The 140,963-nt window shown below is 36.4% G+C and overlaps 9 protein-coding genes and 1 long non-coding RNA gene across 20 annotated transcripts; 5 read left to right on the plus strand and 5 right to left on the minus strand.

Moving 5' to 3' along the window:
* The first annotated feature begins 218 nt into the window (after positions 1-218).
* Positions 219-35,264, plus strand: acsl1a (acyl-CoA synthetase long chain family member 1a). Of its 6 annotated transcripts, none has more exons than XM_030139264.1 (21): positions 219-318; positions 11,480-11,692; positions 13,462-13,576; positions 13,682-13,746; positions 16,158-16,259; positions 17,398-17,497; positions 17,608-17,783; positions 21,772-21,804; positions 24,291-24,342; positions 24,432-24,505; positions 26,183-26,260; positions 27,030-27,164; positions 28,964-29,098; positions 30,395-30,490; positions 30,571-30,643; positions 30,727-30,815; positions 32,692-32,808; positions 32,923-33,066; positions 33,162-33,263; positions 33,343-33,414; positions 33,937-34,077. In XM_030139264.1, exons 2-21 carry the CDS (start codon positions 11,498-11,500, stop codon positions 34,075-34,077), a joined length of 2,094 nt encoding a protein of 697 aa, XP_029995124.1. In that variant the 5' UTR covers positions 219-318; positions 11,480-11,497. The 6 variants fall into 6 exon arrangements, with proteins under 6 accessions (XP_029995124.1, XP_029995132.1, XP_029995143.1 ...); XM_030139272.1 differs by having other exon boundaries at positions 232-318; positions 11,491-11,692; XM_030139283.1 differs by lacking the exon at positions 219-318 and adding an exon at positions 8,722-8,835 and having other exon boundaries at positions 11,491-11,692.
* Positions 32,801-40,907, minus strand: primpol (primase and polymerase (DNA-directed)). Its single transcript, XM_030139405.1, has 15 exons — positions 40,760-40,907; positions 40,335-40,532; positions 40,117-40,211; positions 39,035-39,173; positions 38,729-38,876; positions 38,552-38,642; positions 38,323-38,453; positions 38,056-38,218; positions 37,888-37,982; positions 37,673-37,762; positions 35,932-36,040; positions 35,778-35,854; positions 35,659-35,705; positions 35,297-35,533; positions 32,801-32,931 (listed from the first exon to the last, which is right to left on the minus strand). The coding sequence occupies exons 2-14, from the start codon at positions 40,506-40,508 to the stop codon at positions 35,300-35,302; spliced, it is 1,593 nt and encodes a 530-aa protein (XP_029995265.1). The 5' UTR covers positions 40,509-40,532; positions 40,760-40,907; the 3' UTR covers positions 32,801-32,931; positions 35,297-35,299.
* Positions 40,908-41,463: 556 nt separating this feature from the next.
* Positions 41,464-49,761, minus strand: LOC115422705 (dynein heavy chain 3, axonemal-like). Its single transcript, XM_030139188.1, has 22 exons — positions 49,678-49,761; positions 49,389-49,510; positions 48,948-48,996; positions 48,525-48,614; positions 48,199-48,406; positions 48,009-48,051; positions 47,780-47,921; positions 47,462-47,651; positions 46,991-47,186; positions 46,557-46,682; positions 45,610-45,784; positions 45,221-45,400; positions 44,992-45,122; positions 44,794-44,899; positions 44,529-44,707; positions 44,210-44,394; positions 43,933-44,056; positions 43,504-43,663; positions 43,180-43,324; positions 42,845-43,056; positions 41,775-41,866; positions 41,464-41,664 (listed from the first exon to the last, which is right to left on the minus strand). The coding sequence occupies exons 3-22, from the start codon at positions 48,963-48,965 to the stop codon at positions 41,586-41,588; spliced, it is 2,781 nt and encodes a 926-aa protein (XP_029995048.1). The 5' UTR covers positions 48,966-48,996; positions 49,389-49,510; positions 49,678-49,761; the 3' UTR covers positions 41,464-41,585.
* A 4,171-nt stretch (positions 49,762-53,932) lies between these two features.
* LOC115422941 (ecto-ADP-ribosyltransferase 4) lies at positions 53,933-59,019 on the plus strand. 3 transcript variants are annotated; one of them, XM_030139591.1, is made up of 5 exons: positions 53,933-54,066; positions 54,361-54,491; positions 54,753-54,845; positions 54,962-55,668; positions 57,947-59,019. In XM_030139591.1, the coding sequence occupies exons 3-5, from the start codon at positions 54,786-54,788 to the stop codon at positions 58,023-58,025; spliced, it is 846 nt and encodes a 281-aa protein (XP_029995451.1). In that variant the 5' UTR covers positions 53,933-54,066; positions 54,361-54,491; positions 54,753-54,785; the 3' UTR covers positions 58,026-59,019. The 3 variants fall into 3 exon arrangements, with proteins under 3 accessions (XP_029995451.1, XP_029995441.1, XP_029995458.1); XM_030139581.1 differs by having other exon boundaries at positions 54,756-54,845; XM_030139598.1 differs by having other exon boundaries at positions 54,767-54,845.
* Positions 58,936-76,639, minus strand: tacr3l (tachykinin receptor 3-like). Its single transcript, XM_030139512.1, has 6 exons — positions 76,458-76,639; positions 74,826-75,438; positions 73,433-73,621; positions 71,951-72,101; positions 60,274-60,470; positions 58,936-60,198 (listed from the first exon to the last, which is right to left on the minus strand). The coding sequence occupies exons 2-6, from the start codon at positions 75,191-75,193 to the stop codon at positions 59,979-59,981; spliced, it is 1,125 nt and encodes a 374-aa protein (XP_029995372.1). The 5' UTR covers positions 75,194-75,438; positions 76,458-76,639; the 3' UTR covers positions 58,936-59,978.
* A 10,339-nt stretch (positions 76,640-86,978) lies between these two features.
* LOC115423217 (N-acyl-aromatic-L-amino acid amidohydrolase (carboxylate-forming) B-like) lies at positions 86,979-96,693 on the plus strand. 4 transcript variants are annotated; one of them, XM_030140009.1, is made up of 7 exons: positions 86,979-87,101; positions 91,889-92,115; positions 94,142-94,334; positions 94,422-94,512; positions 94,590-94,697; positions 95,953-96,065; positions 96,226-96,693. In XM_030140009.1, the coding sequence occupies exons 2-7, from the start codon at positions 91,889-91,891 to the stop codon at positions 96,418-96,420; spliced, it is 927 nt and encodes a 308-aa protein (XP_029995869.1). In that variant the 5' UTR covers positions 86,979-87,101; the 3' UTR covers positions 96,421-96,693. The 4 variants fall into 4 exon arrangements, with proteins under 4 accessions (XP_029995869.1, XP_029995852.1, XP_029995875.1 ...); XM_030139992.1 differs by having other exon boundaries at positions 87,015-87,126; XM_030140015.1 differs by lacking the exon at positions 86,979-87,101 and adding an exon at positions 87,687-87,887.
* Positions 96,694-97,841: 1,148 nt separating this feature from the next.
* Positions 97,842-101,002, minus strand: cldnd1b (claudin domain containing 1b). Its single transcript, XM_030140023.1, has 5 exons — positions 100,902-101,002; positions 99,985-100,534; positions 99,555-99,662; positions 98,223-98,360; positions 97,842-98,117 (listed from the first exon to the last, which is right to left on the minus strand). The coding sequence occupies exons 2-5, from the start codon at positions 100,274-100,276 to the stop codon at positions 97,897-97,899; spliced, it is 759 nt and encodes a 252-aa protein (XP_029995883.1). The 5' UTR covers positions 100,277-100,534; positions 100,902-101,002; the 3' UTR covers positions 97,842-97,896.
* Positions 101,003-104,019: 3,017 nt separating this feature from the next.
* glb1 (galactosidase, beta 1) lies at positions 104,020-121,605 on the minus strand. Its single transcript, XM_030139982.1, has 16 exons — positions 121,427-121,605; positions 119,079-119,248; positions 118,786-118,936; positions 116,161-116,221; positions 115,982-116,076; positions 115,577-115,757; positions 115,288-115,346; positions 114,147-114,268; positions 111,426-111,466; positions 111,204-111,316; positions 111,028-111,102; positions 110,810-110,899; positions 109,357-109,470; positions 105,757-105,888; positions 105,392-105,625; positions 104,020-104,751 (listed from the first exon to the last, which is right to left on the minus strand). The coding sequence occupies exons 1-16, from the start codon at positions 121,484-121,486 to the stop codon at positions 104,500-104,502; spliced, it is 1,950 nt and encodes a 649-aa protein (XP_029995842.1). The 5' UTR covers positions 121,487-121,605; the 3' UTR covers positions 104,020-104,499.
* Positions 121,606-124,031: 2,426 nt separating this feature from the next.
* On the plus strand, positions 124,032-128,551 carry ccdc86 (coiled-coil domain containing 86). The gene is made up of 4 exons (XM_030153293.1): positions 124,032-124,654; positions 127,884-128,013; positions 128,104-128,178; positions 128,362-128,551. The coding sequence occupies exons 1-4, from the start codon at positions 124,155-124,157 to the stop codon at positions 128,518-128,520; spliced, it is 864 nt and encodes a 287-aa protein (XP_030009153.1). The 5' UTR covers positions 124,032-124,154; the 3' UTR covers positions 128,521-128,551.
* A 1,215-nt stretch (positions 128,552-129,766) lies between these two features.
* Positions 129,767-130,530, plus strand: LOC115425245 (uncharacterized). Its single transcript, XR_003936220.1, has 2 exons — positions 129,767-129,810; positions 130,396-130,530. It is a non-coding gene; the product is annotated as an uncharacterized LOC115425245 (long non-coding RNA).
* The last annotated feature ends 10,433 nt before the right edge of the window (positions 130,531-140,963 follow it).

The raw sequence follows: 140,963 nt of genomic DNA on the forward strand, positions 1-140,963 counted from the left end.
TTCTATGTCATCTATGAGCTACAAAACCCTGTAATGTGACACATCTCATATGCATAACAGGATGTGGCTTTAACTCACATGAATCTATCATAATACAGACATTGAAGGGCCAAACATGCACAACCGTGTCTGTCATGAAGTATTGACCAATAGCAGCTCTCCGCTCAAAGTTTGGGCAAAGTCATTACGTGAGGCCGTCTCTGATTGGCTGAGAGCGTCACATCTGACAAAATGTAGCCCGCTCCTCCTGCTGCTGCTGCTGCTGCTGTTGCTTCTTTAAGAATCAGGTTAAGTCTTTGGATCTGCCGCGGCACACAGGTTTGTGGAAACATTTAGTATTTAAAAAGAGAAAACAGAAATACTGAAGCGTGTAGTGTCGACTCACTGCTTCCCAGGTTTATTAGCCGCATGTTGCGTTGCAGTGTCGTCAGGAAAACAAGCTTCTTTTCGGTTTTATGTATTGTTGCCTATAAATAGACCTGAGCCACGTTTTACCTTTTTAGCTCCAAATGTTTGGTGTTAGCATTAAAGCTACACCTCTAGAATACAGTGGACATATTATTATGACATATTTACCCTTTTTAATGCTGTGTTTATGTGCTTTTCATCGCTGTGAAACTCCTGTAGCCTCCACAGGAAGCTGTTCTCTGAAATAAGAAAAAGATATGGATACGAAGGGAGCAAGTGTCATTTATCTGGGTGTAAAAAGCTACTTTGTTGTCAAACTTTGCCTCACTAACTTATTTTGTGCAACCTACTAGTCAAATGTCGCTGCCGCAGCAAGTAAATAACACTTTAAGGAGTCGAAAATAGGAAGGGTGCAACAGTTATCACATTCATGTCGTGGCATCCCCGCTTTGTAATATAGACTGTGTGCAGGCCTTCTGTATGTGCACACAGTGTAGGGTTAAATAGCACTGAGATGACTATAGCAGAGCATGGAAGATGGAAAACCGATTTGAATCAGATAAATGCAAGATGTGATAATACTCTAGGAAAGTGCAGTACTGACTTTTTAGATTCTACACTGAATATGTCATTGTATGTAGAGGTCACTTGTGTAATAATATAAGGGGGAAAAACAGTGAGATTCAGCAGAGGAAGATCTGACACCATTTGTTGAGTGCTTTGCTTTAAACTTCTCAGAGAAAAGCAGACTGTAAATAGGGATGTAACGATATGAAAATTTCACATCACGGTTATTGTGACCAAAATTATCACGGTTATCGTGGTATTATTGAAATTGTGCTCAAAATGTTCAGAAAGTACTTATACACACACTGAAATAATTTAATAAAGTTGTATTAAAAAAAAAATAATAATAATAATAATAATAATAATAATAATTGGCACATTGTACTTTCTCTTGGCAGAAACATTCAAGTATTAACCCTTAGGGGTCTTGGCCAAAATAGGCTCTATTTTGGCTGTTTTTCAGTCCTTTTGATTTTGCCTTTATATGCTATATAAACAAATGTTTACTAAACCCATGTTTGGTATCTTTTTTTCAGCACAACTTCATCTATATCATCTGTCTATTATTTTTTTCACTTTAACCTACTATATCAACACAAAAGGCCCCGAAAACACAAAAAAAAATTTAAAATCCGATTTGAAAAATGTATATACCTTATTGCATAAATAACACGAAGATGCTTAACGAACCTTTTCAAAGACTTTAGAAGTTAATATTGGTTCCAAGTATTAAGTGTATAAAATCAAAATTATAATAAATTAAGACTATACTCAAATATTTGACATAAAAGCATATCTTTACATAGGTTTTTTCCCCCTAAAAGTGCAGTGATCAAACACGGTTATCATGATAATTAGAATTTAAACGGTAATACTAACCGTCTGCAATTTTACTGTGGTTTATCGTTATACCGGTAATCGTTACATCCCTAACTGTAAGTTTAGCAGTAAAAGGGGATGGTGTCAGATATATGTATGGGCTTCCTGAACAGTATTTGCTGAATTTCAGTTGACTTTTCTCCTTCAAGTGGGGGCAAACTTCAGAGTTGTTCCTGGTACATCCTCTTGCAGGAATCTGTGGAATGTAGCCAGGGTGTTTTTCTTTTAGTAATAACGTGTGTTTATGGTGAAGTCACATGTTCTGATACACTGCAGACAAGGGTAATGTGGACTCAGTCACATATTGTTTTAACCTTGAGTACAGGAGCAGGTTTCATTGCAAAAAGAAAACAAAGGCTCACTTGTTTTGTGACCCGGGGGCAGACTGGTGCCCTGTCATTACTGTGCTGTGGTCATTTGAGAATACCCACATGGAGCTGACGGCTTGTTTTGGGGCATATTGTATGCAAAATACTAAATTATCTGATGTTTACAGTCAAACAGTGAAAAGCTGCTCTGATGTGATGCCTGTTAGGCAGGAGTTTTAGCTCAGGGCTGGACTTTTCCAAACGTCACTAATCGACTAAATTGAATTAAACAGGGTCATGTGAACACAGTAAATTAGAAGAGGGGCTTAACAACGCTACTGAATGATAATAGTCCTCAATGGAGCATTGGGGAGGGGACTGAACTTTGGTGATGTTTCTCCCAAATGTTTCTCAGTGTAACTTCTTGGAAAATATCATTTAAAAAAAAAAAAAAAAAGGAAAATATCATTCAGTTAAGAAAGACATTCCTTCCGGAGTCCCATTACGGAAAGCTTGCATCACAAGTCACATCTTTTTGTGTTTGTGATCTGTTTCTGCTTGCAAGCTTTGTTCTGACTTTTATTCAGGATAATGTGTTTTTATGTGTGCTTGCCTGTTTTTTTTTTTGTTTTTTTTTTAAGATAAGCCCTGCTCTTTACACTGAGCAGTTTTCGTATGTACATATTATTGTCAGAGGTTGAAATTGGTCTTGATTTGAAGGTGCACTGTAATGCAAAATTTAAAATAATACACATCAAGTGCATTCAACACAAAGTAACAAACCGTCTTGTGAAAATATAAGGAGAGGAAAGAAAAGATATTTGTGTTTTAAAAGGAAAGGAAAAGAAAAATAGATACTCATTAAAAGTAGAGTAACAAAGTATTATTCCTTTACTTCCCACTTCTGTGAATGTCCTTTTAGAATTATTATTATATCATAGGAAACTGTCATATAGTTGATGAAACATTTCAGTGTGACACAAAAGTGTTACGCTCAAAGAAAACTGAACCCCTGCCCAGGCTGACTAAGAGTTTGACGGTATGTGACCTGGACTCCTAAAGGTCATGTGATGCTGATGCTGTGTTAATAGCTGTTGACGGACATGCAACCTTTGCTCCATTTCTTCAATCCCATCCTCCACCCTCCTCTGTATATTTGTCGTTGGATGACCATGTGATCGGGAGTGTGTGATTTCATGAGAGGGTCACGAACTGCAGTCTGAGATGAGGTTGTCTTATGCAAGGTCAGACACTGTGTCCTAAAAACTGGGTGAATGTGATTGAAGAGAAGGTAAAAGGTGTCACCCTCAAGTCATGTGATCTCTGACAATCCCACCTGCCCTCTGGGTGAGTTGTTACCACTTGTCGCCTGGATCAAAACATTCAGCCCTTTTCAGATGTCGTTCACCTACTTCCCTCTGTGCTGGTGCTCTGTAGCATCCTAATGCCTGACATGACTGTGGGGCATTAGTGTATGTTTACATGGGATTATATCGATTAACCCTCTACTCATATAACCTCACCCTGCTGCACTGTTTGTAAAACTATTGAATTATCAATGAGGCATTGGCAGCAAATACAGCAACACAATCCAATAACGCATCAGCTTCGAATATCAACATATTTTGTTTTTAGAACCAGATCAATAATGAGCTGCTGCACTGCCTCTGCAGACCAGGAAGTTTAGATCAGACCAGAATAGCATGTTGTAATGTGTGTCACTGAATGTACAACACATTACAAAAATGTTTGGTATATTATCATATAATCTATAACAGGCTATCACTGATAGATATAGAGCTGATGGACAGATGCAGGGCTGTAGTTGATGATGACGTCTATCTGCTTTGTTGGTGTGCTGCTGCTACATGAAAAATTGTATTTGCTGTTTCTTATTTGATTGTTTTAACACTCACAAGAAGAAAGAGGACCTTTAAAGGCTGGCGTATAATTTGGAGAGGGTACATTGATCAGGTCAAAACTACTCTGAAGAAAAAACTAAATTTCTTTCAATGGTTTTCAAATGTAATTGGTCAAATATGCAACTGTGGGTCTTCTTTTGCACAAGATGTATTGTATCTTAGAACAAATCCTGAAAATTGCATGCGTATATCATGAGTAGTTCAAAAGTAATGGAATCTTTTTCCATACCACATATTTTTATAGTTACACCCCTTTTTCAAAGACCTAATATCTAAACAACTGAAGATATAAATCAGATATTTTGTATTTTTAACACTTTTTAAACACTTTTTTAGACTTAACATATGCAGCATTCCTGCAGAATCAGTGCCATAAACATTAGTTCTGCATCTCTATGAAGTCGAGTATAAATCTGTCACTCCCACCCAAAATAAACATCAATCAAAATAGCCGTCGATTATTGACAAGTTTTAGAGCACATCCAAAATTTTCAATTTAGATGTTTTATCATTAGAATAGTTTTAAACCTCAAGACTTAAAGAATACTCTGTAACTGTAAATAAATGTCTCTTTTTGTCAAATCACAGATACCCATCAGGTTTCTCCAACTTTAACTCAAACTTTGAAATAGTGATTTGTCATTTGTCATAATAATTACCTCCACCGAGGACGGCGGAGGTTATGTTTTCATCGGGGTTCGTTTGTCTGTCTGTTAGCAAGATAACTCAAAAAGTTATGGACAGATTTTGATGAAATTTTCAGGAAATGTTGATACTGGCACAAGGAACAAATGATTCAGTTTTGGTGATGATTGGAGGTGGGGGGCACTGATGTGGCTTGGCGGAGGTCTGCGCTCTCCTAGTGCTTTTCTAGTTATTAATATGAATACTATTATAATACTCTCGCCCATAGAAATAGTAAAAGTAAAACAATGCTACAGATTATATAAACCGCATTCGGCTGCATCATTTAACTGCTCTGAGGAATCTGTGTCCTGCATTTGGGATTATGTTTTGTGTGTTGAAAGGCTGTGTGTTAATCTTCAAGCGATAAGGTTATGGTAATAATAATAAGCTCTCATTTGTCTGATCGGCTTAGTGTTATTGCAACACTCTATTAAGAGGAACTTTAACACTTGTGAGGACTTCAAGTGTGACTGTACTGACCAGCCATGTGTTTTTTAACTTCCTGGATGTGGTTTTGTCTCTTTCTAAACTACAGCTGCCTGCAGTCATGCCACTGCGGGCTGTCCTCTCGACATTTCTGTTATGTGTCAAATGAACCAGATGCCCCCTTTACCCTCTCCCCTATTTTTCCAGTGTCTTGTACGTGCTCGGGTGTGGGGTGACCGGTGATCTGGCTCTGCCATTGGTCTGTCATTTTCACAGGCCAAGTATGGAGAGTAAGAGGCGGCGGTGGATGGGTATGTGTGTGTGTGTGTGTGTGTGTGTATGTTTATGTGTGTGTGTGTGTGTGTGTCAACTACCTTTTGCCTTCAGTGAATCTGAGCCAAGCATGACACGAATGGCATGAGCTGTACAAAGAGACACGCTCAATGCAGGAAAGAACAACTATTTATGTTATTGATTAAAGGTCCAGTGTATTTATATTTATATTATCCAGTGTATTTGTATTATTGATTAAAGGTCCAGTGTAGATCTAATTTAACAGTCCAAGATGTCACTGCAGAAATGTGATATAATACACAGTTGTCCATTTCTCATGAAATGACTGTGGCCATCTGATTTGTTCTTGACAGGTAAGAAATATAGAATGAAGTCATTCCAACTTCATGGGCAACAGTGTAAAATTATGTTGTCATTAGTGAACAGTCATATTTTCCAGTTCCTGAGGATGAACCATTTTGTTGTATAACCAGTGGTATTGTTTGTTAAGGTGCATTACAGTCTCCTACTTGTCACTAAATATCACACACTGAACTTTAATAAAAGACCAAAAAAAGTTGGAACATTGTGTAAAATGTGAATAAAAATGCAATTCAGTGCTTTGTGAATCTCTTAAACTCATATTTTATTCACAATATAGGAGAAAAACATATCAAATATCTTAAGTGACAAAATGTGAGAAAAAAAACATATAATTAATAATTAGTATTATTTATATTTAAGACAATGTCCTGACTTTATGGAACATGGGTAGTATTTATTCTTGATTTAAACTTCTTTTTTTTTTTTTTTGTAAGAGATCAACATGTTTATTGATAAATTAAGGAGAGAAGAAACTCTGTGTTGAAAGTCATTGAGCAGGATGTGCATAGGGAAGTTGGATGTAAATTTAGCACATAAACAAAGTCTGTTTTTGATAAAAATAATGATAGAGGATGCCCAGTTGTGGATTTTTGTTGTCGTAATAATAACTTAGAGCAGGCAAATTGGATGGTTTTACCCCATGAACAAAAATAGTCTTTAGAAATTGGTATTGATATGGAATGAATAAATCATTACAGTCTATAACTCCGGATCACGTAACATAAAACTCAGAGTAATTTATCAGTAAATCTGGAACATAATCTCACACAAGCTGCAAAAACTCATTTTTAGGTGCATTATTTAAATTTATGAACTATTATTTTCATCTTTAAAGCCAGTATTTACAATTAATAAGCCAATTATTTGCCACCGGCCACTATCAGCACTTTTTAACTAATGCTGATAGTTTTAATTGAGTGAATCAGCCAAACTGATTATTGATCAATTGGATCTATTTGGTTAGTAATACCTAGATAAATCAAAGCAAGGCATTAGTTTCATCTGATAGAGGATTTTACCCATGCTTTTTTTTTTTTTTTTTACTCCTTTTATTCCCAGAATCAGACAACTACTGCATATTACATTTGCATATTGTTCACAGCTTCACCCACAACTTTGTCTCATTTTGCTCCATTAGATCAAAATGCATGTGAATGAGCTGCAGTAGATGACCTCTGCTGTAGTTTATTAACTTCATTCCATCTGAGACTCTGAGGAATCTGCATCTGTCCTGCGGTTTTTGTGTTTACATTGGTTAGATCAATATTAGGGCTACCACACAAATATCCATGCATAAAGGGGCCTTTCTAAACATATTTGTCAGTTAGTGTACACAGACTTCAGTGTCATGAGGCTAGAATTTGTTTGGCCTTAGCTCAATGGAGCCACTACAACACAAGAATTGCACACATTGCTTTCTGATAACGTATGATAAGGCGCTCATACTGCCCTGGTACCGAAATGTTTTAATCACTGGTGCAGCATCCATTTTACTCCAAATCAGTGTTTATTGTAGCTGTTGCAAATGACCTATACCAAAAAGTTTTTTCGTAAATGTGCTTGAAAAGGTGTATGGAAAAATGTGGGTTAACATCAGTGTTGGGAGTAACGCGTTACAAAAAAAATGGATAGACTTTATTTTTTGTGTTTGATGTGTGTATTATTGTTATGAAATGGACAGTTTATTTCAATGTGAAATGCTGTTGCAAAATGGACAGAGTCTATCCTTGATACTTATAGCACTGTTGTATTTTGTGCTTAGAATTTAGTCTGTTATGTGTAGGATTTTTGAGTTACTTGTGGGATCTGACATGGGAATTTAGGGTAGGTAGAAGGATGGGGTAAGGGGGCGGGAGATTATAAATTAAACTTCATCCTGCTCATTTTCGAATGTTTTTCTTTTTTTCATATAAATCTTTTTGTTGTTTGGTTTTAATGTTATATTCAAAACAAACAAACAAACAAAGCAATGCATTACAGTAAGGGATTACTTTTTGCTGTAATGCAGTAGTGTAAGGTATTACTAATCAATTTTCAGTGATATTTTACTCAGTACGTGTCCAATAGTGCTTGTGTTACAACGCACTTTTCACTCATAATTTAATTGGTCAAAAAAACAAAAAAACAAACAAAAAAAAAAGATTAAGCGATGTTAAGGAATCAAAACTTTGGCAGGAAAGTTCTATTTCTGGTTGGTGTTCAGCCAATGGGTGAAGATGAAAGAAGACAGTACATTGGCCACATGGACGTATGCTCATTACTAAACCTAACCCTGCTTTACAGAAGCTATTTAGCATGATCCCTGTGATCAGCAATGACAAGGTAAGCTAACGTTTCTATAACTAGTTAGAATTCTTCATCAATTGGGGGCTTATCTACCAACGTCCTCGGTGCAGTGCCCCCTGTGTGAACATGTAAAAATACTGAAAAAAATGCAAGCGTTCCTGCTGTGATTCAAACATCTTAGACCGTAGCGTTGCTTACCAAGCTGTCCGTCCACATGTACTTGAGGGCGCAAATTTATTCGTTCCAAGCCTCTCCTGTCTCTTGTATGGGGGGGGGGGGCATTTATGAGCAGAGTCTATATGTAAATCAAAAGTAATACAGCAGTCATGTAACGGATTACAATTCTGTAACAGTAATATTGTAAAGTAAGGAATTACTTTTGAATAACAGTAGCAAGTAATATGTAATGGATTACAGTTTGGAAGTAACTTGGACAAGACTAGTTAACATGAACCTGCTACTTGAATTACACTCCAGTGAGTGGTCAGTAGCGTCACGTCACCTGCCTCATGCGTCTGTGTTTCTGTTTGAGAGGGGCGTGTTTCTGCTATTCATAGTTGGGAGAAACTCAGAGGTCTATTAGAGGTCAGTGCAAGTCTCTTCTAACAGCAACTGCTGCAGAGAAGGGCCTTAGAGATAACCATACCCCTCGGCCTTTGGACAGAGTCTTCTCTTCATATACACACTGTGAGACTGTGAGTAAATACACCCAGCAGGTCTCTTAAGAATATTATACTTGGCTGTATTGAAGAGTTTGAAGTAGAGTTCGGAGTTGTTTAGTCATGTCTGCTTTTTCTAGAGACTGACATTAACACTAGCTTCAAAGTTGCTTTTCTGGGGGGATTTTTTTCCAAAAAAGCAGGAGAAAAATTTTGATTTCACCTGCCTTAATGGCTTTGTTTGGTACTTATGCTGTTGTGTTAAAACATAAAAATGGAGGTTGTTAAAGCTGTGATATGTACTGTGTGATAGCAGCTTAAAGGTACAATATGTTTGTTCATGCTCATGTCGTTATGTGATGGTCTGTTGTTGACATTAGTGGGTTTCATTTCTAAGCTAACAGTTGTTAGTGCTTCACACTGTAGAGCCAAAGAGACAGACTGGAGAGTAAACAATAAGGATATTTGTGATAAAATCTCTGCTAGAAAATCAGTGTATGGTGTATTATGATAAATGTACACAACCAAAACAGGTGTTGGCTTAGAAATTCAGTCAGTTAACATCAACAAATGGCACACAAGCATGACCAAATCTTATAAATTGACGCTTTTAATGGTCTAATTTCAGCACATTAGAGGTATAATTTGCCTCTACTTGAACTGTAATTATAAATGGATAAAGTAAATGTGCCCTGTTTGGCAGCATGTCTACAGCACTTTGTTCCAGTTGGCAGCCAGCCGGTCTGTCATGCCCTCTACGTTAATAATAGAAGTAGGTGAGAAGTCAATTGTTACCTCTGATGGTTGTTCACTTACTCATTTGGCTTCCACTAGAGGTCAAATGAGTTGAACATGCTGATAAAAAGTACTCTGTATAGCCTAATAGTAGGATTGAACTAAAAAGAATGATTAAAAATAGAAACTTTATGTAATTATTAAATAATACAGTGCGGTTTTGCATATTTAAATGTGATTAGTAGGTACGTGTCTTCTCGCCTCTAGACAAATTTGCATTCAACATTAATGTGTGATTAAAAGTCACAGACATTATCATATGTCTAAAAGTCTGTAGATCTGACCCACATATCCATGACTCTGTGGTTTGTGATTTCAGGGCAGTGAGCTCATGTCTAAAGCATCCCGACCAGGAAACCTCACTTCCTTTCAGAAATGAACAGTGTGGAGTTTATCGCTGTATGAGGTGTCTTTTGTTGTGTCCTTCTGTCTCCACTGAGCCTTATGATCTGTAAATGTGCTGCGTATCATGTTTCCTTCCCGAGTCTTTGTTTCCCGATGCACAGCTGTTGAGTAGGATACTGTGGCATCTTTCTTTTGTGTACAATGTTTGCAGATGTGCAGAACGCAACTTTACCCTGTGATTTTTTTTTGTTTGTTTGGTTTTTCTAAGCATGCAAACAGTTTGGTTTGTATGTGCTGTATTACTGTGTTTAATGTGTGCCTTATTTTATCCTGTCTGGCTAATACACGTTATCAGTGTTAGAAAGTTTCCATTCATAACACATAGTCACATACAAGTTAAATAATATAGGGTCAAAACACAGTAATGTCCTGTCAGAGAGTCAACTTTAATTGATTGCCATTCCAACATTTATTTAAATATAACGTAGCTCTTTGTTTTGGATAATCCCTTATGGTCCAACTAAAGCAAAAACGAATTTAAAAGTAAAATGTGGGTCATTTAGCAGCACTAATCTGTCAAACTGTCTCTAAAATGTCCCATCAGAGAGATTTCGAGTACTGTGTTTTGTATAGGAAAGAAGGATCTGAATAAACAACGACAGGCCCTAATATTGCAATGACACAGTATTAAAAAGCATTGACACAGATTGGTTGTAAGTGAACTGAATGGGACCAGTGTTCACATTCTTCCCTTAAGCAGCGGGAGGATTTTATCAAATGCACCAAACAAAGACTCATTGATAACAGGGCGAAATAATACTGCTGTATCACCACATCTTTAATGAACTCTGCAAAAGTACCAGATACAAAAAGCCTTTCAGATGTGATGATTTCCATCAAAGTGGCCACAGATCACCATGATTACAAAAAAAAAAAAAAGGTTTGTTAACAGTCAGATGGTGAGTTCATCACTGGTTTCATTTTATATTGAATTTTAGAACAAAACAGCTATGTTTTTTTGGCTGTGACACTGGTCTACAAGTAAAAAAAACAAACAAACCTGCAGAATAAAAGTAGTGAAACTTAACCAAGATTTAGTCATTTATAAAGAAAAATAAAGTCATAATGCTGGTTGTTTGTAGTTTCCAAGATACAGTCTTGGGTCAAAATGTGAAATTCTGATAAGTAATGAGAGAATGGGTTTTACTCAAAAGGAATGTTTGTCTCAGAGCCACTAGATCTACTTAAAAACACTGTCTTCACATTATAATACATTCGCTTTACAGGTTTTTTCTAATGGAGGATTTATAATATATTGTCTAAATGTACATAAACCAATATCATTTTATCATATAGCTAACCAGCACTTCTGTTGTTTATTTTCTAATTCATCTCATTAAAGTATGTCAGATTTAATATATTTAATCCCTGAGACAGATAATTTCTAAAAAAAAAAAAAAAAAAAAGTTTTAGACCAGTATTCTATTACTGAGCTTAAATGTGCAGATGAGTTTAACACTCTTCATCTGTTTTCCTGCATCATCTTTCCAGATCAGTCATGCAGGCTCAGGAAGTCCTGAGACAGCTGCGGATGCCCGAGCTGGATGACGTGCGGCAGTATGTGCGCGGCTTGCCCACAAACGCCCTCATGGGTATGGGTGCCTTCGCCGCCATCACCACCTACTGGCTCGCTACTCGACCGAAGGCCCTCAAACCGCCCTGTGACCTCGGACTGCAGTCGGCAGAAGTACCAGTAGGTGATCACCTTACATTTACATTGTTTTTTTTTAAACGCTGTTAATGATTCTGTTGACATGTATAATTCTTTTTGTATCAATTTTAATTTCCTACAACTGAAAAAGAACCTCACCTCTTGCAACACTGAGGTATGATCCAGCTGCTGAACTGAAAAACCAGATGATACACCTCGTTCAGCAGGAATGTTGATGGAATCTCTCCTGGAGTTTAATCAGAATGCAGTTCTTTTAACTCCATCGCTCCTCAACTGCTTGTCATATACAGGGTGTCCATAAAGTCTCTTTACAATTTAACACATTTTATTACAAAAGCAAACGAATAGACGAATCTGTGGAAATTCTTACAAAATGAAAAGTAGATATTGAAGTTGTTTTGCCTCACTTCATACACCTCTACAGGGTGGGGAAGCAAAATTTACAATATTTTGAGGCAGGGATTGAAAGACAGTGTATGACCAATTAGTTTATTGAAAGTCATGAGAATTTATTTGCCACAAGAAAATTTACATAATAGAAAATGTTTTTATTCTATGTGTCCTCCTTCTTTCTCAATAACTGCCTTCACACGCTTCCTGAAACTTGCGCAAGTGTTCCTCAAATATTCGGGTGACAACTTCTCCCATTCTTCTTTAATAGTATCTTCCAGACTTTCTGGTAATAGTTTTGCTCATAGTCATTCTCTTCTTTACATTATAAACAGTCTTTATGGACACTCCCACTATTTTTGAAATCTCCTTTGGTGTGACGAGTGCATTCAGCAAATCACACACTCTTTGACGTTTGCTTTCCTGATTACTCATATGGGCAAAAGTTTCTGAAAAAGTATGGATAATAGTGTTAGGTATGATTATGACATCAATATATGTTTGGTTTCAAAACAATTGACGTAGTGCCTGCTGAGAAAAAACAACTAAATGTTCATTGTAAATTTTGCTTCCCCACCCTGTATATGGGCACCATTAGTTGCGTGAAGCACAGCAAGACGGTACTGGATTTCTTGCCATGTTGGCTGTAGCATAAGCCACTTTTACACAGAGATCCCGGGAAAAAAGGCAATATGGTGATTTCACCTTTTTTCCACCATTGACCGATTTCCACAGCCAAGCCAAAGGTGTAACAGAGGTGAGACAGGCCGACTTTTACACAGCAGACCTGCGTTCCATAATCAAAGGGGCGGTGATGACGTGCAGCTTGTAGTGCGCATATGGAGACACTGGCATGGATTATGCGATATCTGTGGCGACTTCGTGCCACAGATCTTGCGTCTTCATGCCACAGGTGAAAATGGCATGTAGCCGCAGCACCAGTGGCACCCCTGGCACAAAGCTGCCAGTGCCTCCATATAAGCGCCCGCTGTCTCTCAGGGTTAGGTTTCAGCTTCGTTAGAAATAGGGATTGTTTTCATAATAAATTGTACTGTTTTGCTTAATGTCTTGGACCCCCATTTGTAAGCTACGGATAGTTTCTGGGGTTACCCTTTTTACAAAATCATATCTTACTGGAAATTATGAATACAACTTGTACACATATTTTAAGTGATTTATAAATAAAATGTGAAGTGAACCATAAGATCATTTAATTTTGTAGAATAATGATTAAATAAATAATTGCCGTTTGGTTGCATCATCTGTTATACACATCAGCAGAAAGACTGACGTAAACATGTCTTGTCTCATTTTGGATCAAGTACAAATGATGATACTGATCTTTCAACATTTCCAGACATGTAGCGTGTTAAGTGATCGGTCATAACTTTTTCTCGTAGGGTGGTGAACATGCGAGAAGATCAATGCTGATTGACGGTGACGAGCACATGATGTACTATTACAGTGATGCACTCACCATGTACGAGGTTTTCCTACGAGGGCTCCGAGTATCAAGTGAGTACAATAGCTACACTATGCGAGCCAGGCACGATACTCTGATATTAGACAAAGAATTTTCCTGTGAAAGCAGAGAAAAAAGAACTGTGTTTTCTTTTATAGATGGTGGTCCTTGTCTAGGATCGAGGAAACCGAACCAGCCTTATGAGTGGCAGTCCTACAGAGAGGTGAGCCGAAACCTGATGACTAAAATGTGGATCAACAGTCACTACACATTAAATTAAGCATCAGTCTTATAAGGTGATTCATGGAAGAGTCACACTTGCTTATATTTGTATTAGAGTTTGGAAGCTGGTTGTATGTTGATGTTAGGTCCATTAACTCCAACAGCCACTTCACACTGATGATCCTATTGACTGTATATGGATTCTGTGACTAGTGATGTTACACTTGGGCCGATATCAGTACCTTGCAAGTGACCTTAGCTAAAGTTGGACCTCCAACATAGTAATGAGGCTTTTTTTCCCCTTTTTTTCCCGATAAAACATGAAAAAAGTCATTATCAACAGTTTCCGCTATGCTCATTTTTCATTTGTTAAAATAAACAAAACCCCTCAAAACACAGCTATCACAGTTATCATCAAAATAACTTGTTGCCAAGGTATGACCATCCAACTTAACAACCTTTTTTTTTTTTTAACTTATATGTTATTGTTTCCTTTTTGAAATTTTACAACAAATATTTAGAACATAGTGTCAGTTGTCTTGTATATTGTCCACTTTTTCCATCGATCTTCACAAGTTGCTTGCTGTAGTCTTATGATACATGTAAGTCTCTCCATGTTGTGAATTTCTTCCACAATGTTTCTCCAATTATTTAGGGTAGGGGGGTCCTCTTTGCACCATTTTCGTGTGATGGCTTTTTTAGACGATGCCAAGAGGATTTTAATCAAATATTTATCCTTACTTGGTATGTCTTTTCCTGTTAAATGGCCCAAATATAACACAGAACATGTCCTTGGTAGTTCGTATCCCAATATTTTTCAAAGTTCTTCACTGATGTTATTCCAATATTGGGATAGTTTTGTGCACTGCCTAAAAACATGTGCATGACCCGCATCCTGCTCACTGCACAACCCCCAACAAGGCTGAGGTAATGATAGTGAAGCCTTTTTGATCTTTGGTGTTATAAAAAATCTCATTATGTTTTTCCAACTAAATATTTCCCAATTTCTGGAATTAGATATAGTCACTTGAGTTTCACATATTTCATACCATGTATTGTCATTTAATTCTACCAACAGTTCTTTTTTCCATTTATCTCTAATATACAGAGTTGAAGTTTTAACAATCGTTTGATATATGATAAAACGCAATACTGTAGCAAACTTAGCTTCACTTTAAGTAAAACAGGAGCACAACCTGCCTCATCTTATCTATAAATACTAATGGAAATTATTTGCGTTAAGTACAGTTATAATTGCTCAGATCTTGTATTTGATTTCACTGTGACTCATTTGTAGAATCGGCCACATGCAATGAGGAAATAATACAGATAGTTCTTATTAATACTGTTGCCAGGGGCTAAAAATGCCATAATCTGCAAATGGCTTTGTGCAGAACCACTAGTAATTTCAGACTGAATAGACATAGATTAAATTTTAATTTATTAATTTTCCAAGCTGCTTAGTGCTCGAGACAGTCACAGAAGTGCCTAGTCTAGGCGGGGTAGACCCTGGATGTGTCTGGACATGAGTCATTTAAGATTTTCCTATGAAATATGTGAGAAATATTGGACAAATACTACCTGAATAAGAGAACAGGGAATAGAGTGCCTGAAGTACATCTGATAGACCTAGATATTCTGTTGAAATAAATAAATAAATACATTTTCAAAATTAAATTACAGTTATATCATAGCTGTAATCTCCTTCCCACAGTACTGAAGGACATATCGACACAACTGTCAGACTTTGGAAACTGTTGAACAGCCTGGATGTCATGGTCTGGATGCTCTGAAGTCTCCTACCAGAGGAGAGGAGCACAAAGAGAGAATGAGATAGATGAGAGGAGTCCGTCATGATGTTTGTCGCTTTTCTGACATGGTCTAGGATTGATCTTCATAAACGTCTGTTAGTGCGGGGAGAGGGCTGTCACTGTAACACTGTAATGCTAGCTATTGTTAGCAAGTGCCAAAAATGTAACAGCACAGGAGTATCTATAAATCTTCCATACTGAATATGTAATATGAGTTTAAACTGATTGAATTATTAATCTGTTTATTTGCTGAATTAACTTCCTCATAATACTAAAGTATTTTATTTGATATGTTTAACCAGATGGCCTGAAACATGGATCAATCTACTATAAGTTATTTCATTAGAAACACAATAAGGCAGTTCACCATAGAGTACATTTGTTCAAGATAAATGTTCCACTTTGCCTGATTTTACAGTGATTTGTGTGGCTGTAATGTAATTGATGATTGTAAGATGCTGCAGCGTTATTTTATTAAAATGGTGTGTTATACTGGTAAATATGTTGATTAATTCACCTCTGTTTGAGTCCATTAAGAGTGTAGAAATCACTGCAGTCAGACATCATTAGAAAAGGTTTCTTTGTTTTATTTCTTCCTCAGGTGGCGGACAGATCACAGCATGTGGGCTCAGCTCTGCTTCACAAAGGACACGCTCATACAGGAGATAAATTCATCGGCATCTTTTCTCAAAACAGACCGGAGGTATTACAAACAGATACATTTTTTGTATTTCATTTGCAAAGAAAAATTGTTCCTCCAAATTTGCTGAGTGTTCATTACATACTGGACATTGTTAAATTATTTTATCATGTTATAAATGACGTGTTCGTACAGATTGTGAAAATCTACTTTTATTCATTACATAAATATTGAAATGTAAAAGAAAAGCTTAAGATTACATCTTTTGTATCTATAGGGGAACAAATATTTTTAATGTCAACATATTTCTTTCAATAATTAGACCTGTTTTTTTTTTTGTTGTTCTTGCTTTTATCACTGCTGAAAACCCATGGTCTGGTGATAATTCTTTTTAAATAATTTTTTTTAGGTTTTTATTGTTTCCAAAATTGTTTTTATCAGTAATTCTTGTTTTTTTCTAGTTTTATTGCAAAGGAGGCTTTCACCTCAATATATTATGAGATTACATTAATGTTAAAATAATAATAATTTTGGAATATAATAGGGTTGTAGTGTGAAAGTCATTACACAGTGCATGTTGTACTGACAAAACAGACTAGATATTACTGTCATCACGCATAGCAAATAAAAAAAACTAAATTTATCTGACTAGTATATAGATTATAGCTTAGTATTCAGAACACTTTTTGATTTTGCCATTTAACACTAAATATAGTTTCTTTTTCATAATAAATTTAGAACTGATTTGTGCTTTAGTCCAGTAATGGTCAACTCTGTCTACTATAAGGAGTAATGTAATATTTAGGTATTTGCAAGGGCGCCACTACCAATTATGGGCCCCATGAAAGCATAATTGTTGTGGACCCTACAGAAATTGACTATCTTCTCAATCTGTCTGATGGGGGGGGGCTTATATATGTGGGGTACGGTCCATAAACACCATCACTTATCATAGCGTGAAAACGAAATTTAACTCTCTTTCAACGTTCGCCTCCTGACTTCTACACCTCTCTTATACAGCGGATCTTACACAAAATTTTCACAACTTCTATATCCAGTGGGCCCCCTCCACTGCTCTATGGGCTTCCCACAAATACTGGGCCCCATGAATTTGCCATGTTTACCCCTCCCCCCCTTATCGGCACCCCAGGGTATTTGCTATAAATTATTAATTGAATGTTTGTTATTTCCTTTTTTTCAGTGGACCATTTCAGAACTGGCTTGTTACACATACTCCCTGGTGGCAGTGCCGCTGTATGACACACTGGGCACCGAGGCCATCAGCTACATTCTGGACCGAGGTACTTGAAGGGCACCTTCACTAACCTCTGTAGTGCTATCACAGTGCTGCAGATCAAGGACTCTGATACTGATAAAAGCTAAAGTTAAATTTGCGCTTTGTGTTTCTCAGCCACTATTTCAACGGTGATCTGTGATGTACCTGAAAAGGCTCGGATGATTCTGGACTGCAACAACGGAAAAGTCCGAATGGTGAAGACCATTGTGCTCATGGAAGCCTTCAATGATGACCTTGTGACACGTGGGCAGGAGGCTGGGATCGAGATTATCAGCTTTAAGGATTTTGAGGTGAGAATTTCACACCGTTTGTTTGGCAGTCTTTTTTTTTCATGTTTTTAATGTGGCCTCACTGTGTTTTCCCACATTCTAATAACAGGGTTCTCACGGGGTCTTAAAAAGTCTTGAATTAACAAATCTGCATTTAATACCTTAAAAAATGTATTTACAAGGTATTAAATTTGATATGGTAGGTCTTAAGTTACGTTGCCATAAATTTGTTTGCTGAATTGTGCTTAAATGTGTCTTGGAAATGTCCAAGCTGCAAAGAAAGTAATGTTAGTCTACTTGTTTACACCCGACAATTTATATTGAAATTGGGAACCAATTATCACTAACTTTGCAGCCCCCAGTAAGAAATGACTCAGAATGGTGGGAATCCAGGCGTTGTGAATAAATACATTTTCCTAAATTCTAGGAGTCATGAATTTTTGCCAGTATGGCTGTGAATGGGTATTACATTCTGTTCTAAATAGTCTTAAAAAAGTCTTAAATTTAACTTGTAGAAACCTGTAGGAACCCTGTAATAAACTGGTCTTGGGCTTCCACAAAAAACCTTAAAATACATCCAACAGATATAAGCAAGATAACTAGAAATAGGTAAATAGAGTAAAACCACTGGTGTTAAATAATAAAAAAAAGTTACACAGAAAGTGCTATGATTGGAAAAATAGACACACTTCAATATCAGAATATACCTACAGTATAAACTCCTACAAATAGAAACTTACAGATTCTGTCCCTAATTGATTTGCCACCACTTGAAATAGGGACACAGGTGAACAAAATGTTTTGTTTCACTTATATTATGTTCACATTGCAGGCTAAAGTGGCCCAAATCTGAGTTTTTAACCCAACATGTGACCCAAGGCTAATTTTTTTTTTTTTTTAATGACAGTCTGTTTTTTATGACAGACCACTTTCATTTTTTATCCTAACTGGATACATACCTGATGTTTTGCAATGTGACCTTAGTCTGAACGGTGAGGTTGCATTCCATCTGACTTTGACGTTATCAAAATGTGACAGATGTTACATTTCTTCGCTTGAGAAGGCAAAACAAGCAAGATCTATTTTTCAGTAAACACAGTGTGCTGCGTGTGACCTCACGTCTCCTTTTGCAAATGTGGGTCACTTCAGGGCCATAGACTGTTCACACATGAGTCTGATGGCTGTGATATTTAAACTATAATGTGAACAAGTATGCAGAAAAAATCAGATTTTGGCTAAAAATTCTGATTTGAGCTTGAAGACCTGTGAAGAGTGTGAATGGAGCCTTAGTGACACCTGCTATATCAAACTGTGATGAAGACTGCTTTAGGGTGCGTTCAGACTGCAGGCAGAAGTAGCTCAAATATAATGTTTTTTGCTCATATGTGAGATAAATGTAATGTTTTCGCTCATATGTGAGATCGCTGAGATCTGTTTCTTTCTTGAGAGTGAATTGCACAAATCATATAGAATCAGGTCTGTTCAGTTCTGATCTGATCAGGGCCACCTCCACATGTGGTCCTGAATCAGATACAGATCTGATCTTTTCCTTTTTTTTTTTTTTGTAAATTTTTGTTTTTATTGAAGCATAAGAGACACAACATCTTCCAGTCACAGTAATCTGTTACATATTCCTCACAGTGTACATATTAAAAATAAATAAATAAAAAACACTCTCCATTAAAACAAGGTTCAGTGAGGCTAATACATTTCTGGTTGTCTCTGTCCCACTTTCTTAGGGATTAGAAGTGATTTTTTTCCCCAAACATCCAGAGAGAGAACAGTATAGACATATCTAGCTTTGTATAATATTCAGTACAAAAGAAAGATTACAAGTGTTATTAATACAGAATGAAAATGAAAAGTAAAAAAGTACATATTAAATTGAATAGTCTCCTTTTATATCACCAAGGTAACATTTGGCATGTATTGTTTCACATAATTTTCCCATTTTTCCCAATGTTAGATCTGATCTTTTCCAATGTGACCTCAGTCTCAACAGTCAGATCAGAATTCATACAGCTTTTTTTTTTTTAATAATTTTATTTTTCAAGAAGGTTTTGTACAGAAAAAAAAAAAACAATAACATTTAAAGAGGGGTTTACATAATCAAATAAATTACAATAACAACATACAGGGAAATACACTTTCCTAGAGAAAAGAGAATATATAGATAAAAAAAAGATTTTCACAAAGTCTTATTAAGATGTATGTCGTCCATTTCACCCATATACGAGGGCCGTTCAATAAGTTCATGGCCTCACCCAGAAATACTGGTTGTTATAATACAGGATGTTACATTCTTTCGTGATGGGATAGTGATGCTTGAACATCGATGGACCAAGTGCATTGCTGTAAATGGAGATTATGTTGAAAAATAAAATATAAATGATCAGTCTGTGTTGTTCTGTTCTGGGTGAGGCCATGAACTTATTGAATGGCCCTCGTATATCTTTCAGATCTATTATTTTGGAGTCTGGTGTAAAATGTGATTCACTCCATCACAAAAACCCTGTAAACAATTTGATACCAGTCTTCCAGGGTTGGGGCATTTACATTTAACCAGTTTTTAGTAATAGCTTTTCAAGTAGTGATACTCAACATTCCAAACAAACATTTAGTGTCCTTTTATGTGTCCAGTGAGTAAATATAACCAAAAAGCAATTCATCCCAGTTGAAAATTGCCTGCACCCTTGAGATTTTCCTAATCTCTAAATGAACTACATTCCAAAAGTTTGTAATCTGAGTGCATGACCAGAATAGGTGGAAATGTTTTACTGCCTGAGTTCCACAGTTTCTCCAACAGCTGGACTCATGCGTCTTTTAATCGGTATAGATTGAGACTCATTGCAACTCTGCATTAGAGGGAGTCGACCTCAAACATGTACAGCAGTAAAATACAACATACACATGAATACACCAGTAAAATGAATCCAAAAGCATCATTTATTATTGCAGAACACTGATATGAACCATTTTACTGCATAATTGATATTGATAATCCTTATGTATTTTAGTTCATCTGTAAAGATTTTGAATGCGCAACTTTTGGTGGCCATTCAGTATTCTTATCATGTTTATTTGTACTTTCATTGAAGAGAAGTATAACAAACACCTCTAACATCACCACTTTTGTGCATGTGGTTCTTCACACTATGATCTGATATTAGCCACATTAAAAAAAAATTAAAAAAAAATGTGAGCAGCCAAAAAAAAACTCATCATCAGTAAAGCAGCCTGCATGAATGTAGCCTTAGACTGACATAGAAGTCACACTTTGACCTGAGTGTTGACTGACAAAAATCACACTGTTTTCTGATTGATGACCTTACAAGAGGACTCAAATAAGAATTTAAAGGATCGGATTCTGTGTGAATTGTGCTTTCTAGGCTGTCTTTAAAAAACAAGTCGCTAGAAAAAAAAAAAAATGAACATGACCCTTGTGAACTGTTGTGGTGGAGGTTTCAACATGACTCTATTCTGTTTCACTTTTGATATTGGTATATGTTTAAGGAAGCTGGCTCTGGTTACTTCATTTTCTATAAATATGAGGCCCAGTGGCATTTAGCTGAACACTACGAACACAAATAAGCAGCTCAGTGTTCTTTCTACTGCACATGTTTTGACCCAACACCCCTTCTACTGGGTCTTATAATGTGCATGTCCTCTTCATTATTTTACGAGGGCTGTTCAATAAGTTCATGGCCTCGCCCAGAAATACTAGTTGTTATAATACAGGATGTTACATTCTTTCATGATGGGATAGTGATGCTTGAACATCGATGGACCAAGTGCATTGCTGTAAATGGAGATTATGTTGAAAAATAAAATATAAATGATCAGTCTGTGTTGTTCTGTTCTGGGTGAGGCCATGAACTTATTGAACGGCCCTCGTATACTGACAATGTCATTTAGTCTTGTCCTGGTTTGACTACAATATATGTGTTTTCAAAGCATGTTTTATCATCAACAGATCACACTCATCCTCACTGTACATATTGTTTTTCAGGGTTTAGGAAAAGTCAACCATCAGAAACCAGTGGTGAGTAAAGGCACATTTCATTTGACCTGAAAAAGTCCATTTTTTACTCCTATACTGCAGCAACGTACTTGATCAACTTCATGTTTTTACTCCACTACACGTCTACTTTATTTTATTTTTTATTTATTTATTTTTATTTATTTATTTTTTGGTTTTGGTGTTGTGCATCACATGTGTTGAGAGATGCAGTACATTCAGCTGTCAAACACAGAACTAGATGTTTCTTTATTATCTTTGCCACAAACCACAACTTTATTGAGTCCACAATCAAACATCATATGTGTGGACTAGGGATGCAAATTATCAGTGAATCCTTTAATCATTAGTTGGTTGACCTTATCAATCGATTGACGATTAATTGATAAGCGGAGATTTTCCTGAGAACCTGAATTTCTCTTTGGATAGGGTCTATATGAATAAAAGCTAAATATTGTTTATATAGTTCATGAAAAAAGCATGTCGTATTCCTTGATGATTGATTTACTGTACCATTGGATACAGTACAGGCAATGACATTTATGGAGTAGAACTAAAGAAATTCAACAGAGAAATTCAATAAAATAAATGGATCTGAAGAGGGGCAGTTTAGAAGAAATGAGCATTTCTGACTTTGCATCACTGACATGATGAAGCGAGATTTCAGCAGAGATGTATGGACAAACCGGCTGTCTTCGGACAGGATGTGGAAAAGGGCAATTAACCGACAATTAATAGTTTAATCGAGCGAATTCTTATCGACAATTAATTGATAATCGATTAATTGTTTACATCCCTAGTGTGTACTATTCATCGTTAGGTCTCATGGGGAACGGCTCTCCATTAACTCTTTCGGTTGGCTTCATAGAGGTATGTGGTTGTCAGAAAATCATCTTATCAGAGAATATGATGCACTGCTGTTAATTAAAACAGAAGACAGTTTATAGATTGAACTGATGAAGTCTCTTGGATTGAAGACAAAATGTTTTCAAGAGCAAAAAATGTGCAGGTGAACTTTGAAAAACTGCTAAAGATGAAAAAGTTGAAAAGGAACACTACAGCAGTCAAATTTAACATCCAAACTAATGCAGTAGTTCTATGAATCTGCATCATTTACTCATTTACTGTTTGCTGATAATACTTACATGTTTTGAATGCTGGTCTTTTATTTGTACTGGAGTATTTTAACACTTTCAGTGCCATGGGCCGATTAAATCGGCTTTACGAAAACAACCTGTAAAGTGCCACGGGCCGATCAGATCGGCTTTGGAGAACACGCCACATTTGTGTACAAACAAACCATCCACCCCCATTTCTTTCTCACATTTCGATGACGTTCTTTCTGTGTCCCCCTTTTGAGACCAAGCAGACGGGAATTTGAGGTCACGCGACCGAATAATATTTTTATATCTTTTTAATGTTTCTTATTCTCCGGTGTTTCATCAGAGGGAGCCCTCCATGCCGGGGGGCGGCTGTGGACTCCGGGGGCTGTGGCGCCTTCTCTCACTGGGGTCCGCTCCTTTCTGGTGGGTGGGGGTCCCAGTTGGCCCTCTCCCACTAGTTGGGATGCGGGGCTGTGTTGCTGGTGCCTGGTCGCCGGGGTCGGCGGCTGCCTCCTGGTGCGGATGGCTCCCTGAGACAGCGCCTCCTAAATTGATGTTTTAGTTTTACTTGTACATTTTTGCTCTGGTCTACCCGTGCTCAGTCAGTCTTCTTAAGTATGTGTGGGCTTGTGGGTTTGCATGTATGTGTGTGTGTGTGTGTGTGTGTGTGTGTGTGCGGGTGAGTGGGTGGGTGTGGGTGGGGGGCGGTACTGATTTTTAAACTGATATGTAAAGCACTTTGTGCTACAGTTTTTAATGTATGAAAAGCGCTATATAAATAAAGATTATTATTATTATTATTATTATTAATTATGCAAATTACGATCAATAATGAATCGGCTGCGTCCGGTGCGTTTTGAATCTAATTAGCAATCGGTCGGATGTTACCGAGCGGTTTCCTGCAGGATTCTTCAAATATTATAAGAACGACGCGAAATACTGAAAAACGGCCAAATTCTGTGGCACTTTTAAGGCTTATTAGCCCCTTAACTGTCTGGCACTTAAAGAGTTAATCATGCGCTACAGTCCTTGTACTGATGTAAAGAAGCTAAATACTTGATATAATTTGATTTGATTTATTTCTAACATGCAAAAAAAAAAAAAAAGAAACAAAACAAAATAAAAAACAAAATAAAACATTCAAATGGACAGAATCTATCTCCAAGCACATAAAAGTCTGAATTTTGCATGGTCGAAAAGGAGTAGGAAGAAGTATGAACTTAATCTTACTTAATCTACCACTGCATTTTACTGATGTAAACAAGCTAAATACTTAATCTACCACTGCATTTACCTGTAACCACCAGATCTGAGGGAAAAATGGGCTTATTGCTATAATGTTGCTCCGTGCACATTTCTATTGTATTTGAATATTTGCATTAGTGTGGATGTGTGATGTAATTACAGCCTCCTAAACCAGAGGACCTGGCGCTGATCTGCTTCACCTCTGGAACCACAGGTAACAGGATTCACATATTTAAACCTTTTGAAATCTTATTCTCACATTCTACATCATAGTAATGAATATGACCATTGTTTGCTTTTCAGGAAACCCAAAAGGTGCAATGATTACTCATGGAAATGTCATCTCCAACACTGCAGCCTTTATTAGAGTAACAGAGGTAAACAAATACTCCCTTAATATGGACGGTGTAGAGAATATACGAAGGAAAATGACAGAACTCTGGTCTTAACACAACTGCTTTCTTTCTTTTCGCCCACAAATAATTATTTAAGATTTTTTAAACATTTATAAAGTTTAAAATGGGAAATCGATCTTTGTTGACCTTATACTTTTGACATTTTCATCAGTATTTATTTGGTTTTATTTGGTTAATTTTAGTTTGTTTTCACTGAATTCATCCAATCCAATCCACTTTATTTATATAGCACATTTAAACAAGAATATTTCAAAAGTGCTGCACATAGAATCGTACAAAACAATTAAAAGTGCACTAAAAACCATAATTAAGTACATAAAACTACAATGCTATAAATAAAGCAATAAAACCAAATAGTTAAAAGTAATAAAATGAATAAAAGACAGACATGCAGATAATACATGATTCTTTCATTCATACACACACACACACACACACACACACACATGCACACAGACACTGTTGCCTAAACAGTTGTAATCATTTTGTTCTCAGACACCTTCCTCTTTTTATTCCTATTTCTACACATCCGTATTCACTTTTGACCAGGTTCAGTGATTACCTACTGGGTCACATGGTCACAGTCATTTCATGAAAAGAGGTAAAAATATTAGTCCAACAGTGTTCATGTATAATTTTAGTTTAGTTCTTAAGAAGTTTTAGTTTTTCAGGTATTATTTAAATTAGGGAAAGCCTTGAGACATTTACTATATTCTATATTCTACTATGTTTTATTCTTTTACACCATATCGTGCAAATCAAGAGAAAACTAAGATGATTTTACCTGCATTTATTTATTTTTTATTTATTTATTTGCACATCATAAAACAGCAACAGAAAAATTAAAAAACAACAGCAACAGAAAAATTAAAAAACAACATTCAAACAAGTAACATCATTGTGCAGGAGAGGATAGAAGCCAAAAAAGGGTTATGTGAAAACCTCCCCGGAAATAAACAATACACAGGAAAAAAAAAAAAAAAGAATTAAAAATATAAGTGAAATAATAAACTAAAGTAAAAAAAAAAAAAAAAAATGCAAAATCAAATTACAAGTCAAGTGATATACAGCCTTATGTGTTTTTCATGAATTAGAGTCCTTTTCAGATACTTTTTAAATAATGATGAAGAAGATGCTGATTGAAGTTCAGGTCGTAGATTATTCCAAAGATGCGGTCCACGATATTTTAGAGAATACTGATTGACAGAAGTTCGGCAGTACGGACGATAAAATTTGCTTGAATATCGTGTAGGATAATTGTGAATAACAGAAGACAACATAAAGAAGTTCTGGAAAACTTTGGGAAGAACATGAGTCATTTCTGGTGATTTTAGTTTGTTTCATTGTAGTTTTTATTTTGCTCAAAAACTGTCACTTTTATTTTGCTTCAGTCAACATAATTCTTTAACTCTAATACCCCTGATGCTGACCCTTTGTTCACCTTCATATTCCTGTCTTTCTTGCTCTTCCTCCTCCTCCTTCTTCTTTGTGTACGTTGTTCAGGGCGTTCTGAAGCCCAGCTCTAAAGACGTACTCATCTCCTTCCTCCCTTTGGCCCATATGTTTGAGCGAGTGGTGGAGGTACAGTACACCATGCCTGACCTGCATACGTGCATGTGTTTTGTGTGTCTTCTGCAGGTTCACTGCATGCTGACCCTCCATGACATTCATGTATCCTATCTCCCCCTAGCTCACATGTTTGAGAGGGTTGTACAGGTATGTCTCGGACCTGCTTCTTCAGCTGTTTCATCATGATATTATAAATTTTGTGCAGATAGAAATACAAATATAGATGATCACACAGAGATGTAAGTGTATTATTTTAGCTGTGTATAGTCATGTGAAGTATGAGACAGTGTCATCTTTAAAATTGTATTGTGTAAGCTACTCCGTATCTTGGATGAGGAAAAAATATTTAGACATAGGGAGAAAATTTTTGCATTTTTATCAGAAATCTGTTCATTTGTAGTTTTCGATTGTTGTAATTCCGTTACTAGACTTATTTTACATCCATATTACCAAAAAAAGTATTTAAAGACTGATGGAATAATCAGTGGTGTTGTTGTTTTGTACTTTTACTCCTAGTTGCAAAAGTGAATTTCAAGTTCATGCAAGTTTATAAAAAATAACTTTAACGTCACTATCAAATCAATTATTAAGACCTGTAAAGACTGTGCATTTTAAGGCATAAAATTGTCTGATGAGGGATGTGTGGAAAATGTAGATGTACTAAAGCTCTGAATCGAATTACTATATCAGAAAGTTTGAAAAGATAGATTTTATGCTAAAAATGCAATGCATGAGAATTTGATTTTAAAAAAAGAATACAGCAGCCAAGAGCCAGATGCTGCTGAATGGGAAACTTTTAAATAAATGTGCTGTGTACGGACTGAATGTTTTAATATTAGTATAACAGCACCATCGTGTGGCTAATTGGTCTGACATGTACAAGGTGTGATGCATTTTTGCTCTTTTTTTCCATCAGGGTGTCATCCTGATCCATGGAGGTCGAATCGGATACTTCCAAGGAGACATTCGACTTTTGATGGATGATTTGAAAACGCTGCAGCCAACGGTCTTCCCTGTGGTCCCGCGTCTCCTCAACCGCATGTTTGATAAGGTTGGTATAGATTTTACCACCAATTCTATTTGTGTCATCTGCTGTTTTCTCCATGCAAACTGGTAGACCTTTTCCATTAAAGGGGTCATATTTTGCTAAATCCACTTTTATTAGTCTTCGGTACAGTTATTTGTGTATTTGGAGCCTAATAGTTCAAAAAGTTTGAATTTGAACCCTCCAGGTGCTGCAGAGCTATCTTTATATTCATTTTGGCAAAAATCGAGTGGATTTCTACAACCTGTTTTAATTCCTTCTTCATTTGTTACGTCTTATAACTAGTTACGTCATGACATTTGCACATATAAGGTCAAGACTTCCGACAAACATTTCTCCAAGTACGACATAATTGTGTGTCAGCAGCTGCGGTTGTAGTCCATACTGAAAATATATCCAAACATGAGCCGATTACCTAAAATGTTCAGTTGTCGGTTGTATTAATGAACACAAGTGGCTGAACACTGGACCGAGCAGCACGGTCAACAACCTGGAGGGGGTTGGGTGTGAAGTGGCTCATTTGCATTTAAAGGGCCAGCGCTCAAAACGACCTTTCTGGTGTTATTACTCAGAAATAGGGTTGAATATAGACCTGTGGGCTTTAATGAAGAATTCAGACCCAAGCATAGCATTTACAGTTTATGTAGACCACAGGGAAATGTTTTAAAATACATAATTCCATTTTTTTTAAAAATGCAAAATATCACTCCTTTAAATTAATTCAGGATTGTCTCTTCTGCCGGCTCTTTCTTGTGTTACTTCCCTTTAACTAAATCAATACTAAACACTCAGTATAGTCAACAGTTGTTACACAATTGCAGTTATTTTTCCACTGGTTTCTCAGGCTTTTAAACACATTTTTTTCTCTCTTTTTGTCTCTCTTGCCAACCTGAAGAATATAACACACCCACAGTAGTTCACACTTAAACTTTATTTTTTGGTTCTGGTTGAGAACCAACTTCCTGGATTCGGGACCCATGCATTTTTTGGACAAAATTCTTGTTTCAAATTTGATCCACAAACCAACACATGTTTTTGGAAAAGGAGTATGTGTTGAGTGGGTTGTGAAACACTTTGTAAGCCTCATAGCATAATTGCCTAAGTCATTCACTAAATGGACAAAAGTATGGGGACATGTTGATTTCAGGTGTTTCTTTTCTAAAAGGGGTCTGGGCTACCAAACAATAATATACAAATATTATAATGTAGTTTTATATTGTGATAAATATCATATTGATTATTAACATTGATGTTTATGTCTCAAATCAGCATGAACAGGGCATCTTACAGCTGTAGTCATGATGTGTTTCAATATTTTTGTCTATGTAGTTTATAAACATCAATGTTTCATTTTTATGTTTAACAGGAGATTTTTCTTGCTAAGTGAGATGTGAAGAAAGTAAATGGTTAGTTGTCGTAGAAAATTATTTACACTTAGAGCACCAAAAATATTTTAGAAATTTAGAAGTAGAACATTTAAAATCATAGTCATGGATAAAAAAAACAAATAGAAACAAAGTCAATGTTGAGAGAAATTAAGTAAAAACCATCTCTGAGGCATTTTGGAAGCAAAGATAACAATTTAAACAAAACTAACCAATGCAATGATATTTATCACAATATAAAACGATATTATGATATTTGTTATTATTGTTTTGTAGCCCAGATCTCTGTCAGAAAAGAAACACCTGAATTCAGCATGTCCCAATACTTTTGTCTGTACAGTGTATTACTTAGGCAATTATGCTATGAGGCTAACAACTTGTGGTAAAGGATGCAACTAAACCTTTCTCAATTTTCCACAGATATTTGGTCAAGCCAACTCACCACTGAAGAGATGGCTGCTAGATTTCGCTTTTAGGAGGAAAGAGGCAGAGCTTCGAAATGGTGTGGTCAGAACAGACAGCATGTGGGATAAACTCATATTCAAAAAAGTACAGGTACGTGTAAGGTGTAAAACCATCATTATAGTTGAGTAATGGAGTCAGGTGCACAGAGGTGTGAATCCTGAACTGTACTATTTCACATGTGTATGAGTAAAATGGCTCCAAAATAAAAGTAGTGGAACTTTACCAAGTTTGAGTCACTAGTAAAGAAAAATGAAGTCAAAAATGCTGGTTGGCTGTAGCTTCCAAGATAGTACAGATCAGAATTAATGAAAGAATGGGTTTTAAAGGAATGTTTGTCTACAAGCTTCTACTTCTAGTTTATTATTTTATTTAACAGGGGCCATGCACTACTCATCTGTGGAGCCAGAGGTAGCTATAAGCATATTTGCATGTGTGGACCCTGGACAGGAGAGGACACATTAAAACACACCTAGACAGTACATAACACAAGAGAGGTAATACAGGGGTTGGACAAAATAATGGAAACACCTTAAAAAATCAACAAAATATAATTTAATATGATGTAGGTCCGCCTTTTGCGGCAATTACAGCCTCAATTCTCCCAGGTATTGATTCATACAACTTGTGAATTGTTTCCAAAGGAATTTTAAGCCATTCTTCAGTTAGAATACCCTCCAACTCTTTTAGAGACGATGGCGGTGGAAATCGACGTCTTACTTGAATCTCTAAAACTGACCATAAATGCTCAATAATGTTGAGGTCTGGGGACTGTGCCGGCCATACGAGATGCTCAACTTCATTAGAATGTTCCTCATGCCATTCTTTAACAATTCTAGCTGTATGGATTGGGGCATTATCATCTTGAGGTGAAGGTGTTTCCATTATTTTGTCCAACCCCTGTACATGATACGGTGCTAACTGAAATGCAAAATATCAACAAGTGACTGACAAAGTCACTAATTAAGCACAGTAAAACTTCCTTAAAAACAATATCATCAAGAGGCCAGGCAGTGATCACAGGTTTTGGTTTGCTTTCAGCCATATGTTCAGTTTTTTAAAGATAGTCTGGCTGGAACAGACTCTAATGTTCATAGGGAATGAGTTCCACTTCTCTTTTGCTCTGACAGAGAAGGCAGACTGTAATAAAACTATATCATATATATTGAAAACATCAGCTAACCAGCACTTTTGTCATTTGCTTTCTAATTCATCTCATTAAGTATGAAAGATTTAGTACATTTTATCTCTAAGGCAGATAATATCTGTAAAAAAAAATATACACATATCTTCTGTTCATCTTAAATAAACTTTTTAAGACATAGTTTTACCAGTTAGTTTCAGTGGTCTCTATAACTGTGTTGGTTTCTTTTCCGTCTCACTCGTCAGGCGAGTCTGGGTGGTCGTGTGAGGCTCATGATCACTGGAGCAGCGCCAGTGGCTCCGGTCATCCTCACATTCCTACGAGCTGCTTTGGGCTGTCAGGTGAGCACATTCATATATTTTCATCTGGAACTACAATTATTTTAAAATGAATTGTCAATAAAGCCAAGCTGGCTCTCCAGTTTTATGAAGGTTATGGACAGACAGAGTGCACAGCCGGCTGCTCTATGTCAATGCCAGGAGACTGGACGGCAGGTAACATCGTCACACACAATACAGTAAAAATAAATCTGAGTTAATAGAATCCCAGTTTATTATATCATGTTTTGCATCTTCAGGTCATGTTGGGCCTCCTCTGCCATGCAATCATATCAAAGTGGTGGATGTGGCAGAAATGAATTATCTGGCAGCCAATGGAGAAGGAGAGGTGAGGATTGATGCCTCTGTAATCACACACATACAGTGGGTCTGAAAGTTATTTATTGGCTTCTACAACACAAACTTTATTACAACTTTCAGTAAAGCTGCGCATGACTTTTATCACCAATTTTTCATCAAATCTGTAAAACCCAAGTCATAGCCTAAGTATCGTGAATCTGTAAGTCTTTCTGTGATTACGCACCGGAATCTCTTCTCTCACGGCGAACAATTTCAAAGTGTGCTCGACCATAAACAATCTATTTGATTACAAACAGAGTCGGTAGGTCACGACATGCACTGTGGGAAGCGGAATTCCACACAGCAGCATTATGGCCACAGTGGCAACACACACAGACACAGCTTCATTGCCTCTTGCTACTGCGGCTGTGTGGAGCTCCGCTTCCCACAATGCACATAGCGACGAATTTCCAAAAATGCCTGAGTGACCTACCGGCTCTGTTTGTAAACAAATGGATTTTTTATAGTGCAGTACACTTTGAAATTGTTCGCTGTGAGGGAAGAGATTCATGTGCGTAATCATGGAAAGACTTACGGATTTGTGATACTTAATCTATGACTCGGGTTTTACAGATTTGATGAAAAACTGGTGATGAAAGTCATACGCAGCTTTAACTCTTTCGGTGTCACAACAGTTAAGGGGCTAATAAGCCTTAAAAGTGCCACAGATTTTGGCCGTTTTTCAGTATTTCGCGTCGTTTTTATATTTGAAGAATCCTGCAGGAAACCGCTCCGTAACATCCGACCGATTGCTAATTAGATTCAAAATGCACCGGACGCAGCCGATTCATTATTGATTGTAATTTGCATAATTCATAATAATAATAATCTTTATTTATATAGCACTTTTCATACATTAAAAACTGTAGCACAAAGTGCTTTACATATCAGTTTAAAAATCAGTATCGCCCCACACACACACACACACACACACACACACACACACACACACACACACACACACACACACACACACACACACACACACATATATATATACATGCAAACCCACAAGCTCACACATACTTAAGAAGACTGACTGAGCACGGGTAGACCAGAACAAAAATGTACAAGTAAAAGTAAAACATCAATTTAGGAGGCGCTGTCTCAGGGAGCCATCCGCACCAGGATGCAGCCGCTGACCCCGGCGACCAGGCACCAGCAACACAGCCCCGCATCCCAACTAGTGGGAGAGGGCCAACTGGGACCCCCACCCACCAGAAAGGAGCGGACCCCAGTGAGAGAAGGCGCCACAGCCCCCGGAGTCCACAGCCGCCCCCCGGCATGGAGGGCTCCCTCTGATGAAACACCGGAGAATAAGAAACATTAAAAAGATATAAAAATATTATTCGGTCGCGTGACCTCAAATTCCCGTCTGCTTGGTCTCAAAAGGGGGACACAGAAAGAACGTCATCGAAATGTGAGAAAGAAATGGGGGTGGATGGTTTGTTTGTACACAAATGTGGCGTGTTCTCCAAAGCCGATCTGATCGGCCCGTGGCACTTTACAGGTTGTATTTGTAAAGCCGATTTAATCGGCCCATGGCACTGAAATAGTTAAGTTGTAAGGACAATAGCGTTAATTGAACACTCTTACAAGAAAAGAAAACAGACATCATGTTCAGAAATGTTATGTCTAGCACTTTAATGATTTCAGAAAAGTTGTAAGACACGTTCCTTCATTCAGATAAAATTACTCTTTTTCGAGTAGCTACATGTGAAACAGACAAGTAAAGCAAAGGGGCATCATGAAAATACAGCACAGTAAATCCTTTACAACAAAGCAGCAACTGAACTTAAAATGCACAATATTAAGGCACATCATTAAACATTTAAATTTATTTACTAACAACAATTTTGCTGTAGGTGTGTGTCAAAGGACCAAATGTATTCAAAGGATACCTGAAAGATCCAGAGAAAACAGAGGAAGCCATCGACAAGGATGGATGGCTGCACACAGGAGACATTGGGAAATGGCTTCCAGTAAGTACAACAGGCTCAGCGCTGATCTCCACTTACTGTTCCTCTGGGTATCAGATGTACTTGGCAGCAGCAGACTAAATGTTCTGAATGATTGTCTTGTTGTGATTGTTGCAGAATGGCACCCTAAAGATCATTGACAGAAAGAAGCACATTTTCAAGCTGGCACAAGGAGAGTATATTGCTCCGGAGAAAATTGAGACCATCTATAATCGCAGTGATGCAGTAGCTCAAATATTTGTTCACGGGGATAGCTTACAGGTAAACACATGAACATAAACAGTGTCCTATACATACACAATGCTGCACAGGAATATACAGCTGGAACAATTTGTTTTTTTTGTTGAATTTTCAAGGCATGTTTGGTGGGGATAATAGTGCCTGATCCGGACTTTTTACCAATGTGGGCCAAGAAGAAAGGGATTGAGGGATCCTTCTCTGAACTGTGTAGCAACAAGGTCACTTTAATCACCATCAGCAAGTCTAAACAAAGACCTTGGTTTTTTCCTGGATGTCTAACATTTTTGTCTTTTTCAGGATATAAAAAATGCCATTCTCGAGGACATCCTGAGGCTCGGCAAAGAAGCAGGACTCAAGTCTTTTGAGCAGGTGACTGGTGCTAAATTTGACTAGTGTCTGGCCCATTAATGACTTCATTTGAAGACTGTTTAAGATCTTTGAGACCATTTTGGATGCAATTTAAGTCACTGTGTTTACTGCAGCTGTTGACAGTACTTTTATGTTTTTCTAACTTCCACGTGAAACTCCGTAAGACCCAAACAAGTCGTAACTAAGCATTGTGCTGCCCTTTTAGCCTTCAGATAAGCACTGAATAAGCTGTTCCTGCGTCAGACCTCATTAGACATGCACTCATCATATTCATGTCAACAAAACTTTTTAATTCTAGAAGTGGAGTGTTTTTTTTATGAGACCACACATTGGATTATTGGCTCTGTATTGTATTTGCATCTCAAAATCAGTTATTTCAAGTCCAAAGATTCAGATTTCATACTTTTAATGAGCCTTCAGAAACCATTTTTAGTCAAATCTATTCATTTCTTTGAACCATCGTTATACATCGCTCACTACTTTGATGCTAATACTGTCATTAAATTTTTCTTTCTTCTGTAGGTGAGAGACATTGCACTACACCTGGAGATGTTTTCTGTGCAGAACGGTCTTCTGACTCCCACCCTGAAGGCAAAGAGGGCTGAGCTTCGGAATCACTTCAGAGAGCAGATTGACGCGATGTATGCCAAAATTAAGATGTGAACGGGTAGGGGGGCAGCCATCTCAAAACCACTGCCTGAACCAAATACCCCCTCATCTCTGCCAGTGTTTGCCGGGACAGATTTCAATCCAACTGGATAATTACTTGAGTTGAATCTGTATCATCCCAGTTTGATCTTGTTAAGGTACAGGCAACCTCCCATCCCCCTCACGCACTTGATAATTAGTTCAGAACTGTACATAAATGACATGTAAGAAAAGGGGGAATGTGACTCGCGGTGCTTTTAACTGCCAATTATACTCACAGCTTTAAACATTTCAGACAGTTTTTCATTCTTGCCAGATGAGATACAAATACATTGTGTAAACACACTTTTCCAGCAGATATTGCCCATTTATATAATATTCATTCATATTTAATGGCTGTGGGTATCTATTTAAGTTGATATTTAATGTTACCTTTTAACTTGTAAATAACCTATCTGCTGAAAAGTCTATTTGTACACAGAGTATTATGCCTGATATTCTGGTGTTAATTTCCTGCATTCCCATGTTTCTCAAAGCTGTAGAGCAAACAAAGACCTACAGACCTGTGTACAAAGCAGTTAAAAGCCTTTTTGGGAATCATATTGCTTGAGAGAATTTTTGTGTTATCGTTTTTCTTTGCATGGAAAAAAAAATCATGAAATTGCTTTCTATAATCTAATCTATAAAATTTCAAATTTTGGGGTTACAACATGAAACGACTCACTGTTTCTGTGTTAAGTGCACAAGGTTGGGCCAACAGCTTGATAACACAAGTGCCGCATTTCAGTAGCATCAAAATTAACTCCCCATCCTTGTCTGCATTTCACATTAAGTTTTCACTGATGGTCAATGAACACAGCATTTCAATACTGGATGAAAAATGGGTGAATTTGACTCAATTGTGATAATTGCACACATCTAATCATGTTAAGGATAGGGTATTGAAAGCCATATTGTTTTCTGTTGTTTGTTTGTTTTTCATACAATGAAAGGGCAAAAGTACAGTTTTGTGCAGGAGTTATTAGTACAGTATCTTTCTTTGTCTGCTGAACCACAAGAAAAAATGTTATTTCAAGATAGTCTTATTTTTGTCAACTCTAACAAAATATATTTTGGTGGCTTTTTGTGACTTATATTTGTGTACGATTTGGGAGCTTTGTTTTGTTGTAATTTGTCAATAAAGTGCATTAATAACACCTTTATAACTGTCTAGCTTGTGGAACATTAATCTTACCCTCTACCGAGAATCAAAATCTGCCATGCATATGAGCAGAAGGTCATCTGAGATCTCCCTGCTGTTTTGTTCAAAGTCGTCCAGACTCTCTAAGTAGTCTTGGTCATCTTGGTCGGTGCCCCACTTGTCAGCAGATTCCTCTGTTGGGCACACTGTGGTCTGTGAAGTCCGGTGTGGTGCCTGGCTGAGTTCAATATTTCCTGCATCATCCATCAAGTATGCTTGGTCCTCTTCATCCTGTTATTAAAGACATGGAGACATGATCACATGCTGCATGTTAGAGAGAGCAGTGTGTACTTAATGATTTCTGGGAAAATATAGTTAAGTTAATCAGGAGGTCAGCTGAAATAAAGTAAACTCACCAGTGTCATAATGTAGCTGACACAGATCTCCTGTGGCAGAGGGTAACCTGTAAGAAGAAATGTTCAGTCAGACTGCATTACCAGCACTGAGTATGTCAAACCTCTGAAGGAGAACATACTAGAAGATCTGAAGTTCCTACAGTCAGGATCATGACACTTCTGGTACCACACCTCATCTTTGAGATCTACAACAATCCTGCATGAGAGGATGAGACCCAGTCAGAAATACAGAGAATATTTTTAAATTGTTGTGTGGACATGAAACATACGCACATGATGTTGTTGCTTTTATGAAACCTGGCCACGTTTTCACACCAGCGGTATTTAGCAATGTCATAAACCAGCAGTTGCTCAGCAGCAAAGTAGTTCCATCGTCTGATGCCTGTTGAAGTGAACAAAAGGAACAGGGAACATTCTGAAAACTCACATGGGCTGTAGGAACATACAGTGCCAAGGAGTTCATCAATCAAATCACAGAGTCAGCCTGTGCAATCATATAAACCCCAAAGGAAAATAAATTTTCCTGTTAAAATTTTATTTCACAGTCAACAAGCTGAAAGATGGCGAACGCCAGAAACACGTTAAGTACATATGGCCACATATTTTCAGACATATGAATCCATGCGGACGCTTGTTCCCACACATTTCCTTGATACATCCAAACTGACTTGGAATTGAGTGTAGATGCATGTGCCACTTGGACTGCCTTGTCTCCTCCCATCAATAATGAAAATGAGTATAAACATGTGGCATACTGCCACCTTTTATCCAAATAAAAATGGAAACTACATCAGCAGATCAGCATAGATCTTGCTGGATCACTGCAATCAAAACCAACCATACTTATAGTGACATGTTAGATTAACATTAAACAGACTGAACACACACAGGTACAGGAGGTACTGTCATCTACTGTTCAAGAAAATGTGGAAAAAATGGATGCAGCGTTACAGACACCGTCCACGACTGTGCGTCAGGTGTCAGAAAAGGGATGAGGATCGTGGATCTGATGCCAGCATCTACCGCCTCAGCTGATGGATCTGCCTTGGGTGTCGCCTACCGAGGGTCACTATTGTCTGCACTGTCTCAACTTTCTGAAGGCATGCTGCTGCATGCCTATTCAATATTAGCTTTTTTTCTCAATCTGATATTTTCATTGTTCTTTCTTTTTTAAATAAAACATTGGTTTATGAGATGTGCATTGCATTTGCTTTTCATGGACACACAACTTTTCATTTTTTTAATTTGGGGTTGTGTAAAATTTGATGATTTACACCTAATAATTATATGCATTTAATCACTTACCAAATATAAGCATTCTGGGCTTATTTGTTTTCAATCATTTAAAATTATTTTGTCTTTTAACTTCAGAGCAGCTATTGCTGCTATACAACACTAATTTGAAATGTACAGATGCTCTGTATATTTAGTCTTATGTCACAATATTGAGATAAGGTAAGATAAGATAAGGTAAGGTAAGGTAAGGTAAGATATACTTATACAAGATATACAAGGGGGAAATTCAAGTGTACAGCAGCAAAAGGCAATATGCATTAAATACAACAGAAAAATTAAAAAAAGGTAAAAAAAAAAATATATATATATATATATATATATATATATATATATATATATATATATATATATATCTCCGCGTCGAGAGGGGCCAGCTGAGGTGGCTCGGGCATCTGTTTCGGATGCCTCCTGGACGCCTCCCTGGGGAGGTGTTCCGGGCATGTCCCACCGGGAGGAGACCTCGGGGAAGACCCAGGACACGTTGGAGAGACTATGTCTCTCGGCTGGCCTGGGAACGCCTCGGGATCCCCCCGGAAGAGCTGGAGGAGGTGTCTGGGGAGAGGGAAGTCTGGGCATCCCTGCTTAGACTGTTACCCCCGCGACCCGGCCCCGGATAAGCGGAAGAGAATGGATGGATGGATATATATATATATAGACAAATTTGTTAAAGTGACAAAAAGTGACAAAAAATAGCAATAATAATGATATTATCACTTACTTCCTTGTATCCCGTCCTTTTTAACTAAAGTTAATACAAAGTTGTCCAATTCGTGGTGAGGAGATAACAGGCAGCCAGAAAGTGAAAGAGCTGTTGATTAATGGGACAAATTAGAGAAAACAAAAAATAAATTATATTGAAATACTGAAGTTGAAACATAAAATAGAATGGATATGGCTACAAAGAAAAAAATCCTGTTTTCATCTCAGTCTAACCTTGATTTGTAGCAGATCCCTTCGGGTTTTGAGTCTTTGTGGTTTTACCTTCTTGTGTTTCTCCTGAGAATGTAAGGATTCTCTGACCTGTGAAACTGATGATATACAGGAACAACATAATGTAGTAGCTTTAAACACACAATAATAAGAGTATTATGTACAACTTACCTCACATTACAGACTAAGGATGCCAGGAATATGCTTTCCTCTCTAGAAATGCCTTTCCCAGCTTTGGCACTGAATTTGTTGTCATCCGCCACAGTGAATGCAGCATTCTTTCCCACCTTTGATGACTTGTAAAGGCGGAAATTTCTGTTCCTTGTGTAGACTCCTATTTTTGTTCACAGTTGCAAAAGAGGATAAGACAATACCCTGTTAACACTGCATTTGTCTACTTTACAAAAAATGTTGTTGTTTTTTTTTTTTATCTCTTACCAAGATCCACAAAGAGAGAGTCTTGACCATCCTTGTTTTTGACACGGAGGAAGCTGAGGTCTGTTTCTTCATGTTTGCGTCTCTTGGTCTGTGGACTTTCAGTCATCTCACCAGCACTTTCAGCTTTTGTTCTACAAACCATTTATAAATGACAAAAGTTACTGGTGGTGTCGACCAGTCTGAGAAGTATGAAAGCATTCATTTTAAATAAAAACAGCAGAAAACAAACCTCGTTCCACTGTTTTCTGCACTAGAATCTAAAGCACTTGCAACTTTTTGACTGCTCTGGACTTGCTGAAGAATTGCATGAATGAACCTACCTACAGTAAAGACAGAAAAGGTGATGCAATGACCTATCAAGTATGGTAATTACAGAGATGTGTTACCTCTCAGAAGCTAAACATACCAACATGTATGTTGTCTTTGAAGGCTGCATTTGGCAGGTTGAAGATAAGATGACGACTGAACTTGTCCTCTGTGCTTGAGTCAAGATTGAGGACATCTTTACCAGAACATTCAATCCCATAAATTTCCTTCAGTTTTCCACAAACGTACTGTCAAGACACACAACACACAAACATAAAGTAAACTGAACATGTAATATATTCACACCTGTACTTGTTTGACACACAAGCTGCTCTATAAAACATGACATTACAAAATCTACCTGAAAGGAGCAAAAAATTTTGTTGATGAAGGTGCAAAAATGTACCTCTATGAGAGAAGACACCATAGTTTTCCCATCAGCTCCACTGTTTGATAGCCTATGAAACTCCAGGTCGAAGTAGAGTTTACAAACAGCACCCTCTGGAATCACCTCATAGCAATGCATCAGTGACTGTTTGTAAGTCCTGAAAAATATTGAGGGGTTAAAATGAATACAGCAGGTGGAATGGAACGGAATTACTGCTACTCAACTTCTGTATGTCAGTGCAAATTTCATGAACTTTACTTAGTTTCCATTTCTTGTAACTTTATACTTTTATTTCACTACATTTCAGAGGTAAATAGTGCAGTTTGTACTAGTGAATCTTTAAAGGCTAACATAATAACAATGATTTGGAGCAAGGAAGAGCTGATAACCCTGCCCCTCCTCTCAAAAAAAAAAATGTACACAGAAAAAGCACTACGCATGTCTGAATTTTTTGGATGAATTAGAAACTGGATGCTGTTAAACAGAATATTTGGCATAGGAATAAACAACTAAATTAATCTATCTGATATACTGAACATCAAACCCAACATAACCAATCAATAAATGTGGAATTGAACACCAAACTAACCATAAAAAGATCTATGTGGGAGCAATTTTTTTCTGTTGAACTATTATTTTTAATCAAAGTCATCATTTCCAGTTCGGAAGCTTAACAGTAGCTACTTGCAACTATGAGAGGTAATTTCTGCTGATACATTTGACAAACAACTTTAGTTAATTTACAGACTGTAGTATTACATCCTCTTTCTTCCAGTGAAAACCATGCATTGCTGAATGTAATGATTATGAATGTTTGTAAAGTGATGGGTTAAATGTTCCTTTACAGGTTGAAAATCGTCCTCAAAAAACGTTGCAAAGGATAATAAATGCAAAGGATAATATTATAATAAATGGTGATATATCACTTAGGAAAGGTTGAATGGAAGGAAAAAAATTAATAGTCATCGCTAAAATAATTTTAGGTCTTTAAGGGTTAAGGGAGGGGGTCTGAATACTTCTTCTTTATTATCCTTTTTTGTCAAAAGAGCAAATGAACAGATATGATGCAACATATTTTGCAAGACAATCCTGACATGTACCTGTAATAATGCCACAGCTCAGTGTAACTGGTAACCAGGTAGATCCTTTGGCCCAGGGATGTCTCTTCTTTTTCAAGTGCAAAAACATGCACATCCTGAGGAAAAGTCGGTCAGCTGTCAGAATTCCCATTCTTTGATAAACTAGCAGCACAGAATTCCAAATCCAAAGAGCAGACTGGTGAAAAAATGCCACTAGTGTCAGCAAAGGTTAGTGTTACCTCTTTGCAGCTCTTCGTGAAGCTGATAGCCGTACTCTGACGAGGAAACAGCTTCCAGACAGATGAGGGCTGACACGGCCACAGGCGAGGTTTGTAGGTTGTAGTCAGAGGATTCGATGTGAACGACTGAGCAAGTTGCTCAACCTTCTTCACGCGTTCTCCCCACTTACTCATTGTCACCACTAAGTAAGCACTTTACTGTGCGAAAAAAGTCAGAGGTCAAAGTAGCCTGATCACCTCAGGATGCTTGAACTTCAGTTCTCTTCTCATTCCTCAACCTGCAACAGCCTGGCAAATAATGTTGCTCACAAATAAATGTACAGCAACAGAGAGTTGCTCGGTCTACTTAAAGAAGAGTATATTGTCTCCATTCATTTATGCTTCCGTGTACAAACTAACGTAAAGTTTGACGGCGCATTACCTACCTTTAGTTTCTATAACACGCTAAAAGAAACGTCAGCAGTTACGTCAAATTATGTTTTGCCAAATAATTTAGTCGCCGGCTCATTGCTCACAAGATGACAAGTGGTTTTTATAACCTAAGTATAAAAACACAACCACCATGTTTTTCTTTTCGGCGCGTCTACCAGAACAGGAAATGACGTAATCCAGCTTCCGCTAACAGAACGGACCTGTAACATGTCAATCAGGGAGTAACTTCGCAACCGAAAGTCCATCAACATAACAAATAAAACAAAAAATATTATAAAATGCGAAAATATACATACATATTTGCCGAACTATAAATGAACATATTAAGGTGTTTTTCTTCACTTTTCCCCCAATGTAAATATTTTTTTAAAATGACTATCTATCTATCTATCTATCTATCTATCTATCTATCTATCTATCTATCTATCTATCTATCTATCTATCTATCTATCTATCTATCTATCTATCTATCTATCTATCTATCTATCTATCTATCTATCTATCTATCAGCTTTTTTGTTATTATTATTTATATATGTATGTGTATATATGACCACAAACCCACCCTGGGCTGAGCAATACTGGGGGAGTATCTGTGAGAAAGAAGCAACACACCCACACTCAGTGGCTAATAGATTTACAAGCAGAGCACAGCAAACCCCCACAACAACACCCAGTGGTCATCACCCTTGCATCTACTGTAGCTAAAACAAAAATAATTTACAAAGATAATTTGCTCATTTTGTGTATGTGAAAGTATTTATTAGATTTTCAAATGTATATTTTTGATGGATACTGAAGCTCAGCACTGGCTAAAATTTCAGCATTCATTCTCCATCTTCCCTATGGATTTTTCCTGGGAATACTCCTTACTAGCTGATGCTCCTATCTCCTCCAACCTAGAGAAAAGATAAGATAAAAGAATTATATTACAAATCTGTCCAATATGGTTAAAATACCTATGGTTCAGTAATGTGGTTAGGTAAAAGGATTAAGTAAAGGATTTTACTGGTCAGAGAACTTAGAGAGTCCTAAATCCAACATGTCCTGCAGTGAGCTGTTCACATCTGGTCTTACAGGAACACCCACAATGCTACTAATCTGTAAGCAGACAAAAGTGCCATTAATTATTCACACTGGCTTCACAGGTGACAGGATTAGCAGGATACTTGATTCTTTCAACGGAAAGTATTACTTTCAGTGTGATGAGTCAACAGATTATGGTATGTTTGATGAAAGTAGGCTTTGTTTTGGTTGAATATACACCCCCTGGCCAAAAAACAGTTCCCACTTGGATTTAACTGAACAAATACTTCAGATCCTTCCACTGAATAATTACTGCAGTTATACAGTTATTTATATCTTTCAGCTGCAACAAGTTCTTTAACCATAACTGGTGTAGTGAGTAGACTTAATTTCTTAAATAACCATCAGTCTGATAGAGAGCATAAAGATTGGGCTGTGTTTCAATGGTAAAAGGTCATGTGGTGTGAGGAGTCCAGATTAACCCTGTTCCAGAGTGATGAGCACATCAAGGTGAGAAGAGAGGTGATTACCCATCATGCCTAGTGTCTACAGTACAAATCTGTGAGGGCAGTGTTATGATCTGGGGTTGATCAGCTATGTGTCCATAAAATTAGTTCAGCTAAACCTGAATATATTGAACGACCAGGTCTGAACATCAGTGGATTTTTTTTCTTCCCTGATGGCACAAGCATATTGCAAAATGACAACAAGAGGATTCATCGGGATCAAAATGTGTAAGAGTGGTTCATGGCATGTGAATCCTTTTCACACATGGACTGGCCACAACTGAGTCCAGACCTGAACCCCATTGAAAATCTGTGGGATGTGATGGAGAAAATTTTACACAGTGGTGATTCTCTATCATTGATATGAGAACTTGGCAAAATGTTAATTCAACTCTGGGATGGTAATAAAAGATGTCAGGGTGAAAGAGTCCTGTAATCAAAGGCTAAGTGTGAGTGTGAGTGTGTGTGCGTGGCATTGTGTTTGCCCAAACAGTGTATGTAATAAGTAATAAGACAAGTATGAAGACCAAAAGCTAACTTAGCTGACCATCTCCCAGTGCTGATCTTTGAGGCCAGGATTACAGACTGTTGACAGGACTGGTAAGTACTGCTTAAACTGGTCTATCCTTTGTTTGACAGTTTCAGCCACATGGCAAGGTCCAGGAAGATTTGATAAAGACTTGGTCAGTTCATAAATGGTCCTCCTCATTGTGTCTATCTCTTTAGAGATTTTCTCTGCATCAAGATCCCGGAATGGACCTAGGAGTAAAATAATGATGAAATACACCAATGTTCCAGCAAGTGAGGATCATCCTTACGCTTGAGGTGCAAAGCATTTAAAATATAACCAAGTAGTAGTCAAGAGAAGTGTGTGTTACCTACCATTCAGCCACACCTCTGACATACTCTGAAACTTTAACGCTGTGGTCCAAAGCTGTTCATATGGCTGTTTGTCATCTATCAGAATTTGCAGAGATGGAAACTCACTCGGGTCTCTTTCTAGCAAAGACTGCTCTTTGTTGATAGCCTGTGAAGCAGGATGAGTATTCTCCAACTGACATCCAAAACATGACTTTCTTCTAAGGACAGAGATCTGTATATCTACATCATACAATTTATCATCATGCACATCAAAAGCATTATCAGATACTGAACATGTTAAAAACTTAGTGTATCAATAGTTTTTGTTGAGGAAAAATGTTCTACCTCCAGTTCAATTACAGCAGCATCAAGGTTGGCACTGATCCTCCAGAGATTTTCCACATTGTTCTCCATTGACTCTGCGTCAATGACAGTATATTCCTCCTTCTTAAATGCTTGTAACTCATTTTCCACATCCTTCAGCCTCTCATCAAGGTGAGATACCCTGAGATGGTATACTGCAGTTAGTATTTCATCTGTAACGGGTCGCTAATTATTAAGTAGTTTGTTAAGTCAGACAAAAGTAACAATATCCAAGGAGGACAAGAACGCTACCTTTACTTCTGACATACAAAAATATATTATGAGATAGCCGTTTCAAGATTTTCAGTAGAAACCTTAGAGGTATGCAGAAGCTATTAAGTACACTACATTATACAGACTTCCTCTGTAGCTTATGTGCAACCATGAGTTCAAAATATGATATCTTGTAACCTCGTTTGGAGATGGTCTTCAGCCTGCTCTCTCATAGTGGCTACACGAGTCTTGCTAAGTTCAAGTTCAGTCAGGATAAGAGTGGGCCACTGGAAAACGCTGGAGTTCAACCTCATGTCATCAGCTTAAGAGAGATAAGTCAACCCAAGAACAAAAACAAAGAAATATACATTCATACATAAGCAGTAGACACATGAAGATAAACAGATTTTTGGTAATATTTGTGTACGCTCTGTGTACTGTTTCATTGTATTCTATGACACAAGACCTCACTTACTGGTCAATATAGCATGTTGCATTAGGAAGTTGAGGCGTTCTACTGCCTCATCCGTCTCATCAATTAGCTTGTAAATGGTCACCTCACTGGTCTCTCTAATGTAATGGTTAAGAGACATCATCTCCTCTGTGGATTCGGGGGTGCTTCTGATGGTCAGAGTAATGTCCTCATACTTTTGACAGATCCTTGGAAGAAAAAACCTCTTTTACCAGAAAGTCTCCACAAGTACAAAATTCATATTTGGTTTGTACAATAAATAGGACATTCATCAATCACTATATCTAAAACTCATGCTGGAAGTTAGATTAAATGTTCTCACCTTCTGTTAAGCTCTCGATTCTCTTCTACTATAAACATGACAATCTGATCTTTTAGCTGGTCAGTTCGGGCACACAGGTCTTCATTTAGTTTCTCAGTATATAAACAAAACATTGACAGAGGTACTGTGATTGGCAATGAGGCAATCTCCTTCCACAAAAGTGCCACACTCTCTATTTTCTAAGATGAGAGAAGCAAACAAGTTTGAAAAATTTAAGAAATATTATTTGATCAAAAGCACTGGAAATACGCACAGCATATCTGACCTTAGTAAATCCTTCTAATGAGTGCTTTTCTTTAAGGAATGCTGTTATGTCCTGCTTTGCTGTATTGTCTAGTAGATTAGTGTACTTTTTGTACACACTCAAGTACCTAAAGATAAAGAATTTATATAAAATTTACAAACACTTCACCCATATTTGGTGGTATATAATATTTTGTAAGTATAGAAGATGTGCTGTTACTTAGGAGGCCCCACAGTGTTCTCATGGAAAACATCCTTGGCTTTGTTGATGATGTCTCTAACTACTGGCTCATCAGGACTGACAGTGCGTAAATACAAGTTCTCAGTACCTGGGTAGAGGTCCCAATCCACCTGTTACATAAAACAATAAAACACAGACATAGCTTCATATTTAATACAGAAGTCAATTACATTAAAATAACAGTTTTAGTGCTAGAGGTAAACAGTACCCTTGGGAGATTCTTGGCACTTTTGATGATTTCCAAGAAGACTCTGTGGATGAGCTCCCAACATTCCTGAAAACTTGGATTAAAGTCGATGTTTGGCTCATTCACTTGCAGTTTAATCAGCAGCACCTGATCCTGAAAATACTGCAACTCATCATACACGTCGCCAAAGTTATTGCCTTCCTAAATAACAGAGAGCACAAAGACAGTAATTAGAGGAATTACTGTTAAATCAATGAACCACAGTCTGATCATAGTCACTGTCAGTTTATACAACTAGAGGGGAGTTGTGTTACAGAAATGAGAAGCCACAAAATAAGTTTGTTTAGCTCTAACTTTGATTCCAAAGAAGCGCTTGACTTCATAAGGAGTAATTTAAAAACTGTTCAGACCTTGTGTATACTGAAGAAATATAACACATCCTGTAAAGATTCTATGACAAGGCTTCGGAGGTGCAGTGACATGAGAGCAGCAACACAGCTGAAAAACTCATGGGCAGTAACTGGAAGCCCCTGCTTACTCTCCTTCATGTATGTGTAAATGACTGATACACACTGAGGCAGCCACCTGAAAGAACAATAGCAAACATGATTGCCCTTCAAAGGTTATAATGTAGAAACAGAACAATGCCCAATGATAGTATTGAGGGATAGGTTGGCTATTTGATATATCTATATTATTACACTGCCCTGGTGTCACTGTTATAGAGCAACAGCAATAGATTTTTAAAATTACTAATGTCTATTTTAACTTTGTAGAATTACTTTCTGCAATACTGTAACACAGCCTATCATTTGTCACAGGGGACGGTCAAAATGGTGCAACAACTGTCAGAGCTTTCTCTTTTAAATGTAGTCACACCTCACTAAAAAGTTACAAAATAAGGAATGTTAATGAAAAATCCAAAGTGAGAAATTTCAGATAGACATTTAATATACTCCAGCAGAATAATGGTATCCAGGACGGTAAAAATCAAAAGCAAAGAAATGAAAAAAGAACTGCTGGCTGACAGATTGAAGTGGATTATATTTCAGTCACACAGCCAGGCATCCTACGGGGGTGCTACATAGTCTAACAGGCTATGCAACAAAAGGCTCCAAGGGAATACTAAAGTACGGCACTATGTAAAGCAATACCCTGAAAGGCAGCTTGACACGAGTCTGACAAAGGGAACAAGGATGAAACATGAGCCTGTATCTACAATAGGATTACCTTTCTTGGCTGTGTACATACTGAAATCCTACAAGCCAGCATATAAACAATTCTGCTTAACTTTGAACATTAGTCTGTGGTTTCACCTAGACACTTTGTGTTTGTCTGGAAAACTGGCCTTACTCACTTTTGGACCAATTCATCTCTGGTTCTTTGACATTGTTTCTGGATAAACTCTTCAAACTCAGAAGGAAGGAGGGGGAGACTGGCACAGCACAAGTCCTCCAGTCGAACAAATCTCAAGGATGAGAAACTAAAAAGTACATAGGAGATGATTCATTTCAAGTAACATTTTAGTCAGCATATTGTTTAGTTAGTTAATAGTATAAATAAATAATGGAATTTCCTTTTCCAGCACCATCCACATCTGTTATTTACTATACTTCAAGCACAGTGACTATACCTGACACCTCATCTCCCATGTACTGTGTTAAGAATAAGTAGTATAGCTGCAAGTAATCAATCTGACTAGTTAACTACCATTTCATACAATTTTAAAACGTATTCTTTTTAAATATGCAACTTTCATTGAATGAACATGACATGACAAATCTGTATTACTTGTTTATCCAGGCATCCTGCAGAAAGATCATAATGGGATTAATAGTGAACAGATGTTTGTTCAACCACGTGTGGACCTCCCTGTAACTGTCAGCCCATGGCACTGGTGCGCGAATCACTCTCCTGGCAAAGGGTTTTGGGATGCTGACTATGGAGAGTCGCTCCCGTTCAGATGGGTCCATCAGGATGTAGTCCACTGGTAGGAAATAAAACAACACAGTTAAATAATTACTTATTTTTAAGATTTGTAGGTGGCAAGAATCTGCTTTTGTAATGTTGCTGTTTAACAAAGTAGCAAAATGTGCTGACCAGTAACAAGTGTTAAAATCAAGCATGTTTAACAATGCAACAGAATGTGCTAGCTGATTTAAATTGCAGTACAGATTCTCTTTTTGACATTTTACCAATTCAGTCAGTGTTAAAGTGATAACAACTGTTGTTTTAATGTCACACTTGTTGTTTTTTAAATACCTATGCTCATCTTGAGACTGAATTCATAATCTCTCTTAACCTCCTTTTCCAGATTTGCCTTCATAATCTGGATTTTTTCATTACTGTCACCAGTGTCTGGCAGGAGACGCTGAATGTTCATCATTTGTTGAGGAGGCAGGGGGGTCAAGACAGAGCTGGGGACACCCTCTGTGATGTAGTGATAATACCTCTGTGTAAATAAAGTCAATATCAATCTGGTGTGACAAAAGGGAGACTTATTAAACTCTAAACAGCAAATGATCATTTCATCACTCATCAGCCAGTGATAATTTCACTACTTAATTCTCTGATACTTGCGTCTATGTCTGCTTTTGTAGGCTTTGGGTTACTGGCCTTTAGCTTCTCTTCCCTATCCATAATGTCCATCTGCTCTTGGGGACTGATAGGTCGGCTAATGGGAGGAGAAAACTCTTCCAACCTAGGTGAGAATGTAGAATCCCTGTAAGAAAATAGAGCATCAATATAAAGAAAACCATAAATATAAATAATTCACTGATATTTGTTGAATTAAGGGTATCATTACCACCTCTTGGCTTTGACTGTCTGTCCTCTTCCAGGAGAGGTAGATGCTAAAAGTTAATGAAGTTAAACTCTTTCTGAGAAGTTTGCAGTGTTCACTTTCTAAATTCATCACATTATCAAGTCAGGTTTTGTCAGATAGATTTCCATTAGTCACAAAAACTGAAGTTTGATGTGTGAGGTACTTAAAAGGATACAAACCACCTCTGGTCTTACGGAGGATCTGCGCACATTGTGTTTTCTCTGCTTGAGGCTTGATAATTTCAGATCTTGGACATGAGGGCTGTAATTGTTTCCAATTCTCTCACTTGGAGTACGATGGTAACGTTGCTCTTTAAAAGGGACTGCCTGAGTCCATGTGTTGGTCTGGAGAATGGGTGGGTACTGACTGTGCCTCATGACTATCTAAAGTAGTAAAAAGTTTATATGTTAAAATGGTGGATGGTAGCACAAGGGTTAATGTGTTTATAGCAAATATCTGAGAGAGAAAAAGGACTCAAATGTTACAATGCTTGACAGTTACTTTATAGAGTTCTGATGGTTCTGCATCCGGAGGCAAAGGTGGGAGTCCAGGTCCTTTCTCACTCCTATTATACATGGAATCATCTTCCATCTGGAGACAGACAAAGAGATTCACATCCACAACCCGAACTTTTATTTATTAGTTTTTGTTCTGTTTTTACAATTGTTTACAGTTTTAGGAGTTGGAAGTATTAGACTGGAATAATAGTGATTATTTGTAGCTCTGCTAATTTTTATACTTCATTTTTGTTCTTTAACAATTACAATGGTTTTATATCTAGAAAACTTACGATAAAATATAAAAATAAGAATTGCTGATGCATGCAAAACGCTAGGAAACCCCCCCACAAACATTGCTAAGGACCTGTATAAAATTAAAACCCACTTAGTTAGCTTAGTTCCAGGAGTTAAAATTTGCAGTTACCTGATTCAGCCGTTCCATTTTTCCAGTTTTCCAGGAAAACAGACTTTAACTGTAACAGAGTATGTAGATTGCAGACAGTTTTTTACTCCAAAGCATCATTTCAGTAAACGTGCAAACAGTCATTGTGGTGGTATTTATGATTTTAACTCCATTTTCTTAGGTGATGGGTGGTTATTTTTTATTACTAACAGGTGTAAGTTTCCACCAATAATAGCAAAACATGTCTAAAGTTTGGAAATTTGATACAAATACCAACATTGTCGAAGCATAACTTAATTCACCTAGTTAGAGCTAGCTAATTGAAATACCGATCTTATGATTTTTACTGCATTCATTCATTCCTTTCGTTGCTGAGTGGTTACTTTTATGATTTCCAAATGTAGATTTACCCCCCAGCAAGAGCAAAACACCTTTAGTTTGTGAGAATTGTCGGTCACTTACCTCCTATACCAGGTAACTTGTGTAAATTAAGTCAACGGGAGTTAAGGTTACGCCATCACGTCGCCGTAAACTGCAACAGTGTTGAGCTGATCAGGGAACGTCTCCATGGTAACATCAACCATCTATGGAATCAGAGGGGTGTATATTCTGATTCAGCTCCTACTGCTCCTGTCTTTATTTTCTAAAAACTGTTCTGCAGCAAATTATAAAATATTTAAAGCCACACCTGTTGGTTATTTAATTTCGTTAGACGTAAGGCTGTAGGTTGCCGAATTTTACCATTATTTACCTGTGAGAATTACAATCCAGTGGCTCTACTGCGCCCTCTGTCGGTAGGTTTTACCCCTGCATGAGGATGTGCGCCTGTTCTGATGCTGCTGCCGTAAACTGTAACAGACATAATGTTTTTTTTTCTTTTTTTTTTTTTCTGAACAATTAACATTGAACAGTAAATATACATAATAGTATACAACAACAAGGGTATAAAGTTCCTTAATTCACAAAATCTTTTACATTATATAGAGAAGTACATGTAGTAAAAACATTAGGAAAGAGAAAAAAATAAACAAAAATTAATAAATAATAGTAATAATAATAATAATAACAATAATAATAATAATAATAATAACAATAAAAATAATAAATAAATAAAAATATGTAATAAAAATAAAAATTGCTCGAGGAATAAATAGAGATTATACAAATTGAATAAGATTATACATTTGACTTTTTTTTGTTTGTTTGTTTTATTTGCTTTAGAATTTATACTGTTTCTCAAATTGTAATTGGAAAAAAGGGCTTTGAAAACAGTGATGTTTGGACGTTGATGTGCAAATTTGGAGCAATGAATGTGAAATTTGGCAAAAATGATCAAAAGGCCGATAATATATCGTTTTTCTGGAGTTATTTTATCAATGTGTGATAGGCCAAATAAAATGTGCTGAAAGTTCAATTTACATGAAGGGTCAATTTTTGTGTTTATAAAATTACTTAAATCAATCCAAAATATATGTGTGTAGGTGTAACAGACATAATGTATCTGACTGAGTGGCTTAACCCTTTCATGCACAAATTATGAGAACTTTAATCAAGATTTTTTTCCTGAGTGTTTTTATTCCTCTTTAGGCATGAAAAAAACCCCAATGCGATTGAAAAATTTTCTTATGAAAAATAAATAAAATAAATATTAAAAAACAAAAAAACAAAAACAAAAACAAAAAAAAAACATAAAAATAGTAATAATAATAATTTTAAAAATTCTTATGACCCTATTTTTCATGAAGTTGCAAAAATTTCCACTCAGCTGGACACCATGCGTTTAATTTTTGAAGCAAAGAAACATGTATTTACTGATAAATTGTGTGAAAACTATAATTATTACGCTCAGGGGAGATCTACACAATTTTACGAATTCATGTCAGAAAAGATATGTAATGTGTTAAAACTTTAATAAAGATATGTGCCGAAAAACAAAACAATAAAATCCATGAATATACAAGAGAAGAGCTGTAGAATAACTGTCCACTGTAGTGACCACTATGCATGAAAGGGTTAAAAACAAAACATAATGATCTGGTGTGATTTCAGTCTCCTAGTTAAAGCAGTATTCAACTGAATAAAGGTGCAGCTTCTACCCCAGAGCTGTTCAGAACATCCATCACCATCACTGCCACTGTGGATAAACACTGCAGTACATCAATGAAGCTGCTCATATTGTTATTTATTCTGTTTTTATTGTTGTATTTATTTAGTGTTCATACTGCACTGACACATTTGATGCTGCTACTTTGTAATTTGTGTTGTTTTAGAGATGCATGCTTTTTATGTGTTGTAAGTTTACTAAGAGAAGCCAAAAGTTTCCCTATGCACTTTTGTATTTTTAATTTATTATTTCTTAACCTTTATTCAACCAAGGAAAAAAAAAAATCCCCATTGAGATTAAGAACCTCTTTCACAAGGGAGTCCTAGCCAAGATAGGCAGGTGAAAAAAAAGTCTTGTTTTGCTCTCCAGGTGCAAAAGAGGTTATTTATTTATTTATTTATCTATCTATCTATCTATCTATCTATCTATCTATCTATCTATCTATCTATCTATCTATCTATCTATCTATCTATCTATCTATCTATCTATCTATCTATCTATCTATCTATCTATCTATCTATCTATCTATCTATCTATTTAATGATGTGATCTGTAATTCCTGTGAAAACCTGATCTTTTAAGTCTCTGTCTTGAACATTTAGTGGAGATTAAATTCTTCAGATCCTTCAATTCTGTAGATTTGATGATGGATGTTTAATTAAGTTAATTTGTCAAGTTCTGTGATAAGGTCCGTACTCCCATTCTGATGCAGCTTTTTATCATATGATGTAACTACTATCTCTGGGATTTTATTTGTATTACTCCCACTACTGCTCTGCACTGTAAAAAAAAAAAAAAAAAAAAAGACTTGATGAAGCAACAACCTACTGTACCGAGGAGATAAATAAAAGGCAGACTATAGTACTTTTAACTAATATTACAGTCTATTAAATACTTTAAAACCCTGTACTGTACAAATCTAAAGCAATTTCTGTAGACAAGTCCAACAATATTCACTCTATGGACAGAAACCTTGGGACACATCATACGTACAGCTTGTAGGACTTTGCATTCCAGCTGAATGTTGTCATGATAAAATATTCATGTGAGTTGTCATTAACTATCATGATAAATGTATAACTAATATTTCTTTTAAGTTTAAAGGCTGATTTTTTTTTCAGTGAGAGTTGAAGATACCAGGCAGTTACTCATGGTTCATATTTAACATTCAAATTAAAACAAAACTAACTGTGAAGCATTTTGAAATTGTTTTAGATGATCATGTAAACAATATGGAACCTAAAGATGAAATCAAAATTACTTTTCAGCATTGTAGAATCAAATCATGACATTTGTTATTATTATTCTGTAGCTCAGCCCCCTACCTCCAACGAAACACCTAAATTCAATGTTCCAGTTCTTCTGTTCATGTATGTAATAATGTGGAAAATAAATTAGATTTATTTTACAGTTACTGGTGTCAAAGACTTTGAATCTCCACCTAACTGTGCATTTCTTAAACTTTTAAATCTACCCAGTTATATTAGCTGCCACTTACTGTAGTTGCTATTACACTGTAAGCCTGGATACGTAGAGTTTACACAAAAAATTTGAGGCAAGTGATTGCACTTAAATGATTTGAGTAATGATCGACTAATCAGTTGGTTTAAGTAGGTTTAACTTTAATGTGAAAAGTATTGAACTTAAACTATTAAGTAGAAAACACTAAAAGACAAGTTATTTGTACTTTAAATCTGTTGTAAAATCAACCCCACTATCCAACCATTCAACTCAGCATTTTAGGTTACACTAACTAATTCTTTCAATTGCAGCCAGATTAATTTATCATTGATTAAACAACTTTTTCTGAGATAATTAAACTTAAAATCCTATTTCTGACCGTAACAGTTGTGAAGTTTCTTAATTTTCACATATTGTGGCATAACCGGCAGTTTACTCAATGTCATCTGACAGTTCAAGATATGCTTTAAATTTGACAAGACATTAATATATCTATGATCCAATAACAATTATAGGTGAACAGGAAATCTATTGTTCTTCCTATGGCTCTGACTCATGGTGCAGCTCTACAAAAATACAAAAATAAACACAAAAAGGCCAATAAACACTGCCATACACACATTAAATCAAAATTAACACTAACACCACAACCCCACTGAACCCCTGCACAGAAAAATAACACATTTTCAACAACATGCCCAATACCCACAATGCAATGCGAAGATAAAAAGGTGTGGTCATGACTAAAACTTAGTGATTTAATTCCATTCAACTTAAACTTTTTCGTACTTTCAACTATGTCTACAAATTAGTAGAATATACTTAACATTTTATAGTAACATCATAAAACTTAAATCATTTAAGTGCATTGTAATTAAAGCATTTTTGTAAATACAAATTCCGGACTTACAGTGTATTTATTGAAGTAGTCAGTGATCACATTTTTATTAGTATATACAGTGAAGTCTTCACTTACGATCTGGTGTGAACAAGTCATTACATTGTTGACACTGTAAGTTATTATCTTGTACAAATGAGATTAGTATTTGCTCACACCAGATTTTAAAAAAAGAAGAAAAAAAAAAAACTATATGGGACATAATGTTGTTTTATGTTGTATTTAATTATCATTCAGAATGTATTTTGAGGGTTAATCCACATTGATTATTGTTGCAGTGCCTAAAACCTTACACATTCATACATGTTACAACTCACTCTAACTTCACCTACTACTACAACAACCATGCACAATATTCATCACAATGCATTATACTGATACACTACATTTTTTGTGTAATAACTAAGCTAATATTTGATTCATTTCCAAATTCCATAGTAAACCAATCCCCTCCTTGTTCCCTTCATGGGATGTTGTCAATCTGACACCACTTCTGCAGTTCCTCCCATTTACAGAGTTGTTCATCCAGCAGTTTTTCCAGTACAGCTCATACTACACGAAGAGGGAAGGAAGGAAGCACGAGGAGGTCAGTAGGTGGAATGAAACATTGTAAAAGAGGAATTAACTATTGACACACCCTGTCTCCGGGAAACACCAAAGAAAACAACAGTCACGAGGTAAGTATTTGTGACAGCGTTAATGTTTTTTTCTTAAGCTGTAGATTGTGATCATGAAATAGACTATGAATGTTTTAAATCACTGTAAAATGAAAAACACTATGAAAGGGTTGTACAGATGCGTCATTTCGAAACTATATATTTGTCCTAATAGTTCAATAGTACTCCTAAATACAAAATAATATAACATTTGTAGATATAAACCATTCCGTAAGGTTTTTATAGGTTTGTGTAAAACTCTCAGGGTATACTGTTTCCCTCTACTCTGACCGTGTCGTTTATCTCTCCCAACAGGAAAGGAGTTGCTTGATGAGATAAGTTTTCTCACTTCCCTCAAGCAGTGCAGAGAATGACCACAGCCTCATTTGGACTCCACTGACTTCAATTTACCATTTTCTTTTGGAAATCAAAACCACTTGCTTAAGGTATGGTTCTCTCAAGTGTTTTAACATTTGCTTTTCATTTTAATCTTTAATAATTCAGGTTTTATGGAATGGGATGGTGGTTTCTTCTTGGCTGTATGCCACAAAAGGCAACTATTAACAGTAAATCGAGGGCTTGTTTGGACAAAGTATTTGAGCAACAAGCCAAACTAAGCAGATCATCCCATTCCTGGACTATGAACAGCATCAAATACCTATTTGTCAAGTTTGATCCTGCAATGTGATGATTTTTTTGTGCCCTAGCAGTCTGCAGAGAGACAAAGGCTGCAGTTTAAAATGTGGGACGGAAGGAAACTAGCTCTCGTTGCAATGGTTTTCATCGCTCTCTGCAACAAAGTGAGTACTATTTTTGCACACAAATAACATTTAAAGCTTATTTACAACCATTTTAAGCTGAGTTGAATGCTATTCTGAGCTATATTCAAGCTTTCCTATATTTCACACAATTAAAGGTGACTGCAGAGACCAGAGAAGAACTGGACATAGCCCCTGATGCTGTAGATGACCTGTATGATGGATGTAACAAAGAGGCTCTGGACACATTTATCCACTCAGGTGTATTAAAAGCAGAACTGAACAGCAGTGATGGCTTCCAAAAGGTGTGGAACCCCTCCGAGTGTTCAAAGGTGATCCCTGGAGGGTTAAAGGAACACACTGCTGCACTTAGAGCATATGCAAATGAGGACTATAATTTCATAAAAACCTTTGACGATGCAGTGCAGACAAAAGGTACAAACGTTAGCACCTACCAAGACGAGTTCCACTTCAAGTCTCTTCATTTCCTGCTGATGGATTCAATGAGGCTGCTGAGTCAGAAGACATGCAAGACTGTGTATGATTTTGCAGGCAATATAAAAACAGCACAAAAAGGCTCAACTGTGAGATTTGGGAGATTTAACTCAGTTCATTCAAGCTTCCAGTCACTAACAGACGAAGCAGATATTGATGGGGACGAAGCGATTCTGAATATTACTTCTTGTTTTTTTGTCGAACTTGGGGAGAATATTTGCAGTACGGTCGAGATGGCGCTGTTATCTCCAGTTGAAGAGTTCACAGTGGAGGATGTGAAACAACAGACAAAGGATGACACCACTTTCACAATGATCGTTTTGAAACATTTCAGAGTGCATAACATGCACAACTGTTACATATTTTCAAGGTAAGTTCAATCCATATCAAACTTATACAGAATTGTCATTGCTATCATTGAAAAAGGTTGTCTAGTTTGGTGTGTGCTGGCTACAGTCTGCTTTCATGTGTCTGTATTTTATTATCTTGTTCTTGTCACCAACGTGTGATACATTCCTGAATTCTACAAGGTGTCTATTGAAGAACAAGCAACTATCCAGCATCATTACAACTTCTTTCAACAGCCTGCCTGTCAGTTCCCATTGCATTTAACAAGTAAAATCTTAGGAACAGTTTGAAAGAATGTCATTGGCATATTTGACACAAACATCCACTTGGCCACAAAGATGAACAGTTGACTGAACTTAGTGGTGAAGGTCACGGGCACTTAAAAATAATAATGTCTACAATTTATTTTAGAAATGATCTGCCTTAGAGATTAACTGTGCTAAATGTTACATACTTTTATAAAATGAATTGAAAAACAAATGACAAAAGTGCTGGTTAGCTGATGTTTTCAATGTATATGATAAAGTGTTACACCCCGGCACATAATGTGCTCCATTTGCCCCCTCCCAAATCCCAAACCCAATGCCAGACCATAAAACTACAGTCCAAATGTATTTATTTTTAAACAACTCAAAAAGGGTTCAGGGAGGTCTCAGCCAAAACAACAAACAAAAAGTCTTCTTCAAAGTCAAACTAAATTTCTTACTCAAAAATAAAGTCAAGAAAATAAAACACAATAAACTAACCTAAACTCTGTTAACCAAAAAACAGGAGAAAAATGTTGAAACAAAAAGAGCCACCCTCCCCTACCAGAAATTCGGACTGATTCACAAATTCTATATACATCTATTTACAAGACAAAATCTACTACAGACACAAATGTGTAACACGATTGCTGGACCAAAAACACACAGGATCTCCGTCTGGAGCTGGGCAGAGACCAGTTTTTGTATTACAATAGGAGGGCTAGTGGTATTTATTAAGTATTTTTATTGTTGATGTGATTGTTATTGTAATTTGTTTGTTATTTATTTTTTGATTTTGGGCAGAGAGAGAGCCAGGGCACACTGTGTTTCATAGCCATGGTACTTGTATCCTGAACGCATGTGACAAATAAACTTGAAACTTAAGAAAGACTGAACGGCTGCATCCAGGGCCAATCAGCTTCCTCCTGCAAAGGAAAGAAAAGAAACAAAAAAGGCACAGCACCCCTGCAGGACTGGGGGGAGATACAACCCTATATCAGAACACATACACATTTAAACATAAATTATGACCCTGGGTCATAACAACAGTGTTATTACACATTGGTGTATGTACATCTATATAATACATTTATAAATCTTCCAGTAGAAAGAACCTATAAAGTGAATGTATTGTAACGTGCAGACGGTGTTTTGAGATAGATCTGTAGCTCTGAGACAAATATACCTCTAGAGTAAAACCCATTCTCTCATTAATTCTCAAAACTGCATATTTTGATCCAAGACTGTATCTTGGAAACTACAGCCAATCAGTTTTTGTTTTTTTTTTCCTTTTTTTTTTTTTTTTAATTTAGAGTGGTTGGAGCTTTGTAAAATTTCCCTGCTGTTATTATTTTATTATAGATCAGTGGAATTCTAGATTTCTGATGATGCAAGGGTAGTGGATGGATGTGATTGAATTCACGTTTCTTGTTCATTGACATGATGATTTCATCAGTGAAGGTTCTTACTTTCCCTAATGACAGGTTTCAAAGTATACTTTGAACAGATTTCTTTCTCAACCTTGAATCCATATCTACGGTTACTTGATGGCCTGTGTTATAGTCTATTATGATGTGTAATGAAATAGTTCAAGAGACGCCTATTTCATGGGTGAGATTTTATTCTACAACAAGCTTTCAGTTAATCATGTGAAGTGAAGTTAAACTGTGGATAAAACAGTGCATTTTAATTAGAAGGCACCAACATTGCTGTTTGATTAAACTAAATACGTCGTTGCTGTGCTACCTGCATTCTAATACTAAACATTTGGTTCAAGCTTTATTGTTGTAAAACTATCCCTCTTTTCACTGGAATTATCAGAGTTTAGTTGTGTGTTTTCACAGCATGCTTTGACTTACATTTTCAGGACAGAAGACAAATATTTTCTCATGCTGACATCCCAAAACACAAAAAATTATATGTGGTCACATTTGTCTGAATCATTCTTATCAAAATAAAGTTATGCAGTGTAAATCACAACACATCACCAGGTGTTAATATTGCAATCATTTCTAAATATATAGTAATATCTTGTTTTTGTTTCCATCTCTGTAGGTCTCCAGCTGATGCATCATCCCTGTGGTTTATGATGGCACTTTTGGTTTTATCTTCTTTCTTCTTAGTTGAAAATTAACACACAAAAATGAACTGCACTAAAATGATTTTAGACAAAGATATAAAGTGCAGAATGATGTTTGAATAGCCTGTTATATTACAATTAGCTGAACATGTTGTAATCTCTTATGTACATAAAACCATGTTGAGGCCCAAAGAGGTGAGAGACATTTTGCCAAATTCAGGACCATAATCTTATCTGACTTTGTACACTGATTTCAATCTAAAATAGATTTATACATACAAAGGTCACAGAAATAAATAATATTTTCACTTTTTCCAAAAACGTTTCTTCCATTACATTCTTCCATACATTTTTAAATGTGAAAAAAGTGACATCCTCACATTTCGTACCAATGTTTCATTCCATTTTAAAATAAACCAGGACCATCTGGTAACAATATTGGCAAAGCATCACATGGATGTTGATTAATTTTGGCTAAAATACTGATCTCAGCCTCTGGGTGACTGAAAAGACTAAAAATGCCTTTGTCACAAGAGAAATATAAAAGCAATTATTATTTTTTGAATGAGTCACAACTTTGAATGACCAATAAGTTATTAATTATACTTGTTCTTACGCCCTTTTTGCCTCAATCAGTTCAGTGTGTTCATTGTTTTTTGATTAATAACCTTTTAGCAGCTGAGAAAGTTCATCAAGCACTTTCATGTGATGTGTATTTTAGATTCATCTAGAATGTGACTTAAGTCCATCTGATTCTCACTATGACTTACTTATTTGCTTGAGCTGTATGTGCAGTACTTTCTGCATTAATTAAATAAAACATGATATTGCACGGTATGAAACAAACTTCACTTTTAATGCTACAATCGGCGAAAAATGTTTTAATCAGCTCATTTTAGAGGCTGTTTTGTGCTGCTGTGAACGTGACTGTGTGTTAAATGTAACAGACTGGTTCATGACATACAGAGACAATATCAACTTTTATTTTGTACTTTTTTTTTTACAATATGTACTGCATGAGCATTTTATAATAAAAACCATACTTACATACAGTCCCACAGAAGCTTGTTTTTATAAGGGCACATGGTTTTACAAAACAACAAAAATGACAACAGTAAGCACTTGTGAATTTACATTCAATCGTAAAATATAAATATTCAGCCATGTATATTCAACAACAGTGTTACTATCAAAGATTTTAGGACATTAAAGCCAGTGATGCAATATTAGAACTGTTGTTGCAATTACTGTTAATGAAACCCACAGATTATATTGTTATAGTGTCTACTAGCATGTAGTCTAATGTGTAATGTAAATTAGAATGGTAGAACAAAAAAGGGTCGAAAATGTAGAAAAAAATGTGGCAAAAACATAAGTGTAATGTATCAGTATCCTCAGCATTAATTTTAATTATTGCATGACACATAAAAACCTAAGTATTTGCTGTCACAACAAATGGTGATTCACTGCCACATAAGAAAAATAATAAATATGAATAAATACATAAGACAGCCTCACAAATACAACCAAGAATATATATTTTAACAAGTAAATATTTTGCTAAAACAGTGACCATTTTATAATAGTACAACAGATTATCCATTCATTTTGCTTGTTACCACAATTAAGATACATCTTACGTTGCAAAATAATAACATGTGAGATAGAACACTGTGCCATAATGTTAAAATCTAATGAAAAGCAGCATTTAATAATTAACAACAAACCATTAACATCAAAGATACATTATCAGATGTTTTGGTATATCAAACAGGCTGATACACAAGCATTCATTTGAATGTCAAAGTAGTCTTGTTTTTCAACCTTTTGTTAATAATTTAGTAGTAAAACACAAGAGGTTACCACAAAAGTCACAGTTAATATACAGTGTAATGACTGATCAGACAAAAACACTCCTTTGAGCATTTTAATCACCTCAGAATAATGCGTAGAACTGTTCTGCGAGAGATTTTGACCTTTTCACGAAAGTTTCTACAAAGAGGAAGCCTAACCGTTATGATTGGGCTCAGGGTTAAACCTCAACCTGTTTCCACGGCAACATACGCTTTTGTCTTTGCTGAGGATGCTGGTGTTGACCCGAGACAGGGTGCACATGCTGCTCTGGTTACCCGGTCGAAGTCTCCTGTTCTGAAGCTCCAGCTCATCATAACTCGAAGCCCGAACAAACGGACACCAGCGGAAAACCTTCTTGAATCCAGCTCTGAACCTGCGAACACATCAGCTGTCAGACATGTGATCCTGCTGTTTGTTGTGCACATGTCACGCTTAGGTGTTTACCCACCTGCTGTTGAGGCAGCAGTAGATGATGGGGTTGTACATGGTGGAGCTCATTGCCAGCCACATCACAGACAGATAAACCTGCTGGATGTATTTCCATTTGCTCAAACTCTTGCTGAGACCTGTCACGAGAAAGTACACGTGATAGGGTAGCCAGCAGAGGGCAAAGGTCACCACCACGATGACCATCATCTTTACCACCTGCAAATGACAAAAGAAAAAATATAAAAATCACCAGATGAACAGAACTTAGTCATTTTTTTATAAACACGTCTTTATGAATTTTTTTTTAACACATTACATATCTTTTCTGACATGAATTGGTAACCCTGAGCATAAACCCCCAGAACCATAAGCCCCCCCCCCCCGACCACCTCTGAATTTTGAAACAGCAATGAAAGTAAATAACAAAATAATAATTGCCAGATAATACAACTAAGAGTGACTTGAATACTTGTCAACATCCATTTTTGTATGTCTGATACATAATTCGATTAAATTCAATTTAATTTTTTGTTTATTTCCAGCGTTTACAGAGTACATGCCAATTCAAAATTCCAAAATCATTCATCTACACTCGAAAAGGAGTGGGAAGAAGAAAAATTTATTTAATCCCACCCCCATTCTCATCATCAAATAACTTAACATAATAACATTTTAAATCCTCACTCCTGTCCTTAGATTTCAAGCAAGAACAATGAACAAAATAGGCCTATACCAAATTAGAATGAACTCACTCGACAGTATTTACAATAATATAACCAAAATGTGTGTGAAAAATAGAAAAAAATAAATAATAAACAATCAAACATAATTTAAAAATAAATAATCAAACATAATTTTAAAAAAAAAATGGGTAGGGCTTTACTTTGTACATTATAATGATGAGATATCAGGCCTTGGTTCTAAAAATTTGAGAAATGAATTCCATATCTTGTGGAAGATATGAGTTTTCCAGTTAATTGTGTACATGTGCTTTTCAATAGCTAAGCAGGATGATGGTTCATCAATCCATGAATTCAGCAATGGACAATCAACACTTTTCCAGCATCTAGCTATAAGACGCTTCGCATGTATTAGACAAAGGTTCACCAGCCTACTTTCATGAGTTCTAAGTACTAAAGTTGCTGTAATAATAAGACCTACAATACAGATCTCCAGGCACATTGGGATTTCTTTGTCTATAATATTGGAAATTGTGTTTAGTTATCCTTCTCCAAAATTCTTGCATATGTTCACATTTCCATTTTTTCCATTTTCCAAATACAGTGATACAAGGTACCTCTCTCGGTTTCACATTTTATACAGGTGTCTGGAATATTAGAGTTGAATTTGTTAAAACTTAGTCATTTAGCTAATATACTAAAATGTCTTGCAATGCCAGTCTTCTGTAGTCTGCAAACTGACAACAATATAAAAAAGCAGAGATGTTCTTTATATTAGTGTATCATGAGTAATGAAGACTGTGGGCATAATAAAAGGTCCTGGAAAGGGTAGCCAAAGTAAAACACAATCCAGAAATGAAACAAGACGGGTTAGCATGAGAGATGAGACAGGAAAATTAGATCAAATGAAATTACAGTGACAGCATGAAAATATGTTACCCTATATTTATACTTCAGTCTTCATTCATGCTGTAGGGCATTAAGTACTGAGATAATTTAATTTAATGGATCCATTTGCAAAGAAACACAGAAATAATCAGTCAACGCAAATAAGACACATCCTTCAGTTGGGCAGTTTAGGGAGTTACAGCTTGGTGTGTTCTGGAAAATAATGGGAGGCTGGAGAGTTTCCAAACTATGGCACAAAAATATGAATTTGAGAAACATGATTTTTTCCGTTATCTTCAAATGAGAGACTATTATAAAGGGGAAATACAGGTGGGACCCTCCATGGAAGAGCGCGATGTGGTTCAAATCGTGACTAAAGCATATAAAGGCACCAATATTAGGATAATCTCAGCATTATACAGGGTGACACAAAAAATGGGAACTTTTTAACAATCCAATAAAACCAAGAGTGATGGAAGAAAAATATTTTATTCATAGTAATTGAAACCTTAAACCATGCCATTTAAGAAACAATGATGGAATTTTCATTTTTTAAAAATTACTTCCTGTAGATGGCGTCCTCCTGTACGAATGCATTCTTGAAATCTGCTGTTGAGATTCCTCATTGACCGCTGCAACATCTCAGCTGGGATACTGTGAATTTCATCCTGAATTCTCTGTTTTAACTCATCCAGAGTTCTTGGTCGAGTCGTGTACACTTTACTCTTGAGATAGCCCCACAAGAAAAAATCACAAACGGACAAATCTGGCGATCTAGGGGGCCAGGGAATGTTACCGAATCTTGAGATCACACGGTTACCGAACAATTCTCGCACAGCCGCCAATGGTTACTATGGTCACCCTGTACTTGTACAAAAAAAAGAAAAAACAGGAATTGCGAGACAGTGACCTTGAGCAAGTAAACACACCCCCATTTTAGTAACCATTGGCGGCTGTGCGAGAATTGTTCGGTAACTGTGTGATCTCAAGATTCGGTAACGTTCCCTGTCCCCCTAGATCGCCAGATTTGTCCGTTTGTGATTTTTTCTTGTGGGGCTATCTCAAGAGTAAAGTGTACACGAATCGACCAAGAACTCTGGGTGAGTTAAAACAGAGAATTCAGGAGGAAATTCACAGTATCCCAGCTGAGATGTTGCAGCGGTCAATGAGGAATCTCAACAGCAGATTTCAAGAATGCATTCGTACAGGAGGACGCCATCTACAGGAAGTAATTTTTAAAAAATGAAAATTCCATCATTGTTTCTTAAATGGCATGTTTTAAGGTTTCAATTACTATGAATAAAATATTTTTCTTCCATCACTCTTGTTTTATTGGATTGCTAAAAAGTTCCCGTTTTTTTGTGTCACCCTGTATAAAGCCTTAATAAATCTTGATAAGTAAACAACTTACTATGTAAAAGTAAAATGGGAAAGAGAATTTGACAAAGAAATTGATGATATAGATTGGCTAAACATGTGGAAATTACATCATACAACTACTAGCTCTCGGACATGGAGGGAATTTGCCTGGAAAAACCTTATAAGATTTTTTATTACACCCAAGTTTAAAAGTAAACAGTTACAGAGGCATCAGGAATGTTGGAGAGAATGCGGGGAGATGGATGTTGACCATTCTCATGTTTTTTGGAAATGTTCAAAACTTTCGGAATATTGGGAAATGATCTACAATGTCCTATGTCAAGTATTAGGGTACACAATTCCAAAGAAACCTGAAATTCTTTATTTGTGCAACTTTGGTGATGGCACTATACGTGAATATGATAAATATTTGGTAAAGGTGATGCTGATAGCTGCAAAAAAATGTACAACAAGGAAATGGGGGAAGATGAACGTTCCATCAAAGGATCAATGGCTAACTACGATTGAGGACATATTTCTAATGGAAAAACTAACACACAGATTGAGACTACAAGAACCACAAATGAACAAAAAGTGGAAAAAATGGACATTATATAAGCAAAATAATTGGTAAGACTGTGCTACCCAGACATGTTCATGTTGTTGTGTTTTCATTTTGTTGTTCTTTTAAGATTAATAAAATATAAGTTACAAAAAAAAAGGCACATCCTTCAGTGGCAGACACAATAGTTAGACTGTATGAAGAATGAAACAGTATGTCCACAATGTTAGACACTGGGTGTTTATGTGCACTGATGTACTGATGTTCAACAGTAAACAAGGTCTGGTGTTCATTAATCTGAGAAGTTAAATCATACAAAATGTTGAGCAACAGGAAAGTTTTCACATTTTCAGAAAGAATCATAGGATTAGTGTTTTGTATCTTAGTAGGTAGTGTGGTTATGAATCACATATTGTTTCATTATTAAACATGGTATGAATGGTAAATCACATTTTAAATCTCCGCTACCCACACACAACCTCACTGCACCTCACTGAAACATCTTTTTAACATCAAAAGCCTTTTCCTTCCAAACACAGCTTTGTGAAGCATGAATGATGGCGTCAAAGACAGACGACACAGTAACATCTGGTGGTTTGCAGAAACTGCCATGAAATTGAGGAAAAAGAAAGTATGCAACACTTTTCTGATTTCACCTTCAACATGAAAACAGTCAATTACGTCCTAAAAAGCCCCAAAAGGCTTTGTTTCCATTTTGGTTTTCTCATAATCACTGTTAACACATTTAAGTCCTACACAAAACATGGTGCTATCTGTCTCGACTCATTTCACTAAAATACTTAAACTTATGTCTCAAGATCTTGTTAAGTATGTAATTATTCTCCATCATTTTGAGAAAAAAAAAAAAACAAACGCTTATTTAAACTGTACATCACGTAATATGAAAATAAACACTTTCTATTAATGCAGATCACAGCTTTTACCTGTAGTACTCTCCACATTACCACTTAAAGCCTATACTAGCGTCAATTAGTTTTCAGTATTTTCAAGTAAACATTATTTATTGCACATGTGATAAAACCAGACTCAGTTTGTCCACATTTTAAAATGAGTTAATCATTCAAATAGCGATTTTGCCATTTGATGCAAAAGTGCATAGAGAGTAAACTTAGAGAGACCTTAGAGAAAATAGTTGGAACAAACGGTGCCACGAACAACAAACCCCACCCCCTGCACGTATTGTAGCTTATTTTGGCATCGATCCAGCTGATGTCATCATGTCTATACATGTGCTGATGTCAGCATATCAGCTGCCTCTATATATTCGCCAAGTTTGAAATAAACTGAAACAAAATTGATGTTTTTATAGATATTTGAAATTTCACCCATTATAAGTAAATGGGGAAAAAAAAAGATTGTAAAAATTCATTAAAAATGTAAACGTCGACCTACTGTTCCCAAAATGTAATGACATCTATTCTGGGTCTCTGGCAATCTATAAACCAAATTTGGTATGAATTCAACCAATAGTTTTGCTGCTAGAGTGTTAAAAAAAAAAAAAAAACCGAAGCAAAAACAATACCCCTTGCCTCCCCTTCAGGGGGCGGGATCATAAATGTCTTTCAGAAGCAGATTTTAAGTTCTTCATGATGTAAAATGAATGCTTTTTTACAGATCCTTAGGTTCTACAGCAGACCACATGACAAAAGTGGTAAATTGATGTTTTTTTGTATTGTTGCTGTCTTCTGGATTCTCCATCCTTGTGTGTAAGAGGACTATGTCTATTAAATACCGTGGAAAAACCAGGCCCTTTCATGTCTGCATACGGCTTATGGGACAGAACCAATCGATCAAATCTATTGAATGACTTTAGTGACACATGGAGCTTCAGACGTCATCAGTCTCGTACAGACGTTTGAGGTTTCAACTTTGTTTCAAACCCTTTGAGAAAGTGAACCAGGCCTCGGCATCAAACATCTCACCTGTATCTAGAGTTGAACTTAGTCATCTTATGTTTTTATTTATGACATGCCTGATGGATGTTTAAATGTCTGACTTGTTGTATTTCAACAGATATTCCAATGTTCATTCTAGAAGTATAAGAAAATAGCAGGTGAAGGGTGCATTAATGAGTCCATTAATTGTAGCTTCATTTATCTTTTTCCAATGATAATTCAACACATTTTTGACCACGTGGCAGCAGAAGAACAAGCTTCCACTATAACATGAGACAGTTTTCTACTTCAGCAATCCCAGAGGGAAAGATCTGGCTCTACAGCTGTTAAATTCTTCTCATGGTTTAGTATCTAGTCACAGACGTTATCTTTCTGCTGTGTGGGGGAGTTCATGTGCATAAGGAATTTCAGAGTATCAGCAGAAACAGAAGAAAAACACATGATAATGATGCTGAAATTCAATGCAAATGGCTTCATACTGATCAGTGCATCTTTGATTAAAACTCTTTGTGACTTGATGATTCACTGTAATAAAAAATACATCCACATAAAGAATTGTGGCAACAAAATGACGGATAACACTGAGCAGATTTAAAGTAATAAAATATTCATTAAAACATATTTTGAAAAATAATCACACATACTTAATGCCACCTAAATATTAAACATAACTATATTAATTTTTGACAAAAAGGTGATTCAAAGTTATGAAATAGATGTCAAAAAATATTGTTAGATTTACTTATTATTTCACAAAAAATAACCCTTTATCTTTAGTTAGCTAACTATTTAGACGACTAAAGCATTTGGTAATAGTTTGATTTACAAAAATAATCATTTCATTTTAACCATTTCTCATGAATATTAACAATATTCAGTGTTGGCCTGGTTATTTATTGACATTAATTCCCAATAATATTTCACATAGTTCACAACATTAACACAAATTACATTAACAGTTAATTAAAGACATTTTTAATCATCATTTTAGTCAGTGATGGTAAGTAAACTTAATTTACTTACCAAGGATTATTGCAAAAAAGCATAAATATCAGGTGAACATTACTGCACTTTCATTATCAAAATTCACACATTATTCTACCTATATTCTAAAGTGCTTTTCATCACTTAGCTATATAAAAATATATACAATAATAGTCTGTTCTACTTCCATTTAGCTATTTTTTTTTCATCTATATCATGAGTTTAACCCTTTGGATGCCACCATGTTTTCAGATGAAATAAAACTGATAATATGATTGTTGTTCAATATACCACATGTAAAGTACATTTTTTGAGTTGAATTATTACAGCCTGTTATATATCAGTAATGTCAACAATAATTTTTGTGCATGTTTTTTGTACAGTGTCAAATACTCTGCTGTTCTCCTTATTTATGCATTAATTTGAATGGGCTTCAATGGCACATATTTTGCGCTGAACGGTATAAGTATAACTTTTGTTTGCACAGACTGTACTGTACTGTAGAAAGTGAGCTGAAAATAAGAAGAAAAAATAAAATTACACAATTTTGCCAAAGTTTATACCACATGCATGATCACAGTATAAAAAAAAAACAAAGAACAGAATGAAAAACGTCTAAAACACTTCCTAAGCCTAAAGTAAAAGTTGGATTTATTTACAAGTATTGATTCAAGTATTGTCTTTTTACAGTACAGATTAAACTTTAGAAGCTATATCTATTTCCTCATTCAGTATTAGGAACATTAAATAAAGGAAGCAAGGCCCTTTTAAAAATATTTCACTGTGAACTCAGATGTTTGCAGCCTTTATATGCACATTTTCTGTGAAGCACCAAGTATTTTGTCAGTTTCTCTTTATTTTCAGCACAGTGGCATTTCTCTTCAGTGAGTCCTGCCTATGAGGATGGAGAAAGGTCAGTAATGACGCATTGAAAACAGCAGGTTCCTTTTGGGATGGGTGACAGAGCACCGTAGTACTCATCAGAGTGCTAAAGTACAATGCAGAGCTGTGGGGGGTTAATGGGAGCGGGCTGCTTTTATAAACCACCAGCAGAAGCTCATTGTGAGAACAGAGGAACTTCCTCTTATCTCCAGCCCACATGCCATCTTGTTTGCATGGGCCTTTGAATCAAGCCTAACATTGTCTCCTGATATTTATACATCTCTTTTATCTAAACTCAAGTTTGCTGGTAATCTGACCGCTAATCTTTAAAAGTTGTAAAAAACACACTTCACCTGTCTCACCTCTATTACCATGAACTAAATGAAAAAAAAAAAAAAAAACAATTAGTGTTTGATGTTGCTTTTTAAAGATAAACTGTGTCTTACTTGATGACATGCACTTTGTTAATTTGCAAAAAAAGATTATTATTATTATATTATCAGTTTATTTACATTTTTACGACTGAATACTTCCATGTCATCTCTTTATATAATCAGAAATACTAACTTGCAATCATTGTGATGTATATCAATGAATTGTATTCTTTGGCAGGAAATCCCACAGCTGCCTTGATAAATCCTCGTTATGACAGCTGTGATGACCTTAATCCCCGTTTCACCCAACCCTCATGTGAACTGCAGCAAAGCACATAGTGTGTTTTAGCAGATGATGTCAGGTTGTAGTGTGTCAGCAGTCTTAAGGAGACACTCTACCCCTCGACTGCGACCGTACTCGAACAGGTCCTTTTTGTAGAGGTGCTTAAGGATGTGAAATGATTGTCGCAATTAAAAGCTACTTAAAAGCTGCTCTATAAGTTGCTACCACAGTAAGAATGTACGTATTCATAAAGCACAGAACTAAGTGCAGATTGTTGTCACATTCCAGTAAAATGCCCACAGCTGCAACATGTTATGCTTGGCTTGCAATTACCAGAAGATACTGACTGCTGCTGTCTGCTGATGGGAGAGTATGAGGCCAAAAAATGTAACAGATTAAAGGAGTTAGCTGTGGTTTGGGGATTCAAGACTTAGCTCTGACTATTAACAGCGGGGAGCAGTAGTGAACCAGAAAGAATTAACTTCTCACTTCTAAAGATGTAGCCCCACAGGTCCTCGCCTCAACTCCTTGTCCATCCCACCAGAGGTAAGAGCAGGGGAGTCAAGGTGAGAACCTGAGGGATTTAACACCAGGAGATGTCCTCATCTTGGAGTTGTCATTTTACACACATGTTGGTTAAAAATGACTCATGGAACAGCTGCATCATCTGTTATCATGTTGTAAAGCACCGTTGTACTTTAGGATCAGTCAGATCTGTGTTCATGTAAACTTTTAATTCTTTCACAACATAGCATTATGTGTCAGTGGTCAATGTAGGGATGTCATACTTTATAAAAAAAATATTTAGCGCACATAAGTTTGATTGCACATTCTATCGATTTACATAACTAATGAAAATTCAGAGTGAGTAAAACCTCTATTTTAATGTCCTGCTCCTGCCATGGTTTGTATAATTCAAACATGTGTCACACTGCTGTCATGCATTTGATACAAAGTCTTTTGCAAATCTATAACCATAGCTCCTCCATAGCCTTCATGATGATGTGCATTTTACAAAATTGAGACATCCTTCAAGGTCAATTGGGCATCAAGGAGACGAGGAAGTGTAAAATAGTAAACTAGGGGAAGTTTACTAAATAAGAGTGTTGTTGTTTCTAGTACATCCTCCAGTAATCTCCTTCCAACAAACATAATGTGCTGTGCACTTTTAATCACCCTCGGCCAAATGTAGTGTAAGATTCTGTTGAAAGTTACTGCCCTATAAGTTAGATTAAACTGTCTTTGTGTAAAACTTATTATTACATATCTGTTGTGATCACTTTGCTTTGTGTGTTTGTTTGTTTGTTTGTTTGTTTGTTTGTTTGTTTGTTTGTTTGTGTGTTTGCGTGTTTATTTGTTTGTTTGTTTGTTAGCAAGATAACTCAAAAAGTTATGGACAGATTTTCATAAAATTTTCAGGAAATGTTGATACTGGCACAAGGAATAACTGATTAAATTTTGGTGGTGATTGGGGGGGGGGGGGGGGGGGGGGGCATATCTGTCTTGGCGGAAGTCTGCGCTCTCCAAGTGCTTTTCTTGTTATATTTGGAAGTACTCAGATATTATTACTGCACAAGGCCATTTGACCTGGAAAAAGTAGATCAAGGTCACCTATTTTCAACAGGAAATACAAGGAAACAATGTGAGCTCATCACTGAACTTTTTTTGTAGATTTGCTGAAAAAAATCTCCAGTAGAGGAACATAACAGCAAAAGTACTCTCATTTTGTTTCTATTTTAACAATATCTCTTCTTTGACCCAATTCAAGCCCGGCTGAGGCTATGAGAGTAAATAACAAAGCCACAGTGGGTGACTACTCTCTCTAGTGGGGTTACTTGCTGCCTAATATATCAAATCCAGTGAAAGGTACCACTGTATTGAAACAATAAATATACAAATAACAATGAGAGTGTAAAAATAAGTGCTAATGCTCTAAAATATATATACATACATACATACATATATATATATATATATATATATATATATATATATATATATATATATATATATATATATATATAACAAGTAAAAAAAAACACACAACACACAAACAGAAAACAAACACATATATTCTATAAGTAGAGATGTGAAAAAATCATGATTGTTTCCAATATTGTAAAATAGGAAGTCTTGCTGTATGTGACAAGATACATTTTTTAAATATATTAACTCAAAATATTACAAATATTTATTTAAAAAGTGCTTTTAAAAGTTTATCTACTGCTTACACTGTTTTTACAACTACATACTATTTTATATTTCTTTAAATAAATGCAATGCATATATTCCTATAGTATGTTCATATTTCATCTTGAGTATTTAAGTTGAGTTGAGAACTACCTATTTGTTATGTGTACACATAATGACGATGACAAATTGTTGAATCTTGAATCTTTATAGCCTTACAACAGAAAATTGGGATTTAGGTATTCTGAAAATTTAAGTGCTAGACAATGAATGAATGAATGAATGAATGGATATTTTTATTTCAGTTGAAGCCAGAGCTGAAGCCAGAGACTTATTTCTGCTTCTCCTATTCCCATCTTTTGAATTATCGGAAGTTGCAGCAAATAAAATATTAACACAAATTAGTCTACATTCAGTTTCTTAAGTCCCTTAGAGATCATTGTACTTTCAGAGCCCTTGAGAATTTGACAAATTAAAGCTTTTTTAAAACTCGACAACGAACTACACAATTTCAATTCATCCTTCGTTGACACCAATAACAGAAACATAGCGATATTTAACATGGTTCTTGCTTTGCGTTTCAAACACAAACATCCCTCTTAAATTATAATTCCCTTCTCTTAACTTAATTTTTTTTTTAATGCAAACAGGAAGACTTTTGCTGTTAGCACAAAACATAATTTCCATTGTTTTTAAATATATAGTATCACCTCACAATATACATAATAACCTCACCTCCAACTTCCTGTTGGTGTTTTAAGACAAAATGGTCTGAAACTCAAACAAAGGCAGCACCATTGGAGCCAATTTGTTATTTTTTCCAGAAAATAACCAGCTACTATAATTTTTAAACACAGAGCCTGAAAAATCATGCTTTTCTACAATCATGTTGAACTTAAAATATTTAGTTGGTTTATTTCTAAAAACATCTGTTTGCTTTTTCCAAAAGTCACAACAGCAGAACATTATAATGCAGTGGTTCCCAACCTATTTTGGCTCATGACCCCATTTTAACATTACAAATTTCTGGCGACCCCAGAACGGAGACATTTTTTTGCTAAAATTAGTTTGTTTTTGATCATGTAATAGTTTGCTATACTATGTTGTAAATAAACATTAATTTTAGATGACATTTAGTCTACATAATGTATATTATCATAGATGGAGGCAGAAAAGCCAGGTGTAGATTACTGCACAAAGTGAGAATTTTATTTTCCTTGGTCAGGATATGTACAGTCAGTCCAGTTTGGAATTACAAGGCTGACAATTAATACTGAACAAACAATAACTCAAACTATGAATTATGAAAGAGCTGCAGCATCTGAAACCGACCACAATGAACATTTGAAAGATAAACAGTAGCACAGTGCTTCCGTTTCAGCTTCAGAGTTTGTCTTTTATGTATTGTGATTGTCTCTCTCAACATGCCATATATTTTTAACTAGTACATTTTTCTTAATTTTTATCAATTACTAGAAATTTCAGGTGACCCCATTTGAATTCCAGGCGACCCCATGTGGGGTCCCGACCCCAAGGTTGAAAAACACTGTTATAATATGTTGTGTTAATGAGGTTTACCTTCCTTTTCGCCCGCAGCTGTCCATGATAGTTATCAGATGAGTCTCCTGGAATGGTGCCTCCCCACAGAGTCACACCCACGATGGTGTAAGTGATGCCCATCACCACTAATGGCAGCATGTAGACCAGAACTGTTACTATGATGTGATACCTGCACATGAGAAGAGGCACAATGTGTCTGTAAGAGTTCAAAAGTGATGAACACATAAAAAAATAACAACCAGGATTGTAGCTTAGTTTTGCCACAGTAATTACACAGAAGCCAAAAATGTGCATGTGGCAACATTCAGAATACTGGCAATGTATTTTTTCCATGTGACTCAGATGTGTTTTTTCATGGAAGTGTGAAGAGCATAAATTACATGCATCTCAGCATTTCGATTCTGTTCTGAGACACTTCCATATGTGGTCTAATGCAGCCTCAGGCTGAACACACAGATCAAAAACTGCTCTGGTGGGAGTCACTGAGTCATGCTTTATCCTCTACTTCTGTGTCAAAAGCTTCATCTTCTGGCTTCACCTATACATACAGTGGCTTCCAGGTTCACGTCAGTGTGACAGTGTGCCATGTGTGATGTCTTTATGAACTATTGTTGATCTGCACATGTTCGTCAGTTCAGGACAGTGACCAGATCACACTGGAATCTGATAATGCAGAGCTTTTAAAACATAATATGAACAGCCAAATAAAATATATCAAATTTGGGTAATAAATCTGACTGGAGCACTTAGGCTTACATTATGGACATCACCCATGTGTCTCTAATACACAGTTTTTGAAAGAATAGTTGGACCGTTGTTGCAGAGTAGTAAAAAGGCAACATTTGTAATAAACATCTACAGACATCTGAGGTTTATTGTGTGTAAATATGAGGCAAAGTCTGGCAAACAGCACACAAAATGTTCTGTTTACAAAGTGAATTAACAAAATAAGCTGTATTTACAGCATTGGCTGCAAAAACTCCAATTTCTCAATAACAAGTAACATATGACTTAAGAACAGTTGAAAATCATTCATTTTCTGAACCTGCTTCATCCTCACTAGGGTCACTTGGAGCCTATCCCTGCTACTTCTGAGGCGAAGGCAGGGTACACCCTGGACATGTTGCCAGTTCATTGCAGGGCTGACAATAACTCTCACACCTATGGGCAATTTAGATTAACTATATTAATAATATTAATTAGGTTATTGTTTTTGGATGGTGGGAGGAAGCCGGAGTACCCATGCAGACACGGGGAAAACATGCAAACTCCACACAGAAAGGTCCCACGCCCATCAACTGGTGCTGGAATCAAACCCAGGACCTTCTTGCTGTGAGGCACAAGTGCTAACCACTGCACCACCGTGTCGCCCTGGAGTTGAAAATTAATCTAAAGACAATTAATATTCCTAATACAGAAAAACAAAAGATCTTGAAAAGGTGTTGAATTTCTACAGAAATTTACAAGTGTCAAAGCTGTACGTAGTGTGTGTGCACATACATGAAGTGGTCATCTGCCATGCGGGGCCAGGCCACGTAGCAGATGGTTCTTTTGGGAAGAGTCCGGGTGGTGGAGAAGTAGCAAAGAGGGAAGGCGAGGACGATGGCCAGACTCCAGATACAGATGATGATGAATGTGGTGGCCTTTGCTGACAGACGGGGCTTCAGAGGATGAATGATGGCCATGTACCTACAGGGCAGAAGGCACAGAGCGGTCATCTCATGCTTGAAAATGTCTAAAACGCAAAGTGTGATAGTTTCAGCTTGCTGGATTTAATGCAATCCTAAAACATAAGCATGAGAGTAGTGGTTATTAATAGAACTGTTATTTTGCACAGGAGGTCTGTGACTCATTATCATCATTTGGACACATCTCATGCCACTTTTTTAAAAATCCAGCCAGTCAGTCCAGCTGATCATAACTCCTGTAATCACTACTTGGTCAAAATGTTTTTGTTTTGTTTTTTTTCTATTTACAGTATTTCCTACCATACAGTGATGTGTGTTTTGTTACATTTCAGTGAGATTCAGAACGCTGCACCACATTATGTTTGGCTTAATTTCTGAACTGCTGGGCTCTACTAATGGCAGAGTATCCTGTTAGTATGAGGCTGGCATTAAGTTTCAAAACATGAATAGAAAAATTTAGAAAACATTAGTTTGAAAACTGAAAAATAAGATTTAAAAATTCTAAAACATAATGTGAATATGTGTATTTATACAAGAATACTATCTGGTAGAATTGAAAGTGTAAATGTGTCTACAGCTGCAGCTGATACCACATTAAAACTGCAGTTAGTGAAGTCAACAGAATTCTAACACACCACATGAACAAAAATATCATGTAAAATCTAACAATATATGGTCAAAAATACTACCACACATCGCACCTACAGCTTATAGGACATCCCATTCCTGTTGATTTGTCATATTATTATGACAAAAACATTCAAGTTGGTTGTTGTTAATAATTATCACAATAAATTAGTGAATGTGAAATAACTTTTACTTGTTTTCTTGCTTGCTTGTGGTTTAAAATGGCTATTGATAACAGAACATAAAAACTGCAGGCCTATTGTAAAAAAAATGTTGTGTAAAATGTATTTAAAAAATAACTATTGATTATTTCATTACTGATAATTTATGAAAAGTTGCAAACTGTATTGACTTAAAAGTATCTAAAGGCATGACAGAAATGAAAAAAAACAAACAAACAAAAAAAAAAAAAAAAAAAAACTGTTTGGCTGTAAAATACTAATAAATAAGCGCATTTCCCAGAGGATCCATAAACTTCATCTCATTTAACTGCAGTTGCATGAAAACAAAACATGAGATCATTTTTAAGAGTCACTGAGGTTTTCAAGCATATGTGTCATGTTTTCCAGTGGTTCTACCTGTCGATGGCTATGGCTGTCATTGAGTAGATGCTGGCGAACACAGCGGTGACAGGGAAGAAGTTGTGGAACCTGCAGTAAACCTCTCCAAAGTACCAGTCTCCGTGCGCCGCGTAGATGAAGTTTATGAGAGTGTTGAAAGCAGCCATGGACACATCAGCGAAAGCCAAATTGAGCAGGAAATAGTTTGTGACAGTCCTCATCCTCTTATGAGCCAAAATAATCCAAATCACAATCAGGTTTCCGAACACGGCGACTGCCAGCACCGTGCTGTAGGCCACCGACCAGAGCGCGATGCGCCACGGCGGCTGCACGAACTGGTTGGTCAGATTTCTGGTTGTGTTGGATCCAACCCGTTCAAAGGCCATTCCTCAAGTGTCATCAACAGATTCGGTCTCAATCTGCTGCCGACGGAGACTTAAATCACTTGGGTACCTCTGATGCGCAACATACGCATGAGAGTGCCAACATGTGACCATGTGAGACAAACAGCGCAGACACCACAGCCAATCCCTGCCATCACTCACATGGATGCAGGGGAGAGGAAGTCACTCCATCAGGGTCTGTCTGTCTGTCTGATCTTGCAGAATTTGTTGCAGAAGACATCTCTTACCTTAACCCATAAAGACCCAAACATCCACTGGGGACCAAAATCATTCCCTGATATAAGATGTTTGATCCACTAATCCTATCAATGCATGTAAATAATTGGTGTAAAAATGCAGTTTATGTTTTCATGGTCATCAGATATGACCCATTTAGATAGTCAGAGGCTCCAGTGAAGGTGGAAACACTGTCATCTTCTACAATACTGACTCACCGGTAAAACCCATGGAGTTGGATCAATGACAGTGGATGGAGACGCTTGGTTTGTGTTCAGTTATTGATATCTTTGCTGGAAACTTTACTTTTTCTTCAGTTTTCTGTTTTTGTCAATTTTAATCTGAGCTTTATTGAACATCTACATAATCAATACATTAAATATAGGAAAATACCTGATTTTCACTTAAAAATGCCAAATACAGAGCACAATATTACAGTAACTTGTGATAAATCACTTAAGAAAGGTTAAAAATAGAGAAAAAAATCATTTGGGAAGTGCCACAAAAGCAACACTGGGTCTTTATGGGTTAATAGAACCCTCCTGGATAAATAAAGGAGATAATAAAACATCATTCAAAATAGGCTACATGTGATGTCTGGGGTTTTATTTTCATGATTGTGTTTTTTACAGTATCAGGCATGTGAGTACGCTTATAGAATAGAATAGAATAGAATAGAATAGAATAGAATAGAATAGAATAGAATAGAATAGAATGTCTTTATTGTCATTGTACAGGTACAACGAAATCAAAAAAGTGCAATCATCCTAGGTGCTATAAAAAAAGTATAAATAATGTATATAAAAGAGTATAAAAACTAAAATATCAAAGAAAAAACCCTGATGACATAAATATCAAAAAAATAAGCAGCATAAAAAAGTGTTACTAGAAGTATAAAAGACACATAAAACATCATCATTATCATTCTCATTTAGGTATGTTTGCAGAACATGAAGGTTTCACAGGGACAAGCCAAAGATGAACACATGCATGACCTGTTTGAGATGATATTGATGATATTAAGCCAAACCTGATAAGATGAAGCAGGTGTGTGTCCTCCTCTTTTTGTAATTGCAGTTCTTAGAAAAATAAAGGATTCTTAATGAGTTGAACATCAAAGTGCCAGTAAATGTTCAGGCTGTTTTTGATACTGAAGACATGAGAATGTTGTGTCCGGCTGCAGATCTGTCTGATGGCTTGGATCAGGCTGAGTGTGATACCGTTAATCCTTTATAGCTGTGCCATCAAAAGCAAGGCTTATACGGTGGTTTCAGGGTTTTATGTAGGTTGTAGTTATGTTATATAAGTGTAAGCCCTCAGAACAGATCGAATGAGGTCATTAAGAACTGGAGAACTCTTTTCAGTACTTTTCTGCACTTCTACACTTCAACCAACCTTGGACTGAAAATCTGGAATTAGTGATTTAATAGCTGAAACTGTAAATGGGTGCTTCTGTGAAACTGGATTTATTTTGGTACCTGGCACTTAGCCAGTTTTTTTTTTTTTTTAGACCCAATAATAAAAGAGAAATTTAGACATGTTTTGCCCCAGGATGTATCTAATGATGACCTCAGATAAATGCAAAAAAAAATCATACTCTTGCTCTGAGCCATCCCAAAATTAAAGAATCTTTAACCCTTTCATGCACGAATTATGAGAACCTTAATCAAATTTTTTTCCTGAGTGTTTTTATTCCTTTTTAGGCATGAAAAAAACACAATGCGATTGAAAATTTTCCTCTGAAAAATAAATAAGAAAATAAAATAAATAAAATAAAAATAATAAAAATAAAAAAATAATAATGAAAAAAAATTCTTATGAGCGTATTTTTCATGAAGTTGCAAAAATGTCCACCCAGCTGGACACCACACATTTCATTTTTGACGCACAGAAACATGTATTTACTGATAAATTATGTGAAAACTATGGGGAGGGCTTGTGATTCTGGGGGTTTATGCTCAGGAGAGATCTACATAATGTTACCAATTCATGCCAGAAAAGATGTGTAGTGTCTTAAAACTTTAATAAAGATATGTGTTAAAAAAAAAAAAAAAAAAAAAAAGAAAGAACAACAAAATCCATGAATATAAAAGAGAACAGCTGTAGAATAGCTGTCCACTGGAGTGACCACTATGCATGAAAGGGTTAATAAAATATTGGGGCCAAAAATAGGACCAAAATTGGGACATGGAAAGCTACCTAGGTGTCAGTGCATTTTATCAGGAACACATGGCTTGAAATGATCTTATATACCGCTAAAAATAAAGATACTGTGTTAAATGTGACGATCCTAGTGGTTTTTTCTAATCCAGACATGTGAGTTTTTCATGAATCGGCAGTCTCATTCCAGGTTTTGTATGTAACCCATCGTGTCCACTCACGTTACATGCAGAACCTGCCCATTTAAACACAAATAAATTGCTAGTGATTTTGCAACAGCGGTCATTTTAGTGAAACACTCTGCCTTGCATAATTAGTTCAACTCCCAAAATGTACCTGTGAGAGAATAAAAAGATCTAAAAAACTGAAGCAAAAGTGACTTTTTCATCAAAATACATCATTAAATGGAAATAAAGCAGAAGAGGAAGACAGTGTTTCCATGTTCACTACGGAGCCTCTGAACATCCAAATGGGTCATATGCTATAATGGACATTTCTGTGTCCGGCGCGTGTGTGTCCGATTGATGTCCTGATGTTGCAGCACGGGAGGGCGTATGGGTGCAATGCTGCTGTTGCACCACGGGAGGGCGCTATCGTACAATGGCACCACAGGTACAATGCCGCTAGTTTTAATAAAAAGCTCAGAAACTGAATTATTTAACTGTACTGATAGGATAAATGTTTAAAAAGTTATTAAACATTTTAGATCAGTCGATGCTGATCTAAAATCGTCGTCAGCGGCTGTTTAGGTCTTTGAGGGTTAACAGAATGAAGTGAAATGACTAAAAATGAACATTACATTATCGATAAAAAATAATAAATTGTCAGTTTTGTAATGAAATAAAACACCAGAAACAGTCAGGAATTCCTAATAATATAATAAGATGTAATATATTAATGGTAAAAAGTGTTATTAATGTCATAAATATATGAATCTGTATAACATTATACCATTTCAATACTCACCTACCTGCAGTTTCTTCCCTTTTACTGATGGCAACATGTCAGTTCATATTAATAAGTACAATTATACTGTATAACAGAGCTCATGTCATATAATATTGTTTTGAAGTCATGATTCATAAAAGATGTTAGAGAAATAGAGAAATGATGTACCCTCTAGAATGGCAGAAAATTTGATCAGCTCCTGTTAAAGTTTTGTGCTTTTGTACATGGTCTCAGTTTGCTTAGCTGCTGTCTCCTCCCTCACCTTACCAAACCTCCTCAGCCACATCAGTTCCACCTGTTGCTCTCAGCTGTGCCTAATCAGCTGACCAGGAAATAAATAAATAAATAAAAATAAATAAAATAAATAAATAAAGCTTTACTTACAGTATATCTGCAGCTCTGGTTCATTCACTCTCTGTCAAATTGTCCTAGCAGTATGTACGGTTCTCCAGCATTTGTTCTTGGTCTGATTTCCCTGTTTCTTCTGCCCCAGTAAACCCACCAGCCTCCTGTTTAAGACTACAAAATCTGCCCATTTGGTCCCAGGTGTTCATCTGCCTGTGTCTGTTTGGAGTTTATCATTCTGGGCTTCCCTGAGAGAGAGCTCTAAACTATCTGCTGCAGTCCAAGTCTTCTGTCAAGGTCAAGGTTACTTTATTTGTACCCATAGGTAGATTTGTCTTGCAGTCTAGGTGATTGCTTTGGTATTACAACAATACATACGTTGAACATGTAAGACAGGTACTTGATCACGCTTACAGACAGGACAAAAAGACAAAAAGTGTTCAGTGTTCCACCATTCATCCGTATGGCAGCGTGGATAACTAAAAGAATAAGATCAAATAAATAAAAACAAGATGCACGAAAACACAATAAAAACCAGAAAAGATAAGAACAATCCGGGATAAAAACCAGGATAAGAACATAAAATTAAAAAATTTAAAAATTTGAAGTCACAATAATAATAAATTGAGCAACGAAATGGGATAAATAACAAATAAATCAGTAAAGTGCAATGTCACTATTTCTTATTGAGCTCAGTGACGGCGACAGGAACAAAGCTGTTTTTATAACGCTGTGTCCTGGACCTTGGGACTAAGAACCTCCGTCCAGAGGAAAGGAGCTGAAATTCACCTTGTAAAGGATGGGAGTCATTGTTAAGAATTGATGAAGCCATCCTCTGGACCTGTTTAGTGTACAGGGAGGCGGGACAAGACTGGGACTCACCAATCAGGCGACTGGACCATCTCACTATTTGATTTAGTGAGTTTCTCTCTGCAACTGAGGTCTGACCGAACCGCGCCACCAGGCAAAAAGATAAAATAGACTCAATAAAGGAACGATAAAGTTAAAATAGTTCAGTCAATGTGGAAATGTGCCAGTTTCCTAAGGCAGTGGAGGCGCTGATGGCCCTTTTTTACTGTCTGTTGCTTTGCCATCCCCGTGGTGAGAGTGCTACCTGCTTCCTTCACCCTTCTGTTTTCCTGGACCCACTGCCACAGCCTGTTCCTAACCACATCTCCTCGCCTCTGTCCGGGTAAACCCAAAGGTCTTCTGCTCCTGACTACTGAATCTGCCTGTTTGCTCCCTGGTTTTCGTCCGTCTGTGACTGATCAACATCTCTGCCATGCCACGTGGGAGACCCAAATTTGAGTCCAGTACACCCACCTGCTCATCTGAGCTCTCCCACAACCTGATTGTCATCTGTAAGAAACCACAAAATGATTTTTGTAACTGTTACTCATCTGAGTGTGTCTGCACTTGGGTCCACTCTACATAACCTGCTGCAGGACATAAAATCATCTTTTTTTTCCTTCTGTGTGACTGAGCGAATTTATGGTGGAAAAGTCGGAAACAAAAATAATTTACACAAGGGAGGACCTAGAGGTGCTGCAATATACAGTAAGTCTTCTGGGATTCATCACCCTGAGGTAAAGAGGCCTCACTGTGGATGCAGAGCTGGTGCTAATCTGAAGACTAGAGAAGGGAATACAAGCTTTTCCTACCATTATTTCCCATGGGAAATGTCAAGATGGAGGCACTTCTGACAAACCAGAGGGTCCATCATGAGTGCAGCATCAACTGAAAGCTGGTGGAATAACAACACTGCAGATTCCCCCATGGATTTGGAAGGCTTCACCGCAGTTCAAGCACACACAAATGTAGCGAAAGGAGGAAGACTTTATGCAGCAGCTTTCATGGTATGTGATGTTATTCAAGAGTCTGTTTCCAAAATACAAAACCAACATCCTGATGCATTTTTTGCAGTATCTGGTGATTTCAGTCATGCCACCCTCTCCTCCCACCTGACCTGTGTAATGGAATTTTTAACTTTATCTAATCCCCTTCTGTTTCCGTATCCTTTCCCAAATACCTCCCCACTACATGCTAACTTTCCTGAATATCCCCTACTGCAGGGGTGGCCAACCCTGGTCCTCCAGAGCTACTATCCTTCATTTTTTAGATGTTTCCCTCTTCCAGCACACCTGAAGGTCATTATCAGGCTTCTGCAGAGCTTGATGATAGGCTTATCATTTGAATCGGGTGTGTTGGAAGAGGGAAACATCTAAAACATGCAGGATAGTAGCTCTCGAGGACCAGGGTTGGCCACTCATGCCCTACTGTATCCTATCTTTCCCGTACCTTTATCCAAACCCTCCTTCTGTGTGTGTTCATTTTCTTGGAAGGTAACAAATAGTGACTGTTAAAACCTGGGGCTCACCACTCAGTCAAAAGGCCTCTTGAAGAGACTGGAGGTGTCACTTGCAAATGGGATTCACCCTATAAAAGGTGGATCTTGTGAGAAGCTATTTGTCTTTTTTTCACAATCGCTGCTCATGTGCAGAACTGACCTTCCTTTGCAAAGAAGTAAAATCTTTTCGGCCGGCAGAAGTCTCTATTTCATTATTCACCAGCCACAGAGCAAAAATTTCCATAACACCTAATTGACAGTTTGTTGACTGAGATGTCAATCAATCTGTTGGATGTCGATGAGACTTACAAAGCTACTACTCTACCACCACCAGACAAATCAGACCACAACCTAGTATTTATACATGTCATGTTACAAAACTTGTGTACAGAGACAACCTGAGGGGTATTCCAGAAAGCAGGTTGGACATCCCTGCTCTAGGGATTCCTTGGGCCAAGGGTCAGCCACAGTTTTGGCTCGGCCAGTTAGAGGTGCTAGTGGTGGCCCTCCAACCATCTTGCGGGCCTCTGCCGCCCTCTTGTTGGCTGACTAGAATTGAAATATTAATCTACTAGCCAGGATATTAGTCAGAACTGTCACATTTTAGTCTGAACCACAGATCAACAAACAATTAACATAACATCACATAATTTTATACCTTCATATGCCTCATAGTCAAACTCAAATGTGTAGAAAAAAACTGTTTTTTTTTTCAGCATCAAACTCCATTCTTTTCATTCAGAGCTGTGTCCAGTGGTGAAAACAATAACAGTCCTTCTACTTTTTTAATCACCATGTTACTTTCTTTGACCCTGAAATTCATATCTAGCAGGTTCTCAAGTTCAAATCAGTCTTGGTGTCAGTTTTCCTCTTCTCCTCTTTTATGGAAACTGGAAGTGACTCCCTACTCCCTCAAGTGGCCACATAAATCCCTGGCCCAACACTGTGGAGACATTTAGTTCATAACACTGCAATACAATACAATGGCATCATTGGTGTAATGTCAGTACTTTATATTCTAAACACTCATAAATTTTACATATATATATATATATATATATATATATATATATATATATATATATATATATATATATATATATATATATATAAAAAAGCATACATCCTACATTGAGTGCTTTCCGTCATTCATTCCACTCAGTACTGTCTATACTTGCAAGTTAATATGGTTATAGGTTGAAGGTTTCGTTTAAACATTGAGGGAAGGACACATTAACATAGAACACATTTACACTGTACACTGTTTCCCCATTAACAAACCCTGGATCCTTCACTGCCATCAGAGTCTACAAAAGAGCATGGTCAGGGGACTATGAACATCTTGGGTGAAAAAAAAAAAAAAACTTTAAGAAAACTTATTTTGTCATTTGTAGCTGATACATAACCAACTTTACTGTTTCTAAATGATGTCTACAAAAAAATGAGAGCCGATTGATTTTCATTGTTTTTAAAGACTATATTTGACATCCACATTTACATTTTTGTCTCATACTTTACTTGCCCAAGAGAGTACTGGTTTATGTCTTAACCTTAATAATTATAGGTTTTAAACATTATTTCTACTTACAATTATTCACTCCAAGCATCATGATATTGGGATAATATCAAATAATTTGTGCTTGACAGATAATTTTAATTACCAGCCTCAAGGACTTGAGAATTTACCCTACGTAACCAAAATCACTTTACCCTACATAACCAGACTTCCCTTCATATTGATATCCCCCAATCCTAGACTGATCTTTTTTTTTCACTACAGTTGCAGGAGTTGAAGTCAACAATATACCTGACACTATGGTAATGTTAATTTTGACAACTTCAAGTGAAAACAGCAACTTTTGATATGCTGAAAAATGTGCCAATTTTTAATGTAGTTTTTTTCACCCTACATAACCAAGATGTTTTTCACAAAGATTTCGGTGAAAATGGCTGAAATTGACAAATGTCTTTGCATGGCCTCAAAGTACTAGAAATACCCTTCCCATTAATTATTACACTTATATGCAGGTAGATGAAGGCCGACTAATTATCATCTGAACATTTTTTTACCCTATGTAACCATTTGGCCATGCCCAAAACCTAAACCATTGATTCAGTCTTTCTTTCTTTTTATTTTATTTCTTAATACTTTTTTGAACACTATTTTAACACTATTTTATTTTTAACACCATTTTATTTGAACATCTCAGTCAAATTATTCATTCTTGCTTTCTTTTTATTCTACTGAGCTGATTAATAAATAAATTTCCCTCTCAGCATCAATAAAGTTCATCTATATCTGCATCTGTATCTATTACGACTTATTAGCCATCTCTTAGCTCTAAGGTCAAGCTGAACTCATGCTGCGCTCCTGACTGGATACTTTGCCTCGTATTCTGTCCATTTGGATTTGCAGACGATATGGCTACAGCCCAAGGTTTCCCAGCGTATTTTTGCCTAAACTTTGTAACTAACTATATTCTGCAATATCCTGAGCAATCTATATTCTCCAAACTTGTATGAACAATGAATAGATCCAGTGTAATCCAGAGAAAGAACATGACCGAGACCCTAACTAAAGGTGTTATTAATCCTCATGCAGAAAATAGAAAATACCCAATTAGTGCCTTTTTCTCCTGCTGGGTTAACTACTGCCAATTAGTGTCAAATGCGCCTGCTGAGCTTGATCCTATTAGCACCATTGTATGATATGGTGTTCAATGGATCTTTAGCTCGCAATAAATAATTATTATTATTTCATTGGTGAGTCAATGGGTCATTCACTTCATTATTTACTTTATCTATTCACACACAGTGAAAAAAAGACCAGAAGGTCAGAAACTCTACTTCTTCTCAACAGGACCTCATTACCCAGAGGACACCTCTTTTGGGCCACGCCTCATCTCAAATGTCACTGTTGAAACCACTTTCAAAACACACTCCCTGTCCTCCATACTAAAAAGGTCAGATGCTATTTAGTGGCATCTGATGATATCATTAGCTGCATCCAAAATTATTTTCCCTCAAATCTATCTGAATAATTCAGGTGTCTTTTAATCACAATGGGGGACATCAGCAGGGAAGAGGAGTGATGTCTTTGTCTGTGTGTTCTGGGATGTACTGGAGTTTGTGTAAAGCAAATAAATGTGACAAGTTAGAGGATTGGCTTTTCTTCCTGTGATCTTGGAGGGAAAGTAAACTTGTTAAACAGGATATATGTAGCATTGATATTCATAACTATCAGCATCAGGGGGAACTCGTGTGCCAGAACACACTTACAGCTACCCAAATGAATTAAACACTCACACTGAATCTATAAAGTAGTATAGTAGTCTCATTGTTTACACACATCTGTATCAGAATCAGAATCAGCTTTTTTGGCCAAGTATGTGAACACGCACAAGGAATTTGGCTTCGGTTTTTCTTTGCTCACAACGTACAATTTCAACATGAACCCAAACACACAAATTGGAGTTTTATACAGAAAGTGGATGTGGACAGGGATCCGGTCTATTAAATCTATGTTTATGTGTATATTATTATAGTGCAAATTAGTCAGAGTTTTATATGGTATTATGGTATCATAAAATTTTCTTCCTCAAATAAAAACTTAGAGGTGGTTATTTCATCACCCAGTCAAAATAACCCTGTGTCTTATAATCTTAACATGTTGCATCAGCTGATAGTTTACATTATAGCTCTGTTAGCTTAGCTCTGTTTTTAGACAGAAAACAGCCACAGTAGAACCACAAATCACCTCTGTTTTCTGATTAATAAATGAACTGCAAACTATTTGGTTCTTACCAAGATAAAAAAAAAAAACAACTTACATTTAGAATTGTTAGATAATTTATCTTGATTTAAGAATTAATTTCTTATTTTAAGTGTTCAGCTTTACATTATAATCTTAGATCAAGCACAACCTTATCTTGTTTGTGTCAAATAGGCAGGAAATCTTAAAATGAGGTAAATAAGTGTTAAAATAAGATATGTTACATCTCTCCCCCAAAGCCTCATCAAAATAAATCTTGTTTTAAGATTCAAAAACAAACTCAAGTTGTTAGATTAAAGTCACACAAAAAGCATCTGAAAGAAACAGAGTTTATTATTGCTCTGACTTGTGTTTCACATGACAATGTGAAAGATAAATTATACAGCCTTACAGTTGCGTATGACTTTCATCACAGTTGCAGCAACAACAAATATGTTGACCAAGCAAAAGTGGGTGTTTGGAACTCTGCTTCCCACAGTGCATGTTGTGACAAATTTCCGAAAATGCCCAAGTGACCTACTGACTCTGTTTGTAAACACATGGAGTGTTTATGGTGGAGTACACTTAAAAATTGTTCACCGTGAGGGAAGAGATACATTTTTTAAAGTTTTGCATCATGCTGTTTCCAATCAAAGTAGTGTTTGATTTCCTGGGTCTCAGGGGGTCAAATTTGTTTTATGTTTTTTTAATTACATGATCTATTTAACCTTATAGTTGCTGCATCTGTCAGCAAATTTTTCTATGTTTCTTCAGCAGGCAAAGAACACATTAAAATCAATCAGATATTGATTTACATAGTCAGCCTCTGTAACCAGAACATAGCTCAAATTGCAGAGCATATGATAGTTCAGAGGAATCACAACCATAATAACATAAAACCATAATAACAGCTTTATGTGACTCTAAAGCAGTGCTTTGTGCTCACTGCTCATGCAACTTGTTCTTTCTGAAATCTTTTCAACACTGACAGTTTTACACAGTGGATTCAAAAATATCTTGACCTGAAGACAGAAAAATTTTATATGCAAAGGAAGCAGTGGGCCAAGCAAGTCTTTGTAAAACAACAGTTACCTCTGTCAATGAAATTGTTTCTTGTCGTCTGATTTTATTTTTTCCTTACTTAGTTAGTAGGTTGTTATTACAGTTACACTTTAGCCAAAGTCAAGGTCAAGAGTAATTCTTTAAATTACAGTCTCTTAGCATGGAGTAATTGTTTTTAGTCATATCTTAGTCAAAACCCATCTAATGTGATCCTTATTTAATACATTAATTAAGGAAAGCATCTCCTTGCCAAGACAGCAGCAGATGTGACAGAAGATATAAATCTGAGCCATACATCAACTCTAAAAACATACATGAAACATATTGAAACTCAGTGCTAAAACCGTACAAAACGCCAAACTAAAAACATACATATAGAACATCAGCAATAATTTAAAGGTAGCTACTAAACAGATACATCCATGTTCCTTAAAAGCATCTCAAAGCAGAACATGATTCAATCACCCATACACCTCTAGTGTCAAAATCTAGTGGCAAAAGTTTCACCTTGAAAGGCTGAACTCTGAAAACCTATTGTATCTTAATATTTTGTGTATATATTTCTTTCAAATGGTATGAAAAAAAAAATCTAGTGCAAATGTTCAAACACTTGCATATCCCTGCTGGGGGTGGTATGTTGTTGTGAGTGAAGGTTTGCATAACTAGAGCACACCAGACTGTGTTCTAGCTATGTAAATAAATACAAAGCTGTAAATCAGTGACTGCAAATGCACATGTATGCTTCTCACACTAGTTTAACCTCATTTTGACAGCTTCAAATCTACTGTTATGTCTGCAGTTGTGCATATTTAAAAGCCGTCAACAGCGGGGATCAATAAGTTGTTATATTACTAATTAGGTGTCAAACATTAGGGTCAAAGGTCCAGAGCGGGAGAGAGATGCCATGGGTTGAACAAAGTCCACTTTTAAGAGAGTGAACAAGTTACAGCAAGCAGCTTATGATCAACTGAGGATTAGACGTCTAAATGGAGCTTAGGGCTGAACCTGAAGGAGTGAGACTTGGGTGAAAGTGGAAAGGACTGAGGAGAACAGGAGGAAAGGTATGAAAGATCCTGACTTTTTAAGATATTTAGAGGTGCAATGTTTAAATATGCAGTGTACATTTAGAGTTTTAGTACATATTGCTGGGGGTTTAAGATACATCTGATGCACTGCAAAATCAATCACAATTTGAATTAAGCAAAAAAAAAAAAATCTTGAATTAAGCAAACAAAAAAATCTGCCAATGGAACAAGAGAAAATTATCTTGGTAAGATTTCTTGAAATATGATTTTCAAGATCTATTGTCTAAAAATAAGTTCTTATATCTCACTGAAAAGTTACTCTTTAGGTGATTATGTCTTATTTTAAGTGTGATGAGATATTTTGACAAGAAATGAGAAAAATGCACTTGGTAAGATTTTGATTTTTGCAGTGTGTGGCTGAAGACGGGCCTTGGGCTGGTTCTTCTACCTTGAATAATGTTGCTCGTGCATGTGTTAGTGTGTTGTGTTTTAACTCTATCAACAAAGCATTTGTTTGTTAGTTGCGCTACACCCTTAAAGTTGAACCACAGCCCAGAGAGCACTCAGAGCGGCTCCTGGTGGTTTTCTTGAATACAACAGCGAATGAGTTCCCGTTACATCATCAAATGTCTAACCGCTTGAAATCTGAGCTCAAGAGCAGAGAGAGAGGAGGGTCATAAGGAGTAAAAAACAAGGAAGCAGAAGTGCCGGCTGTACTCAGTCTGTATGACTATGTGTTCTGGTCGTCTTTGCGGTCATTCATGTGCATGTAAATCATTATAGGCTGCAGCACATGGACCATCTAGACTGCTTGGTTTCCAGGTTAGAAAACTGCATGATTATTCGTTTGTGACCTCCCTGTAAAGTTCAAAGGTTGCTTGCGTTCAGTGAGCACTGAATATTGAGAGGTAAGGCATGCACCCTTTACCACCTAAAGTTCTCGTATGAACACTTTGGAGGCTGAATTGGCTGAAAATAACTATTTTTCAAAGAACACAGTTTATCTTTTGCATTTGCGTGAGAAATACATGTATGTCTGACAGTTTACTTCCTAGGCTCTTGTGTTGATGCATTATAGAAAAAAGAAACACAAATGTACTTTTCTATTATATGTGGCACTTTTGTATATTTTTGTCTTTTCTTGATGTCTAAAAGCTAAGGCCATTACTTTTGGCTTTTTACGAGTTTTTGTGACATGCTGTTAATCAAAATACTCATGCTCATTAGTATTTACAGTTAACTGAAGTAGATTTACACATATCAGAAGAACATACAGTTTTAAATGACATGCAAAATCCTCAAATGACTGCATTTTGGCATCAGTTTGGTGTTTAAAATAGCAGATGTATAACTCCTTGTTGTTTTTGTTGATCATGACATGATGAGCAACATTTGGGGAAACAAAACTGAAGTTTAGAAAAAAAAACAGGAAGATTCAATTGGGTGAGTCTACCACTTTGACCAGTTTATGTTGAAAAGAATAAAGGAGGGGAAAATGGAAAATCAGGTTTGTAAATTACACTAACAAAGTTCAGTCTATAGGTTGGCCATCAGGGCTGAAATATTTTCCTTAAGCCAGTAAACCAAGCCAAGAACAGATGTAGAAGCCTTGTTTCTACTCAGAATACTTGAATGATGATATACTGAAAGGGTTTTTAGCCACAAAAAAAGACAGACAGACAGACAGAAAGAAAGAAAGAAAACATCAAGCACAAAACCTTTTTAGTCCTATCAGCCTGCCCGCGGGCCGAAAAAATGATATTTATATTCATCTACTATAAAAACATAATAAATCAGGACAATGGATGTTTTTTTCAACTTTTGCTCAAAGTTTAGACCCTAATGTTAATAAAAGTACATCAAAAGTGTATTTTCATGCAAACTTTAATGTTCAAACGTGATTTTTAATCTTTGTGGGGTGAAATATACGCTATTAAAAATCTCCGACATGAACAATTAATTTATGCATATCATCGTCAATCCAGCCGAAAAAAAACAGGCGAGGATAAAAAATTCTAATTTCTCTTTTAGTTTGTTACAGTTTACTCAGGCATAGTAATAAATACAATATTTTAGACAATGGGAATAGATTCTGTGAGGTCTCTAAATGTCCACAGACACCAAGAACATCCATATGAACCTTATTATTGTGAAGTAATTCTTCATTTACTTTGGGTATGTCTTTCTAGGCGTTTTTCCCCTGAAAATATGGTCAGGGTTAAACAGGTTAAACGTGCCGTACGTAAGAATTATGTTCCAAGTAATCATAAAATGGCCCTGAATGTCACCAGATATTAAGGAATCATGTTCATTTCAAATATTAATATCACTGACAGTAGTAGTCCAGCCAGAATATTCACATTTGAAAAGCTAAGTGTCAGCCCACAAGTAATGTTTATGTTGTCATTTTGCGTTTTGGTCTGATGCTCCGCCCATCACCTATCTCTCAATCACTAAGTCCGTAGTGTTTGGGCAGGTTACCAGTTCCCATTGAGCTGCAGCTGGAACATTTCTGATCACAAATGTCTAATGTTACTAAACCTAAAGGCCTCTTATTATTTCCAAATATGTCGTGACAAAGTGGGAAACAAAAAAAGGATATGTATTAGAGCTGCACAATATATTGTTTGAGCATTGTCACTGCATTGTACAGGGGTTGGACAAAATAATAGAAACACCTTAAAAAATCAACAATATAATTTAATATGGTGCAGGTCCGCCTTTTGCGGCAATTACAGCCTCAATTCTCCGAGGTATTGATTCATACAACTTGTGAATTGTTTCCAAAGGAATTTTAAGCCATTCTTCAGTTAGAATACCCTCCAACTCTTTTAGAGACGATGGCGGTGGAAATCGACGTCTTACTTGAATCTCTAAAACTGACCATAAATGCTCAATAATGTTGAGGTCTGGGGACTGTGCCGGCCATACGAGATGCTCAACTTCATTAGAATGTTCCTCATGCCATTCTTTAACAATTCTAGCTGTATGGATTGGGGCATTATCATCTTGAGGTGAAGGTGTTTCCATTATTTTGTCCAACCCCTGTACATGTGCGCAATAGTCACATCGCAGGTCCTGCAATGTAGGAGGCAGTGTGTTCTCATTCTAATTTCCACCTCGGTACCTGACACACCAATCACAATTGTTCTTAATCAGTTTGCCAAAGCAGACCACGCCCCTGCACATGGAGTGAGTCGCTGGTAACAACATTGAAAAATGAGCAATGAACAAAAGAAAATCACTGAAAATGAAGACTTGGTGCCAAAAAAGAAAAGCAACGTCAGTTATCTGGAATTATTTCAGCTACAATAAGGATGATATTGAAACACGTTCTGTGTTGACAGTGCCTTGCACGTGTCACCACAATGAGATTTAACACAACTAATTTGTTTGACCATTTATGTCGGTACCACACAGCTATTATATCCTCGAATAGTTTTTCATATCGCAATATATATCGCAGGGTTAAAAAAAAAATCGCAATGTCAGTTTTTTCCAATACCATGCAGCCCTAATATGTATGGGAAATGCTTTTGAAACATGGAAACAGCTGAAAGCGGAGAAGAATTTGAAGACCGATGCCGGCTCTCCCGTGGTCTCCCCTGGCTCTCAGTGGCTCTTACACTGGAAAAAATGTAAATCTTACCAGGTGTATTTTTCTCATTTCTAGTCAAAATATCTCATCACGCTTAAAATAAGACATAATCACCTAAAGAGTAGCTTTTCAGTGAGATATAAGAACTTATTTTTAGACAACAGATCTTGAAAAACTTATTTCAAGAAATCTTACCAAGATAATTTTCACTTGTTCCATTGGCTGATATTTTGCTTGAATTAAGTCAAAAAAATCTTGAATTAAGCAAAAAAAAAATCTGCCGATGGAACAAGTGAAAATTATCTTGGTAAGATTTCTTAAAATATGATTTTCAAGATCTATTGTCAAAAAATAAGTTCTTATATCTCACTGAAAAGTTACAGTTTTGGTGATGATGTCTTATTTTACGTGTAATGAGATATTTTGACTAGAAATGAGAAAAATGCACTTGGTAAGATTTTGATTTTTGCAGTGTACCAGGTAGTGAGACTGTGGGCCCAGACCACGGTGTTTCCTCCCAGGGCCGGGCCACGGGAGGAAACACTGCGGCCCGGCCCTGGGAGAAGAGACCATGGCCCGGGTAAAGAGACTGGGCTTGGTATAAGTACCAGTGTAGGACTCGCTTGCCATGGTCGCTCCTTGTAGTAGATGCTCATGCTGGATCTGGCAACCCCTAGTCTGGGGGGAGGCAGAGGGGATACCATGCTCTACAGTATTTTGAATGTGATTGCAGTACCAGTTTTGGCCACAATCCTACATACAACTACTTTAAGCTTCAATTTTGCCACACGGTTCATATTAAATTTAGGAATGTCTGCTGTATCATGTCACACATACCTGAGCAACTATGAAATAAAGGCTACTAACAAATACAATTAAATAATACTATAAGTTCATTTTTGGATCTATTTGTTTTGGTACGTGGATGGAAAAGCTATATCAGGTCTTTGAAGTAAATGGATGTCTACAGATAATTGTGGTCAGGAAACCATTGACAGAAAAAACTACAAAAAATAGTTTCAGCAGTGCTCAGATGTTTACTTTTTGGGGGGTTAACAATGCCACTGGGGTAACTGTTAATACTAGTCACTTATTAATCACTTATTTAATTTCTGACCACTGTTTCAACATCTTGACACATACCATGCTTGGACTTTACCAGGTTTAGACAAGACATAAAGCACAGTACTCAGCTCACAGCCTGTTACTTCTTCCCCGGTAACAGATGGAGCACGTCTTTTTTCCACCTCTCTCCCGTGTTGCCGTTTGCGGTGGCACCCATGGAAATGAGCTGACGGGGGTGTACATGGTGAGAGAAATGCAGAAACAGACGATGGATAAGGATGGACCTGTTTCTGTAACCGCCGTCCTGGCAAACCCACCGGCTGTTGATGCTTGCAGAAGATACATAGACACAGATCTCAACCGGTGTTTCACAGATGCTTTACTGAGGTAAATAAAAAAGATTAATTAACCAAACCTCCATGACAGACAGGATAACTGGGGACCCATGAAAAAAAATCTCACTTTGGTCCTCACCATTTAAATGCTGTAAACCATGCAAACAATAAAATTTAACACTATTGCAGGCATGGATCAGTCCTACTTACAATAGATCAGGGGTGTCAAACTCATTTCATTTCAGGGGCCACATTCAGCCTAATTTGATCTCGAATGGGCCGGACCAGTAAAGTAAGAGCATAACAGCCTACAAATAATGACAACTCCAATTTTTTCTGTTTTAGTGCAAAAAACACCATTAAATTATAAAATATTTACATTTGCAAACTATCCAAACAGAAAAGTGCAATTAAGATTAAGATTAAGATTAAGATCCTTTATTGTAGTATGGTGTACAGTTTACTAGAGCTGCAACTGATTAATCGATTAGAAGCTTGAAGCCAATGCAAAAACTCATGATTCGATTAATCAACTCAAATTGATTGAACGGAAATATTTTATTACAGTTTTCCTGAATAGAAGTTTCTTTGTGCGTCACAATAAGCGTCTGTGTGAAACACAAGAGTGGAACCAATGTTTAACAGCAGAGAAATGAAGGAAACAAAGCTTTGATTCAGGAGAATTGTGGTTGAATAATTTTTTTGGATCACTTTGAGTCAATTAATCGGTTGCAGCTCTACAATTTACCACACACTGATATTCAACCTCTGCTTTTAACCCATCTCTAGAACATGAAGGAACACACCGCACACTGTAAACTAGGAGCAGTGAGCTTGCCATGGCAGGCGCCTGGGGAGCAAATGGGAGGTTGGGTGCCTTGGTGAAGGGCACATCAGCCAACAACTTTTTCTGCCAGTCCGTGGAATCGAACTGGTGACCCTTCAGTCACAAGCTGACGGTCCAGCCGACTTTCCAGCCCTCTAGGCCACAGCTGTCCCCCAGTATTAAATTAATATTGTGGATTACAGATCGGCTCTGCAAAGGCACAAAACATTTAGTAACAGGCAGAAGATTGTTAAAACTGCACTTTATTTTCTTTAGAAATTTCAGGTTGTTTATATTTGTTCCAGTTATTCACATTTTATTGTTAAAGGATAATTTGTAAATGCAAATATTTTCAGAACGTAATATTTTTTTTCACATAAAACCAAGAAGGAAATTTGGAGTTATTATTTTATAGGTTATTATGCTATTATATTTTACTTGAGATCACAATTGGTCTGTATGTGGAACCTGAACTAAAATCAGTTCGACATCCTTGACTGTTAATATGATATTAACAGTCAAGCATGTCGAACTGGTTCATATCATATCTTCATATCTTCAGTGTAATTTTTGCACTTGTGTTCATCCCGTGGCCCAGATCTGACCTGCTGGTTGTGGCCGCAAGCCACAAGTTGTGGGGTATAGCAAGGGTGTCAAACCCCTGCAATAGATTTTATGATTTCATGCAATATTGATGAGAAAGGGGCAAGCCTTCTTTTACATTTAAATCATTTTCTTTAATGATAACAGTATTAGATTTTTTTTTACATTTATATAAAAATACAAATAAAATCTAAAATTCTTGAGAAGGATTGCTTCTGGGACCAAAAAAGAGTTTGTTCGGGGTGCTCTTTGGAAAAAGGGATTCATAAAGTAGACCCTTTAGGTCTAGGTATGACCATGCCATGGTAATAAAGGCATTTAAATGTTTAAAAAGAGTGCCTTGGAGTTTTTCCTCCAGTTTGGTATCCACAAATAAAATCTAGTTTTAGTTCAGTTTTTTTGGGGGGAGGGGGTTAACCAACTGGATTATTCTTTTTTGCCAAAAACAAAACAAACCTAACGCAAAGAACAAATATGTGATGTGCATTGTGGAACAAACATTAAACTTTAATTGTGGTGTGTTAATTATTTTCATTAAAAAAGATTGACGTACTCTACTGTTCTAAGGGGAATAGTGATCTGATAACCACTATGCAGTCTGGCTGTATGAGAACTGTCTGTTTATACTTTTACATCTTCTGGTCTCCAGTGCTCCATTAACAGACTCTTCTCCCTATGAGTTGAGACGGGCTCACGAGCTGAATGCCCAGTTTGGGCCTAAAGGAAGTAAAGAAGCTGTTGATCTGCTCTGTGATCTCCACAACACCACCGCAAACATGGGTCTGAGTCTCATCTTGTACTCCTTAGACTGGATCACCCTACACATTTGTAAATATTTACAGGTAAACGTTTTTGGCTTCATCCAGACAAACCTAAATGTGCTATTTGTAAAAATAAATGTGTGAAATTCTGTCTTTTTGATTTTTCAGAGCAAGATCTCTTCACCTGTAAGAGTAATCCAGCTGAATATACCCATTTCTGAGGTTTATTCTCTAGAAGCAGTGGGAAAACATGGATTAGGTAAGTTGGTAACTCTCTCTGATAGGCTATTTCTCTGAATCCTCTCAGTTTATTAAATCTCAGATGTTTCTCTACAGCGATAGAAATCGGTCCTCAACCTCACGGTGTGGTCAGAGCTGATATCTACAACATGATGAAAAAGGCAGTCGATCTCACATTAGAATGGCTTCAGAAGTTTAATACTGGTAAGACACAACCTAGGGTGCGTCAGGAATTACATCATCCCTTTTCATTTCAGCGGTATCTCATCATGAAAATATTTTTGGTTTTATTTTATTTGAGATTTCGGCCTCCTCCAACCCAATACTGAATACTGAATAAGAGGCAGAAATCTGAAAGCCTGATCAGATAAAGACAAAACTGTGTCAGCTGTTAGATATTCCTAAAAAGTAATGAAAGTAATTACACTTTAACTCCACTCACAAAAAGACAAGTCTTCTTTTCTGGTCAGCTTTACTTTTAGAAGCTTTACTTCTTTTCAGATTAGTTTATCATCCAATGTAAACAATGTATCACCAAATGTGTTCATTTTCAATGTGAAAAACTGAAGGATAATTTGTTGCTTTATGGGTTCTCCTCTTCATCCCAAAAGCTGAAAATAGGGCTGTTTTCTGAGCTTGACTTTATAGCAGCGGTGGCTGGTCTATAGGGAGTGCACAGGTACCATCCAAATTAGAATCACATGGAGAAGAACAGCTTTTTTAACATTAATTTTAGCAAATGCGTAAATATGTTTTAAAACCTTACGATAAAATATGTATCCTGCCCCCCCCCGATCACCACCAAAATTTAATAATTTGCTCCTTGTGCCAGTATCAACATTTCCTGAAATTTTTATCCAAATCCATCCATAACTTTTTGAGTTATCTTGCTCACAGACAGACAAACAGACAGACAGACAAACCAATGCCTCCAAAAACATAACCTCCTTGGCAGAGGTAAAAATACAAGTTAAAAGACAGATTTCAAACAATACACTAAAATAAGCAATGGTTTAGCATTGAGCTACAGCTAATATACATATTAATGCAACAGTAATATAAATCCAAAGACATTAAATACTGGAAGGGACCATTTTACTGCACAACTACTTTTAATTTTGTAACATTAACTTCACTGTTGCCAATAAAGTTGGAATAACTTTGTTTGTTCCTATTTGTACACATCAGTAACCAAGAATAAATCATGTCACAATCCTTTCATGAGAGGAGGTAAAACTATTTTCTTCTACTTTCATAGGCAACAGTGTATAGTTTGCTAATAATACTTTTACTTCAATATGGTTTTGAAGGCATAGCATACAGTATTTTCAGGGTCGTGTTCAAACATTTAAATGGTAAAACGTCCAAACACATCTTCCACCGTGGGTGTTGTGTTAAATTTGGCAGTAAGTATGATCATCCTTCAAGCTAAACCTCAATCAGTGTTCTTTTCCTACAGGAAGCATATTTGAAGGGGGTGAGGTGGAAGCATTCACTTTTGCAAAGAGCATTGACTATCCAAGGGACCCAACGACTGGTGAAATTACCGCAGCCATACACCCTCAGCTGCAGGTACAGTACGAGCACAATCACAAACACACATAGCAAATCTTCAGCTGACCTGATCTGCACACAGTGGCAGAAAAAATGAAAGAAATTAAATGTCAAATTTGCATCTAAAGGCTGAGCAGGCTACTTTAAGATTCACCCATTAATGTTTGTCACTCTCCAGGATAATGACTTCAAGCTTCTGCAGCCAGGTGATCCTGTATTCATGTCATTTTCTCGGGAGACAGTAAAGTACGAGGGAGAACCGCTCTATCCTTTCTTTGTGAACGAATGTGCCTACTATGAGAAGAAAATTGCTTTCCATTTGGCTCAGAGGAAAAATTTGTCCATCCCAACCATAAGTGTTAAAAGGGACTAAGACCAAGATGAAGAGAAACATAATTGCCAACTCACAACATAAGCAGATCTGCTAAATTATACAGGGTTGTGAAATATGCAAGTACTAAGCATACCATGATTTATAACAATGAAGTACAAGATTAATGCAAAAGCTTCACTTCTGTGACCTTAAAGAGCAAATGTATACTAATGGTGGCTAATCTTTCAAATTGTTTCACAAATCTTTTTTTTTTTCACTATTGAAATTGTGAATAACACTTGTTTCATAAATAAAGCCATAGAACATTGTGAACTAAACCTTTGTCAAATTTATTAATCCAGAAACAATTAGTGTGCTTTGGAATACACAGAAACTTTCACAAAACACGACAAATGTTTAACAAAACATATCACAAACTGTACTCTCAAATACACAAGTTATTTTAGAATTTGACACAAAAAAAAGTAGCAAGTTTATCCATTTTTAACACATATTTTAAGTAAAGATACAGGTTCAAGGAAATTTGCACTTACAAATGAATACTTTGTAAATGTCTGTTTATATCCAAAATATGAGTCGGTCTGTTTCTGGGTTTTCTGGTGTGTTTGGTCGATAACAAAACTGACTGAAAGCAGTAGTGAAGTGTTTTTAAAAGAAAATATGACAGAGGCCCATATTAGAATTTGGGGCATAAACATTAGAAAAAAGTCTCAAGTTTATCTGAGTGGCATCACACCAATTCAGTATTCAACATACAGACTAACTCTGTAAATAAATATTCAGTTTACAAACATGGGTAACAATGAAAACTGAGTGGTTACATTTTCAGTGGTGGCATTTAGTGACATTTAGTCACAGGCTAAAATCAACAGTTACCAAACGTGACAAAATGTCAGCTTGAAAAGGCATACACTGCAAAGGCTGGGTATTTAACATTATGCAAAACATAGAACAGGAGGGAAAAAAAACTTGGCTTGTTATATATAACCGTTACGTAAAAGAAAAATCTATCCAGGTTTGGATAACTGCACATCTAAACCTGTGTGCAAGTATACACATATATATATATATATATATATATATATATATATATATACACATACATACATATATGTGTGTGTGTCTGTGTGTATCAGAATAAGGGCAGAGTGGTGAGCAGCTTCAGAAACAATGGCAACAGAAACAAAGGCGATGAAAAACTGCATGTCAAAACAGTAACAACAGGAAATACAAATAACATAACATTTCAGTGTCAAAGTAAGTACGAGCATGCTTTGGTAAAGATAAAGGTTAGATGTGACAAACAAAAGTGTGATTTTACAACTGAAAAGTTTTCAACTCTATTATTCAGCACTTATGATGATTACCAGCAAAATGGTGACTTTACGCTTGTCTATGCTATATGTCCATTATTAAAAATATTGTAAAGTTACAAACTGTTCAGTCACTTCTTTCCGTGACTAGTCCTCAGATCAGTAGACTTTTTTGTGTCTTTGTGTGGGTGAAGGGTCTTTTTCAGGCGACTCTGTAAGCAGTCATGCGGGTGTAATTTTTGCGGTGACTCCTGGCCGCCCAAAGGAACAGGGCAGCTGCCATCATCTGCAGAGGGAAGGAGATTAGAGCAAGGTACAGGGACCAGCCCAGCGATCCCTCCACCCCTTCTGGTGGTGGGGAATACCGGTGGAGCAGGTCCACCCCAGCCAGGAAACAACAAACAGTGCCCAGAGAGCACAGACCTGAAGAGAAGGAAGAGAGGCAAAAATGTTTATAAAGAGGAAGTGACCATTAAAGTTTAAATGTACCATCAGTGACGACAGAGGGACGCCATCACTTTCTCTTACCTGCAAGAAGGTGGAGCACTCCCACGCCTAAGGTGGGGGTGAAACTGCGGCACAGGCAGGCGCAGACACCAACAAGACCACTGAGGAACACCAGGGCCAGAGACACCAGGGGCAGGAGGAACTGGCTTCTCCACAAATCTACACAGAGTCGATGACAAAACAAAGTTGAGTCAAAAAGTCAGTCAATTCCATTTTCTGCCTTACACATCAATCACCTGTCTGGTAAAAACATGTGAAATGTATTCATTACTTTAAGAGTTGTGAAAACATCCCAACTGGAATACTAAAACTACAGGATTGAAATTGTAATTTAAGGAAACTAAAGGAATCACAAATCCATCTTCCTAATTCTGAAAACATATATAGAGCATTTAGATGCAAATAGAGAAAAAAAAATTGGAAAATGAGCCTGGTTTATACTCTGTCAGCATTTCCAACATAACCTCTGGTGGATGTTTGCAGTTTTCAACAAAGAAGATGTGGACCTTCCTCTGAATTTTGACTCTACATTGAGGTTATGGAATAGACTGAGATGCCACATACAGAGTGTAGGAGCTATGATTGGCTGTCAGTGAATTTTAGCCATCACATCACAAAAGATCAGGAAAAATTATTTGTCAGCTTACTGTCCTCCTATAGGTGTCACAAAAAGCAAAAGTTTGCAGATCCTGTAACTCAGCAGATTGTGTGCCTCAGACTGTCTTGGATAATGTGGTTTAACACATAAGCTACATGTGCACAAGAACGTTAACTCCTTCGATATTTCAGCTTCATAAAAAGTGTTAAATTATTTATGTGCATGCAAGTTTGTGGGTATATTAGCTTGACGTGGCATTTTACTTGTCCCTGCCAAAGAGTAAGCCTTACTGTTGAGCACTGCCATTGCCACTGGTACTATGACAGGCATAGTGGTACTAAAATTACTAGTGGGCTATTAACAATCACCTCTGTGGTAATTTTTTATGTAAAACAATGTTTATTTCTTTAGATATAAAGGCGCAGAGGACCTACAATAAGTGTTTAACCAATTTCTGTGGGTTTTAAATTAACAGATATCACTTATGCTGAAAAATTCATATTACGTAAACAGTGGCTCAACAATAAGTCTATTATCCTCAAACCACTCTGACATAAAATAAAGCTCATTAATACAAAACCCATGGAAAAGCTATATCTCTACATTAATAACCTTTCAGTACATCACAGAAACACCTCTGCTGTAGTCTGTGCCACTTGCAGCATGTCTGCATTGCCTAAACACTTTGCATGGATTGTTAAATTGGTGAAAAGGTTTGCATTTATTTTCTTGAACTTGTCTCTATGGGGACTCACATGTTCTCAGCAGATCTTCTTCACCATTGTGGTTCCCAGGATGTTTGTACTTTGGAAAAAACTGCTGTGGAAGTGTGAAGCTCACACACTGGATCTCCAACTTGGGATCTGTAGTCAAAGAACACAAAGTCAACTAACAGTCTTCAACATTTAACAGTATAAATGAAATGTTTGGGCAACAGCAGTCACTTAATAACACAGCTTTATCACTTGTGCTATGATATTTTACGTCAGGCTCAGTAGTTTAAGTGCAATACGAAGTCCCTGAGCACAAAGTTACTATATCAAAAAATTCAAATACAGGTATCAGCATAGCTTATCTGTCAAAAATAAATGACAACACATATCAGTACAAGAGCCAAGACCAATAAGCAGCTAACACATCAGATAAGACCAAATAATGGATGTTCCACACAGCAGTAAACCATACCTGGCTCTTTGAACCAGTGTGACTGGCTGGGGCTGGGCACCAGGATGCACCTCCACCACAGGCCCAGGGTGCCGTTCAGCCGGAACATGGTGTCACTGTAGGTCTTCTCATCAAACTCTCCATTCATGAATTCTTCTCTGAGCTCGGACACGTTGCTGCCTTCGTGTCTAACGGGTGGACAATTGTACTGGTACCAGTGTTGAGTGCCCACGGCCACGGACAGGTACACTGTGGCCAACAGGCTCAACACGGAGCCAATGACTAGGGCTGTGGCATAACGATTATCTACCATTGTCCGGATGAGGACAGCTCGATTTGAGCTAGTGTTTAAGAGAACAAGTTGCTCTGACTATTAAAAACACAAATGAAGCTGCACTCTCGCTCCTCTTGCGTATGTAGTCTCTTACAGGTTATAACCGTGTGTTTTGGCACCACGGCATGTCTGTTAACTACTGTCAGGTACCATCAGTGAGCTCAGAGTCCTACCAGTTCCCTCTGTTGACCTGCTGCATGTTGACTGGTGAGCCACAAAAACGGAGGCGGTCACCATCTTCAAAGAAAACAAACAAATGTTAGCGAAACCTTAGTAAACTTCTATTCACATATTACACCTACTATTAACTGAATAAGACGTGTAACTTAGCTGGTTGTCTGAGACACACTTCACAAATATGACAGTAATTAATATATCGGTTCGTGAAAGATTTATATTACGTATACTTGTGACAAAAACTGCTTCGTTGAATGTGCAATTAAGTTAGCATGTCTTACTAGCTTAATTGCTAATCATAGCTAACTAACGTTATCTGTAAACACGGAGATCATTTTAAATACTTTTAACTAACCGTAGCTAAATTCTTCATTTAATATATTATCGTTTGGCTCATCGCTGGACAAAATACGATAAAAATGATTACCTGTTATTTCTCCTGTCAGTACATTTTACACCAGGCCTCCGCTTCTTCTACGCTAGACTGTAGATCTTCTTCTTTGACTTTTACAGGTAGTTAGCATACTAGCTTATAGGCTCATTGACGCCCCCTATTGGACTGGAGTGAAGAGAGAAGTTTGACAGCAAAATACAATATGTCGAACTCTGTATCACTGGTGTTAAGGTACAGTAAATAATAGAAGTCTGTACACTTTCTCTGATGATTTCTCAGATTCATAGGTTCTTCTGTGAAATATAGCGTTTTACATCTTTAAATGAAGATGCTAATTGAGTGCCTCTGGTCCTTAAAACAGGACATGGGGGCTAAAAGTTCAAACCAGATGTAGACTAAAAAATATAAAGCAAGTTTGGAAGCACTTTGGGCCTAGTTAAATATATATATCTATATATATATCTATATCTATATATCTATATATCTATATCTATATCTATATCTATCTATCTATATATATATATATATATATATATATATATATATATATATATATATATATATATATATATATATATATATAAAAGAGAAACTATTTTTCAGATAAAAATAATTTTCATATTTTTAAATATTATTTTACAGGGGCCCACTGATCTGCCTTGGCAGAGGTCTGCGCTCTCCGAGTGCTTTTCTTGTTTACATATGTTTCTATCTGGTTTATTTATATATGTTTCTATGTGGTTTACTGCTGGTTGGCTGGTTTATATATGTTTCCATCTGGTTACCTCCATCAAGGAGGTTATGTTTTTGCCAGGGTTTGTTTGTTTGTTTGTTTGTTTGTTTGTTTGTTTGTTTGTTTGTTTGTTTGTTTGTTTGTTTGTTTGTTTGTTTGTTTGCAAGATAACTCAAAAAGTTATGGACAGATTTTCATGAACTTTTCAGGAAATGTTGATACTGGCACAAGGAACAAATGACTAAATGTTGGTGGTGATCGGAGGGACAGATCTGTCTTGGCGGAGGTCTGCACTCTCCAAGTGCTTTTCTAGTTGATTACTGCATATGCACAAACTAAAATCCACAAGCATTTCTAAATATTCGAACACTGTTATTCTTGTTGAGATTTATTATTTTCCTTATTTTTTAAAATTTATTTCTTTAAGCAGATATCTTAAATTGTGTATAGGGTTCACAGAAGTCTTTTATATATTCTTGATTGTAAAGTTTTTATATTTCCTAGATAGTATTTTGTTATATGTCTTCATTTGCACATTATTAACTAAATTTAACCAAACTTGCTTATATAATCATCACGGTACATTTGTTTGGGGTTTGGGGTGGGATTCCCAAAGAATTTAGTCACCCCTAGGGCCCAATGATCCCTTCTTGCCAAAGACCCCGACAGTGTCAAACAATGGCTCTGACTGTGAGATAGATGATCATCTCTTCTGTGCATCTTTTGTAATTTTCTTTACCGGTAAAAAATAGTCTGTGAACATAATCCATAGTTCATTACCTTTCAGTCAGAAGTATGTGGTCAAACTTTTAGCTGCATATACATGGCATTTTTAGGAAACAGAACTATTTATCTCTGTATCTGCTCAATTTTATCATTTAGGCCACAAATCTGAAACTCATTGTGATATTTTATGTTTACATTTGTTTACATGAACATGAGCTGGCTGGTATCTTTAAGATGATTCATCTGAATTTGTGATGACTACAGGGTCTTGAAATGCGCGTCTGTTCAAAACACAGTTTGTTTATGACAAGTATATACTTGGTTGGAACAGATTGAACAGTGTCTACAGCAGTTTGTCAGCAGGAACACACCCAGAGCATATCAACCAACTTATGTGGTAAACAAACCTAAATAAAAGTATAAACACATTTTACCACACAAAAAATTACATTTTACAAGAACTACATAATACTGTGGTAGCCTTTTTCCATCAACTCGGCTCACTGATGATAAAAGCCTAGAAGTGTAAATGTTTCTGAAATACTGTTTTATATTTCCATACTAATTTCATTATGAGAGACCGACAGCCAAGGCATTTGACATTAATTGGAAGTTGTCTTGGAATTTCATCCCAAACACTGGACAGAAAAGCAGCTGCAGAGGCAGAAAAAGGAAACTGGTTTCTGTTATTTTACATTTACATTATGACATTTTTCAGATATTTCTTTTCTTTTGTTCACAATTTCTTGAATTTCAGTGAAACGTCTCTGATATAAAGTGAACCTTGATAATCTCTTGGAATAACTCAGTGAAGCTCTTCAGTTTGGTTGCTTCCATAAATGAGTCAAGTTTCCTGTTTTATAAAACCAGTAGTGAAATAGAACATATTACTTAACTATCATACATAACTAACATAACTATAACATATCCTATATTTTTAGTTCTTTGATTATTTCCATTGCATGTAACTTTACACTTCCTCTGTTACTCTACTTCTTTAAATCAGACATTTCAAAGTTACTTTTCAGATTACATTTTTACATCCTGTTTCTAACGTACAGTATGTTAACTTCCTGTCAGATCTCATTTCCTGATGTTTATTTCACCATTATCAATATAGAGTCAGAAGCAAATGAACAAAAATGCTAAACAAGACATAACTATGGAGTGGGGATTGGTATGTTGTATTTCTTCCCACTCCTTTTTTTTAGCTAATATATGTAGAGTATATGTTATGTCTGCACGTATAGATGTTTATATGTATATGTATCTACTCTCATTTGTCAGTATTATACATAATTTAGTTCGCTTGTGATTTTTTTAACAAACTCGAAATGAAGGATCAATCAGTCAATCAATTAATTAATCAACCACACCTAAAATTAACTAATCTAGTCAGTGAAGGCAGCAAGTACAAGCCAATTAGAAGCAGAGTAGGGCAGGTCATAGCTTCACCATCCTTGGAGAAAAAAAATAGCAATTTGGCTCAGACATTACTGAATGGTGCACATCAGGGGGATTTTAGAAGTGGGTATACCCAATGCTGACTGACAAATAAGTGGGTATACTCCGCATACCCCCTTATACCCTGGACTACACCTCTGTATTTCCAGTTGATGTGATCATGTGAAAAGTGATGTGTAAATTAATTAATCTCCTCTTCCTCAGTTATTGACCAATTTCTTGCACCCATTTGACTTAAAATCTTTATTAAATTTCTTATACATTAAAAGGCATGTGGTAAAATCAAAAAGGTTAAAAGTTTACAACAAACCATCATTCCATTGTGGTGCCATAGAGTCTACATTCCCTGAATCCTTTAAGATTAAAAAAAAAAAAAAAGATATAAATTACAGGCTGCTGTGATGTGCACTACAACAAGCAATAATCTCTTTGTGAAGAGAAAAAAGGCTGTTAGTAAATGTCCTGCAGAATCAGTGAGGTAGAGATACTCACAGGTGATGTGATAATTTAACACAGAAGGCCTATTTGTTAAAAACTTATTACTTCACCTTTTAAAAAGACAGACTTATACCCCAAGTTACCCTCCTTCCACTTATTGCAGCTTATTACAGCTACACTTTGTTCATACAGCAAGAGATGATTTGTTTTTTACATCACTGACAGATGTGCAAATTGCATTTTTTTTTTGTGCAGCAGTGAGATTCCTTATCACGACAAATCCTTTGAGAAGAGTCTCCAGTGCTGTTTATAGGCAGATGAGACAGTTGCGTTCAGCACAGGGGTGCTGGTGAACTCCACAGTGCACGGCCCGGAGCTGCAGGGAGCAGCCTCCAGCTCCAGGACAGTGATGTTGTTGGGTACGGCTGTGGTCAGGATGCTGGCTGGAACAAAAAGAGTCACCTGAGGGCCTCGGCTCGGCCAATAACGTCCCAAGTTGAAGCCATTAATCCACACTTGCCCCTGCAGAAACACATTTATGAAAACTGATTTTATTTTGTTGGTGGAACTCAGAGGTCGACTGATAGTGGATTTTTAAAGGTGGATGATTCTAGCAGGAAAAAGCTGATCTCCACAGAAAAAAATAAACACTGAGGGAAATGTACCACTTTTTACTTTATTAACTACGATAAACATCGAAGTGAACATCTACTGTAAGTTAGATTAATAAATACCCAAATAAATGCATAGTTGAACATTAAGCACAATTAAAAAGGTCTAGGTGCACTTTTAATTTATTTTCCATCAGCAATAATTGGTGACATGAAACAAAAAAGCAAACGGTAACATAGTGCTTTGGCAAAGAAAAAAAGAGGGAACAACAGAAAATGCAAAAGAAAAAGCCCAAACAAATGCACAACAGAGAAGCTAAAAATGCTTGAAGATTAAAGGATGGAGGCTCAAAAAGTCCAACTAACAGTTCACAATACAATGACGACAGTAAAAGCAAAGAGAAAAAGAAAAGAAAAAACAAATATAAGAAAAGAATTGAGAAAATAACACACCAAAGCAGAAAATAAAAAAAGATAAGAAAAGCAAAAAAGAAAAGAATGGAAAAGAAAAGAAAAACGAAAAGCTCCACTGAGTTCATTCTGTGACTTGCCTTGTTCCATTGTGGCAGTTGGATGTATGTGTCCTGAGGAAGGTCTGGGATGCCGTCAGGAATGATGAAACTTCCCTGGTAGAAGGTTGGAGGGGCGAGTGTAGCAGGCTGAGGTGGGTGTGGTGTGGTGAACTTCCCGAGGACGCCCTGACTGACGGCTTCATCGATACTGAGACTGTACATGGTCCAACCAGTGAGCACATCGGCCCCCAGAGTCAGGTTAGACACCAAACCCTGAACAAACACACACAGAGCATCACACCAAGCACACAGTATCATATAAATAGAATCAAAATATAACTCAGACCACCAAAATGCAGCATTTAATCAGACACAACTAATTCTACAAAGTAACTGATGACAACCTTGAAGTCATTGATTCCTCTTCCATAGTTGATTCGACCCATATTTTCCACCAGTACGTCCAGCTGACTGCCAGCCTTCCCCGTCACATTCATAGTTAAGGCTTTGTTTCTTTCAAGAATCCCTGCAGCCACCTTGAGAAAACAATAATTAGATAATCAACTAGTGAGGCACTATTAAGACAGTTGATGTTTACTTTTATGTGTCGCCTGTTTAAATCAGAGAACCACATAATAGCAGCTCTAGTCAGTCCCTGAAAAGCTGCTAATGTTTCACTTCTAAACTGAGATGGCACTGGTGCAATAGTCTGTATATCTTATAATGTGCACAAATTCTGTATCTCCTTTTTATTTTATTTATCCTGTATGTTGTAGGCTTGTGTTAAATGGACTTCTGTCTGTAATAAAGTTTATTATTATTATTATATAATTCAAGTAAGAATGATGAGCCCATGGATATCACTGATCCCAAGCCATCAACTAAATCTCACGTATTTTTATTCTGAAATCATCAGAATCAGAATCAGCTTTATTGGCCAAATATGTGAACACATACATTAGCTCACGTTGTACAATTTCAACATAAACATGAACACACTTAAATATAGACCTAATATAAAGAAACATTCGACTAGAAACAAGGACAACAATGGGTTGAAGTATAAAATATAGTATAAAATAAATATAAATGAGTAGATGTGTACGAAGATCCAGTCTATTTAAAATATATGTTTATGTATACAGGGTGGGGAAGCAAAATTTACAATGAACATTCAGTTGTTTTTTCTCAGCAGGCACTACGTCAATTGTTTTGAAACCAAACATATATTGATGTCATAATCATACCTAACACTATTATCCATACCTTTTTAGAAACTTTTGCCCATATGAGTAATCAGGAAAGCAAACGTCAAAGAGTGTGTGATTTGCTGAATGCACTCGTCACACCAAAGGAGATTTCAAAAATAGTTGGAGTGTCCATAAAGACTGTTTATAATGTAAAGAAGAGAATGACTATGAGACAAACTATTACGAGAAAGTCTGGAAGATACTATTAAAGAAGAATGGGAGAAGTTGTAACCCGAATATCTGAGGAACACTTGCGCAAGTTTCAGGAAGCGTGTGAAGGCAGTTATTGAGAAAGAAGGAGGACACATAGAATAAAAACATTTTCTATTATGTAAATTTTCTTGTGGCAAATAAATTCTCATGACTTTCAATAAACTAATTGGTCATACACTGTCTTTCAATCCCTGCCTCAAAATATTGTAAATTTTGCTTCCCCACCCTGTAGACCTAATATAAAGAAACATTCGACAAGAAACAAGGACAACAATGGGTTGAAGTATAAAATAAATATAAATAAATGAGTAGATGTGTATGAAGATCCAGTCTATTTAAAATATATGTTTATGTATATCTTATTTACAGTGAGGATTTATGTTGCCAAAGCTGTCATCAGGGTCATTCTATTAAAAACTGGTTTATTAACTTTAAACATTGTGCCGCTCAATGTGAACTTTACAAGCTCTCATTTTCCACAAATAAATGCACTAAATCCAGCTTCCAAGTGTTGGGTCGTGACCCAAAAATGGATTGCAGACTCGTTCTGAACGGGTTATGAAACATCTGGTCAACAAATTTATTTTAAAGGCTTAATATATCTGTGGTAGAGCTCTGACTCATGATTGACAGGCTAAGATTATGTTCTTATTTGTAGGCGAAATGAAGCACAAATCTGACCCTGAATATGCAAAATGTCAGGTTTTTTTTTATAGATTTACCAACATTGACAATAAAAAGACACCGAAACCCCAGTGTGATGTGTTGAAACTGAAATGTCATTTAGAACAGAAGTGTATTAAATGAAACACAGTAGTGATGTTCATTCAGTTTGTCACTAAGCAACATGTTTCTAACACCGGCCATTTAAAAAAATTATCTGCTTCAGAGATTAAATGTGCTCACTCTTACATAATTTCATAAGATCAAATACAAAACAAATGACAAAAGTGCTAGTTGGCTAAGGTTTTCAAGACATATCATGAAGTGTTATTACATATATGTCATTACACAGTAATATAATAGATTTATAAATATTACTGTTGAGTGAACCTCAAAGTAGATGTATTGTAATGTGCAGACAGTGTTTTGAAGTAAAAGTTGTAGAACAGACACAAACATTTCTTTTGAGTAAAACACATCCTTCCATTAATTCATCGAATTTCACATTATGAATAAATACTGAATCTTGAAAACTTTAGCTAAGTCGCACTTTGGACTTCATTTTTCTTTGTCACTACTTTTATTCTGGAGGCATTTTACTTGTTGACATTATTTGCTCTGAATGTAGCATTGAAAATACTGACTGTGTGTATTTTGTAAAAAAAAAAAAAAAAAAAAAAAAAAAGTTTTATTGTAGCCAGAGACATAAACCGACTGGACACTGAGGTTTACCTTTAGGTTAACAAGTTTTATTTCTTTAAAAAACGGCTTGTGTTCAGTAATCAGTCCATTTACACTGCCTCAGCTGCTATTACAGAATATACATGAGACGTTCAGGTGCATTCGGAAAAAAAAAAGCACCAAAAATATAAGAATGGACTCTCTTTTTCTACAAAGTTTATGTAAAACAATGTGTTACACTACTCAGGTGCACCCCCTTGAATGGCTCGCAGCAAATAACATCAAAATAAAAAAAGAAAAAAAAAACAACAACAACAAAAAATATAGATAGACAGATAGATAGATAGATAGATAGATAGATAGATAGATAGATAGATAGATAGATAGATAGATAGATAGATAGATAGATAGATAGATAGATAGATAGATAGATAGATAGATAGATAGATAGATAGATAGATAGATAGAGGGATGGATGGATGGATGGATGTGTAGGGTCCCTGCATAAGTCTATAAAATAAAAGTGCAACACAACAAAAGTAAGCATAAGCAGCAGGATTCCCTCGCAATATAAAAGTGGGTTGTGAATGTTTCCAGTAGATACCAACATAATCCAAAATAAACATGCATATAAACTATCGAAGCAAATGTGTGCCATCAGAGATTGAAAGGTTGTATTTTGCAATAATTTTTTTTGAATGGCTGTATTTCATAATTTGAATTTTTTTTATCGTTGATTTTTTTTTTTTAATTGTTGAATTTTTACACATAGATTTTCATATTCTGAATTCAATTATTCCAAAAAAATGTTTTAATTCAATATTCTCAAATACAATGTGTTTCAAATTCAATCTAAAAAATTCAACCTAAAAAAATTCGATATAACATCTTGGCCAGGCAAAACTAATGGAGTACCGAGCCACTCGATCTAACTTTCACCCAGTCATGCGTCGCGCCGAAGATCACATAATGCTCAGGAAGTGGCACTATAAAATTTGGACCATAAATAATCAGACTTCCTCAAAGAAGAAAAAACAAAACAAAACAATGTAGCATAACTTTGTTCTCGGCATAGTTTTGTGATAAACTGTGTTGTTTACTTTTAATTGATGTAACAATTAATAGTGGTAGAGAATTCTGACATGGCGGCCCGCTCTGTTTTTAATACGATGGTTGGATTCGTTGTTTCAGACTTACCCCGTCCACAGACACATACGCTCTGTCGTGAACTCCATTCAGTGGAGACGACAGTGGAGTTGGTTTACTGCAGTTCACTGGCAGTTTTGTCCTGTAGAGCACGTAACCGAAGACCTGCACAGAGTGAAATGTGTTAAACTATCAGCAATGCAGCAATGCAAAAAAAAAACACAAAACAATACGCTGTCCACTGCAAAGGAGTTCCCATTAAAAAAAAAAAAAGACAGTTAAATGTATCTGAAAAATCTGTTGCATCATACATTTAATAATCAAGACAATTATATAATGTAAACTAGAAGCACTCGGAGAGCGCAGACCTCCGCCAAGGCTGATCAGTGGCCCCCCCCCGTGGGCCCCCCCACCCCTGATCACCACCAAAATTTCATCATTTCTTCCTCATCCCATTTCCAACAAACCCTGAAAATTTCATCCAAATCTGTCCATAACTTTTTGAGTTATGTTGCACACTAACGATCAGTGCCCCCCCCCGTGGGCCCCCCCACCCCCGATCACCACCAAAATTTCATCATTTCTTCCTCATCCCATTTCCAACAAACCCTGAAAATTTCATCCAAATCTGTCCATAACTTTTTGAGTTATGTTGCACACTAACGATCAGTGCCCCCCCCCCCGTGGGCCCCCCCACCCCCGATCACCACCAAAATTTAATCATTTCTTCCTCATCCCATTTCCAACAAACCCTGAAAATTTCATCCAAATCTGTCCATAACTTTTTGAGTTACGTTGCACACTAACGGACAGACAAACAAACAAACAAACAAACAGATAGACAAACAAACAAACCCTGGCAAAAACATAACCTCCTTGGCGGAGGTAAAAAGCCAAAGCTTTTACTTGCTCAGCCTCAGTTGGATGTACACAGCAAACTCAAGTCAACTGCATTAGTTATTAGAAGTAAATTTAGTCAAACTACAGCCAAATACCTAAGAGAATAAATTAACTCATGAATCCCTCTTAGTTAAGTTACTCAAGTGTTTTGTTTTTTTTATGATGTCCTCTTTCTCTACATGTTTGCAGTCAACACCCACCTCCTGTTATTATGTTTGAGTTTATTCAGAGGTCTTTACTTCACTTTTATCGTTCATTATTTATTTTTTTCCATTTACATCTTCTAGTCTGAACATTCTTTTAGTTTGTCTGTTTGTTGGTTCTTACTTTGAATAATAATAATAATAATGATGATGATAATAATAATGATAATAATAATAATAATAATAATAATAATAATAATAATAATAATAATAATAATAATAATAATAATAATAAAAATAATAACATCCATCCATCAATGTGCCTTCAATAAGTTTTTTTTTTCTTTTTTACTTTGGTAATGTGGGATAAAATGGAACATGATGAAAAGCTACAAACAGAACAGAACAGAATAAAACTGAATCCAATCCAATCCAATCCAATCCAATACAATACAATGTACCTGGTTCAGTTCTAGGAAGGTCTGGGGGTAAACGCTTTTGACAGCTCCAGAGAGAGACAGCTTTTCTAGTGCGTCTGATACCGTCTCCAACTACAGAGACAATAAATTACAGTTTAGTTTTCATTCTTCTTTATTTAGAATCATCTGACATTACTGTTCAAATAATGTCAGAGGGCACAAAAAGGACAAACTGAGAGTGAGCTTCAGCAGCTGAATACCTTCTTCATCACCACAGCCCCGTATGAGTACTTAGGAGTCGTTGGTGGAATCGGTCCCTGTGGTATTTTACGATACTGTTGTAAAAAGACAGAGCAGATGTTGTACAGTAAAAGCACTGCTTCCTATGGTGTTAAAATAATTAGACAGAATGAGAAACGCGCCCTGCTTTGCGAACCATTTTGATCACTTCTCGGATTGCGAAGTACTTCTCGGTGAGATCTCCTGCTTCGCTCAGCGGGGCGTCGTAGTCATAGCTCGTCGGCTGAGGACTGTACGGTTCATTGGCACCTGGATGTTCAACCAGAGTTAGAAGTGGGTTAGGGTTAGGGTTAGGGGTTAGGGTTAGGGTTAGGGTTTTTTAAAGCCTTGTCACATCTCTCGACTAATGTATTCTCACCATTCCAGTATCCAAAATTCGTTCCTCCTATGAACATGTACCTGTGAAGAGACGAATGAAACCAACATTTAGACTCATTTGAGTAAAAACATGCTAATTTGTGTCTGACGCTATTATTTAGGCATAAATCGACTGAAAATTGGTAGAGCTGCATAAAATATTATTTGAGCATCGTCATCGCAATGTACGTAATAGTCACATCGCAGGTCCTGCAATGTAAGAGCCAAATGAACTCAATGTGTTCACATCTAATTTCAACCTGGGTACCTGACACACACTGCACAAAGCGATCCACAATCTTTTTTTTTTTTTTTGATCAATTTTTTTTATTTATTTTCATTGTGCATCTCCAAAAGCACAATACACAAAAAGAGAGAAATTCACATTTTATGATATAAGATTTTGTGACACACAAAGTATAAACCCCACCCCCCAGAAATAATGGTGACCCCCATACGAACCCAACCTGGATCTCAAAATACGAAAACCACTAATAAAAACAAATACACATATATAGATGAAAATGAGTATAATTTACAGATATAAATAGATAACTGACCAGGATAGTCATAGATAATTATGTTGAACTCTTTCTTTAACCGTATTGTAAACAGCATCCCACATACTGAGGGTTTTTGCGGCTGGCTGCGTGCATCCGGGCCACTGACCTCTCCATTATAACTATATCTAGAAAATAACTGATCCATTGTTGCCGTGATAAAGTATGAGGCGGCTGCCATCTCAATGCCAGCATTTTCTTGGCTGCGGTGAGGGCAGCCCATAATATACGCCTCTGCTAATCATTCTTAATCAGTTTGCCTAAGCAGACCACGCCCCTGCACATGGAGTGAGTCGCTGGTAACAACACTGAAAAATGAGCAACGGACAAGAGAAAATCACCAAAAACGAAGACTTGGTGCCAAAAAGAAAAGCAACGTCAGTTATCTGGAATTATTTCAGCTACAAGAAGGATGATACTGAAACACATGTTCTGTCGATAGTGCCTTGCACCTGTTGCCGCGACAAGGGAAACAGAACTTTTTATTGGATGTTTGATTTTATTAAATGTTTTGATTTTATTAGATGTCTTATTTATTGGTATTAATCATTTTATTTTGTGGCACTGAAGAGTGTAAGCTCTACCCAGTTTCATTGTGTAGACAATGACAATAAACTTATTCTATTCTGTTCTATTCTATTCTAGATTCAAGATTCAAGAGTTTTACTGTCATATGCACAGCAAAAACAGGTAGTTATAATATGCAATGAAATTCTTATTCTGTTCATCTCCCTAAAAACACAACACTAAAAATAAATAAGAATAGGGGAAACAATAGCAATAATAATAATTCTATTCTATTCTAATTTGTTTGACCATTTATGTCAGCACCACACAGCTATTATATCCTATTATATATTTTTTCATATTGCAATATATATCACAGGGTTAAAAAAAATCGCAATATCAGTTTTTTCCAATATCGTGCAGCCCTATATTTTGAGCTGATATTGGAGTTATGATGGGGCCAGTTTCATGAGGATGTTTTAGACTGTAGTGTTTCAGATTTCCTCTCAGATTAGTCTAAAGCTGCCTTTTCCAAACCTAGGATCGGGACCCAAAATGGGTCACAGGGTTGTTTTTATTGTGTCACCATCTGGGAGAGTAATATAACCTGCACTGCTCTGCCAAAAGAAAAGTTACATGTAATATTTCATTCCACTGTTTACAGCTTTAACAACAAGGACACATTCACCATGGCTTTGCCCGTGCCACGCAACTCTTATGCAAGAAATGTGTCATTATTTATTTCCATGCAAAGTTGTTTTAAATTTTGGCAAAGATCTTGTATTAACGATGGGAGAGTCAGACCACCGTGTAAAGCAGGGGTGTCAAACTCATTTTCTTCCAGGGGCCACATTCAGCCTAATTAAATCTCCAGTGGGCCGGACCAGTAAAATAAGAACACAAAAACCTATAAATAATGACAACTCCATGTTTTTCCTCTTTGTTTTAGTGCAATAAAAAACATTAAATTATGAAAATATGTCTATTTACAAACTATCCTCTCGAAAGAGATGTGAATAACCTGAAAAAAGTGCAATTTTAACAATACTATACATTAATACTATTTTTTTCACATTAAACCAAGAAGATTAGTGGTAGTTACCATTAATTATAGGTAATTATTATGCTGTTATTTTACTTTAGATCATATTGGTCTGTATGTGGAACATGAACTAAAAACAAGTTCAATATCCTTTATTGTTAATATTTTCAGTGTAATTTTTGTACTTTTCAAATTCATCCCATGTGCTGGATTGGACCCTTTGGCGTGCCGGTTTTGGTCCACAGGCCGAATATTTGACACCCCTACTGTAAAGTCGAGTAAATGTTTGCCTCATTTGATCTTTTTCATTGTTTTCATCTTGTTGAATGAGAAATCAGATTAAACTCATTTAGTCTATTCTGATTTAATACAGAGGCCAACACACACATTCAATTTAAATCAAATGAAACACTGACGGAAAATTAACAAAATGAACCACATAAGGACTGAGTGATAAAATCTGAGACTACAGGTGTGTTTTCGTTTTGTTGCATCTTTCATCTTGCGTTTGTCACTTGTTAAATTAAATGTTGTTGTTTTTTTTAATACACTATTTTCATCTTCATTTCATTTTAATCTTATGCATGTGTGAGCTTTAAAGTGTTAGACGTACAAGTTGACGTTCGCTCCGAGGAAGAGGATCTGATTGAGGGATTTGGTGACGGCAGCAGTCGACACAACGGAGTGACGTGACCCCCAGTGGTCCAGCCAACCGGTGTAGAACTCAGAGTTCACCTGAGGAACAAGACTGTCTTAGTATGTTGATATTTTTATATATTTGTATTTCACACTGTTTTACTGTGTGTTTGCTTTTGTACTAAAGGGAGCTGCACTGCAATCTCATTGTATTTCAAGTACAATGAAAAGAAACCTTTATATTTCCATTTCTATTTCTAAGAGGCAGCTCGATGAGGTTCTGAGACTAAAGGTGTCAGTCCCAGGCTATCTTCTGATTCGCTGTTTTTGCAGGGTTATATAACGAAAATTCAGGATTTTCCCTAGTTTTGGTGAGGAATTAGGGCCAATGATGGCTTTTGTCAATACTTGGTTGTTCTTTTGTTTTGTTTTATTTTTTGACTAAAAACCGACATTTTTCAATACTGTTGGACTTAAGTTTTTATTATATTTTAACAATAGTGTAAAGAAACAAATCTGCTAGAACCCAATTGCACTTTTGTAAATAACTGACATGAAAAAGAAAAAAAAGACTGTCTCCTCAGTGAAACCAAAGAGTTTTTATTTAGATTGCTCCATCTGCTGTACGTGTAATAATACGCAGAAAACTCTGTTGTTTATTTCTCAGAGTCTTTATAAAGACACAACAAGAACTTTCGGGAAGAAATACATGTGCTCAGTATTAAAAATGTAAAAACCAAACAAAGGTGTTTTTAACTAAATGACTTCTATGAGCTAAAGTCAGTATTGAATGCGTCCTCTTTACCTCTTGACTCCTTTAGTACATGATGAATTCTCTTGTATATTATACTACACTTGCTTAAAAACATCCACTTCTTTAGACTTGGGCTGTCTCATTTTGTCCTCCTTAAAGATGACCCCATATAGTTTCTATACATTCATACTTTGTGGTAAAATTATCATTTTCATTGCCGCTTATAGATTTCCTGCATATTCCAGTGGTATTTTGATGCAGAGGTTGATGAATGCATATGTGTGGACATTATAATCTTGCTAAAACAACACTTCTGCGTGCAGACTTTTGCACAGGACTGTGTGTTTTGAGGGGAAATACTTACCAAAGGTCCTTGAGGTTCAACGTGTCTCTGTGCATTAAAGGCAGCAGTTACATTTGCACCTACAAGAACCAAACGTTACTATATACATTTGTGCAAGTTCCACATGATTTATGATTAATCCAACTTAAGACAGGCTTTACTCATCAACATTACCTAACCAATAACTCAGTTTGTATTTTTAGCTTTAAACTTTCACTTCAATTCATTTTTTTTTTTAGATTTCAAGTGTAAAATGACAGCGCACAATTTGCTGTGAATTGCAGAACATCAGTGGACTCTTGACACCTACCGGGCCCAAAATCCACAGTGGCATAGAGGCCTTGGATAGAGCCACACTTTAAGTATCCAAGTCCAGCGCCATCCGTGGTGAAGAGAACCACATCATCCCCCAGGTGTGATCGGAACAACTTGGTGAGGTGACGCATGTAGTTATAGTCACAGGCAAAATAGCTGCCGTATTCATTCTCCACCTGCCGAACATAGAAAGGTAAACATTCAAGTCATGTCAATTTACTCATTTGTATGATAAGCATGGACTTCAAAAAGCAAAAGTACATGATGTGAGAAAAATATATGATACATATGAATAAAATAGATGCATAACATATAAAAACATATAAAAAATAAAGTGGAAAAAAAATACAATAATCAACAGCCGCAGATGCAAACCTGCAGAAATCAGCTTTAAACTCACCTGCACAGTGATGATCGGACCCCCGTTCTGATACAGGAATGGTTTAATCATTGGCAGTATCTTCCCCATCCACTTATCAACTGCTGCAACATAATCTGAAATATACACGTTATACTTTAGATAGAAATGCATAAACTACAGCCATGAGTGGAACCTCTCTGTTTAATTTTCATTCTCACCTGGATCTGAGGACCGCAACACAATGTTCTTCTTGTTGAGAAGCCAAGCAGGCAGCCCCCCCTGCATGACAACATGGATATGTGTGTTATATATATCACCCCCGTTTTGTCACTTCTTCATTGGCTTCCAGTCAAATCTCGTATTGAATTTAAAATTTTAGTCCTGACTTTCCGGGCGCTGCATGGTCAGGACCCCTTGTATATTGCAGTAAAAGCAGCTCAAGATTACCTCCGCCAAGGAGGTTATGTTTTTGCTGGCGTTGGTTTGTCTGTCTGTTGGTTTGTCTGTCTGTCCATGTGCAAGATAACTCAAAAAGTTATGGACAGATTTGGATGAAAATTTCAGGAAATGTTGATACTGGCACAAGGAACAAATGATTACATTTTGGTGGTGATCGGGGGGGTCACTGATCTGCCTTGGCGGAGGTCTGTGCTCTCCGAGTGCTCTTCTAGTTTAGGAAAGCTTTTGGTTGATGGATTTATCCTTTTTTATTTATTTTATGAAATTATTCTTATGTTGTTTTATTGCACCCATTTCATGTACAGCACTTTGTGATTTTTATCTGTGAAAAGCACTTTAGAAATAAACTTTACCTACTTACTTACTTACTTACTATATACGTAACTGGACACTAACGAGATGAGTGTGAATGCGATTTAAGGCCTGTTTCACATCCAGTCATTCTGGCTGCAGATTTTGATGATGCCCCCAATTTGGATAATGAAAATATTACATGAAGACATCAGTTAATGGTGTGTTTTTTTTAATAGTGGTTTCATGTTTTTCTAACCTCCCATGTGACTAACGTGTCTATGAGATGACAGGAAATGAGATTAACTTAGCTGTTAAACTGGAAAAAAAGTGTTTTGTGTCAGTCAAGTCACAGCAGCCTATCATCAACTCTTTATGCCAAAAGTTGCAGTTTTAAGGTGTTTTCTTGTACAAGATGCAACAGGTTTCACATTCAGTTTTGTCATCAAGTGTCAACATGGAAATAAGCCCAGCACGTTATTTAAGTCCTGTGAAAATCCTAAAATATTTAAATGTAGAGGTTACCTGACAGTGGGCTGTTTAAAGGCTGATTTAATAGAAGTCAGAAGCTGATAGCCCACTAACTGTTTCCAATCCTAATACATTTTGAATCAAGAACCCATCATGCATATCCAAATCTGACTAATTTCACTGTATTAAAACATAGTAATACCTGATGTGAACACTAAGTCAAAAGAATAAACGTCCCAACACATCTGAATCAATGAACATCCAACAATTAATTAATAAATGGTGGAATGAACTAGGGCCGTAACTAATGACTATTTCAAGAGTTGACTAGTCATGGACTACTGTAATGACTAGTCACATTATACTATTATAATAAAAAAAAACAAAAAAAACAATGGTTCTTATTTATATTCATTGCAGCAAAAAATACATTTTCTTTCCTTTAACAAAAACTTTGAGTGTATGATAATTAGGATGTGTAAAACAGTTTGTTCAACAAATATTGCAGCAGCAATAAAATACTTTTTTGCCTTAAACAGATTTTGTGCACAACAATTACAGTGCATAACAAAGTTCGTTAAACAAACAACTAAATATTCAGAAGCTACAATCAGCAATAAAATAAGCATTAATCTTTAAACAAAAGTGCATGACGTCACTAATGACCTAAACTAATTGAACATGAACTACACTGGTCTACAATTTTTCAGAAATGATTTGCTTCAGACATTAAATGTGCTAAATGTTACGTATTTTAATAAGATTAATTGGAAAATAAATGACAAAAGTGCCGGTTTGCTGATGTTTTCAAGGTATATGATTAAGTGTTATTACACATATATATTGGTTTATATACATTTATATAATAGTTTTATAAATCTTCCACTAAATAGAACCTGTAAAAGTGAATGTATTCTAATGTGCAGACAGTGTTTTGAAGTAGATCTTGTAGCTCTGAGACAAATATTCCTTTTGAGTCAAACCCAGTCCCTCGTTAATTCTTGAGTTTCACATTTTGACCCAAGGCTGTATCTTGGAAAGTTCAGCCAACCAGCATTTTTGACTTGATTTTTCTTTATCAGTGACTCTCATGTGGTAAAATTTCATTACTTTTATTCTGGAAGCATTTTCCTTGTAGACCAGTGCTATTTGTCAACATAGAGTTGTCGAAGTGGAATTACTATTATTTTCCCCTAAAAGTCAATATTCCCAATTAATTCTAATATTATTAGTAATATTTATTTACTATCAGCTCCAACTTCATTGCTAATAGTTGAGAGAATGTCTATTAGTGCAGATTAATGGGCCAAAACATTCAATTATTCCATCTGTACTTATAGCTGCAGTGGTGGATAGTTTTCTTTTTAGTGTCACTGGCCAAAAAATCTTTCAGCATGTTGTAATTTGAGTAGTCTGAGGAAATGGGACATCTGCATTTACTTTTCAGGCTGTAGAAAATATATAAAATCTACTCAGTGGCACAGGTTTTGTGTAATCACAGGTATTTTCAGACAGGTAGGGGGTTAAAAATGTGATGGCCAGCTGTACATATATTCCATCTGAACCTCCAGACTCTACCCAACAAGACCTTAAATCTTCAACTCATTAACAGCATCTCTCACCATGTCCCACTCTGCACAGATGTAGGGCCCGGGTCGAAGGATGACCGGGAAACCGATGTCCTGAGCCAGCTGAAGAAAATACTCCAGGTCTCTGTCTCCACTGAAGTTGTACTGGCCTGGAGTTTCCTCGTGGTAGTTCCAGGGGATGTATCTTCAAAATCAGATAAGTATGAGATTCATCCAAACACATACATTATTTTCACAGCAATTCTTTACTGAAATTATAAATGTGCTGCACTGCACATTAAAACACACATGACTGAACCCCTGGAGTATTCAGAAAGTAAACCTACGTCTGGATGGCGTTCAGTCCTGCCAGGTACATCTTGAGCAGTCGGTCTTTCCAGTAGACTCTGGGGATTCTGCTGTAATGGATACTTCCTGATATGTACCGAAACATTTCCCCATCTTTCCTGAAGCAGTTGTTCTGGTAGTCCACGGAGAATGACCTGGGTACACCGAACTGCAGGGAAACATGACACAGATTTAGACTCACACCTGCACCTGAGTGTGCACAAAGAGATTTGATTTTTACACAAAGTGCGTGTGTACGTTGTGTTCCAGGGTTCGGTTGAAGGTTACTGTTTTTATGATGCAGAGATGATGCTTCATGTGACTTGGTGTCATATACAAATGACTAAGTGGTGAACAATGTCTGGAACCCAACATGTTATGTCATTTTATATTAACTGCTTTTGACTTGCTGTTGATGTAGGCTGCTCATTCTAAACTAAGAAGAATTTGAGTGACAATAACTGCTTTGCATGAGCTGTGACAACATTGGAGATATCACAAAAATTGTATCATCACCCAAATGCATGCTCCATTTTGAAACACTGGGCTCTGATCCTATGTTTTGGCTGCAAAATCTTTATCAATTTATTTTATTTTACTTGGCACTTATAGAGAGAATGATGTTTTTATGAAGGAAAAACTTGCAAAATGTGTCAAATGAAGCATAACAAAGACAAAGACAAACAACATGTTTTATAACAGTAGGTTAGTAGGCTTATAACAGACTGTGATCCAAAACCCAGTTTAGAAACAGCACTTCCTCCCTTCAGTTTCATATTTTTTTTAACCCTTTCATGCATGAATAATGTAAACCTTCAAGATGAAGATCAAGATCAAGATTTTTTTTTCAGGAGTGTTTTTTTTCCTCTTTAGGCATTAAAACAATAATGCGATTGAATACTTTTTTATTAACCTATTTTTCATGAGGTTGCAAAAATGTCCATTCAGCTGGATATCATACATTTAATTTTTGAAGCAAAGAAACATGTTATTAGCGTGTTCTTTTGTTGGAAGCTCCAAGAAAAAGTCTGTATTTGTCTCGGTCTCATTTTTATAAATTAATTTTGACTTAATCTGATCACAAACAAAGCATTACTTAGTATGAAGGATCCACCCCAGGAGGAAATGTATGCTGATCAAAATGTTCCAACCAACCCATACTATCCTAAAAACGTATGAAGTGAAATAAAGGAATCCTATCTTAAAACACTGACTAATATGTGATTAAACTTAAGACTTTAACTATCTAAATTAAAATAATATTTCAATGTATTTACTGATATACTGTTTGAAATCTAGGAAATAAAAACATTTTCAATGCTGCTAATCTGATGTTTTCTCACATTTTAACATATACTAATACTAGTCATTACTCACTTCATGGAGATAATATGCAAAAAAAAAAAAAAACTTTCTGTTTAACCCTTTCATGTATACTGGTCACTACAGTGGACAGCTATTCTACAGCTGATCTCTTATATATTCATGGATTTTTTTGTTTGTTTGTTTGTTTCTTTTTGCACATATCTTTATTAAAGTTTTAAGACACTACATATCTTTTCTGACATGAATTGGTAACATTGTGTAGATCTCCCCTGAGCATACTCTCACCCCCAGAACTACAAGCCCCCCCCCCACCTTAGTTTTTACACAATTTATCTGTAAATACATGTTTCTTCGTTTCAAAAATGAAATACAAGGTGTCCAGCTGAATGGACATTTTTGTAACTTCATATAAAACAGGTTCATAAGATCATTTTTATTATTAGTAGTATTAGTAGTACGTCTTTTTTTTTTTTTACTTTATTTTTTGTTTTTTATATAGTATGTATGTATTTATTTATTTATCAATCATACGAAAATTTTCAATTGCATTGTTTTTTTCATGCCTAAAGAAGAATAAAAACACTCAGGAAAAAAATCTCGATTAAGGTTCTCATAATTCATGCATGAAAGGGTTAAAGAAAAAAAAAAAAAAAGCAATAAAGAGCTGCTCATTTACACTCAAACATGTTAGTGCAGATCAGGTTTAACAAGAACAGGAAAGTTACAGTAATGGTCTGAATGTCAGTGTATAGGATGGTGCATAAGCGTCCACTGTGTTGGCTGATATGGAACTAAAACAAAACCCATGAATATATAAGAAAACAACTGGAGAGTAACTGTCCACTGGAGTGACCACTATGCATGAAAGGGTTAATCAGAGTACTGAATTTACTCAAGAAGACAAAAATCATTGAGTTGCCAAGTGTTTATCTATATAATTCCATGACCATCTTCAGATGTTTTTGTTTTGGACTTCATTTTTGAGGATGTAAACACTTAAAAAAAAATCTGATGTACTTACAGAAGTTCCCAGCAGCAGCAGCAGCAGTATCAGAGTGTGTCCAGATCTGAGCACAGACATGTCCAGTCCAGTTTAATACACAGTCACATTAATGTACGCATATACGCAGTTTCTACCTCGGCACACACAGGTCTTCACTTCCTTGTGCTATTCTCAGACATTTTTGTTTTTTTGAATGAGTAGAGTCATGTGATGCGGAAGTAGAGTCATGTGATCATGTGCTACAGCTGTAGTGACACATATTGACCAGAAGGTGGCAGTGTTTATTCAGAGTTTAAATGGAGCCAGTAGACCCAGTTAACTATCACACTGGTCTACAAGTAAAATGCTTCCAGAACAAAAATAGTTCAACTTTACCAAATCTGAGTCACTAATAAAGACAAATTTAGTCAAAAGTGGTAGTTGGTTGTAGTTTCACAGATACAGTCTTGGGCCAAAATGTGAAATTCTGAGGATTAATGCGAGAATGGGTTTTATTCAAAAGGAATATTTGTCTCAGAGCAACCAGATCTACTTCAAAACACTGTCTGTACATTATAATACATTCACTTTTCAGGTTCTTTCTAGTGGAACATTTATAAATCCATTGTATAAATGTACATAAACCAACAGCATATGTATAATAACACACCATCATATATAATGAAAACATGAGCTAACCAGCACTTCTGTCATTTGTTTTCTGATTCATCCTATTAAAATATGTAAGATTTAGCACATTTAATGTCTAAGGCGGATAGTTTCTAAGAAATTGTAGAACAGTGTTAGATGAACAGTTTAGGGATCTTTAGGTTGTTGCAAATTCTATCGGCCAACACTGGGAAAGAAGATAAATTATGAATTAATACATTCACTGATAATTTTTTAATTTATTATAATGTTGCTAATACAGCAATGTTTTTGTGGGGTCCTGTAAAGCTGTGGGTGTTGCGTACTGTGTTTGTACAACAATAAACAACTAAATGATTAGATTTTAAGTTAAGTCGGTTTAAAGCCTATTAAATATCAGGTTCATATTCTCAGGATAAAATGGGAAATCTTTGTTTTGTACTGACTGTAATCTTTCACCTACAGGAGCAGGTTATTGCTGAAAAATAAATAACGCTGGAGAATTTTTTCCTAAGACACACATTTATTTTCATGTCTATCTATTAAATCATAGGCATATAAAATACAAATGAGTGTTATTAAAATGTGCCATCTCTCTTGAAACTATAAAGAAGATACTGGATATTACATTCAAGTCATTTGTTATAAATTTGTGGCACATTTCAGAACTAGAAAGGCATTCAGAGAGCGCAGACCTCCGCCAAGGCAGATCAGCCCCCCCACCCCCTACCCCCCGATCACCACCAAAATTTAATCATTTGTTCCTTGTGCCAATATCAACATTTCCTGAAATTTTCATCCAAATCCGTCCATAACTTGTTGAGTTATCTTGCACACGGACAGACAGACAGACAGACAAAACAACGCTGGCAAAAACATAACCTTCTTGGTGGAGGTAAAAATATGGATTTGTTTCACAATAGGTGACATACTGGTAGATGCAGGAAGGGTAGTGGCTAATTAATTAACTAGGTTCCTGAATGAATTAATCAATTCATTAATTAATTTAATATTTATGAGGGTATATATATATTCAGAATATTCAATGTCTGATGAAAAAGGTAGATTCTCTGATTTATCAAATTTCCATTCTTTTTCTGTATTTTTTGGGGAATAAGGTCCTTAAAAAATGTTCAAGTTGAAGTTTTTCTCTTTGCTCTTCATTAACCCTCAAAAGCCGGAACTAATCGTATGTATTGTAAAATATCTGCAGAACCTCTATTCAAATCAGTGTGTTTTGTAAAGTCAGGTAAAGAGGAATTTATCTGCTTTTTGTCTCATATAACTCTCTTTGGGCATATATGCACAGTCAGTTAATGAATACAAATAAATACCCTGAAAAACAACCATAATAATATTAGAATAAAACATTTAGGTTGTTTATGTGGACAAAAAAAATCATTTGGAAGCTGAGAACACTGACTTCATAAAAAAAATTCCAACTCCCTCAGGTTCTGTCATAGTTCACAGTAAAACATCTGATTTATTTTTAGAAATATATATAGTTATTTTATTGTCATTTACAGTATTTTTTTATTTTATTATTACCTCCGCCAAGGAGGTTATGTTTTTGCCAGGGTTTGTTTGTCTGTCTGTTTGTCTGTCCGTTAGTGTGCAACATAACTCAAAAAGTTATGGACAGATTTGGATGAAATTTTCAGGGTTTGTTGGAAATGGGATAAGGAAGAAATGATTAAATTTTGGTGGTGATCGGGGGTGGGGGGGGCCCACGGGGGGGGCACTGATCAGCCTTGGCGGAGGTCTGCGCTCTCCGAGTGCTTCTAGTTAGTATTATTTTAATTTTTTTATTTCCTGCTAATCTACCATACCACACTCTAGTCCGGTAGATGGCAGTAATGCGTATGTTAAGTCGAGTGCTGGCCGCCAAACAAAACCAAAGAAGAAGAAAAATCTGCTGCTGGAACAAACCCCAGCCAGGCTAAATGCAGTGCGGACCCCGGACCTGCAGGTGGCGGTAATGAGCCCACGCATTATTTACCATACCCGGAAGTGACTTCACGTTTACGCCACTGGCTGGTCACACGTGGGTCAGAAGTTGATAGTTTATTTTAGAATAAAGTAATGTAATGTTGGTTGTTTAGTTAGGAAATCATTAAATATGTCTAGGAGGAGCAAAGCTGTGTCCGATGAAATGAGCGGTTCCGAAGAGAAGGTCCAGGATCCGCCTCCAGAGACCAGGCGGACCCGCAGCGGACGCACGGTCAGACCACGAGCCGCACTGCAGGACCACCAAGTCCCGGCGAAGACTCCCAGCCGGAGGACCAGGAGGTCTGTCCTCCAGGAGCTGCCGGCGGCGGAGGAACCAAACACAACAGAGGAGACGGAACAGAAACCCCAGAGTCCGGACAAGACCGAGGAGGAGACCAACATGTCTGCCGAACCGGAGCCGGAGCTGAAGCCGGAGCAGGAGGCAGCAGACAGGGACACGGACGGGTGTCTGTCCAGACCCGCACCAGCAGAAACTGAAAGGGTTCCTGTGAGTCCAGAACCAGTACCAAACAAGAAACCTCGTCTAGGTCCAAGTGGGAAACCAGCCCCGGTGGTTCCGCTTGGAAAACCGAAATCTGGAAGAGTGTGGAAGGACCGCAACAAACAGAGGTGACAAAACCAGGACCAGGGGGACCAGGTGGACCAGGGGGGTCCATGGGGTGGATTACCCACATAATTCACACATAACTCAAATAACACAGTGAAAGATGAATACCCCTCCTCTTGTGCTAGCTTATTGTTACCATCTCTTATGTTAACGGGTCAGTTTTGACCCATGTCTTAAATCAGCTGTAAAATACACTAAAAACAATTATCTATCATCCAATTTGTTTCTCATCTCTTGGTTAGTTTGTTAGGCTTCCTTATTCATGAAAATATTGGTTTTAATATTTTTGGTGGGAGCCTCTGGACTTTTTTTTTTTTTTTTGGTCATTATATCCCTCCATGTGCACTCTGCAAGTCACCAACTCTGTACTGGACATCTTCTTTGCTTGTTTTGTTTTTGTGCAGGAATACTGGATAAGAAGGCAAAATGAGATATCCCAAAAGCTCACATGATTGGGAGAGGAGCTGGCTGTCAGTGTGTTGGCTGACAGTGCACTTATGAGTTCAGTTTTGGCTCTAATTATTGCTTTATAATCTTGTTTTTATAACTGGGTCGAAACTGACCCTAACAACACAAAGGTCATAATTTTAACCACAGCATTTCATAATTTAGTGGAAAAAAATGTTTTGTATTATTTTTGTTGAAATAGAGGTTCCTGACAAAGTCAAAAAGCCTTGATGCAATAAATACATTTTATGTAGTTCATTTATGCATTTAAAACCTAAAAAGGGTCAGTGCTGACCCTAACACAAGAGGAAGGATAAATTACATTTAAAACATGAGTCCTGGGATAGAACAGCTACTAAACAGCATTCAGATAAACAGTAGAAAGGCCGTACATCAGGGGGGTCAAACTCATTTTAGTTCAGGGGTCTCATTCAGCCCGATTTGATCTCCAGTGGGCCCAACCAGTAAAATAATAACAGAATAACATATAAATAATGACAACTCCAAATTTTTGTCTTTGTTTTAGGGTAAAGAGAAAATAAATGTTGAAAATACTTACCTTTACAAACTATCCAAACAAAAAAGATGTGAATAACCTGAAAAAAAATTACATTTCTTGAGAAAATTTAGTGCAATTTTAACAATATTCTGCCTCAACTTATCATTTCTACATGTGCATTATGGATCAGATCTACAAAGACACTAAACACTGAGGAACAGGCAGAAAATTGTTCAAATTGTGCTTAATTTTCTTTAGACATTTCAGGTTATTCACATTTTGTTTTAACAGGACAGTTTGTAAATGTAAATATTTTCATAATTTTATGTTATTTTTTGCACTAAAACAAAAAATTGGAAGTTGTTAATTCAATTAATTAATTGTTCATTCAAGATTTTTTGTTAAATTTAAGATTTTTTTTTGCTTAATTCAAGATTTTTTTTTTGGCTTAATTGAAGATTTTTTTTACTTAATTGAAGATTTTTTTTTTTTTTTTTTGCTTCATTCAACATTTTTTCCTTAATTCAAGCTATATATATGTTTTTTTTTGTTTTGTTTTTGCTTAATTCAATTCAAGACTGTGGAATTTTTGACTTTGCAAAACCATCCCATGGGCCAGATTGGAACCTTTGGCAGGCCACATTTGGCCCCCGGGCTGCATGTTTGACACCCCTGCCCTACATTAACCCCGATGAACTGTTTACCCACTTTTTTTTCTTCATATTTTAATTGCCTGTGTTAATATATATGGTATGAATTTTAAAAAGATAGTGTATATTTATTTCATCTTATTTCCAGATCAGCTCGCACAGTAAGTGTTCAAACAATAGTTACACTCATACTGTTGAGCTCCACAAATGTGCCTTTGAAACCCATTCAGATTAATTTAAATAAAGAGCACATTTTTTATGTTATAGTGGTATGAGAAAATAACAGTAATCCAATAAAATTGGTGTTGATGACATATAACAGTCTTTAATAATTCAACACAAGAAGTTACTTTGCATGCATTATATTGAAAATGATGATTGTTTTTCTTTTTTCATCTACAAACGTGACAAAAACCTGATCATCAAAGGGTTAAAATCTTTAGAAATAACGAATCTTTGATATGAATAATTAAGTTAGATGTAGGTGGGAAAATAGCTCTATGAAAGCACAATATAATATGAATGTATAATGCAACATTTTCAGCCACAGGTCATTTAATCCTAAACTGAAGGTAATAATCTAAGGAGTAATTGAGAAATAGTGAAATGTGGGCTACTTTAATAGTTTAAAAGTTACCCCCAGTTGATTCAGCAGATGTTTTAATTGCTTTAGTAAATGTAAAACTACACCTAAGCCATTGGACCTCGAGCCTTAATGGACCAGAAACATTTATTTTATCAGTTATGGGTTAAATAGGTAAGATATAGTTGCATATTATAACGTGAAATGACATTATAAATAAGAATTTTAAGAGTCTCCTTTTATAGAGGTAATTTATAGTCATTGCTGGCTGCTCAGCTGTTGATTTGATGTAATTATTGATTCATTGTACGAGTTCAGAATACATGAAATGTCCGTTGTAATTGATAACTATTTGAAAACTACTGATAATGAATGATCAAAGTGTTAATTCTCTCATTCCAGCTTGTTCATGAAAAACATTTGCAAATGAAGCTTCAGGTTTCACAGATTTCCAATTTTTTGTATCAAGTCTTATGATGCAGCAGAATTAATTAAACTTCTTCATTTTATGTGAATATTTTTCTGGTTTCTTTCCTCCTCTGTGACTGTAAACTGAATATCTTAATCCGAATATCAAGACTTTTGAGGAAGAAATTTTTGTGAAACACCTTTTTCCGGCATTTTATAGCTCAAATGAGTAATTGAGAAATACGAAGCAGATTTATCATTAATGAAAATAGTCATTATTTCAGTGTGTAAATGTTAAGATCCACACACAGATTAGATCTTATGTTTTGTCACCAAACCCACTAATTCCACTACAACCTTGTGTGTCTTGTAAGCCAGAGGTATTCAGTTTACTATCTGGACCCCCCCCCCCCCCCAAAAAAAAAAAACAAAACAAAAAAACAAAAAAACAAAAAAAAACAGGAAATTGGTTACACAAGTAATCATTGAGGGTCTAGTATCAAAATAGTTGGATGTAATTAGGCTTTGACTGGATTGGATCTGATTTACTTAATTATGGTTCTATTTCAGCATCATGGGAAATGAAGATGTTTGGTTTATTTGCATGATTTCTTATCATACTTAATGTGCTTTTTGTGTTGTAGGTTTTCAGCGGTGGTCCGAGATAAGCAGCTGTGCTCTTCGTGGGAGAAAAAGATGCAGGCAAAGCGCGAGAAGGACCTGGTCAAACAATTCTCTCGGCAGCTTAAGGAGGATAAAAACCGACAGAAAGAGGTAACAGAATGCTGCGAGACACAGGCTGGTTTGATGGTGTTTGAGGATTATCACTGATGTATTAATTTTTGGATTTTCTTGCAATAATAGGAGAAGAGGAAAAGAAGAGAGGAGAACTTGAAGCGACGAGCAGAAAATGAACGTAAAGCAGAGATAGTTCAAGTGGTATGTACATTTATATTAGTTTTAAAGCGAATCCAAAGCATAGAAGCCAGTTACCTGCAGATGGCAGTAAAGATTCATCTACTTTTCTATCGTGGACATCTTTACTAAGTGTCAGATGCATTAAAGTGACAGAGATCAAATTAAATAATTTTTTGTTTTTGTCTTGTCTCATTTGCATCACAGATCCGTAATACTGCAAAGATCAAGAGGATGAAGAAGAAACAGCTCAGGAAAATTGAGAAGAGAGACACACTGGCTCTGTTGCAGAAGTCAAACAACCAGATTTCTAAAGCCAAAGGGAAGAAAAGTAATAAAGGTGAACATGTTCCAGATTTGACCTAAGGACTAATGGAGAATAAAATGAATTTGCTCAGTGCTTTGCCTCTACGTTGTGTCTTTTGACATCTGAAATATAATACATTATCCTGAATCATATTGAATCGTCTTAAAATAATCATTTGTGCTACTACTTAAACTACATTTCACATTCTGCAGACATTTTATCCTGATAGTTATAGCTGAATTTGTGCTGCATACCCTCCTTAAGGTGCCTTTTTTTCCTGTAAAATATCTTATATGACAAGTTTGTTTCTACATCAGAAAGAAGAACACTTCAACAACCACACAGACAAAAAACAGGTTCAAAAGATACATGTCTTATACCACTCTGGAAAAAATTAAGAGACCACTGCAATATCCCCTGAAATCAGCATGTCTGCATGTATGACAGCCATTCCATTCCTGTGTCTGTTGAATTTCAACTCAAGCACACTTTGTTCCACTGAATAAACACCTGATCCATGTCTTATTTAAGAAGGAGAAATATAAAAACCACTACTGTGGCCATCACTATCTTCTTACAATAAGCAAAAACAGTTCTATTAATAATGCAATAGTAATAGAAATTTAAAAAATAAAAACTATTGAAAACTACTGGACTTCTGCTCTGACAATGTTCCCAAACTCTGAGGACTGGTTTTTCTATCAGGACAATGCTCCTGGACTCAGCTAGGTTCATGAAGGTGTGGATGACGGACCACCAGATGAAGACCCTGTCATGGCCAGTCCAGTCTCCAGACCTGAACCCACTTTTAAAACTTCTGGAGGAAGATGGATGGTCACAGCCATGGAACATTACTGAGCTTCTTGAATTTCTCTGCCAGGAGCTGCATAAAGTCATCCAACAGCAATGGCGGAGAGCCAAGACACGTGAAAGCTGTCATTGAAAATCAGGGTTATTCCACCAAATATTGATGTCTGAACTTTTCCCAAGTTACAACATTAGTATTGTGTTGTTTACAAATGAATATGAACTGGTTTTCTTTGCATTTTTTTAGGTCTGAAAACACCTGCATGTATTTGCTGAACACGACACATGGTCAAAATAAGAAAAATTATTTTGACCATGTGTCGTGTTCAGCAAATACATGCTCTAAATAACAATATTTTTATTTGGAATTTGGGAGAAGTGTTGCTGGGAGTTTACAAAATAAAACAAAAATGTTCATTTTATTCAAACACATACCTATAAATGGTAAAATCAGAGAAAGTGATAATTTTGCAGTGGTCTCTTATTTTTTTCCAGAGCTGTACTAGAAACAGTGATTTACCAAACCTGAAGTGATACTTTAGGTCCGTGTTTTTCAACCTTGGGGTCTGGACCCCATGTGGGTTCCGTCTGAAATTTCTAGTTATTAAAAAAAAATAATAACTTACTAATAAACAACATACAGTTGGTTGACAGAAAATCCCAATGCATAAAATACATGACAAACTGTGAAGCTGAAACTGAAGCACTGTGGTACTGTTTATCTGTCAAATGTTCACTGTGGTTGGTTTCAGATGCTGCAGCTCTTTCATAATTCGTAGTTTGAGTTATTGTTTGTTCACTATTAATTGTCAGCCTTGTAAATCCAAGCTGGACTGACTGTACATATCCTGACCAAGGAAAATAAAATTCTCCCTTTGTGCAGTAATCTACACCTGGCTTCTCTGCCTCCGTCCATAATAATTTACATTATATAGACTAAATGTCATCTAAAATTAATTTTAGATGACACTTATTTGCAACATAGTAGAGCATACTATTACATGATTAAAACCAAATGAATTTTAGCACAAAAACAATCGTCTCGGTTTTGAATGTCTGGGGTCGCCAGAAATTTGTGATGTTAAAATGGGGTCATGAGCCACAAAAGGTTGGAACCACTGCTTTAGGTTCTCCAGCAAGTGAATTAATACCACACTGTGGAAATACTCTGCAGTAAAAAACATCCCTGAAGTATAAATATAACAATTATGATCTGTAAAATGTATATATACTATTAAAAATAAACTTCATTGTGCAGTAAAATAATCCCTGACAGTGTTTTACTTTTATATATGATGTTATTGGATACATTTTACTGTTTATGTTGCATTCCACTGCTTTATATGTCGAAGTTTAACCTAATGTTGACACTTGTGTAGTATACTCTTATAGAATATGATGCATTACTTTAAATTTTACTGCACTTTTACTGTCAGACTGTATTTTATGTATCTTGCAGATGCATATAAGTAGGTTTTTTATGATTCAACCTATAGGGGAGTATTTTCTGCCGCTGAGTACCTTGTGTCCTCCCCTTCAACTTGGTTGTTCTCAACTTGTGACCCATGGCTCATAGGAGGACCTCAGGGTGCTATTTATGGGACATTTTTGGGGTAATTGTGATATTAAATGTACTCAAGAATTGACATAATTATAAACACTGCTAGCTGGATAGCATAATCTGGTATACTGATAGAGCACAGAATGTTTTTTGAAATATTGCATGAATAAAAGATAACCATGCTCCAGCAAAATCTCCAAAAACTGAGATGAAGAAATACAACTGATTTATTTATTCATTTATTTATTTATTTATTTATTCAGAAGAGTCAGTGTCTGATGAAAAAGGTAGATTCTCTGATTTGTCAAATTTCCATTCTTTTTCTGTATTTTTTTTGGGAATAAGGTCCTCAAAAATGTTCAAGTTAAAGTTTTTCTCTTTGCTCTTCATTAACCCTCAAAGGCCGGAACTAATCATATATATTGTAAAATATCTGCGGAACCTCTAATCAAATCAGTGTGTTTTGTAAAGTCATGTAAAGAGGAATTTATCTGCTTTTTGTCTCATATAACTCTCTTTGGGCATATATGCACAGTCAGTTAATGAATACAAATAAATACCCTGAAAAACAACCACAATAATGTTAGAATAAAACATTTAGGTTGTTTATGTGGACAAAAAAAATCATTTGGAAGCTGAAAACACTGACTTCATAAAAAATTCCAACTCCCTCAGGTTCTGTCATAGTTCACAGTAAAACATCTGATTTATTTTTAGAAATTTTAAATGACGAATAAAAATATAAAATGTGAACTTTAAAAGAACAAGATAAAAGTTTAGCTTTATATCTGATGCTGACTGATGCAAAATCAAAGAAAAAAACAGAATAAATACATGAGGCAGAGGTCCAAAACACCGCTCGGGGTCTTTGAGGGTTACATTGCTTTGAGGTACATTTTGGGATGTTTGTAAGATTATTCTTCTATGATAGATGTTACCTCTGGCCTCATAGAATTCTGTGTGGGTGCGATTCTTCCAATAAAGGTCAAAGTTATAGCAGTTGCTGAATAAGAAAAACAGGTTTTTTTTCCTCTTCTGGTAGTCTGCAGATCTGCTAGACAACAAAGATTTCTCAGACTGAGGGAAATGTTAGGACATAAAAACAAGAGCAAATGGTCTTAATGAGAGGTTGGGTTTTACTTCGACTTTTTTTCCCACTTTGAGACAGGGAGTGGTGTCAACATTCCTGCCTAGTGAGGAACAAACAATGCTGTGACGAAGAAACACACTAATCATGGAGAAGGAGGAGTTGCACGTGTAAGAGCACTAATGTTGGACATGTAAGACAGAAACTCAGGACAGGTTTTCTGCTCCCTTTTGTCAGTACTCCCTAGTGTTCCTGTCACTGTGGAAAACATCATCCACTCAAAGTCCCTCACCCTTCATCTAATGACCACCAGCCCATTTGACTCATCTCCCTCAGACCATCATCAGACCTGCATTGCCATGTCATGAAAGCAGGTCCTGGACTTGCTTCAATTCACTTTTCACTCTCCAAGAGGTTCACCCACAGTATCATTTCACACTCACATCACAACACATGCAAGCATCCTTTTTGCTCATTTTCTTCTTCTCCCTTTTGTACAATCCCCTCAGAAATCCTGGATGACTGAGTGAAAGAGCAGTCAGTACCGAACTCTAAACTAAAGCACTGCGGAGGGACGTAAACCCTCTCATCTCTTAGAACAGAATGTTTGGCTCATTCTGCTTCAGGCTAGATGCACCAAAATGTAAGCTACACTATTTTGGAGGGGCGCTTACTTCCACTGGCATACCACAGGGCAGTGTACTCTGACCCCTTTTATTTATTGTTATAATTATTAGTTATTGTTGTTTATTGTTTTACTACAAAACTGTGCAAATAATGTTCCGAGCCAAACAAAGTCCACTCCCACACGCTGTTCAAAAGTTCTTTTCAATACAGGAAAGCAGATATGATTTCAGAGGTGTTTGTATATTTACTGTACAGCAAGCCATTAAATGTATAAAAAGATGTATTTCTGTTATTGGGGTTGAATTATGGATTGACATGAATATAAATTTAAAGATGTGCAGTTCATAAATGGTTTTCAAAACACTGGTTTGACTATTTTCGGGGGATACAAGCAGGAAGGATTTTTGATGTTTTGACTGGTATAATAATAATAATAATAATAATAATAATAATAATAATAATAATAATAATAATAATAATAATAATAATAATAATAATAATAATAATAATAATAGGCGACACGGTGGTGCAGTGGATAGCACTCGTGCCTCACAGCAAGAAGGTCCTGGGTTCGATTCCAACACCAGTCCACGGGGGGTGGGGCCTTTCAATGTGGAGTTTGCATGTTCTCCCCGTGTCTGCGTGGGTTCTCTCCGGGGACTCCGGCTTCCTCCCACCATCCAAAGACATGCACTACTAGGTTAATTGGTTAATCTAAATTGCCCATAGGTGTCAATGTGAGAGTGATTGTTTGTCTCTATATGTTCAGCCCTGCGATGAACTGGCGACTTGTCCAGGGTGTACCCCGCCTTCGCCCCTATGTAGCTGGGATAGGCTCCAAGCAACCCCCGTGACCCTACTGAGGATAAAGCAGGTTCAGAAAATGAATGAATGAATAATAATAATAATAATAATAATAATAATAATAATAATAATAATGGATTAGATTTCTATAGCGCTTTTCAAGGCACCCAAAGCGCTTTACATTATTGATCCATTATTCATTCGCTCTCACACTCACACTCTGGTGGTGGTAAGCTACATTTGTAGCCACAGCTGCCCTGGCGCAGACTGACAGAAGTGAGGCCGCCAATTTGCCCCAAAAGGCCCCTCTGACTACCACCAAAAATTCATGCACCAGTGTGAGTGATACTGGAGGCAAGGAGGGGGAAGTGTCTTGCCCAAGGACACAAAGGCACATGACTGGGATAGAGCGGGATTCGAACCCAGTCCCAACATAATTCACAGTCAGTTGAATTAAAATCAGCCTTATTGTTTGTATTTTCTGTATTATGGATGATGACTGAATAAACCTAAACCTGTTCTATACACAGTCTGCCACCACCAGACACACTGGTCAAATATAAAATTTAATAAAAATGTGCAGATGATTTGGACATGGATAACCTATTTGAGCAGAATGAAGCTGAACATGTTTATAGAGTTTGAACAGGGAAGAATGATTAGCATCATCTGACATCATCCTTTAAGGCTTGTCCCTCCCCCAAAGAGTGACACTGAAAACATACAACACATGTCTGAAATGAACTATCTTTCACTATCTTTTCATGCTCACTATGGTTTTGTGAACTAAATTTAGGTGGGAATAATTTTGATTTTTTTAAGCTGTTATATTTGGGTCACTATAACCAGTTTAGAAGCTTAACGTTAACTGTTTAAATTAATCAATGTATCTGTAATACAATTTAGAAAGATACTCACAAAACAAGAAAACATTACACCTCACATCTTACATTAAATGATGCAGACATTATCTCATAGAAGTCATAAGTCAAATTTGTTGGATATATTTGCACATAAATTTGTTATGTTAAAATGGGGTCGTGAGCCAAAAAAGGTTGAGAACCAATGGTCTAGAGTTTTACAAGAAGAATCTTAATTTTTTCCAATGAGATCACAGTATCTTTCCCTTATGCGAACACAAAAACAAGCTTAATAAGGAGAATTTTCTCAGAATTTTCCTCAGTCAATCCTGAAACGATCATAAATATTCAAAGTCAGCACCTTCAGAGATACAGAATGTTGTTTTCACGAAGAGGAGTAAAAATTAGACTGGAAGGATGCAGCTGTAGAAATTGTACTTGTAGTCCAGTACTTGAACTAGAACTATTCGGTTCAATGCCACTACTGTCTGAAAATAAGACTATTTTAACCAATTTTATGTCTAAAACTATACAGATTAGTGGTAAAAATGTACTACTCAGAGCATTAACTTTAAATTCCTTCAGATTCAAGCCTTGGTGCCAGATCATACTCATACATTCATATATTTGTAATGATTGTGGGTATTTTTCTCCAATTTGATTCCACTTGAAACAGCACTTTGTTCCAAATATGGTGTGGCAAACTTTTAGGAGAAACAGCATGATAGTCATATGTTTTCACAAACACTGGTAACTACACTGTCTTCAGTATAATCTGAATATTACTTTGTGTTTCTTTGGTCATTTCCAAGGAGATAAGATAAGATAAAAGTAGCAGTTAAACAGTAAAAAAAAAAAAAAAAAAAAAAAAAAAAAACACATGTAAGAGATATAAGGGAAGAGCAGTAAAATCTGTACAACACCCCCCTAGAAGATAAGAAATATACAGAGACACATGTGGAAGGGCTGGTAAACGAAACTGAATTATGATCTGTTTGCAAATGCCTGTTTTAATCTGATCTTCAGCGTCATATTGTATAAGTTGTGACACATAGCTTCATGATGCAGGAATTACATACGTCAGTAAATATATCACGAGACTTGGTTTCAGTCTGAAAAATGAACCTGTGAACTTGTTTACGTAGCTGAACACAAAGGTCCTGCTTTCGTTCCACCTTTATTCTCATTCCACCTTCATTGTCGAGCTTTTCTCGCCTTTATCTCATTATACATTTACTGTCAAGCAGCCTCTGCAATTAATGCATTGCTGTCATCATATATAGTGCTCTCTTTGTGTCATAAAGTGAGACAACTCCTTCGGTTTGTCACCAAAATGTTTGCTTTGTCAATTCCTGTCGACGTTTTCCATCTTTGAAAAATGGAGGGACAAACAAAGCAACCTTAAGATGAACAATATGGAAGGAATGATCATCTTTCAGTCAGTTGCGTTATAAAAGAGTCAGAGGCTCAGTTTAATGTGCAAATCTGAGGCTGAACTTACAGACGAGACACAGCAACTATAGAAGCAGAGACAACACACCTTTTGTAAGTAGTTTTTAATGTATAGAATTGGGTGCTGGTGGTGTGTTATTGTATCGTTTGTGCAAATCTAGGGTTTGATTAGTGCTGTTATTATTAAATGTTTTATATTTAATGTTAAAAGGAAATAACTGCATTGCTTGGATCTTTTCTTTTAGATGCGATAAAGCTCAAATATGCTCGTGACACTTCTGCTACCATTCCTGATTGTCAGTGAGTAGATGAAATTTTTTTTTATTTCTAACCAAATCAATTTACGGAATCAGTGCAGTCCTGTGTAATGGTAGTGTTTTGCGTATTTATTCATAGCATCAGCAGACGCCACCAACTCCACCACACCAGGACCTGGAGTGAATGCGACCACTGCTCCCTCGAACACATCCTCAGCTTCTAATACATCTGCAGCGGCCGCCACCACTCCAATTGTGACCACTGCTTCTAATGGATCCGTGACCACAGCCTCTGGTGGGACCATGGCCACGGCTAAGGTGACGACAGCGACAGTAACAAATGGGACGAACACAAACACCACCAGCACTGCAGCGCCCACTGGACTGATGTACAGGAGCAGTGTAGTAACGTGTTACTTCACTGCGGTCCTCTTTATGCTCTTTACAGTCTGACTTGAAGTGTCTTTATCTTTGTCTTTATCCATCGTATACAGAAAAGAAGTAGTTTTTTATATTCTGAAGCACAACTGTTGACTGATTTAACAATCTGTATGACACACTGTGTAACATGTTGTAATAAAGGTTTTCATTTTAACTAAGAATGGCTTTTTTTTTTTTTTTTTTTTTTTTGCCTTTTTGGTTGTTTTTTTTTTTTTTTTTGCCTGTTTTTCAAGGCTTTTCCATCCCCTTCACTTCAACATTGAATTAGCTGATTTTATTATACCAGTAGACTGTGGTCATAGGCTCAATATTCAAGTGAAGTTTTGAAGTGCAGTAACAGAAATAACAGTAAAATGTATTATATGAAATAAGTTAAACTCGCAAAGACCTTAATTTCTTCTTAAAAACTTTTTAAAATTTAAGTGATGATCCATTTTAAGTATTTTTTCTGCCTTAAAACAAAAATGCAAAGGTTAGGTCTTACTTTTATAACAGAGTAAATGTGTCACTCCCAGCGTAATCCTGGTGTGTGTTTCCATCAGGTTGAACAGGGTTTGATCGATGGTTGTTCAAGTCTTGTGTGTTTTTAACAATAACTCAGACTGACTTGTTCATACTGAGTCTATTTACTGAGGTGACAAAAAAAAACCTCCCAGGACTCACCCATGTTCACTCTTAGACACTTAGAACTATTTTTGTAGTGAGTTCCAACTTAAATTTTCTCCATATTAAATCTTTTCTAAGTGATTCATCACCATTTATTATAATATTGTCCTTTTGAATTTTTTTTTGTGAAAATCAGGTATTTTCAATTTACTGATTATTTAGATGTTCATAAAAGCAAAATATATCATATTGGATCCAATTTTAAAAGACATTAGATCCAACATGGACAACAAAAAGCTTGCCGTCTTGGTCCTATTGGATCTTACAGCAGCGTTTGACACTGTGGACCACCGCATTCTTTTAGACAGATTACATACCACAGTTGGTCTGTCTGGGTCTGTTTTAACTGGTTTCAATCATTTTTAACAAACAGGGATTTTTATGTTAGTATCGGAGAACACTCATCAAAAAGGTGCAAAATGGATTGTGGTGTTCCCCAAGGGTCAATTTTAGGTCCAACCCTTTTTAACCTTAATATGCTGCCTCTAGGACAGGTCATCAGGAGACACGGCATAAACTTTCATAATTATGCTGATGACACTCAACTTTATATTGCCGTGTCTCCTGATGACCTCAGCCCCATCAACACCCTTTTTAATTGCATTTTAGATATTAAGTCCTGGATGGCAGCAAACTTCCTCCAGCTCAACCAGGGCAAAACCGAGGTTTTAATTGTTGGTCCTGAGGCTCAGAGGGAGAGGCACAAAGCTAAGCTCCAAACCCATTCACGCGACCCTTCTGAGAGGGTTAAAAGCCTGGGTGTTTAACTTGATTGTGAGCTTAGCTTTGAGCCACACATAAGGTCTGTCACCAAAGCAGGTTTTTATCATTTAAAAAATATTGCCAGAGTACGACCCTTTCTCTCTCGAGCCAGTGCAGAGACTCTGATACATGCATTTGTCACAAGTTGTATTGATTATTGTACCGCTCTCCTTTCTGGTCTTCCTCAGAAGACCATTGCACCAATGCAGCTGCTCCAGCCCGACTGCTGACGAGGACCAGAAACAGAGAGCACATTACACCAGTGCTCAGGTCTCTGCACTGGCTCCCTGTGAGCTTCAGGATAGATTTTAAAGTGTTTTTATTGGTTTTTAAAACTCTTAATGGTCTTAGCCCTATTTATTTATCTGATTTGCTTTTAACATATGAGCCCTCTCGGACCCTCAGGTCCTCAGGTAGTAATCTCTTAACTGTTTCTAGAGTCCACTCCAAAACTCATGGTGAGGCCCCATTCAGCTTTTATGGCCCCAAACTATGGAAGTCTACCTGAGGACCTGAGGTCTGCTGCAAGTGTTCATATTTTTAAAAGAAAACTCAAAACTTATCTTTTTAGTTTAGCTTTTAATTAAACTTTTACTGGAAACATTACTTTACTTTGTTGGTTTTATTTTTATTCTTAATTGCAACTGCAGGACAGTGAGGGGTTTGATGTGAAGCACGTAAAGTTTGATTGACTGATTGATTGACTGATAGATTGATAGATTGACTGATCATGAAGCGAATGTAAAAACAAATGTATACGGACTGTCATTTGTCAAACTCTATGGATTTAACTAGTGAATCAATGTTGTAGATCAGGGGTTCCCAAAGTGGGGTACGTGTACCCCCAGGGGTACTTGGAAGAAGCCCAAAGGGTACTTGAAAATTCATTCATTCATTTTCTGAACCCGCTTTATCCTCACTAGGGTCACTTAGAGCTTATCCCAGCTAGCGAAGGCGGGGTACACTTTGGACGAGTCGCCAGTTCACCACAGGGCTGACATACAGAGACAATCACTTTTGCATTCACACCTATGGGCAATTTAGATTAACCAATTCACCTATCAGTGCATGTCTTTGGATGGTAGGAGGAGCCAGAGTACCCGGAGAGAACCCACGCAGACACGGGGGAGGACATGCAAACTCCACCCCCATCGACTGGTGTTGGAACTGAAACCAGGACCTTCTTGCTGTGAGGAACGAGTGCAATCCACTGCACCACCATGTTGTCCAACTTGAAAATATTTTGGAAAAATACATTAAATAAGTCATCATGTATTGACACAAAATAAATAATGACAGTTACTGCTGAAATATAAAGCACAATAAATACATTCATATAATAGTTTTATTGTAAATCATCTTGTTTAAGCTTTGGTAACATTTCAATAATATTTCTATTTTATATTACTCAAAATGGGTTTGAGAAACTAAGTAATTAATTTTTGTCGCTGAAAGATTCATTTATTAATTAATGACCAATTTATTTATTTTTCTTATCAATGAAAGAGGGCACTTTACAAAATTTACTTTGAAAAATGTGTTTATATATATATATATATATATATATATATATATATATATATATATATATTACAGTTAAATATATGTTGTTTGTTTACAAAGTTTTGAAAATATAAACGGACACCTTTGGCACACGAACAAATTTTGCCTAATATTTTTCAATCAAAAATGCTGAAGTGAGAGTTGGGGGGACTTGGGAGTAAAAAATATATTTGAAGTTTGAGAACCACTGTTGTTGTCCATATTTACTATTGAGTCTCTGAATGTCCAAATATGTCATATCTGATGACCAATTAGTTCTCAAGTGGATGAGAGCAGTAAAATATTATCATAATGTCCTATAAATAATGACAACTGCACATTTTCTCTTTGTTTTGGTGTAAAAAAGTTAAATTACATGAAAATGTTTACATTAACAAACTATGCTTTTACAAAAAATTTAATAACCTGAACAAATATGAACAACCTGAAATGTCTTAAGAGAAGGAAATGCAATTTTTCCAACATTCTGTTATTAAATGTTATGTGTATTTGTAGATCCACCGTGATCTGTAAATTATAATGTACACATGTAAATGATAAACTGAGGCAGAAGGTTTTTTAAATTGCACTATTTTTCTTAAGACATTTCAAGTTGTTCCTATTATTCAGATTTTTAAGGAAACTTTGTAGATGTAAACATTATCATAATTTAATTTAACTTTTTTCACTGTTAGTATTTACTGGTCTGACCACTTGAGATCATATTGGGCTGAATGTGGTCCCTGAACTAAAAGGAGTTTGAGACTTCTGCTGTAGATGAACAAGCATCAGGATTTTCCTTTAATTTGTCACCATTCTGTTCACGTTAACACAGACCATTTACTATCACTAGGTGGCGCCGTTAGTCCGCTAGAGAACATCCAAACACGAGATAATGCACATTTTGAATACTTTTTGATAAATCTCACGAACACACAAGAGTAAGGAAATAAACAACCTTTTTTCCACAACACTGTATATCGAAAAAAATAAAATAAAATAGGGTGTTCTTGAAATACTGAAAATTCTTCTACATATTGTTGTCATATATGGCCCTGTTACATACTGTTCAAATTTTTTGGCTATTGCTTGACTTGTGGTCTTTTAATTATTTTTAATGGCACACAATGTAAGGACTACAATGGGCATCCTTGAGTGCATTTGTTCCTTTTCTTCTTTCGTATTTGTCTGTAATCTTCTTATCTTGTAATCATAATACTGTAATGATAATCGACGAGCATTGCGTGAAAATGCAATATTTAGTCAAGTAACATGAAATCATATTACCTCAGCTTTAACTGTAGCCCATTAGCCCCAGAAACATGTGGCAAATCATACTCAAGTGTTTTTTTCTGATTAGACAGTGTGATTATATGGAGCGGAAAAACACTCAATTCTTTTCCAAAACCTGGAAATTTTATTTACAGTTCAAGTCAGTCACATGCAACATTTTCTTAAAATGAATAAACATGAAATTAGCAAAAAACAAGAAAAGAAAAAAAAAAAAAAAGCATATTATTTTCTCCAAAATACCAATATACAAAAATAGAGCTTACAAATAACTGTACAGCAATTGTCTCCAAAAATATTCTGCTGCAGAATTCTTAGTTTTATAAACAATGTCTGTGAGAGTCCA

Source organism: Sphaeramia orbicularis, chromosome 1, assembly GCF_902148855.1.
Source record: "Sphaeramia orbicularis chromosome 1, fSphaOr1.1, whole genome shotgun sequence".
Taxonomy (NCBI): Eukaryota; Metazoa; Chordata; class Actinopteri; order Kurtiformes; family Apogonidae; genus Sphaeramia; species Sphaeramia orbicularis.

Excerpts from the sequence above, each read along its gene's own strand:
- acsl1a (XM_030139264.1), top strand. The coding sequence starts at position 11,498 with ATGCAGGCTCAGGAAGTCCTGAGACAGCTGCGGATGCCCGAGCTGGAT. Across the intron at positions 27,165-28,963 it reads TCAACCGCATGTTTGATAAG|ATATTTGGTCAAGCCAACTC; the intron begins GTTGGTATAGAT and ends AATTTTCCACAG. Across the intron at positions 33,067-33,161 it reads TTCACGGGGATAGCTTACAG|GCATGTTTGGTGGGGATAAT; the intron begins GTAAACACATGA and ends TGAATTTTCAAG.
- primpol (XM_030139405.1), bottom strand. The coding sequence starts at position 40,508 with ATGAGTAAGTGGGGAGAACGCGTGAAGAAGGTTGAGCAACTTGCTCAG. Across the intron at positions 38,219-38,322 it reads CTCTCTCTTTGTGGATCTTG|GAGTCTACACAAGGAACAGA; the intron begins GTAAGAGATAAA and ends GAACAAAAATAG. Across the intron at positions 35,534-35,658 it reads TCAGCTACATTATGACACTG|GATGAAGAGGACCAAGCATA; the intron begins GTGAGTTTACTT and ends CTTTAATAACAG.
- LOC115422705 (XM_030139188.1), bottom strand. Across the intron at positions 47,187-47,461 it reads CAGTCTCAAGATGAGCATAG|TGGACTACATCCTGATGGAC; the intron begins GTATTTAAAAAA and ends ATTTCCTACCAG. Across the intron at positions 41,867-42,844 it reads AAGATCAGCACTGGGAGATG|ATTAGTAGCATTGTGGGTGT; the intron begins GTCAGCTAAGTT and ends GTCTGCTTACAG.
- LOC115422941 (XM_030139591.1), top strand. The coding sequence starts at position 54,786 with ATGTGGGACGGAAGGAAACTAGCTCTCGTTGCAATGGTTTTCATCGCT. Across the intron at positions 54,846-54,961 it reads TCATCGCTCTCTGCAACAAA|GTGACTGCAGAGACCAGAGA; the intron begins GTGAGTACTATT and ends ACACAATTAAAG. Across the intron at positions 55,669-57,946 it reads AACTGTTACATATTTTCAAG|GTCTCCAGCTGATGCATCAT; the intron begins GTAAGTTCAATC and ends CCATCTCTGTAG.
- tacr3l (XM_030139512.1), bottom strand. The coding sequence starts at position 75,193 with ATGGCCTTTGAACGGGTTGGATCCAACACAACCAGAAATCTGACCAAC. Across the intron at positions 72,102-73,432 it reads ATGGCAGATGACCACTTCAT|GTATCACATCATAGTAACAG; the intron begins GTATGTGCACAC and ends TCTCATGTGCAG. Across the intron at positions 60,199-60,273 it reads TACTGCTGCCTCAACAGCAG|GTTCAGAGCTGGATTCAAGA; the intron begins GTGGGTAAACAC and ends ATGTGTTCGCAG.
- LOC115423217 (XM_030140009.1), top strand. The coding sequence starts at position 91,889 with ATGGAGCACGTCTTTTTTCCACCTCTCTCCCGTGTTGCCGTTTGCGGT. Across the intron at positions 92,116-94,141 it reads TTCACAGATGCTTTACTGAG|TGCTCCATTAACAGACTCTT; the intron begins GTAAATAAAAAA and ends TCTGGTCTCCAG. Across the intron at positions 96,066-96,225 it reads CCATACACCCTCAGCTGCAG|GATAATGACTTCAAGCTTCT; the intron begins GTACAGTACGAG and ends GTCACTCTCCAG.
- cldnd1b (XM_030140023.1), bottom strand. The coding sequence starts at position 100,276 with ATGGTAGATAATCGTTATGCCACAGCCCTAGTCATTGGCTCCGTGTTG. Across the intron at positions 99,663-99,984 it reads ACACTGGTTCAAAGAGCCAG|ATCCCAAGTTGGAGATCCAG; the intron begins GTATGGTTTACT and ends CTTTGACTACAG. Across the intron at positions 98,361-99,554 it reads AGAAGATCTGCTGAGAACAT|ATTTGTGGAGAAGCCAGTTC; the intron begins GTGAGTCCCCAT and ends GACTCTGTGTAG.
- glb1 (XM_030139982.1), bottom strand. The coding sequence starts at position 121,486 with ATGTCTGTGCTCAGATCTGGACACACTCTGATACTGCTGCTGCTGCTG. Across the intron at positions 115,347-115,576 it reads CACTGTGGATTTTGGGCCCG|GTGCAAATGTAACTGCTGCC; the intron begins GTAGGTGTCAAG and ends TGGTTCTTGTAG. Across the intron at positions 104,752-105,391 it reads AACTGCCACAATGGAACAAG|GGGCAAGTGTGGATTAATGG; the intron begins GCAAGTCACAGA and ends GTGTTTCTGCAG.
- ccdc86 (XM_030153293.1), top strand. The coding sequence starts at position 124,155 with ATGTCTAGGAGGAGCAAAGCTGTGTCCGATGAAATGAGCGGTTCCGAA. Across the intron at positions 124,655-127,883 it reads AAGGACCGCAACAAACAGAG|GTTTTCAGCGGTGGTCCGAG; the intron begins GTGACAAAACCA and ends TTTGTGTTGTAG. Across the intron at positions 128,179-128,361 it reads AAGCAGAGATAGTTCAAGTG|ATCCGTAATACTGCAAAGAT; the intron begins GTATGTACATTT and ends TTTGCATCACAG.